This window comes from Chenopodium quinoa, unplaced genomic scaffold (genome assembly GCF_001683475.1).
Source record: "Chenopodium quinoa cultivar QQ74 unplaced genomic scaffold, ASM168347v1, whole genome shotgun sequence".
Lineage (NCBI taxonomy): Eukaryota > Viridiplantae > Streptophyta > Magnoliopsida > Caryophyllales > Amaranthaceae > Chenopodium > Chenopodium quinoa.
The window spans coordinates 4836372-4980550 of NW_018742815.1; the positions used below are offsets into that span (position 1 = coordinate 4836372).

At 34.2% G+C, this 144179-nt stretch overlaps 7 protein-coding genes, 1 long non-coding RNA gene and 1 pseudogene across 10 annotated transcripts in view; 6 read left to right on the forward strand and 3 right to left on the reverse strand.

The window, feature by feature from the left end:
* Window positions 1-3181: 3181 nt before the first annotated feature.
* LOC110725504 lies at window positions 3182-8696 on the reverse strand. The gene is made up of 7 exons (XM_021904971.1): window positions 8646-8696; window positions 7919-8076; window positions 4164-4274; window positions 3953-4073; window positions 3618-3800; window positions 3462-3524; window positions 3182-3367 (listed from the first exon to the last, which is right to left on the reverse strand). Exons 1-7 carry the CDS (start codon window positions 8694-8696, stop codon window positions 3182-3184), a joined length of 873 nt encoding a protein of 290 aa, XP_021760663.1.
* Window positions 8697-21108: 12412 nt separating this feature from the next.
* LOC110725844 (proline-rich extensin-like protein EPR1) lies at window positions 21109-22904 on the forward strand. The gene is made up of 2 exons (XM_021905306.1): window positions 21109-22303; window positions 22579-22904. The coding sequence occupies exon 1, from the start codon at window positions 21162-21164 to the stop codon at window positions 22254-22256; it is 1095 nt and encodes a 364-aa protein (XP_021760998.1). The 5' UTR covers window positions 21109-21161; the 3' UTR covers window positions 22257-22303; window positions 22579-22904.
* A 13134-nt stretch (window positions 22905-36038) lies between these two features.
* Window positions 36039-37263, forward strand: LOC110725505. Its single transcript, XM_021904972.1, has 2 exons — window positions 36039-36561; window positions 36653-37263. Exons 1-2 carry the CDS (start codon window positions 36039-36041, stop codon window positions 37261-37263), a joined length of 1134 nt encoding a protein of 377 aa, XP_021760664.1.
* A 3930-nt stretch (window positions 37264-41193) lies between these two features.
* LOC110725506 (extensin-1-like) lies at window positions 41194-42811 on the forward strand (the record flags this gene model as incomplete). Its single annotated transcript, XM_021904973.1, has 2 exons — window positions 41194-42187; window positions 42510-42811. A coding segment is annotated over one exon (972 nt), but the record flags the coding sequence as incomplete, so codon positions are not given.
* Window positions 42812-49527: 6716 nt separating this feature from the next.
* On the reverse strand, window positions 49528-71637 carry LOC110725845 (serine/threonine-protein kinase STY46-like). Its single transcript, XM_021905307.1, has 17 exons — window positions 70994-71637; window positions 70646-70889; window positions 69396-69510; window positions 68197-68297; window positions 67914-68000; window positions 66446-66518; window positions 64191-64301; window positions 61526-61576; window positions 57792-57931; window positions 57609-57716; window positions 56479-56552; window positions 53077-53252; window positions 51736-51831; window positions 51075-51155; window positions 50931-50981; window positions 49994-50134; window positions 49528-49915 (listed from the first exon to the last, which is right to left on the reverse strand). Exons 2-17 carry the CDS (start codon window positions 70843-70845, stop codon window positions 49874-49876), a joined length of 1647 nt encoding a protein of 548 aa, XP_021760999.1. The 5' UTR covers window positions 70846-70889; window positions 70994-71637; the 3' UTR covers window positions 49528-49873.
* Window positions 71638-79653: 8016 nt separating this feature from the next.
* LOC110725507 lies at window positions 79654-96625 on the forward strand (annotated as a pseudogene).
* LOC110725846 lies at window positions 94531-95617 on the reverse strand. Its single transcript, XR_002512240.1, has 2 exons — window positions 95491-95617; window positions 94531-95002 (listed from the first exon to the last, which is right to left on the reverse strand). It is a non-coding gene; the product is annotated as an uncharacterized LOC110725846 (long non-coding RNA).
* A 34272-nt stretch (window positions 96626-130897) lies between the features above and the next one.
* Window positions 130898-137311, forward strand: LOC110725847 (serine decarboxylase-like). Its single transcript, XM_021905309.1, has 6 exons — window positions 130898-131056; window positions 131196-131581; window positions 134349-134580; window positions 134668-134861; window positions 135322-135458; window positions 136237-137311. Exons 2-6 carry the CDS (start codon window positions 131257-131259, stop codon window positions 136801-136803), a joined length of 1455 nt encoding a protein of 484 aa, XP_021761001.1. The 5' UTR covers window positions 130898-131056; window positions 131196-131256; the 3' UTR covers window positions 136804-137311.
* Window positions 137312-138047: 736 nt separating this feature from the next.
* LOC110725848 (protein ROOT PRIMORDIUM DEFECTIVE 1-like) overlaps window positions 138048-144179 on the forward strand; it is a 9792-nt gene continuing 3660 nt past the window's right edge. For all 3 annotated transcript variants that reach the window (XM_021905310.1, XM_021905311.1, XM_021905312.1), the window contains exon 1: window positions 138048-139841. In XM_021905310.1, coding sequence (XP_021761002.1) covers window positions 138312-139784 — 1473 coding nt within the window. In that variant the 5' untranslated portion in view covers window positions 138048-138311 and the 3' untranslated portion in view covers window positions 139785-139841. The remainder of the gene's footprint in view (window positions 139842-144179) is intronic.

Here is a 144179-nt window from a genome sequence, read left to right on the forward strand (position 1 = left end):
GTTCCAAGTTGTAGGTTGATTTTATTTTACTTTGTTTGACTTTACTTTCGTTGATTGACTTTTCAAGTTGACTTGTTTTGAAAGGTTTTGAAATTAACCTTCCGTTGTGTGTCTTTGATAATTGCCTTAGCCGTTATCACGGTGGCGGTAATGTCTTAGATATTCCTATTTAAAGTTTTATACAAGGCAAAACAGGTATTTCAAAAGAAAGGGATTTCTAGGGTGTTACAATCAATGTCTCAAATATGATCGCGAGGGGAACCAGCTCCAAAAGCAATTATAACACACTCTAACCACCCATATACAACAAAAAGATTCACTAACAACAAAGTAGAAATTAAGAGCATAAAAATCAAACACAAATAAGTTACTAATAATAAAGTAACAACCAAAGAACCATGACATAGAAAGGAGGAAGTAATTGAGATATCATTTAGTCTTTCGATTTACTTAAAAATTTAATTGATTTACTTTTACTTAGTTTCTATCTACATTTGAAATTGATAATATAATAGGATTCATTGGGGCATTTTGTCGAACATTTAGTGTGCATTCGCTTGATTTTGCTTAAATTTTGATTAAATGTAAACACAAATTATTGAATACAAATAACAAAATTTAGAAATTGAATGGAAGTGAATTCGCCAAAATTTCGAGCAAAACTAATCAGAATCGAGCCTTAAATTTCTTTATAAAAAAATTGAGCCTTAAATTGACAAAATAAAAAATCCAAAGAGAAGGAATTTAAAACGTTGAATTGAAATCCTACCGGTATTTGACTGAAAATTTGAGTCACAATTGGGAAACTTGGAAGCTGGATTTGGAGAGAAATTATGTTCTTGAGGAGAGAGAAAGTACTATGAGTTTGTGAGAAGGGATGAACGAGATTATCAATTTCCAACACAACACGCACAACTACATCTTAATCGTTTTCTCAGATCTAACGGTCCATATTAGTTCCTAGTTCCTATTATAGACTAGGTTCTCATTATAACCTGGTCATATATATATATATATATATATATATATATATATATATATATATATATATATATATATATATATATATATATATATATATATATATATATATATATATGGACATGCTATTCTTTTTCTTAAAAAAATCTCGTTAAATTCTATTATTGGAAATTTTCATTTGACTTAGCTTAGGCATTTTGTGTACAAAGACAAGTATTCTTTAACTATCATATATACATCCGATCATAGATCCAATATGTATTACTTTATTTTTTCAATTAAAGAAATTCAAAAGGAGGATTTTCAATGCGAGATTTCAAAACATACCTTTCCGTGGCACCGGTCCTAAGTACTTTATGGTTTGGGTCTTTAGCCGGTATATTAATAGAAATCAATCGTTTTTTTCCAGATGCGTTGACATTCCCCTTTTTTTCATTCTAGTTATTAATACGGAAAGGGTTTAGCGAAGATTCGAGATAGAAGCAACTACCTGTGAATAATCCCTACCCTTTTTTATTTATTCTAAAAAAGAGGGTTAGTTTAGTAAAGAAGAAAAGTGGATTCAACCTTCCAAAAACTTAGGTTCAGGTTAAGTTAAGAGTTTTCTACACGATATTTAAATGAAATACTATGATTAGAGAGATATCCAGTTAGAAACCCTTTTGAATTTGATTACGCAGTAGTTCTTTACTTAACTATTATTACTCTATTGATTTCCACAAAATCTTTCGAATTGCGAATTGTATTTCTAGTTAGCAACTTCTATTTTAGCAACTTTTCTATTTTTCTTGAAGAAGGGAAAAAATGGAAAAGTTGCTTGAATTAAATACCAAAAGGGGGTTCATGGCTAAGGGTAGAGATGTCCGAGTAAAGGTTATTTTGGAATGTACTAGTTGTGTTCGAAAGAGTGTTAATAAGGGATCAAGGGGCGTTTCCAGATATATTACCCAAAAGAATCGCCACAATACGCCTAGTCGGTTGGAATTGCGAAAATTCTGTCCCTATTGTTCCAAACATACAATTCATGGAGAGATAAAGAAATAGATCAAACTGAACGTCTGTTTATTATCCCTTCAAGTAAGGAGACAAAACAATTTTCATTTTTCATTATATAAGAAATATATATATTATTTACTCTTTTTTTTACTAGAAAATATATTTTCATATTCAATATTTCATAATTATTATATATAATATATAAAATAGAAATAAACAAAGAAAATCCTATTTTGGCTGGACCTAAAAAAAAATTCGAATTAAGAAATAGGATTTTTGGTATAAGTAATAAACTAAACAAACTATGGATAAATACTCAACTTCTTCTTTAGTAGGTTAGGTTCATCTACAACATCTGGTGGTGCCCTCGTGGGCACGTTCCTCTCTGGGGCGGTCTGGTCTAATCGAAGTCAACTGACTTACATGGAATACGGGGTGAGTTTTCACCGAGCTGGTCGCTTGTGTCTATAGGCGATCTTTTCTATCCGCTTCTCTACAGGGTCTACTTTCTTCTTTCTTCAGACCGGGCTAAGCCTTTAGGTTCTTTAAGTAGGTTGGGTAGCTTCTGCTATCCTCCTGCCACCTCTTGGCAAAGTAGGCTGATGGGCAAGCTCCCTCCTGTCGCAACGGTGCGGGGCGTCAGAGGTTGTTGCCCCGTGGCAAACTCGAAGGGGCTGAAGTTCGACGCAGAGCTTTTTGGTTGTTAAGTTATAGTAGTACTGAGCAATATCCAACAGCTCCAGTCCTTCTGGTTTGCATTAAAGTTCCTTAAGTAGCCTTCGAGGAATCCATTTTTCTCTCCGTCTGAGCTTTCAAAGATATACCGACCGTCGGTATCTGATGGTCAGATACCGACAGTCGTCTTCTAACATTACCTACTTTTAAGGGTTTTCAATTAAATAATGTCCATTATGTATTAAAAAATATGGCTTATTATCATTAGTGTCTCACATGGTTAAGGAATCTAATATAAACTATATTCATTGATTATCACATTCAAAATATGATATGATTAATACAAATAGAAGATATAAAATTAATAAGATTATCATATTATTAAGATAAAACTGTTCAAAGAAACACTCCATATAGTCATTGAAAAACTCATAATGTAGACAATTTATTTTGTATTCAAAATTCTAACATTATTAAGAGGTCCTAATTTTTTTTTATTATATAAAACATTAAAAGTAGCTGAAAATAATCATCCATTGTTGGTATTGTCTTCCTTTTCAATCTTAACCACGACCTTCTTTTTGTTAGTAGAGCGTTGTGCCGAACTTGTTTCATCGTCAATCCCTACATTTGTAGCATCATCAAGAGGTCTTTTTGTTGGAGTGATAAAGGATACATTAGGATTTTCATTATCACATACAACGGTGGCCAATTCCTACAAAACACAAATAAGGAGTATATATATCAATACATATTAAAAAAAAAAAAAAATTAAAGTATAGAATTGTGGTAGATTTTTAATATATGACCTTATCTTTCACGACCGAAGATTTACTTGATTCATCAATAGACTCAATCTCCACATCCTTTTCCTGAAACATGATAAATTAAATAATAGCTTAAAGCTTTATTAAGGATAAATATTTATTGAATTTAATAACATGAATTATTGAATTATTGATTACCTGCAAACCACCATTGACATCCAAGAATGATTTGATCAATTGTTCATCATCACTTATTCTTAGAACAATATACTTATCCCAACTATGACTAAGATTGTATTTAGAGATATGAAATCGGAACAACAATTTCCTATTGATAAGCATGTCAAGTTCTTCCAGAAATGATGAATCATCTTTGCCATCCTACAAATATATAAAATATATATATTTGTCACAATTATTAAAGAATCAATCGAAGCAAACAATTTAGAATAGTTGATAATTACTATCATTGGTCAAAACTATCATAATGAGTATGTACAAAGTCAACATTATATGTGATTAAAATTATACACCTTTGATAACTTCTCTTTCAAATCCACTGCAGATATTTGCAAAATTTGATAAACTTCCCGATCAAACATAACAAAACTGGCAGTTCCACTATCATCCTCTACTATAATTGTAAGTTTATACCTATAGAAAATGTTATTGGAACATGACATAAGTTGTGTTTTTTTATAATAAATCCTAATAAAAGTTTAATATCAATGTAACACCAATTACCTTGGTGGTGCAGATTTGACGTGTGAGTCACATTTTTTGCACCAGTATTTTCCACCACCTTCATAGTCAACCTTTTTGTTACAATTCTTGCATGAGTTATAATACCACTTGCTATCATATTTGATAGCAATAAATAGTAGCATAAGTCACACAAAAGCATTCCTATGTAAAAAAAATATTTAAAAAACTTAATAATTTATTATAATTAATGTCAATATATTTCCATCAGAAAATTTTGAATTATAAAACTTATATGGTTTACCTCATTAGTCTCATAAATCTCGTCTAGTTGCTTTCGTTCAATCAAATTAAAGAACTCATCTGATATTGGATGTGAATTTTGACTTGACAAGTGACTTATTACATGCGATTGTAAAAAAATTTTCACCTTGAACGCTAAAAAAATATAAAAAATGTATTATTTTTAATTAAATTGGAAAATAATTATAATGTACAATATGATAAACAATATCTAATACCTTCGTTCATTACTAATGGGGTTTTAGTATCGGAAAATTTAGTATCAGAAAATTTTTCTGATACTATGAAAGTCAATAGTATCGGATAATTTTTTTCTGACACTACTTTCTAGTTGTTTACACAAACTAAGTATTAGAATTAAGTATAGCGTCGGAAATTTTTTTATTCGATACAAATGAAATATTAGTATCAGATACATTCCGATATTAATAGTCCTTTTACTATCGAAAATGATGTTGTTACATATAGACATTTTTTGTAACAAATCTTTCCGATACTAAAGCCAATTATTAGCACATATCAGATTTGGCGGTATAACAAAATTTCAGAATTAGCAACTTGGCGGTACATTAAAATTTTAGGGAAGTTAAATATCCCTTTTTTATTCCTCATTATATTTGTTTTTTTAATTAATAATATCGTTCTCTATCCCTCTCATCTCCTCAAGCCTCAAATCTCTCTCCTCTGTTTACTCTCCACTCTTCGCTCTCTCCTCTCAAGCTCTCCTCAAAGATGAAGGCAACCACATTCACAACCACCGCCGCTCACAAATTATATCTCCCCTTTTCTTTTCGTTCTCTCTCTTCTAGCCGCCGTTTACTCTATCAATCATTTTCTAGGGTTTATCGCCATTGTTATACCTTTATATCTCAAATCTAATTAATCACCTTCCTCTGTTAATTCGATCAATCTACCATGTTTACAGCTGTCTTAATGGCGAAGAAATTGTTCCCTGCGAGGGTGATGGTCTCAAACCTCATCAGAGCACTCACTTTCTATAAAAATTATAATCTGGGTAATTTTTTAATTGCGGCTTAGGATTTAATGAATGTTTAACTGTTTTCTAATTTGTCTCTTAATTAATTTGTTGATTTATGTGGGTTTCTTCTGGGTTTTGATATGAACATGTAAATTTTCAAGTTTTATTTTCTGGGGCTAAATTAAATATTCTGTGCAATTGAATCAAGATATTTGTCATATACAATTTTTGATACTTTTTAGCTGATTTTTTCATTTAATTAATGTTGTTCGGTTAATGTTTGGTTTTTCTGTTAATGGATTTATAATTATTTTATATATGCATTCTCTTATCCTTTTGAGGTCTGCTTGCTCTCAAGTCATAGAGATCAGCTAGAAGTGATTGTTTGAATGAGGTTTTGTGTTCACATCTTAGATTATTTGTGGCTTGTATGTGAGAGTATAGAGTTAGTGTTGCTACTATTGCTACTATTGTTAATTTGCTGCTGCCCCGTAGCCCATAGTCCCACAATCATGAACTTGCAGTCGTTTTTAGCTCATAGCCTTATACTTATTTAACTGGTTTGGATATACAATATCGAACTAATTATAAATGAATCAGCTTCTTAGGTCAATTTGGTTTCTTTGCTTCTATTGGATTTATTGATTTTTGCTTGATTGAATTGTTTAGTTGATATCCTTTTGGGATTTGTTAAGTTTTACATCTGCTTTTAGAATTGCTTTCTGATTTTGACCTTTCTTTAAGATGTGTTGTCTGCCCAACTCTTGTTAAATCAGCTAACTCTACCCTCGAGTCCAAAAGCTCAGCATGCTTTCTGATTTTGACCTTTCTTTAAGACTGATCTATATGCTCAAGGGGTTTCTAAATTTATCAGATCAACATACCCCATTTGCCTGTATCATTATTTTTAGCGCTCGGGGGTTTTTTCGGGAGATTCAGAGTACATTTGTTGAGATTTCTAGCATTTGGGGCTAATTTTCGGCTTGCTGGAAGCAAATCCATTAAAAAGTTAAAGCTGCAATTGTTGATGATCATGTATCAAATAGTAACAGAAGAATTTTGATACCACAGACATGATAATTGCATCGGAATATCCGTTACTATTTATCTGATACTATTGATTTTTCCGATACTATAGGCATCCCTTTTTAGTGTCGGATTGGATATCTGATACCAACCTATTAGCCGCGGAGGTACTAGTATCAGTTGAGTGTCGGAAATTATTTCCGATACTAATGACCTTTGGTATCGGAAGACAGCCCTTTAGTATCGCTTAATTTCTGATACTAAAGACCATTTTTCTAGTAGTGGTTTGTAATCTTGCACCTCGGGTATATCCTCATTATTGATGAATAATTTTGTCGCCCATAATGAATTTGATATAGAAACTTCATCTAGAAAAGTTATGATCATGGTAATTTGATTAATACAATTATTAAATTTAGACGAAAAATTACTTATCATAATTTAAATATATAAATATATACTTCCTCCGTTTTTTTATTATTGCACCATAGGGGTTGGGTACAAATATTTTGGTAGTTGAAAAAAGTAAGAGAGAGAAAGGTAAAAATACAAAATTACCCATGTGACATATTAATAAACTAAAAAGTATGTGTGAAAAAACAAGGGTATGTTGGGTATATGTAGTATGAACACAAATAATTTTTTTTCCTAAAGAGGAAATGGTGCAATATTTGTGAAACTTTCTAAAAAGACAAGTGGTGCAATAATAAAAGAACGGAGGAAGTATATATAATAAAATATCACCTCTAAAACTCTTAATCTTAGCAAATTGTAGTACTACAACTATGGGTCCTTGGATGTCATCTTTAGTAGTAGACTCCGAAAGTTGTTCAGCTTATTTTCCATACAATGTACCAGTCAACTTGTTTTTGCTACAAAATACAAGATAATTGTAATTGAAGTTAACACATAAAAAAGAGTATTAATATTTAAAGTTCCATAATACTTTTACCGTTTTTATTTTATTGCACCATTAGGACTTTTACACTATTCACTTAATCTTCTTTGACCATCATTTGTGATTTATACATTAGGAAAAATATAGTCATGTGCGATCTAGTTAGATTCATATCGAACTCTACTTTTCAAATATCAAAATTTTATAATTTTTACAAAACTATAATTGAAGATATTGATAACTAAAGTAATGCATTGGCAAGCGTGAAATCCCTTATGGTGCAATAAAAAAAGAACAGAGGAAGTATAAGTTAGTGCCTTATATGTATAATAACAAAAATCAATAATGTCAAATATATAGGCTAATTCGAATTGATGAATTTCTTACTATAAGTCTTCTAGCTAGCTTAATTGTCAATTTGTTATCTAGGGTATCAGTTTTTGAAATATTAATAAGATCACCCGTGCCGGTAAGCTCTCCAATAACATCTATAATTATTTATAAAACTATTAGTTGATAATTTTATAAAATACGAAATTTATAAAAGATGGTTAATAAATTGATATAATGTATCGTACCTACTAAAATCACCTCATTGACCTATTGTTTAAGGATTTTGTCGAAGGACACAAATCAAATTTGTATTGAGGAAGTTGTGCATCTTCACAATCCCTAACAATAGTCCTATAATAGAAGTTCACTTTATAGGCATGGCTAGTAGCCAAATGTTTCCAGTAATCATTCTGAAGCTAGAGATAATACAGGAAGTGCCTTCTTTCACAAGACCTTCAAATCGTCGAGTGAGTGATTCTTTGATAGTTGCTTGTATTTTAGATCCCTGCGTTTAAACATTATTATATCAAAATCAATTTTGCACTATAATTTATGAGTAAACATATTACAAAAAGTAAACACATCTAAAAGACCAAAACTTTATGAACCTATAATAGTATACCTTCTCATAACCTAAAACTAACTCAAGTGAGTTAATTTTTTTTGGATTGGAATAGTCAGGTTGGTACTATAGCCTCACAATACGAACTTTTGAGTTAAGCACAAATTCAGGTACTCAATTCTTCCTTTTTTCACCGTTTAGGTACTTAATTTTTTTTACTTTGCTTTTGGGTACTGAGTTAAGAATTCCGGCCAAAAAAAATAAATCAGTTAAGAATTCAGTACCTTTGGTTAAAGAATTCAGTACCTTGGTTAAGAGAAAGTGGGCCCCACCCAATTAAAAAAAATTTGTGGGTCACCCTTAATTTTTTTCCCTTTCTTATTCTTTATTACCCCTTTTTGCTTTGCGTCATTGTCGAAGAACACGAGCAAGCTTGGGCTCGATTCTTGGGAAAACGACACCAAAAGCCGCCATTTTTTTAGCTAAGCTTAATTACTCATGGATTATGTTGATATTTTGATATAAATTTTGAATTTTTTGCCCATTTCTTGATGTTATTTGCGACCTATGGTTTTCGATTTTTTGGGTTTTTTTTTTTTTGAACAAATTGATGATGTCGATTTCTTATGTTTTTGTGTTAAATTTGTTGCTTTGTTGTTGGATTAAGCTAGCAGCAGGGGAAAAACCTAGCAGCAGCTTCTGTTTCTGTTATTTATTTATTATTATTTTTTTTTAATTTCTAAAAAATCTGGGAAAACCTTGTTGAAGAATTTGTGCCTAAATAGACATGGTGAATGAACCTGTTTTGATGATATTTGTTGCTGGTGTACTGCTACAGCTTCTGCGTTGCTGTTTTTGGTTTTTTTTTTATTTTATTTTTTATTAAAATTGAATCAGGACAAATCTTTTAGGATGAATTTTGTTAAGAAAACATGGTGTGCTGCAAGTGTTTTGCAGGTGTTTTCATGGCATTTTTTGACCAAGTTCATGCCCCTTTAAATAGAGTAATAACGGCTAATATATGAGTCAAAGTTAAGAATTTTTTTTAAAATTTTAATTTTTTAATTAGGTATGGTTAGTGATGAGTTAGTGGTGAGTTAGTTCACCTGAAAATCACTTTGAGTACCCAAAAGCAAAGCAAAAAAAATTGAGTACCTAAAAGGTGAAAAAAGAAAGAATTGAGTACTTAATTGTACTCTTAACTCCGAACTTTTATTCTCCATGATTCTGTAAGAGGGGTAAGGTCAGATATCATAGTGAACGCCATTAACAATATATTAACCTCGATAATATGACCTTGAAATAAAAATTGTTACGACTTATATGACTAATATTATGACTATTATTTATATAGTTGATAATACAAATAATATTGCACCCGATTTTATTATTTGAATATTTATGATTTGATTTTAATATGTTAACTATATTTTATTTTTGCCGTTATTCGATCCAAATATGTAACCGAACATATTGATAAGTATCAATGTATTTTTATTGTAAATTAGTTATAGTTATTTATGCTTAGTGTATATTTGTCTTCCATTAATTGTAGGAAAATAAGCCTACATTATAGCTTACCATACGTAGCTTACAGTGTATATAATGTATTTGATAGGCTTGTTAATATTTGAGGAATTATCTTCTTTAAGAAATTTGAGGATATTCAAAGTATACTATTCTAATATTATATATAGGAAATTTACTTATGGTAATTTGCATTTGATTATATATATAATAGCCTTAGACATAAGAAATCTTTTATACATAAAATTGGGAAATTTATAAAAAAATCCAATGTATCTTAAAACGTAAGATAATATTCTACAAAATATCTTAGTATACTATTTTATTTCTTTTAATTTGACGAGTACTATCTTACCATAGTCACTTACATGCTAGATGTTATGTATTATTTATTATTATTTTTTTTTTAATTTTTTTTATATATATAGTATGATATTAAAAAATTGATTCCATGAGAATTTTTGTTAATTTATGTATTTATTTAGAATAAGATGTATAGAATTTTTATAAAAGATAGCGAATTATAATGAGACATTTGTCAGTCTCACATTGAGGAGCTTGTCTTTTAGTATAGTATATAGATAGATAGATAGTTTGGCTTGTGAGCTTGTCAATCTTTTGTTAAATATTGAAAGGCATTTAGACTGCAATTGTTAAGTTAGCCATATATATAACTAGATGAAACCCGTGCGATGCACGGTTTGTTAGTATTTTTTTTTTTTAAAAATATTTTTTATATTTATGTGATTAAAATTGTTATTATGTTAGTTTTAAAATATTAGATAAAATTCCTAATATCAAAAGATAATATTTTGTATTTAATTAATTTAAACTTTAAAATCTCATTCGTCAATTTTGCTTACGTGGCATTTGAATTATTTAATTGTAAAAGAAATTAATAATCTCTTTTTTAATTGGCTACCACTTAAATTTATAATCTTACATGGCGCACTAAAAAAATTAAATCTTACGCGGCTCTCTAAAAACTCGGGGAAAAACTCCCCTTTAAATATATATATTAGATGGTTGATTAGCTATTTTTTGGAAAATAATATTGTAGTACGGAGTATTATTTTTTTTTAAAATCTCTAAAATCACGCTAGTGCCATATTAATTGAATAGTTCATAGGCCATTGATTGTGTGTTGATATTTAATTAGTTGAATCCCATTTCTGAAGAAATACTTCAAGACATAAGCTTAATTGACATATATCGTTTCATAACGTAATTTCATATAATGTATATTATCATAACGACCTTCTGATGATAATATACATAATAAAGTCTTCATTCAGATCAATTATTAATAGTTAGATTGAATTTGTATTAATAATGTGATGAAAATTGTTTGAAGATAATAACATAAATATAATCATAAAAGTCCTAAGCATAGCATTCAATATGATTACAAAATTCGTTATAGTCATAAACAAATAAACAATAAATTTGTTTGTTATAGGTAATATCCCTATTGGTGAATACTAAATACCTTATATAAAAACAAGATTTGAATTTTTTTTTTCCGATCAAACAACAGGGTTTTGAATAAAATATTATATTTTACGGTTTTTTCCAAGATTTTCCTCACGAACCCAAATTATCGAAAAAGTGAAAATTTAAGATATTTGAATACATATAATCGTCGATTTCACATCCCATGATTGATAGTGTCCAATCAAATAATATTATTTTAGGATGGACTTTTTGTGAAAAACTACTTTATATCCATAAATTTTTGTGAAAAACTACCTTATAAAAAAATTGTTGTAAGAAACTACCTTATAAAAACTAAATGTTGTAAGTTGCTACCATGTGCTTAATTTAACAATGAAAGAGAAGAGGAATTAGGGGTTATAAGGGGGCTATGGAGATATTGGGTGGAAAAAGGAGAAAAAAATGATTGAAAATGGGTCATTAAACGTCTTTTTTTCAATGCATATAATTCGGCAAAAAGTAGCTTATTACAACATTAATTGTTTTATAAGGTAGTTTCTTACAACATCTATTCTTTAAATGGTAGTTTCTTACAACATTTTTTTAATAAGGTAGTTTTTCACAAAAAATGACTTGTATAAGGTAGTTTTTCACAAAAAGTCCTTTTAGGATTAAGAAACAACCCAGATTCGCACGAACCCCGGCCTGATTTTTAATGACAAAAAAAATCGCAGATGGGAGATCGAGGCAAGTGTTCATTCTCCGTCGATACGTGAGTGAATTTAAAGGACAAAGATCATGAATTGATAGTTAATTTCATCCATGGATGAAGAATGTTGAAGAACAATGAAGAATATTTTTTTGATTTTAAAAATTAATTATAATAATAAATATGAAAATAAAAAATAGATTTTCGATATATCAGATATTGATTATTGGAAAAAAGAAAAAGAATTAAAAATAGAAAAAAAAAATTAAAAAAGTAGTTTGAGCAAGTATTTAAAAAGGGAAAAACCAGACAATCATATTAAGAACAGTGATGGCCTTATTAAGAATGACCATTGTAGAATTTTTATTTGCTATACTTCCTTCGTTCTTTTTTACTTGACCTGCTTTGACTTTTACACTACTCACTACTCCTTCTTTGACCGTCTTTTGTGAATAATATGCAAGGAAAAACATATTCATGTGGAATATTTTTGGATTCGTCTCAATAAGTACTATCATACTATATAACTTTTTATAATTTTTACTTATGGAGAATTAATGATATTGATCGTTAAAGTTTTGTATTGACAAGCGTGATAAAAGAAATAGATCAAGTAAAAAAGAACAGATGAAGTAGCTTTTTGCTGTTTGACAAAATCAATACAACACTAGTTACTACTCCCTCTGTCCCTTTTTGTTTGTTCTCTATTACTCATGAATTTCTCAAATCTCAAACAAAGTGGGCCTATGGTACAAATTAAAGGCGACTGACGGAGTAAAATAGAAGTATTTAAAAAGAACAAGTATACAGATTTTGTGATGTATAGTGGTTAGACATGTCTTTGACTAGCGTTATAGAGCATTATTAAAACTAACATTTAAGGTCAGAATAACTAGTAGTTTAGAAATAGAATCCATATCTAACCCCTACAAAACTAACGTATGTATGGTCCGGTGGTGCGAACCGACAATAGATGCAAGGGCTATGTATCTTGGCAGATGGGGAGACCCATTAACGTAACATAGGTCATGGGCTAAAACATAAACATCATGATATGTTATTAGCTTCTTCGTACTACCTAATGTACTCTCCATTTCTCTTCCAAATTGTCAATACTACCTCCGGTCCAAATTACTCGCAATTTTGGGGTATTATTTGTGAGATATAAAATATTCCAAAGTTGCGAGTAATTTGGACCGGAGGTAGTATAAAAGGAATAAATTGAAAAGTCGAAACTAAAACACCTTCACGTTATACACTTTCCAGGGTTGACAAATAAAAAGAACAATCCATGCACATGCATGGATTAATATGGCTCTTCTTAATTTGATTTGTTGCTTCTACTCAAAAGGCTACAACCACTATTTGTACGTAATATCTATTTTCTTAAATAAAATCATTAAACACCGACATGATAGTTAAACACATATAGAAGATATGGATAAAAATTTGACACAATGAAAGTGCACACCAAACAATCTATATGTTCAACATTTAGGGATCTAGATAGATAGATTAGTGACAAACCGCGGAATATTTAATATGTGCTCATAGTTTTATTATACTCCATATTAATCGATTTTATTGAAGTATATTCGAGTAAATGTTTAACAAATGTTGTTAATGACATTCAAGAATAATTGTAATCCTGAATAAGAAATGTAACCCAAGATTGAAGCTATATATCAAAGATATACCAAGATATGTTAGGAAATTATTTAATGAATACAACTTATAAACGTGCTACTAAAGCTCAGGATGATTAATCTACCACAATCTACTTGTATTGCTACAACTCTAAGGTCTATGGCAAGAAGTAAGATCTTATATACAATGTATAAACAAAAACTGAGGGCAAGGAATTGAACAAAAGAAATCGGATATTTCTTCTAAACGCCTAACATATCCTCTTTCCTAATAGTTTATTTTTGACCCTTTATCAAACAATTGGGTTAAGACGATATAACTATTGAGATATATAAAGAAGCTAAGAGACAACTGATTTTGGTTGTTTATCTAGATCAATCAGTAAATATTTGCATACAAGTGTTTGTAGAACCAAGACTAAATACTCTAGAAAAACTTTCTCTCAGCTTAAAGAAAGCAAGCCAACAGGTTTGTTTTTTGTTTTTTTAATCATACATCACATATGGCACAAAAACCTCTTGTTTATAGTGCATATGTGAAGTATAGCCTTCTATTAACACAAAAAATGCAAGAATATTAAAAAGGTGTGTACCAAGTAGTATTTGGTGTAACTGATAGGAATTTTACCTATTTACCCCAAGGTCATGCTTTGATTCCTACCATCTGCGGTTCTTGGGGGTGGGAAATCCAGTCCTGAAATAATGTGAACAAAACATAGACTATAAGACTAATAGTTGCATTAATATAATAGCTATAATAAATAATAATATGCAAAGTATGTAATTTGAAAATTGCTAATAAAATTATTCTTATATGTACAACACCTTTTATGATCAATTATTATTTCTTTGAAGATGATGAATACAACTTTCTCAATATAGCGTGGAAAAATACTTATGATCTGAATTTTCAATGATTTCTCTAGTTTTCTTCGTGAAGTCTATAAAAACAACTTTTATTATGTCCCATAATTCCACTTTACACTTTTACACTACATACTTGATACTTTTTATGACTTTAACCATTATATTCATACTAATCCTAAATATTGTCATTAGTTTTCAAATTAATTAAAGGTATTTAATTATGAAGTGTCTAGATGAAGGCAACACTTTTATTATGTTAGTAGACCAAGTTAGTAGACCATATCAACCAAAAGATTAAGCTGATGGTTGAGACACATGAATATGTTTTATACTCTATCATATTACAAGTACAAGATTTTACGAGTGTCAAAATTTTTGAAGCTAACAAAGAAAATCATTGAGCAAAGGTACTGTATAGTACGAGACAAATGTAATGAGTTTTGTGACAACTGGAAACTCGAGATATTTTCCTCTTGTTAAATTTTGAGATAAATTTTTTTTATTGATATTTGTTCATTTTTGTTGAGAAACTAATTAATTGTAAAGTATGAAGTATTGAATTGTCAAATTCGGTTAATTAAACGTAATTTTTCTTTACCGTTTGCCTTTTCAATAGCCTGAAGTTTGTATTACTGAACATCTGCATAAAATGATTCGAGATATGAGTAAGATCGTCATAAGATAAATATATGTAATGGAAGATATGTATACTATATACGAGTAGTAACGAATAAAAACCAATTACAAATGCATTATTTTCGTTGTACCTCTCAATAAGGGCATATTAAATATTACGAGGACTCTTGTATCGATTATCATGGATGCTGATGTATACCATAAACTCAAACATTATGATATGTTACAAATGACTTGAGGTCCAATAAGTTTTTAGGCTTTGTGCAATCACGTAAATTGCACTAGGTAATAAAGTCATTCCTATTCCTCTACTCGTACATAAAAATATAAAATTATGAATAATAAAAGCCATTAAAAAGTTAAGGATATAAAGAAGAAGAAAAAATAAACATTGCCATGTTCTCCATCATTTCATTATTTCTTAGCTTTATCATACGTAGAATTATTTTGGGATTTTGTGTTTCAATGGAGGCAGTTAAACGCGTCAAATAAAGTTCAATTATCAATATTATTGTCAATGGTAATTATATAAACAAATAATAAAATTATTGCAAGACGACGATGACGGCAGTAGGTACTTCTGTACTAGGGACTACCTAAAAGAAAAACAAATTAAATATTAATATGAAAAATTGACCCATAACTAATCTAATAGTACTACTATATAAACAAGTACTAAAATTACTATTATTAGATTTTATCCTGCTTAATATCTTCTGAAATTAATTGTAACTTTGTAATCTTCCAATGTTACTAGCAGAATCAGACAAGAAATTCTAAAATCTATCGACATACTCTTTAATTATTGTATTCTTATATAAATGCATTTGACTTTTGTATTATTGATTGAACAATTTTTAGGGGTGTAAATGAGCCGAGTCGAGCCGAGTATTAGCTTGTTAATGTTCAACTTAGGTGAGTTCGAGCACAATCCCGAGCTTTCAAGCGAGCTCAAATTTCTGCTCAAGCTCGGCTAATTTAGTACAATATATGTTCACGAACGGTTCGTGAACAACTCGTTTATTTGACAAGCCTTTCAGGAACGAACTTGATAATAATAATAATCGAGCTTCTCCAATAAAGGAGTTTTGTACTTTTGATATTTGAAAATTTCAAAATTAGCATAATAAATTGAATCTTAATTATAAATTTAAGAATTAAATTAATAATTGTATACAAATTAATATTTATAAACATAAATAAACGAGTAGTTCATGAACATAAATAAACAAATTGTTCATGAACTTATCTTAACGAGCATATCTATGTTCGTGTTCAAGCTCATTTATTAAATGAGCTTCAAAATTAAATTTGTTCAAGCTCGGCTCATTTATTAAATAAACGTACATGAACGAGCTTTAATCAAGCCCGAACACGAGTAGTTTATTGATCGGGTTGGTTCATTTATATCCCCACCAATTTTGATATATAATTTGTTTCACAAATAAATAATACTCCACTTGATTTTGCTTTATTTATTCGCTTATTATCTTTGATTAGTACTCTCTCCGCTCCATTATAATTAATAAGTTTTGAATTTTATTAAAACCTTTAACTATTTTTGTTACTATTATTACTTCGTATTATATGAAGTACATTAAACAATTATGAATATGGTGTTCTTGAATTTATCATAACATAATATTATTTATTGGAATTTCAAGTTTTGATAATTTTACTAATTAACACATAATTAAAGATATTAATGTTCAAAGTTATGATAATAATCTAATTAAGTTTCAATTACGTAGTTCCTTTGTATTATGGAATGAAGAGAGTATTTGATTTACTAATATAATACCAAAAAAAAAGAATTTAATGTAATATTAATCTTGAATAAGTCTATGTGAGGCGGGTGTACGTTAATTTTATTGTAAGACGATTATTTTAATGGTAACTTTAATTATTTTTATGGTAACTTTAACCCCTTAAAAGATAACTTTTAATTTGTCTAAGGTTTGAATATTATTTGATGTTTAATTTCTTATAGATTCATGATTATATAGTATAAAGACTAATATGATTAGTCTAATACGTTATAAGTTTTTTGTAAGATAAAATCTATTATTCGGAAACGGAAAAATTGTAATAAACCACATTTTATAACACTCTTTTGTAAAAAATAAAATTAAAAAGAAAACACCTTATAAAAGTTTTCTTGAAAAGCACACATAAAATCATTTTTTTTTTGCAAGATAACACCATAGGTCAGTTTCAGAGCATTGACCCTGTTTTTCAGCGTTAACCCTCACATGAGGGTCACAAGCTCAACCCCTCCCTCCACAAAACTACCAAAACCATATCATAGCCAACCCCAACCACCGGCACCACCACCTAGCCACCACTAGAACCACCTCTTAGTCGTCAACACCATCACCCATCTCCCTAGCTGCCATCACCGCCCACCCTAATCTCTTTAAACTCGTCTGCAAAAATACTCACCTACCTCCAAAGCCACCCAAATTCATCTGGAAAAGTGTGCCCTCCCTCACAAACCAATAGAGAGGAGAGAGGAGGGTAGGTAGTAGTTCCCCCACCACCACCCCTTTTTCCCAATTAGAAACCCTAGATCTAAGGTAAATAAAAAAAAATCAATGAAATTAACAATTATATAAAGAATCTATTTTATTAACTTTAACAACTTACCTACCTCAAAATTAGATTAATTGAGGTTGTTATTTACATCAATTCGAGATGGAGATTTTCCCTTCAATTAAAAAAACTAAAGGGTTGTTAGGAAGAATAGAGGAGAGAGAAAGTCTAATTGGGGGAAAAGGGTAAAATAAAAAAAAAAAGGATTTTTTTTTCGGTGGGTTTAGACTGATTCGGGTAGGCGGTGATGGCGGCTAGGTTGAGGGTTGTGGTGTCGCAAGTGAGAGGTGTATCTAGTGGCGGCTAGGTGGTGGTGTCGGTGGCTAGGGTTGGTTAGGCTATGGTTTTGGTGGTTTTGAGGAGGGAGGGGTTGAGCACGTGACCCTCACGTGAGGGTCAACGCCAGAAAACAAGGTAAATGTCCTGAAACCGGGTTAAGGTGTTACCAGCACAAAAAAATCTAATTTTAATTTAGGTGTGCTTTTACAAGAAAAAATTTTTAGGTACAAAAAGACTGTTATAAACGATAGTTTCTGACAATTTTTCCTCAGAAAAATATAACTTTTGTAGTACAAAGGGTAACTCTAAATATTTTTAAAATAATTTTAACCTGTCTTACAATAAATTAATGTACAACCGTCTTTTTGGAGGATTTGTATATTCATTTTTATGTGCACTTTCACTATTTTATAAAACGAAGGATATTATATGTAATACATAAAGGGGGTGTTAAATACCGCCATCCAAAATGATCAAAACTACCAACATTTAGTGTGAATTGACAACCATACCCTTAGTAATTCACCACTATCTTCCCTTGACACCACCACCCCTTTAGTTTTTTTTAGTTTTTTTTCAATCTCATATCGCACACGGTAACCGGTTTCGGGCTCCAGTTACCGCGGTTGCCTGAAATAAAAAAAATATATTAAACCACCACATTCTCGCTGGCGAGGGAAGGTGGTGGGTCGTCATAGAGGAGGGTATGGTGGGTAGCCGATCAGGGTGGTAGTGGTCATCGCCGATCAGAAGGGGTTGTGGGTCGCCGAGAGGATAAGGGGTGGTGAAGAAATAAGGGTACGTCCATTCACACCGAATGTTGGCGGTGTCGATCATTTTTGTTGGCGGTATTTAGCAGTTCACTATAATCCATGTTTCTGGTGGGTTTTATTTCCATAATTTCTTATATAATTTGCAAATTCTGATTAAATATTGTACATTAAATATTTTGTAATTCTAGCATTTTTGATATTTATAAAATTAACACTGGGCGGATCACACACTGGTTTCTTGTCAAACCTATCCCTTCGCCATAACATGGTGGTGCCCTAGACGCATCCATCATTTCTTTCACATACGCGTCCTTATTTTAACAATACAAATTTCTAGTCAATACTCCCTCCATCCCTTAATACAATGTCTCTTTTGAGCATTTATTCCTCACATAATAAAGTAAAAGAGGCATTGTATTAAGGGACGAAGGGAATACCTACAAAGTATATCTAATGTACTTCTATAATAAGATAGACAATTGATCATTTTCTGTCGGAACACAAATGTTTCGAATATCACGCAACGCCTTGCTATGAATTACAAAATAATGTTTCTATCCTTTGTCGTACTAATTTGTTCACTTCTTCAGCAGATATGAGATTTTTCTCATGTAAAAACAAGAAGAAGAAAAAATTACAAAGTTCTTAAAAAAATATTCTAACATCTTTTAAGTCTCAAAGAAATGTGAGAGTTTGCTCTGTTCTAGCCAATGTCAATAAAATACAATATTCTTAAAAATGTTCTTACATCCTTTAGCTCACAAAGCAAATGAGGGAGTTAATGTTAAAAATATACAATATTCTTAAAAATATTCGGACATTCTTTTTTGCTCACAAATATTCGGACATTTTTTTTAGCTCACAAATTATTATTATTATTATTATAGAAAAATAACAAAAACCTATAAAGTCAAACGATTTACAAGAAATTGGAGGGGAGCTGAGATACAATCTAGGCCCCCACCCTTCTAGCTATAGCAAACCCGATCCTGCTGAAAATGTGGGCAGCTACACGAGCACCAATATCTTGAGTCTTTGCGAACGCCTGAACCCGTTTCAGCAACGCAACAATATCATTTTCTAATTCTCCTAATGAAGAAAGGGAAAAAGGAAGAAAAGCATAGCCAATAGCCCGGCACGCACCCCATACTTGTCCCACTTTCGCTGAGCCGCAGCCGACACAACACGACCAAATTAAAAACGAAAATGAGTTTTATGTGTAATCAAGAAATAGTAGATGAGTTTTTTCACACAAAAAAAAGAAGTTTTTTTTGACTTTTACCAACAAAAAAATCAACAAATTGTTTTTTACCACAAAAACTCTTAAATCTTTTATTTTATTACCAAAAAAAATTCTAAAAATTGTTTTTACCACCTACCGTTATGAAAATCATTAAATTTAACGGTTTAAAAAAAATTCTTCGATTTTCATGTGTAAAACATGTTATTCCTAGGTTTAGGGGGGCATTTTGGCCCCAAGGATCTAATTTGAGGTCAGAATTGATAAAAAAAAATGATCGAAAATGCCTCATTTTGCATGTTCACGCAAATCAAGTTATTTTTAAACACGCAAAACGAGTCATTTTTTTTATCAATTTTGACCTTAAATTGGACCATTTGGACCAAAATGTCCCTTAAACATATAAAGAACATGTTTTGCGCACGAAAAATCGAAGAATTTTAAAAATTCTGTTAGGTTTTTTACGGCATGTGGTAAAAACAACTTTTTTTTGTTTGGTGGTAAAATAAAACTTTTAAAAGTTTTGGTGGTAAAAAATATTTTTTGGAATTTTTTTTTGGTAAAATCAAAAATTCAAAAAAAAAAAAAAAAAACATTAGATGAGTTTGGTTCATATCAAGTGATTTATAATTATAATTATTACTAATAGTCTTTTTTTTTTCCCGAGTGCAACTGAGATATGGTACGTACAAGGGTTTAATTTATACGATGGGAGAAGGACCCTGACCGTTCCTCAACCCTCAAAGTTTTTCATACCCGGTATTTAAGGGTCAAACACTTTAAGAGTGAAAGGGGGAATAAGGGATCCCCAATCTCAAAATATCTCTGATGGGAATTGAACCCCCAAACTCAAAGTTAGAAAGTACAACTCTTATCACTAATTCCCTAGCCAATCTTAGCTCGGTGATGTGTAGTATTTATATGCGTTCTCATCAATATAACAATATTCACCGACTAATCATTGACTACGTACGTATACCACCGAGTACATGAGTATTTTATTTCGTTAGATACTGTGTTCAAACAACGGTGAGCAAATCCATCTCTTATTCTATTTCCTGATAAAGAGACTATTCTAAAGTAGTTATTATTTTGGTAACTTTTTCATTTTTTTGTTTTCCCCGGTTTACTATAGGTGTTAGGTGGGTCATTATGGTAAAAAAACAAGCTTATATAAAGGGTTGTAATCTAGAGGTAGAAGCATAACAAAAACCCTTTCTCTAATCAATCATAAACATGGGAAAGTTTGGAGGAATGGCTTCAATTGTAGCCAGTCTAGTAGTGTTTGTCTCATTGAGTGTGCCTTCACTAACCACAGCTGATTACACATATTCCTCTCCACCACCACCAGCCTACCATTACTCCTCCCCACCACCTCCTGTCCACCACGAGAAGCCACCCAAAGAGCATTATTCACCTCCACCGACAACACCAACTTACAAGTCACCACCACCTTCCCCGGTTTACAAATCTCCACCACCCCCTGATCATGAGTATCCAACACCATCACCAGTGTACAAGTCTCCACCCGTACACAAGTATCCTCCACCAACTCCTGTTTACAAGTCTCCACCCGTACACAAATATCCACCACCAACTCCTGTTTACAAGTCTCCCCCAGTTCATGAATATCCACCACCCACCCCAGTGTACAAGTCTCCCCCCGTTCACAAGTATCCACCACCCACCCCAGTGTACAAGTCTCCCCCCGTTCACAAGTATCCACCACCTACCCCGGTGTACAAGTCACCACCTGTTCACAAATACCCACCACCCACACCAGTGTACAAGTCTCCACCAGTTCATGAGTATCCACCACCCACCCCAGTTTACAAGTCTCCACCAGTTCACAAATACCCACCACCCACCCCAGTCTACAAGTCTCCACCAGTTCACGAGTACCCACCACCCACCCCAGTTTACAAGTCTCCACCAGTTCACAAATACCCACCACCCACCCCTGTTCACAAGTCTCCACCAGTTCACAAGTACCCACCACCCACCCCTGTTTACAAGTCTCCACCCGTTCATGAATACCCACCTCCAACTCCAACATACAAGTCACCACCAGTTCACAAGTACCCTCCACCCACCCCCGTTTACAAGTCTCCCCCAGTTCATGAATACCCACCACCCACTCCAGTTTACAAATCTCCACCGGTACACAAGTACCCACCTCCTACCCCCGTTTACAAATCTCCACCCGTTCACAAGTCTCCACCATCACCTGCTCATGGGTATCCTTCTCCTACTCCAGTCCACAAATCTCCACCAATGCATCCTACTCCTCCCTATGTCTACACTTCTCCTCCACCCCCATATCACTACTAAAAAACAAAAGCTTCACTTTAATTAGTGACAAATATTATTCTGCCAAGGTTTGTTTCATAAAATTCACTAGTGTTCACATGCATAAGAAATTTAATGTTCCTATGTTACGACGTGAGACAATGACATAAAGTGCACAAGATATCATGCATATTACATAATATAAATGTGGACGTTAAATCATCTTTATTACTATTACTAGGTTGAAATGTTTGTCATTTAACCTTTTCCAATAATTGCCAAAACAAAATATGCAAAAAAAATTTCACTTTGAGCATATTAATAATGAATACGTACTAATTTTTACTGTTTCCAAATTTTACAGGTGAAAAGTTTCTTGACAACCAACAAGAGAAAGTCAAAGTAGAGGACCTATCTTTGTGGAAAGAGCAAGAATTTATAATCCTTGAGATAATATATAAAGCTTGTCGTTTTGCTTAGAGATTTTGGAACCTTTATTTTAAATAAAAGAAATAATATTATTACCAGGAAAAAGTTTGTAAAATTATTTGGATCATGTGCTCTAGTTGTAACTCAATGCTTTGCATGGCATTGGGCATAATTGAGATGGCTTGGATATATAATTTTGTATTTTTATTATCAAGAATAGCATCAATAAAATAAATTACAAAGTTCAATTATAGTACTCAAGTTGATGTTTTATTACAAAGTTATTATGTTTACATAAAGTGTACGTTTTCTTCCTTTTGGTACGTGGTTTCCTAGCTTAGTTTTCTAACAAAGTTTTACCCTTTTTTACAAAGGGGGAAAGAATATCATTGACAAAAAACACTTGCAAAATAATTGTCTCAAAGAAGTACTCTCTTCGTTTCTTAGCTTATTGCTTGTACCATGGTTTTTCATGATCCGCCAAAAACAAGTTTAACAATGAACGTGTTATATATCGAGTAAAAATAAGATTATAAAAAATCGATCAATTTTTTAGATGTACTTCTATATATATGTTATAATGAATCTATCACGACTTCTCGTGACTATAAATTTAAAATTATTTTTCTTATGAATCAATGGATATTCATTATCAAAATTGTTGAAATTTGACTTAAAAAAAGAAAATCGAGCTAACAATAATTAAGGAGAGTAATAATTGTACAAGAACGCAAATATCGGCCTAATTCATCAGTGAGTGCACTTAGCTAGCCAAGTTGCATGCTAATGATCATTAGTCATACAATCTCATCTCTAAAATTGTGTTTTTCTTCATAATTGTCCATTTTCAATTTACCACCGACAACCCAATACCAACCCCAAAATTGGCAATCGATGACAATGTAATTTGTGAAGATAGAAAAGCCAGAGATAACAAATAATGTTACATTCCGTCTCGTGTGTAGCTAGTTGTAAAAAAACAAAGTAACCCCGTATAATACTGATCGGGTGACCTTTATAACATTGACCAAGTAACCCATATAACGCTGATTGAGTAACCCATATAATAGCTGACATTACTGTGTAACCAACCACATATAAGAATTTGTGAAAATGTTATAGTAAATTAACATTATGTTACCATGAGAGTGGACAATTACTTTTCTTACAAATATATTATCATATTCACTTTTACTATCATCACTTATAAACGGACACTTACCAAACAGACCATGACATGATGAATCTTCATTTATATTATTCTTACTTAGGGTTACTCCTATTTTCCTAGAGGTGTTAATTCTTGTGTCTAGATCATGTTAAATTATTGTGTCCATATAAATCAAAATCTAAACATATATATATATATATATATATATATATATATTTACACTCAATGTCTCAATTTTTGAAGTATGACCTTTGAATTAAACTCACACCTTAAACAAATAAGGAAAGAAAAAGGAAAGGAGAAAGGATTAAAATATCTCCTGAATTATCTAATTCCTCAAAATGGAATGAATTGTTCACCAGGGTAACAATTAACTAGGACTCAAAATGAAACCATATTAAAACATTAACTTATACAATTAACCCACTTTCGGAAGAAACCTATTTTTTGGACAATTGTAATGCATGATATAATGAATCCCTTTTATAGTATGGTAAGTTTTTCGTGTATTTGAATTGATGATAATCTAACCTGAGGTACCAACTTTGTTCTTCTGCAGAGTTTTTATTTTGGATGTATGCAGAATGAAGTACATAATATTATGATGAACTTCAGGCTAATTTATTTCGTAGGACCAATCCCACTGTTAGAAATAACTAAGCCAGGTTAGGTAGCCGGTTGTAATATAAATTGTGGTAATGAAAATAAAAATGAAGTTTATGTTAATTTAGTTTGATAACTAAACAGCCTATACTATAACATTAGTATTCTTTCCAGATTTACATACAAACTAGTTTTAGGCCCGGGCGATGCCCCGGTCATTTTTTGTGTATAAAAAATTATAATAAATTAAAGTGAAATCTATTGGTGGTTTTATAATTAAAAAAAAATCATTTTTTAAAATATTATTAAACATCATTAAAATTAATTAGGAAATTAGCAGTAATCTAAACTTTATAATTCATCTTAGTTTGTTTTATTTGTTAAAAGGAATTTTTATCTACCATTAAAAATTTATTCAAGGTAAACACATGTTGCTATGTATTTTTGTGATACATATTTTAAATACATATAACCTATATGAATCATGGATAAGTAAACGAAAGAATGAGATTATATTGAAGTATATATATAAGTTCAATTAAAAATTTAGAATTTATAAACATTAAATTTCTGTGAGGAAACATATATGTTTTAATATAACATGACCCTATATCATTTATCAAGTCATGAGTCATGATGACACGTGGCAAAAATTATGACACGTGGCATGACTACAATTCTTTCCATGACTTTTAATATATATATAGATTCATTTCCGTTTCCATTTCCATTATTTATGATTGATTACCAAACGACGAGCTAGTGATGATTATAACCAATCACTCCGTAAAAAGAAAATGTACATAAAATCATAAATTATACATGGCCTATTTCGAGTCCTGTGGATTAAATACCTCATTGCCTAAGAAAAAGGTGAAAACAAATATGATTTGACATGGATCATAGATGATTAACAATTCAACCAAATGTAATGGGCTAGCTAGACAACTTACTAAGGTAATATGAGGCTATGAGCCTCTTGGAAACTACGGACGATGTGATTTATTGATTGAATATGTTTTTATAATTGCAACACAAAGGTACATTTTCTTTACACTTTATTTAAAGAATTAATTACAAAAATTTACACGTTAATTAAACAATAAAGTATAAATTATACCCTCATTGATAACATTATTTTAATTCATTTATTTATTTATCTTTTCTAATCATTTTTCCACAAAGCATGTATATGTATGTAGATGTGTTAGAATAACTTCAAATTTATAGTGCTATTCAAATTGATAAAATTGTGTTCTAAATTCTAAAACTTAGCTTATTCCAGACCACCCATTTTTTCTATCACTGTTTTAGGGTAATTTTCGACCGAATCCATTTTTTGACACGTGGACTAAAATTATCATAATTGCAAGAAAATAAAGAACAAGAATCATGATTTTTGTGGTTCCCACGTGATTTTAATAAAACTTTACTATAACAAATCAAATCTAAGCTTAATTAAAACTGTGGGGTATACCGACGAACGATTGCGATTATATCCAATAATTTCCTGCATGCATTATTCAAAATCTGCCTAACAATTTAACAAACTTATCAATTTTAATTTGATGTCTGAAATAATGTTCCTGCTTGAAGAAAATCGAGTGTGATTTACCAACTTGATGTTCGTTATTGTCAATCATAACAAAGATTAGATGATGATGATATGGCCATAACCAATAAGTTTTGATTAAGACCGTACATCTAACAACATTATTTTCTCCCGTCAAAAAAAAAAAAAAAAAAAAAAAATATTACTCCCTAATCATTTTCTCCAAACAACACATGAGGGGATTGTTGAAGTAGGCTCTCCAAATAACACACATAAGTGTTCCATACTGAGAAAAGTTAAGATAGTTAAAGACTTTACTCCGTATAAAGATAAGGGGTTAATCCTTTTATTGTCATAGAATTTTGAGATGAAACCTCTTTGGACTTATAAAGTAGGCTCTCTCTCATTAGTGCGGGTACAATCTAGAGTTCTAGACAAGTATTTAACAATATATTAACTTAAATATTTAAGCAATACGCTAATATGATAATTAACAAGTACTTCTTGAATAGTTTTTTGCTCAATTAGTGTATTGCACACATTATTTAGCAGTAAGTCTTTTTTTTTCCCCTTGTTTTTAACGGAACACCAAAATGATAATTGTCATTAAAGATTCAAAGGGTAGAGTGTGATTGCACGAATAGTATAAAAACCTAAATAGCAATATAATACTACCTCCGTTATAGGTTATGTGCAATGATTTGACATAAAGCAGAGAGGGAACATATTTAATCGTTACACATAACCTGTAACGGAGGTAGTATATAGAAATAGTATTCATATTGCAATCAAGCACTTTAGCATATATATTCACACATGATACACCTCACGAAAACTATGTATAATGATAATAAGATTTTTGGTATAATACCCTTTTAGTTCGAATTTTTTGTTTTTTCTATGAAAGTCTCGCTAATAATCGTAATAATACTAGCAATTCATAATGACATACTTCGGTCGAACCAAATTAGATTACACATATCTTTAATTTAATCATATTTATTAATGTAAGAATTCAATCAAATTATCTTTAATTATATTTTTGAAAAACTATTAAAAATTTAATTTTAATTCAGTAAACATTAAAAATAATTGAATCTAATAAGATTCTCATAACTAACCGTGTCAAAAGTCAAAACGTGTTATCTAAACAGATGAATTAACACATAATATGAAATGTGATACATTCATACATATAACCTCTTTTTCTCATTTTGGTGTACTGGAATACCCATGAATTCTCAATTATGTATTTAGTTTCCTTCGTGAAGTCTATAAAACCATCTTTTAGTTAAGGTTCACTTTACAGTACATCTTAGGACTTCATCTAACCATTATTTTCATGTTAATATGAAAGTTTCTCTTTAATTAAAGCTTAATTATTGGAGAAAAAAAAAAATAAAAAAAGTTTCAAGGTATTTACGAAGTATCTAGATGCTTGAGGGCGACTCTAGTTAGACTTTAAAGTATCAAATTCATAAAATTTTCAAGTTAATTATTGATTAGGGGAACTTTAGTGAGACTTTAAAAGTTAGGTTTTTTTTTTTTTTTTTTTTTTTTTTTTTTTTTTTTTTTTTTACAACAAGTATCAAATTCTAGATTATGAGACACTTTACATCTGGAAAACTCAAGAAATGTGACTTATAGATTGTTTCCTTACATGCTATCCATTTCTTGGATTTAAAGTATATATCCTTAATCATGTTTAGGTTTTTAGAGAATTCATACAATTCTCTTAAATCAAATGTTGTAATTTATACTCAAGGAAAATGTCTCTATATATATTCTGGAGTTTGAGGCTTCGTTACTTATATCAAACTAATATTCAATCATTAAAAAAAAAAAAAGGGGGGGGGGGAAATTCTCTTTTGTTAAACTCGAACTTTCTAATTTTCTCAGTGATAAACGTTAAAAAAACTTGTTATCAATGGTAAACCCTAACTATCTTTAATAATTCATTGGTAACATATAATTAAGTGATTCTTAACCATGATAAGCCTTTAAAATAAAATAAAAAAATATGAAATGACTAAAAACCCTCTAATAATAAAATTTAATTAAAAATATATACATGTCACAAAAAAAAAACCAAACTCCTCCTTGACCTCCTAGCCACCAATAGCCCCTCCCCTTGTCGTGTGCCAACCTCCCGTCCGGAAACACCCGGCCGACGACGTAGCTCCCCCCCCCCCCCGCCCCTACCTAAAACCACAAGAAAACCCAAACCTATTTTCTGTGTTCGGTTTTAAAACCTAAACTGGTTTGGGTTTTCATGTGTTTTTGGGTGGGGTTTATGATTTTTGGGTTGGCGAACAGGGGAGGAGGATTGACGGGGAGGATGGCTGGTTTTCAAGGTGGTTTGGAGTGGGGTCGAGGTTAGCGGTGGGGCGGTGAGGGAAATGGTAGGTGTTGGGGAGATCGAGTTGAGGGGAAAGAGAGGAGGTGAAGGCGGGGGTGAATGGGCCTCGCCAGCTGGGCTTCGCCATGGGTGGGAGATTGGCCGCTGGCAGAGGGAGGACCTTCCGGTGGCTAAGTGGGGTTGGGGATACCATTTTGTAACACTCCAATAATTCTCTCTTTAAACCTGTGAGGACCCTGAACAATATTCAAGAGAATTACTGGCGTACTACCGCCACGTGTTCAAACGTTAAGGCTATATCAGAAAATAGCAGCGGAAAAACTAAATCAGTTATAAATAAGTTTCAAAACCAACAACCAAAACCAAATTATATCTTACAACTTGGAATCATTAAGGCCCTTATTTAAAACTCAAACCAATAGAAGTAGTATGAAAGAAAAAATTGAGTTTAAATAACTTTAAAAGTAAATAACAATAAAAATAAGAAAAGCAACCAATTAGTTTATTTTTATAATTATTATTTTAAAATAATTTTTTAAATAATTTAATTTTATAAGGTTAGATTAGTCATTCGTTCCCTAGTTAACTAGGGTTAGCCAAATAATTACATAAAATCATCATTAATGTTACCAATGCAATAGTAAAGCTAATTAAGGTTTACCATTAATAATTAATTTTTAAAACGTTTACCACTCCGAAAATTAAAAAGTTGGAGTTCACCAAAGAGAAATCCCCCCCCCCCCAAAAAAAAAAAAACTGTTAATATAAGATAAATTCAGGATCGGAGAAATAAGTTATGATAAGAGTTATCAAAATTCAATATACAACAAAATAATTTCCACTAACTTTTGTATGTGGTCAGCTAGCACACGAGTAACCCCTTTCCAGGTAACCCTTGATTGACCGAGCAACCTCTGAACAACAGATTAACCCTTAACAAAGTAACCCCGACCATTCTTTCAAAAGAAGAAAAAAAAGCGTATGTTTGTGGAGGCGTATGTATCAAGCATGGTACATAAATTATTAATTAAAAAAAAAGCGTAAAAGAACGTATTATAGAAATATAATGAAATATAGCTATAATGAAAAGAACATACGACTAAAATGTAATAAATATAGTATTATCATGTTCTTCATTAATATTACAGATGTTGTTTAGATATACAAATAGGACATAAAGCTGATTGTTATGTTCATTGCAAAACAGCTATATGTTCTTTAAAAAGGCTGGATGCAATGGCGGATACAAAAAAAAATATTTAGGGGTCAAAATACATTTGATAAATATTAATGTGACAAGCGAATAATTTTAATAGAAAAAAAATCAATTTTATAGTAAGAAAAACTCCGTTAATAGTTATGTGCAACTTTTGCCATTTTTGTCCGCTAAGCATTATGTGTAACAAAAAAACTTCTTTCGTCTTTTAGTAAAAAAAAAAAAAGAAAACTAGTCAAATGCCAATTTTACCCTCATTAAAAAAATTAAAACACAATTTACTAATTATAATCAGATTTAATTAATCACTAATTTCTCACCCAATTTTCACCCCAACCAACCCAATCTAATTCATCAACTCTTCATATTCAACTCAAGAAATCCAAAACCATCTACATTCATCTTCATTCATCTGCATCTTCATCTTCATCTTCCCCCATATTTTCTCTCTCCTCTTTCAATATCATTATCTCTCTTCATCTTTTTTAGATCTTCTTTCTCTCTCTTCAACTTTAAAAATTTTGTAGTGGGTTTCATGGATTTAAGATTTTCTTTCTCTTTCTTCAAATTTCAAGAACTTCAATTCATGATGGGTTTGTGGGATTTTCTCGGTTTTCCGTCGCATCTGGGTTTTGTTTTTGTGGGGGGTGGGTTTTTCTGGGTTTTGATTTTCGTTGGGGTGGGATTTCTGGTTTTTGATTTTTGGGGGGTGGGTTTTTCTGGGTTTTGATTTTCGTAGGGGTGGGATTTTCTGGGTTTTGTCTTCCGTTGGTAGTGGTGGTGGTTTTGTGGGGGTTGGTAGTGGTGGTAATTTCATGAGGGTTGGTAGTGGTGGTGGTTTTGTGGGGTTGGTAGTGGAGTTGGTTTCGCGGGTTGGTGAAGGCGGTGGTGGTCTTGGTGAAGGCGGTGTTGGTGGTGTTAGACTGTTGACTGGTCTTGATGGTGGTAGTGGGTGGTGTTTGATGGTATTGGTGGTGGCAGTGGGTGGTGTTGGCTGGTCTTGGTGGTGGCAGTGGGTGGTGTTGGCTAGTCTTGGTGGTGGCAGTAGGTGGTTGATTAATTATCCAAACATTCTCTCTCCACCTTAATTACATAGCCCTAAAATACATTAATCACCATTATCAAATTTTGCATCGTGAATCGTAAAGTCCCTCAAAGTTGCACAAAACTATTAACGGAGGTAGTATAAAGGATTTGTTTTTCATGCAAGTTGACCCCACTTGCGATAAGGTATATCCGTCACTGGCTGGTGTACCTTGTTTGGTACATACGCCTCCATGAAGAAAATTTCTGTGATCAGCCACACATGAAAGTTTTTGAATAAGTTCAAATACTTGATTAAGTTTTTTTTTTAAAAAGAAATAATACTTTATCAAGATAAAACAAGTCATAATAAGTAAAATAATTTTAGTGATAGAATACATGTTAATTTACCATTTTTTTTAAGGAAAATTACATTCACCATCTATTCAAAATTTCAAATCCCTTTCATTTTGTTGTGCGCGCTTTTATTTCAATAGAAGTATATCTTTAGGATCCAATCATGCATTCATTAATCATTTTGCACTTTATTTTCTTCATCTTATTTACCTTCACGCATGCTTAAAAATTTGAATGATAAAAGATCCTTATTAATAAGTTACTCTTTACTCCGTATTATATTAACTAGAGGAACACCCAATCGATGTTATGCTATCGATTGGGTGTTCCGTAGTTCTCTATCTCGACACCGTGATCTGCTTGTTCGAGGGTTTTTTCAGGGGATATTTTTGGCGATCATGCGGTGTCGTGTGCTGGTATCGTGGGTATTAAGCATAGACATAATGTTGTTCAGGATACCCTAGTTGATGTTTGCTATCGTTCTGGATTTCAGCAAGGAGAGAGGTTGACATTGGGTTGTCTGGAGGGAACGACGAGGGTGTGTAGATTTGACAGGATCTTCTCCTTTGACACATTTAGGGCTATCTGACTTTATTCCTGAGGTGTTGTGGTTGATGCAGCTCATTGGAAGCGGGTTAAGTATGAGGCTCGATGTTAGGCGATTGGATATATGGTTTCATTCCCTTCTCCTTTTCTTCGCTTGGTGAATTAGATAAGGAGGTTGTTGCGTTGTTTAAGCGAGTTCAGAGGTTCTTGACGACGCAAGACATTGGAGCACGTGCTGCAGCTCATATATTTACTAGGGTAGGCTTTGCTATATAGGTAGAGGAGTGGGGGCCCAGATTGTATCTTGCTTTTCCACTAATTTATTGTAGGTTGTATGACTTTTGTTTATGAGATATAATAATAATAATAATAATAATAATAATAATAATAATAATAATAATATCTCAACCATTTACCTCATTCCTAGTATTATTTCTTGTGGAAATTTGTGTTTCAAAGGAGGCAGATAAACGCGTAAATTAAAAGTCCAATGTTCAACAATCAACACTATTGTCAATGGTTAATAAACAAATCAAGTATATATAAAGAAACTGTTGCAAATCCTTGCAATACGACAGTAGTAGGTACTGAACACTGCCTAAAAAAAAATTAAACAATGTTGAAAGTAAAATTGACCCGTAACTAAGCAATTATATTAAATTATTTCATGGCATAAGTTAGAATGTTACTGACTTACTGTATTACTTATTAGATTGTAAATGCTCCAACCAGAAAGTACTACATTTACTATTAATCAAATAATCATACTTTATAATTTCCTTACTAAAAAATTACAATGCAAGCGTCTCTAAATTACAATCACATGCATCAAACAAGATAACAAGATTTTCCAATTTTTAGTATTATATTGATGACATAGTTGTTAAAATTTTGATCCGGATCTTATCATAATTTTACGATTTCACTATAAAAAATATGTCACCAATTTGGATTTTATATGTATGATCTTAATGTGTTTAGAATCTTATGATCGTACTTAATTGCATTAAAGATAGATGGATTTATGATCCATGGTTTAGTAAAAATCATATCAAACATACATTGACAATATATATAAGCTAAAGTTATCAAGTTGATACACCATTCTTTCATAGTTTCTATAGTGAAAAGCTGAAGGTTTAATTTAAAAAGGGCTTGCAGTGCAAGAACTTAGTCCCTCAAAGTATAACTTAAATTGTATATAAAAAGTTAAGGCATACTGATTAATTATTGTTATTTTTTAGTCCATGATTCATCACTGCTCTTAAGTATATATTTTGATATTGTTCACCACTTTTTCTTCTCTTGAACTCTTTTATTTACCATACCATAAAAATATGACAAAGTAACGAGAAAATACAAGTTAATCTGCCAGATAAACGAATTTTTGTTAATCTGATGACATTTTTGTAAATATATTGAAAAAGCAAGGTCATTTATTCAGTACTTTTGGTGAGATGTCCAATTACTGTTTGTTTTTTGCTTTTACTGTTTGATAAGGAAATTACACATGTACCCCTCAACAAGTTTACTTTTTTAGTCAAGTGTATGTGATATTGGTTTGCCATTAATTTTAAAAAAATGTAGCAAATTACAATGTAAAATATATGACAACATGACAACATATATGACAACATGACCGAATTATACATATATGACATTTTTTATTGAAATTAACAAACATATTTTAATATTTTTTAACAAACAAACATTTTATTTTTTAATTCATGTTAATTTTGTAAAATATATACAAGTAACATTTTATGAATAATCACGTTATTTTCATAACAATACAATGTTAGTTTTAATTCATCAGTTTATTGTTTTCAAGCATATTCATTTTAATTTCAAAACTATGACCAACAAGGTTATTTTTAATATCCCTAAAAAAAAAGGTTTTTTTTAATAAAAAACATTGTGATATTTATTATTCTAGAATCGAGTAGTAGTACTACTAGTATATATGGGAAGAGTGATCTGATCCCTTATGCACTAATGCACCAAATAAGTTTCAAAATTATAGAATATATGTATATAGTTCGTTAATTAAATTAAATATCAGTGTATTTTCATACAAAATTACAAAATATTATTATTATGTCTTTCCCAAAATATTGCTAAGAAATACTCAATTCCATATATACCGTCTCTTTTTATTTAATTCCGAGATTACCATCCACGTCACCGATTTAAGCGAGTTTTTTATTTTTTCGGTTTTTACAGAAAACCGCTACTTCAAGTAGCGGTGTACAAAGATTAACCGCTACTTGAAGGAGCGGTATACAAAGATAAACCGCTACTTCAAGTAGCGGTTTTTTTAGGTATCAAAATTATACGTACAAAAAGAGTGTTCATATGAAGTATATTTCTTCTCTCTCATGTTTTACTTCAATAAAATATCTCGACTGCTATTCGTCGCTCCCATTTTACCGGGTAACGCTCCCATTTTGACTTGAATGGACAACTATGCCCTTTATGCAATTTGTGTTATAAAAGGAACCTTGTTCCCCATTTGGACACAATTCATGATACGGTCCCCTCACATTACGACCTTGCTATCCCGAGCCTCCCAAAATCGGTCCCCACGACCTTAAAACCAAATCGGTCCCCACGACCCCTAATTTTTTAAAAAATAAATAAATAATTAATCGTAAAATTTTTCGACGGGTCTTGGGTCATGGACGGCGAGTGGAACATTCGTACGCCGGAGAATGCGTCAGAACATTCTGTAAGTTTTCTGTTTTTTTTTTATTTTCTGCAAATAGGACATCCGCCTGAAATTTCCGGATGTACCATGGAACATCCGGAAATTTCAAGCGGAAGTAGGGATCCGCCTGAAAAATCCGGATTTTCCATGGTAGATCTGGAAATTTAAGGCAGATCTACCTAGGGATTCCCGGATATTTTAGGCGGATGTCCCTGTTTATTTATTTTTTTTAAAAAAAATGTTAAGTACGTTTATTTTTTTTTTTAATGTTAATTAAGTTTGTTTTTTTTTTGTTTTTTTTTCGTGGTCTTGTGATTATTGTTGTGATTTAGTATTTGATAATTAATGTAATTTTTTTGTATTAATATGATTATTTTTTGTAACATTATTATTATTTTTTATATTATTATTATTATTTTTTATATTATTATTATTATTATTATTATTATTATTATTATTATTATTATTATTATTATTATTATTATTATTATTATCGTAGTTGTTGTTGTTGTTGATATTGGTGATGGTGGGCCGTATCGATATTTGCGATGTGATCGGTCACGAAGGAGCAAGCCGAGAGATTTGGAGAACGCGATACGGAAGGACACCAAAACCAAAGCTAATGGTTGTCCATTCTACATCAAGATATATTATGAAGTCAGCACCGACAGTTGGAAGATCATATCATTGCGAAAAATGATCATACCGGGACACATAACCACCCAATGATTGTGTACCAAGAGGGTCACCGTAAAGTGAGCGGATTGAGTCGTGGTGAAAAACAGGTTGTGCGGGACATGAAAAAGTCCAAGGTTGCTCCCCGTAACATCATGTCCACTATTGTCGAGCAATTTCCTGATGATCATCCAAACATCCGACACATTTACAATTGCTGAAATGACTTCAGGATGGAGATGTCCGAAGGAAGAGGAGTTGTTCAGCAATTTCTTCATCTGGCGAGAGAGAGTAAATACATTTACTGGATCACGAACGATGATCACAACGTTTTGCAACATGCATTTATGGTGCACCTGGTCATGGTCAACATACTCCGCACATACTCACATGTCATAGGTATGGATTCTACTTACAAGACCAATCGATATAACATGCCTTTCTTTGAGATAGTAGGTGTGACACCGACAAACCAGAATTTTCTAGTTGGATATATTTTCATGCGCGACGAGTGCACGACTAGCTATCGGTGGGTGTTGCAGAGATTAAGGGAGTTGATTGGGTTTGATAAAGAGCCATCTGTATTTATTTCAGACCGTGATCTTGGGCTATGTGCGGCTTTGAGAGAAGTCTTTCCAGGGACGTCACATTTACTCTGTCTATGGCACATCAACGGAGATGTGGAGGCTAAGGTGACGAAGATGTTCGGGAACAAGAAGGTTGGTGTCAGTTTTAGAGCTGGCAAATGGTTCAAAATCGTGAATGCAACAGCACAGGCGGAGTATGATCATGCTCTAGCTGCCATGCAAGTGAGGTGGGGAAAATATCTGGCAGTGATTCAGTATGTTCAGAGAACATGGCTTTGTCATAAGGAGAAATTTGTGAAATTTTGGACGAACCAGGTTCAATTCTTCACTTTGGTAACACCACCAACTGCAGAGTTGAGAGCCAACATTCAGCAGTGAAAACTTGGTTAGAATCATCCACAGGTTAGTTGTATTATTTTATTAGTTGTTCTCGTTGTTACGTAATTGTAATTATAATTAAAAAATTAAAATGTATTTACTAATTAGAATCATTGGCAGGTTCTTTGGATACCGTATGGGCCCGAGTCCATTGTCATATCGGTAATCGCATCATACAAATTCGTAATGACTTGGAGGCATCAAGGTCTAAAATTGGTCAGATGTACAGACAGTTGCCACTGTCACGTATAAATGGCAAAGTGTCTCAACATTGCTTTAAAGTACTAGATAACGAGACGAAAAGGATGCGGGATTTGAGTTACCAGGTCCATGAACGGTGTGGATGTGCTATGCGTGTGACCCATGGTCTTCCATGTGCTTGCCAGATACATGATTCGATAGTTGCACAGACAGGATTGTATAGCAGCCAAATTCATTCTTTCTGGAAGACAATGGTTATTGGTGATGGTGTTAACATTCCTAAAGTGGTTAATGATTTGACCGAGGAGGCTGCACATTTTCGGTCCCTAATTGATGAAGTCATGGAAAGTGACCCGGCCGTACGTCGAAATGTAACGCGAATCATTGAAGAGGAGCTACATTTGGATCATACAAACCTTGAAGAACCACATGTCAACCTCAACACTCGTGGTCGACCGAGGAAAAATGACACCAGGCGTGATCGTAGTTATTTCGAGCATGTGAACCGTCAACACACTCAACGTGGTGGTGACCCAGAACCAGGTAATATTAAAATTCTATATGTAATATTAAAATATGTAAACTTAATACTTGTAGCTTTACTAATAATTTATCTTTTAATTTTGTGTTTTAGATCCGAGTGACATTAGTCAATGCAGGTATTTGAACTTGCTTCCAGGCCCAATGCTTCCGTACATTTCGTCTTGGAAGGATGTCATTGGTGATGGGAACTGTGGCTTTCGTTGTGTCGCCGACTTCTTCTTTGGCGATCAAAATCTGTGGTTTGACGCTCGGGAAACAATAGCGAACGAGATCGCTGGTCATCCTGATTTGTACGAACGGATTTACGGGCTTGGGCGACTTTGGATGAACGTAGAGCGTATTCGATGGGATGGTGGGGCTGTCGGGGAGCGGCATTGGATGGTTACAATTCAAGATTTATTTCCTATTGCTACGTGGTTCAACGCAAGGGTGATTTGTCTTGGGGTAGGCCTAGTACCAACTTGCTACTACCCATGCATCACAGTCTTACCGCTTAGGGCACGCAACAGGGTTCGGTCACCGACTCAAGAGTTTGTGATTGCTACAGTTGGTGGATCACATTTCATCCGTCTTGACCTTGTACCTGATTCACCTCTCCCGCCGATCGCCGGTTGGTGGACTGAACACCACGAGGATAGTGTTAATGGATGGGATCAACAATATCAATTGAGAAGGGACATGTGGGATGCATTAGTTAGGTAGTTTGTAATGTACATTCACTAACTTTGAACATTTATAAGAAAATTAGAATTATGAAATTAATTTTAAATGTATTTGCTTTTAATCTAACATGATATGCAACAAAACATAAAATATAAAAATAAATAAGTGTCTAGTTTATACATTACATTTAAAAAAAAATAAGTTCATAACATAATTAAAACCACTAACACAACTTCTAATCAAAATAATCTAATGTCCCATTTTTTACTTCCAATCAAATACAAGCTGCTCAGTCATTGTTCGAGTCACACTCGACATTTCAGGATACTCAGCCAGTGCTCTTTGGTGAATCTCCATGGACCGACCCATCCACTGCAAATCAAACAATAACATATTATAAACACAAAAATTCATAGAAGTCATTGTTAATATTATAATAAGCATAAATACTTACATAATCAGTGTTAGTCCGCTCAGGTAGGTTGCTTGTAACTCCTGCAACTGGAAATACCCGCGGGTGAGAAAACCTGTACAGCCACTGCATGTAACCAGGCGCAACCGAAGGAGCTGCAACACTAAGCCTGGTGAGGGAACCTAAAACTACACTCTGAGATACCCCAGGGACAAACCTCTTCCACATCACATCTGTCATCTCGGTCGGGAAGTCTACCCGATACATCTTCAAGTTAGTCGGCCTCTTGGCCTTCTCTGGCCTGATGATCTCGCGGGGAATGCCTTGCACGAAACCAAGCTGGCGCACCACTCTATCATGCATGTACGGCTCAATGATGTTACGGTACTGGATGCAGCCAATGAATAAAGTGGGGGGCACTCGTAATGCAGGATCAGCTCCGTACGGTAGCCAGTTCACCTCACGGTCAATAAGCGTATCAATTCTAGTACGAAAAGATAACAGGCGCTCCAGGTTCTTGCTAGGACATCCCGCTCTAACATCCCAAGCAGACGCACGAGGCATTTGAAGGTCCCGGGTCAAGGTACCCTGCTGTGGCCGAAAGCACGGAAAGTACTCGTAAATCCACGCTTGCAGAAGCGTGAGACAAGCAGCAATCGAATCCCCTTTCCGTGATGCCGTGCCCAGTTGCTGATACAAGTAGGCCAGTGCAGCTGTTCCCCAAGCATACTCGTTAATAGGGACATCCATGTAGCATAGCTCGTGGAGGAAGGAAGGATGCGTACGGTTACCACTCTTGTCTACAAACAGTGTACCTCCAAGCACTAACCACAAGTATCCATTAAGCTGATCACTAAACTCCCGGTCAATCGCCAATGTCGACTCAAAAATCTTATCAGTCAACACCCCACTACCCTGCCAAATGGTCTTTGTGCCGCAAATCTCAGACAGATCATCTAGAGTCATATCCATGGTGATCGAGCACGCGTCCCGTAACACGTCCGTGCTAGGAGTAGTGGTGACCATATTGCCTGCGACACGTAACCCAAGTATGTTGTACACGTCGTGCAACAAGATCGTAACTCCCCAAATAGCATGTGAAAGGTGTTCGTATCTGGCTGCTGCCACCTCTCAACAAAAGCATAAATCAACGGCCAATCAAGTCTTTTAAACATCAGGCCGGGCAAGTGAGACAACCAACTAGCATCAATCGCCGCGAGGTCCTCCACAGATTGACGACCTCGCCAAGTGAACAAGTCAGAACATAACTTTGTCCTACTCAAACAGCGTAAAACACTACGCTCCTGCTCGATTTAGATATACCGTGCCACGTGACAGCCAAAACTAGGGATAACAGACCCATCCTCAGGCCCACCCGACATCGGTTCCTGCACTAACCATGCCTCTACAGAGTTGGTAGTAGGCTGACTCGATCCACTACCAACAAATCTCCCAAACTGACCCCTATATACCATATGGTAATCCTGAGGGTCCTGTTCTTCATCCCGGTCACCAGCATGACTAGCCGAACATTCGTCTTCCTCGTCAGATATGGGTGCTTCACTTGCAGAGTACAAGGGCCGACTACTACCAGACTGTTGGTCTCCCGACCAACCACTAGTAGACCCGTATTGCTGCTGCTCGGGCTGAAGCGGTGTTGAATGAGATGTCTGTCTCCTAACAGACGCATTCAGACGTCGTGATATTGCATGTCGAGCACCAGAACCCTCGATCTACATAAAATAAGTACAAAATCCGATTTTAGTAATAATAATAATAATAATAATAATAATAATAATAAACAAAAATAATCAAAACAACAACACCAACAATCATAATCGTAATAACAACAACAAAAAAATTAAAATTAACAACAACAACAACAACAATAACCATAGAAAGCCAAGAATAATAATAACAACAACAACAACAACAACAAATAATAATAATACTAATCATATTTTTAAAAATAATAACACTACAAAATATGCTAACCATAATAATAACAATAATAATAATATCAACAATAATAATAACAACAATAATAATAATAATACTAACCATAACACTTCAAAATAACAACAAAAATAACAAAATCCAAAAAAAAAAAAAAAAAATAACAACAACAATAACCATAATAACAATAATAATAAAAATCATAATATCAACAAAATAATAATACTAATCATATTTTTAAAAATAATAACACTACAAAATATACTAACCATAGTAATAACAACAATAATAATAATATCAACAATAATAATAACAATAATAATAATACTAACCATAACACTTCAAAATAACAACAAAAATAACAAAATCCAAAAAAAAAAAATTAAATTAACAATAAAAAATTACAAAACCATATTATTAACGGGAAAAAAATATAAAAAAAAATTGGAACTTCCGCCCAAAAAATCCAGAAGTTCCAAGGAGGATCCGCCTGGAATTTTCGGATCCTCCTTGGAACTTCCGGATTTTTTGGGCGGAAGTTCCACGTTCCGTAATTAAAAAAAAAATTCACCTGCTCGCCTCCGTCACTGCCGCCTCCGCCGCTGCCTCCACCGCCGCCAAAACTCCTCCCTCCGAACATCAGCCTTATGCGCCTCGAATCACCCATCTTTTTTGTGTTTTTGATGATTGTTGTTTTTTAAAATGAACAAAAAAATTTGGAAGAATTTTTTTTTTTTTTTTTTCAGATTTAGAGTGTTTTAGAGAGTTATTGAGTAAGAGAGTTAGAGAGAGAAGTAAGAAAGTGAGAAATGTTGGTCGGGAAGTGGAAAAAAACCGTATTTAAATGTTAGGGGTAAAATTGGAATTTCAAGTCAAAAAGGGAGCGTTACCCGGTAAAATGGGAGTGACGAATAACAACACCCTAAAATATTCATCTCCCACAATCGTTCTACTTCTTGAAAGAACCACATTTGATTTTGCCACCATTAGGAGCGGCGCTTATGCCGGAGAACTGATGTTGCCGCCACCGTCACCGTCAATAACTCACTGCTGTTGTAATATAGGGATGTAGGAGTGGTAATTTTTTCAATTCAATTGTTAACTTATATGATTCATCAAATTATACAAGAAAATATATTAATATATCTTCCATACTTATATGATTCATCAAATTATGGTAGATGGATCTATTTCCAAATTAATAATGTTAGTACATATATGCCATCTATCAAGCTCACTAATTCACCGACTAATAATTTGACCACTATTATTATTTCTTCCTTTTTCTTTCTTTATTAGAATTATGTTCACACAGCGGTGAGCAAATCTATTCCATTTGAATACACTGATAAAGAGATGTAATGTTAGTCAAAAGTGATTTTTTTTTTCCTAATCCCGTTAAATATATTACTACATTAGGTATGGTCAAATGGTAGAAAATAAGCTTATATAAAGGGGTTGAGATGTATAGCTAAAATATCATAAGATAAAGAAACATCTCTCTAATTAAACAATAACATGGGAAAGATGGCTTCTCTTGTAGTCACTCTATTAGTGGCATTTGTCTCATTGAGTGTGCCTTCACTAACCAATGCTGATTACACTTATGCTTCTCCCCCCCACCACCAGCCTACCATTACACCTCCCCACCACCTCCGGTCCACCATGAGAAGCCACCCAAGGAGCGTTATTCACCTCCACCGACCACACCTTACAAGTCACCATCACCTTCCCCGGTTTACAAATCCCCCCCTCCTCCTGTTCATGAGTATCCAACACCATCACCAGTGTACAAGTCTCCACCTGTAGACAAGTATCCACCACCAACTCCCGTTCACAAGTCTCCCCCAGTTCATGAATATCCACCACCCACCCCTGTTTATAAGTCTCCACCAGTCTCACCACCTACCCCGGTGTACAAGTCTCCACCAGTTCACAAGTATCCACCACCCACCCCTGTGTACAAGTCTCCACCAGTTCACAAGTATCCACCACCTACCCCTGTGTACAAGTCTCCACCTGTTCATGAATATCCACCACCTACCCCAGCTTACAAGTCTCCACCAGTCTCACCACCCACCCCAGTGTACAAGTCACCACCAGTGCACAAATACCCACCACCCACCCCAGTTTACAAGTCTCCACCACTCTCACCACCCACCCCAGTGTACAAGTCACCACCGGTCTCACCACCCACCCCAGTGTACAAGTCACCACCGGTGCACAAGTACCCTCCACCTACTCCGGTTTACAAGTCTCCACCAGTTCACAAGTACCCACCTCCCACCCCTGTTTACAAGTCTCCACCTGTTCATGAATACCCACCTCCCACTCCAGTTTACAAGTCTCCACCTGTTCACGAGTACCCACCACCCACACCATTTTACAAGTTCCCACCAGTTCACAAGTCCCCACCTCCCACCCCCGTTTATAAGTCTCCACCAGTTCACAAGTCCCCACCATCACCTAGTTCAGTCCACAAATCTCCACCAATCCATCATGATCATCCTAAACCTGTCTCCCATCCCACTCCTTCCCCTTATATATACGCTTCTCCTCCACCCCCTTACTAAAAGGTTCAATTTGATTAATGAGGTCAGTATCATATAATTCATATTTTTTTACTAGCTTTCTACATGCATAAAATATTTAATTTTCCGACATTACAACTTGGGATAAAGACTGAAACTTTGACATTCAAGTATCTTTGAAACAATTATATCTCTACTTTCCTTAACAAGCGTTTATAATTAATTAGTACGTACTATTATTATATCAAAATAAATGTTATTCAACTTCCCTACTACATAATTAAGAAACAAAATATAAGAAAAATATGCAAATTAAAGCTCAATTCTTTTGAGCATTTAATCGGAATAATATTAACCCTTATTTATTTTTATCTTTTTATTTACAGGAAGTGAAACAAATTGGAGGACATATCTATCTTAGCTTTGTCGATGGAGCTAGAAGCCTAGAATATGAGATTCTTGAGATGATATATAAAGTTTGTTGTTTTGCTTTGAGATTTAAATTTTTATATGAATTAATAAATTAGTACAAGAAAAATTAAAGTTGTATAATTATATCATGTGATCTAGTTGTAATCCAGTGCTTTGCATGATCTGCATGGCTTGGATACAATTTTGTAATATTATTTTGTAAGTTCATGTTGACATAATAAATTGTTACTGGCCTTTTGGTACGTAAGATTCTTAACTTTTTGACAATGTTTTGTATCCCTTTAACAAAGTTGGAGAATATCATTGACTTACTCGTTATATATAAAATATTTAATCAATCAATAATTCTCTCTCTCTCTCTCTATCTCTGATCTAACTTTGAATTTTAATGGCTATTGAGCTTTATTATACATGGAAACTAACAAAAATAAAAAGATTACCCCCAATGCAAAAATGCAGAAGCTCTATTGTTTGGACTTAAAAACTCATATTATTCGACACAAGTATATGTTCAAGTGTCTGATCTAACTGCTATTTTATAAATAAAAAATAAAAAAAGAAAATAATAATAATAATAATAATTAGGTCCAAAATGAAGAATTAATATGTCGCACCCATATATATGTAGTGCAAGTAACGGTTTGTGTAGAAGTACATCATCTTTTACATTAAACTTACAAGTAATTTAATACGGGGATTAAGGATCAAAGGGAATTCATTAAAAAAAATTATTAGTACATTAATGGATCTCATTATCCAATTTTAGTAGAAAATGAACCTAATTAGACAATCAATTATATAATTCATATTAGCCTATTAAAGGTTTCTCTATACCTAATTTGATGTCGTGCAATTTAACCAGAAATGCCAACTTTGGCAAATCATAAACTAGATGTGAATGCTTACCCAATATGTGATTTAAATTTCAAAAAATATACAAGTACTATACACAACAATCAATTTAAAAGAATATATAGTAAGTAAGCAAGTTGTTTAGGTATTTTACGTGAACATCAAGCTCTTTAACAATTGTCGTGTACTCGTATTATAGAGATGTAGGATGAATATCATAATTAAGATGGCTGTTTTAGAACTATATATATCCGATGACAATCACAATAATTTCCTTTTTAGAGAAAGCTCAATTTGCTGTTGTTAAATTGACATGAGAAATAGAAAATGCAAGCTGCAACTTCCTTAGAAATTTAAAATTCCCACATAACATATTTAACCTAATCATTACTTATCTCTTTATTTACAAATTTTCAACTTCTATGAAATGCAAAATTCCATGTGAAAATTTTGCATTATCAAACAAGTTAACCAATTTCCTAGGAAATACACGAGGTAAGTTTTAGGTAGATTCCACCAATATAAATTTCCACGAAAATTGTCTTCTCATTGCAACCAAACAAACATTATTACTCCGTAGCCAAAATCAAACGAAAATATACATCTACGCATAAATTTACGTGTCCAAGCTACGTCCAGTGGACTAAATACGTTAACTTACTGTTATCTCATACAAAATTGTGACAACCAACCTAACTATGTTTACTTCCTATGTTTACTTGCCATATTCCATTTTATGCACTTTTTGATATAAGAACATGAGACAGTATTAATTTTTATTGTCAGAATAAATGGTACATTCCCACCAAATTGGAGGACATATTGAGATCATATCTAAGAGGTTGTAAAATGCTCTAAATGGATTATAAGAAATCTATAAACTTTTTTTCTTTTTTTTGACAGGAAAGAAATCGATAAACCTAGAGTATGGAAGTAATGGAATTTAATCATTTTGTTTTGATTGATCACCTCCCAAACAATTTTGCTGATGGAATAAGTGAAAAACATTAGTGAGAGTCCTGAGAGATATTAAGCTTTTGCTATGCTCAAACTCATTTTGACTTATTACATAAATAGTTTGTCTTGTGTGTGACTGGCCACACCGTGTAACTACTTATAAAATAACAAAGTAACCCATATAATATTAACCAAATAACCCCTGTAACACCGACCGAGTAATCCCTATAACATTGATCGAATAACCCTATAACAGTGGCGAAGTAACCCTTTAACACTGACCAACTAACCTCGATTACAGTGCACCCGGGTGCACCATGTACATGGTGCACCCGGAAAGAACATTAGACATATTTTAAAGAACATGGGCAAAAAAAAGAACATGCTAGTGTTAGAAAAAGAACATACCTATGTTTGACAAAAGAACATGTTTGTGTTTGACAAGAACATGACATTACAAGAACATAAAGTCTTTACAAAAAGAACATGGTATTTTTCATGGTTATTTAGGTGTTGAACGTGTTTGAAAAAGAACATTATATTTGACAAAAAAGAACATGTTCGTGTTTGACAAATATGTAGGTGATCATTGGGTGGGCCGGGCCAAGATTAAAAAATCAGCTCACTTCTCGGGTCGGGCCAAATTTTGGGCCGAAGTTTTTGTGCCCAAAATTGTCCGGCCATGCTGTAACACCCCCGATTTACTAGCTAATAATAAATAAGAAATAAAGGAAAAATAGACAACCTTTAAATAAAATTGCGGATGCATACACTTAAATCGGGGGTATTACCGCCACACTCAACAACCTGTCGAGTGTTAAGGCTTACAAAATCCCAATAATTACAACCCAATAAACTAGGTGAGCTATTTATACAACTTTATAAACTCATGACATCACACTAATCGAAACACTTGAGCTCCTTTAGCTACGACCACTTGATCAACCTGCTTAGAAAATCTTGACTGCTCACCATTAAGGACAAATTCCAAAATAGATAGTCGCAGGGCCACCATAAGAAAAAGACATGGCCACAAATACAAATAGCACAATAAAACAACACACACGTCAGTAAAAAGCTGAGTAATCACCACATATCAGAATATAGAGTATAATATAATAATTAACATTATTAGATTAATTAAACAATGTAGTTCGAAACTACATTACACATTGTACTCTGAAAATAACCTTTGTCAAACTCAACCTCGAATAATAGTACGAACCTTTACTCAACTCATAACCAATAAGTGTTCCATGCTCGTTGTTCTATACCTAGCCTTGGACATGGGTAATTCGAATAAAACCAACAAGTATAAAAACTTGAATACTCTCAATAACCAAAAAAAAAACCTTAACCAGACCACATACGGGTCAATTCCCACTATAGGGAACCATATAAAAAAAATAATAAAGATTGTACCTCATTCTTAACTCATGATTATCATCCGCTTACCAACATGCCAAGGACTAAGGTATACAACGTTGAGCCTCAGACCAAAAACAAAATAATAATTCCTCAACCTTTTGATCTCATACATTGATCAAATAATAATTCACATGATAATAAATAGTATCTCAATATTGGCACATGTTCCCAAATAACATAACAAGATCAACTCAATTCAATTCAAAAACATCTCAACTCTTAGGGAAATAAAACTAGTTCCCAAAAATAATCAAATCTTAACCAAAAATAATACTCTGCATTAGTAACCCTAAACCTCGAAAAACAATACTCCCTATAGCAACAACATAAAACCCTAGTAATAATCAATTATAACCAATAAAAGTAATACGATACTCAAATCCAGTCAAATCATATAATACAAATAATCAATCATATAAATATACAAACTTGATCACACGAACTATATATAATTATAAAATTTACACATAAAAATAATATATCACACATAACAATACGAAATATAATACTTGCGGAACATCTCCAAAGTTTCGTGTGATGATTACCTTTAACTACGGCAAGAAATAGCGCTGGGCAACACTGAAGTTCGTAAGCTTTGATTATACGAAGAAAAATAAATTTTTGAGGCTTCTTTATCGATCACAAAGTGATGTAATCATCATATGAAACATTAGATATGATGATGGAGATTGGTTAATGAAAAACAAATTAAAGAGAACAAAAGTTAGTTTTGGTATAAGAGTAAAACGCATAAAAAAAACGGCCAACTACTTTTTTTTTTTAATCAATATTTTTTTTAAGGGTTAACAATAGTTATAGGGTTTAAAATAGCTTATATACGTTTTGAATTGTACAATGCTATTTAAACAAGATAGGATTTTAAAACTTTACGAACTCTAAATAAAATTATTAGATTAGAAAAGTTATATAATAAATAAAAATAATTTTTTTTATAAAATATATTATATAAAATCATAAAATATTCGGGTATTACAATCGGGCTTTTCGGGTCGAGTAAAAAAATCAACTAAAACACATTCCCAAACCCGCCCAATAAATTAAATTTAAGGGCCGAGTCCGACCCGATTTTGGGGGCGAAAAAATTCTGCCCAAAACCCGTCCAAAATCGGGTCGGGCCGTTCTAACTTTGATCACCTCTAGCCAAAGAACATAAAGTCTTTACAAAAAGAACATGATAATACATTAAAGAACATGTTCTTTTTTCTGGTTACTCGAGTGATTGATTTTTTTTTTTTTAATGTACATACATTAAAGAATATATTGTATAATATAAAGAACATATTGTATAATATAAAGAACATATAGTTCAAACTCAAAGAACATAATCATCAAACTTAAAGAACATATTATGCTCATGTTCTTTATAACTATATATAATGTTCTTTTTTTGCCCATGTTCTTTTAGATATACCTTATGTTCTTTTCGGGTGCACCATGCGCATGGTGCATCCGGGTGCACCAACCATACATTATCTATAGTGGCACATATAAGAATTTTTGTTACACCAATAACGCAAAATAAGTTTTGACAAAATAATGGTGTAAAACAATTTTACACACAAATAAGATTAGCTCAAATAAGATAAGTAGAGACAAAATAACTCGTGTTTAACATAGCACGCCTATGCACAATCATTTAATTTAACAAAAGTCTTTGTTTAGGGGAACATAAGTTTATGGCCTAGCCAACTCCCCAGCATAAAATATTGGGTCAAGCAGCAAGTTTACGAGTTACTCGCATTATTATATTCAAAATTTCTTGCAAAAATTCAAAATCTGCCTAACATTTTAACAAAATTTGGAGTATATAAATATAATCAATTTTGGTGTCTGAAAATAATGTTTCTGCGCGAAGAAAATCAAGTGTGATTCACCAACTTGATGTTTATTATTGTCTGCCATCAAAACCATTAATATGATTAGATTTGATGACTATATAGCCAAAATTCGTTAATTTGATTATTATTAGCACAAGACAGAAAATTAGGACTCCTCGATTCTCTTTAGGTGTTGCACAATCATCAACCTCAAGTTTTCCTCTTTTGTTAATTCGTTCAAATAATGAAGGGGATCTCCTATGGATCGTGTTAAGTTAGCTAATATAGATGGCAATAGAAGGGTGATAAAGAGGTGATTTTCGAAACCCTTTACCATTAGTCCGTACAATTAAAGGTATGATTTACCGACATCATACATGCTCATAAGGTACAAGTACATGAATAAAGTAATAGCTTTATTTTTATTATACGCAAAGTACTACCGATTAGATATAAAAAAATTTCCTTCAAAAAAAAAACAGATTAGATATAGAAAATTAAGTGATTTTCCTCCAAAATAAGAATGAACCTCACCACAATCGTGTAAGCATTTCTTCAATGCATGGCAAGAACAAACAAGAATAATTTTGTGCCATAATATGGCATTGCCGACAACCCTCGGACTTTGTGTAACAGCCTCTTTGTCAATAAAATCAGTACGGACTACGGAGTAACAATTTTGACTGGACTCCTGCCTCTTGACTTGAATTTGGATTAACTTCGTGGATAGATTCGTTTTGAATTTTCAATCAGAGTTCTTTATTCATGAATTTATTTATACTAGTATTTCTTCTTACTATACGAGTACTCCCTCCGTTTTTAATACTTGCTCCATTTCTATTTTTTGCACTATTTATTTGTACTACTTTGACTAATGTTTGTGATTTATACATAAGAAAAAATATAGCCTTGTGGGTACTTGTTGAAATCATCTCAATGAATAAATTATTAATTTTCAATTGTTAGAATTTATACTTATTGGTAATTAAAGATACAAGTGATCAAAGATTAGCACCAACATGCGTGTCCAAGAAAAATGGAGCAAGTATTTAAAAACGGAGGGAGTATTAGTTATACTGTTTCAAAGTCGACAAAATATTGCTCAAATTTGACATCACTAGTGTATGTTGGGAACTTCAAACACGACAGCATTTCATCTCTACACTGAACCAAAATTCAAACACTTCATTTGGACCATTTCAAATGAAATACTAGAAGTCAAACAAACCATAGGTCAATTTCAAAAAATTCACTTTACACAAACTTTTAAATAAAACGGATGTTCAGTAAATTACTGAACATCCGTTATAAAGTGACAGTAAAATGTGCAAAAGTTACACTAAAACGCACAAAAGTTACCGTGACATATACAAGAGTTATTTATGCTTTATTGATAAATTTGACAAAAGTGTACCCGATTTACGGTAAATTACTGAAAACCGGGTGTATACAAAAGTTTTCCTTCAATTTAAACCAAAAACTCATCCCTAAACGTTTGTCCCATATATATACTTCGTATAAAATAATCGTCCCTATAAGATTACTCTCATGCAATTACTGATCATGAGACCACACATTTACTCTTACAATCGCACATAAAATACTTTTGATCCCACCACTTTTGCCTCTTATCAACTCTACCCGTCCTAAAGTTAACAAAGTAAAAAAAGATTAAGGGACAATCTTTTGGGACACAGGAAGTGGGAGTTTGGGAGAGAAGTGCATTTTCTGCCATCTAAGAAAATAAATAAATAAATTATATTCCATTAAAAAAAGAAAGAAAGAAAACTTCGATTATCATATAACAGCAGTTCATTGCAATTAAAGAAAGTCGCTCTCAATTCAGATTCAGCAAACTGCAGTAGTGATGCATCATGCAACAGTAACAAAAAGGCCATAAAGAATGCTATCGTTCGCAAATCTGATTCAGCCACAGGCTTGCTGAAATGCTGAGATAAGTAGAATACATAGTTTTCAACAAGACACGTAGAATACGTATTCTTTGAGAAGATTTGTATTACAATCGTGGGACTACTCTAGTTTTTACAATGAAACTCGTAAAGTATTATCTACTATCACTATCACTCTTTGTGATTGTACATTAAGTATATGTTTCTAGCATAGTCAATATGTTGTTTCTCAATCCCCAAACCATCCCAAAAACCAACACAAAAGTAATAAAAGAAAAAAAATTCTCTTGTGTTGTTTACCAATTCAGCCATCTCTATAATTCACAATATATTTCACGAAGTAGAGTTACCAGCTACTGTTGTTGCAGCAGTTTCCTGCAAACAATATAAATTTAAAACCAAATTGGTGAACATAGAAGTACCTAATGCAAAGATATTGCTTAAATGTTTTACCTGAACATTCTTTAAGATATCTTCAAGCTCTGCTCTTATAATGGAAAAGGGTGGCCGTTTAAGAGGAGCCTCATCCCAACATCTCTGCATTAAATCGCCAAGTCTAGGGTGTATGTCCTTTGGAATCTCTGGACGAAGTCCCTGAAATTCGGGGAGGGGAATCAAACAAAGAAAATATAAATCCATATTCTTTAAAAATCAAAAGTAATAAGCTACAAATAAAGATCATGGAAAGTTGAAAAGGTTAATGTTGATAGTGCACTTCTCTACTAGACTAACAAGGAATGCTGTCGTGGACGGAAAATTAGATATACTCCTGAATTAGAGAACTACTGACGTGTACTGGTGATGGTGATTAGACGCAACCACACTGCCATTAACACCATTAACACTTGAAATTGGAGGTCATTATTTCCCTTATTCTATTCATAGAATTTATCTTAAACCCTCATTAATCGGAAAACAACATTAATGGCTTATTATTCATTGAATTAAACAGGCGCATCTCTACACAACACAACTTAGTGAGTTAGATAAAATCCGATCAAATAATGTTTTCTTAGGTGATTCCGTGACAGAATTACATAAATTCATTTCAGGGTGGCACATGTATGGAACATCAAGCTACCAAAACACAAGTTTAATCAAACCCGCATTTCAATTTACACAGTTGTCCAGAACAAACTACAAAGGCAAATCCATGAAAAAATTTCACTCATTTCAGTGTGACAGATGACGGAATAAGAAGCTAAGCAACCACAGGCTTAATCAGGTACGGATTTAATTGTCAGTTGTTCATATTATAGCTTCATTCACCTTTAGACACTAAGCAGAACAAAAATTTCAAGTACATTACACACTAGTTCATAGATAAACGAAGTACATAAACAGAATGCCACGGTCAAATATTATTATATTGAACTATCATGGAACATACCTTTCTAACACCTAATGCAGCTTGCAGTGGAGTCATATTCTCATATGGAATCTGCAGACCACAAAAACCCCTCAACACAACTAGATTTTCACACCGTGAAAGTTTTCACAGAAACTCAAAAACAAGAGACACATTAGAAAATACCTTGGCTGTCAAAAGCTCCCATAGTACAATAGCAAAACTAAATATATCAGCATTCTGGTCATAGGGCTGATGGTTTATCACCTTGACAAAAGGGTGGAAAAAAAACGCAGAAGAAAAGAGGTTATCAGTCCACAATCTATTTGCCATGATAACAGAATTTCATATGCAGTAAGCACGCACCAAACAAAAAACTACCATGTCAGGCAATGTTGCAAAAGCAGGTAAATATTTAGCATTTCAGCAATGTCAAAAGAACAGCTTAAAATTCAGTTTTCATAAGTAACAAAAGCTACCCTCAAAATATGTCACTAAAGATGGCTCTCCGGGCATCTCCCATTTTGTGTTGCACACAGAGGCAACTCATATAAACATATAATACTACCTCCGTTTCTTTTTAGTTGACACGTATTCCTTTTTAGGAAGTTTTTTTTTAGTTGACACGTTTCCTTTTGGGGTAACTTTTTTACCTTGCATTTACAAGCTACGCCACTTGCTTTTTCATTCGCACTCTCTCTCCTCTCCTTAATATATGTGTCTAAATCAAACGCGTCAACTAATTAGAAACGGAGGAAGTAGGAAATAACGACACATAAAATTCTTCAGTGTAAATAGAAAGAAAATTGAGCTATAATAAAACTAGGAGAAATCAGCTTTCACCAACCTCAGGTGCCATCCATCTGTATGTTCCTGTTTCTGCTGTCATAACACCTTCCTGATGCAGAAAGCGAGCAACACCAAAGTCTGCCACTTTGACGACCTTGAGAAACCAAGTCATTCAAATTTTAAAAACTAGTCCGTGAAGACAGCAGAAACTCATAAATTAGGACACAACAAATTAGACAACTTTAGGCAAATTTTAAAAGAGGAACTTAGCCTTCCTATACTTTGAAAGACGCAGGTTCTGAACAAAAGTGCCGGACAACTTTTGGAAATTTTCAAAAGGATCTAACCCATCCTTGTTTCTATGCTTTATGTTCAGTTTTTTTATTTATTTTTTTTCTTGCTAAATATTTCTTGCTTAGAGAGCATTTTCTCAGAAAAAGAAAGCTTGGATCTACCTCCAATTAGAGACTTAAAGAAAGCCATAACTATCCAATTTTCAAACAATGAGTAACAAACAAAAAAGAGGTTGGAAAATTTAATTGTACTAGGTTAGGATTAGTGTTAGAACAGAAACTGAACCAAATCCTTGTGCTAAAGAATCAAACATCAAGGAACCAAACTTAGAAGGGGAATGAGTGAGGAAAATAAGATTTCTGATATTTGGGCACCTGGAACGGAGCTGAGGAAGCTGTATGTTTATATGAACTACATATGTATACACATAAACTTCATCAAAAAAATATTTTGGATTACCAAAGAAAATAAAAGCCTCATAGCAAACAAGATGCACTATATTTGTCAAAATTAAGCCAGATTTCAGCCTAAGGCACAAGTTTAAAGGGGTCCAAGTTAATACATTATTACCTTTATAGCCTTATCCTGGATTCTAGGAAGCCGCATCTAGAGCTTGGATGAGAAAGACGAAAGGAGCAAGGCACATACACACTATAGGATATATGGATTCAACTCCCAAATTATGTAATGAGACTGTGAAACTGGAGTAAACTATAGGATATATGGTTCGTCTCCCAATTTTTAAAAGGTACAAATAGGATCTAATCTAATCCAGAGGTGAAATTTCAAAGGTGCAAATCACACAAGAGTATAAGAGGATTCAATAAGGCATTAATCAGGTGCATTAATTATAATATGGCAACTGATATTGGAGGCTTCCATTAAAGAAAAACTAACGTTGGTTTGAACTTACAATAAATAAATAATAAACAAGCCCAAAACCAAAATGCTCAGATTTGTTTTTTTTTTTTTATATGGACTTCTAAACTTCTTCCATATCAAACCAAAAATTCAGTGAGAAACCAACTATGAAATTACAGTATGGCACTGATTGCAAAAGTAAAGACTAGTGACAGCAGCAGCAAGAAAAGGTTGTAATACATACTTGAAAAGTATCCATAAGCAAATTTGCTGATTTCAGATCTCTATGAATTATATCATTGTGATGCAAGTATTCCATCCCTTTGGAGACATCAATCGCAAATTTTAACAGCTCGGAAAGCTTCAAAGCTCTTCTATTTTTGTGCAGGTAGTTATACAGACTTCCACCAGGCATGTACTCTGCAAAAATTATCAAAGGCAACCAGCAAGATCATCAGATGGATACAAAGTAGAAGCAACATCAGCAGATTTGTCTAACCAGTCAAAGAAGGTAACAAAATAAAAAGATGCCAAGAATTGCTTGTTGGCTAGAACTTTGGAAGGTAATGGTAAAGCTTGAAATATATGCACCACAGGTAATGCTACCAACCATTAAAAAAATAATAAAAAAAGCAGGCATGCAATTCTATAATGAGAACTCAAACATGATCCATATGAAAAAAGGATTGGAAATGAACAACAATGCCACACTAACACAACATTGACTTATATATTCTTCTCATTCTAATTACTATAGAAAACAGTAAACAAAACAAGTCATCAAAATGGGGAACCAATATATTTCTTGATTGTTTTCCCACGTACCACACCATCCTATAATTTTCAAATGAAATTCATCACAATTGTAGAAAGCAAAAGCCAAATGGCAGAATAAAAAGAGTAATTTTCCAAATTCATGATCAACAAAAGTAGCAAGTTCTAATCCATGATTAAGTATATTAGTTCCATGTTCTAGCAATGTCATATATCATGCTACAAATAGATAATTACTGTTGTCCCTGAGAATGCCAATGACAACAGCCAACTAGTTTTCAACATAAGGAACAGTATATAATCACTGTTACCATGTCTAAAGTAATCTCAAATTTCTGAAAAGTGCATCTAGATTACCACTTAAACGAGTAAAAAAATAAATAAATAAATAAATCATTCCCCTAGTAACTCATCATTTTTCAACCGAATTTGGTCAAAATCAGGACAGAGAGCTCAAAACCTCAGAAGGGCAAGTATACTGAATGTGACGAATTCAATGACTTGCCTTTGCATTTATCACTTTCGCGTATCATTCATACACCCTAACTGGATTCAGCCCATTTCATCATTTCATTCATATAGCTTAGGATTCAGCCCACAAATCCTAAATGGATGGATAATATGCATACCATTCTAACTAGATCTAACCTTTGAGTAAGACATGATATAATCCCAAAACAATTCAAGACAAAAATGAGACAATTGTTTACTATAATTATTCAAATACTGACAAAATTGCATACCCTTCCAAGTAGCTCTCACCAACACATGATATAATCCCAAACCAATTTAAAGACAAAATGATACAATCTTTACTAAAATCCTTCAAACACTGACATCTTAGTATTCTTTGGCACATAAACCCTTTTACAAACATCCAAATGATGTGAAGCCACTTTTAATAAGAAAAGTCAATGTAGACACAAAGAGATCTAGATCAAAATCATGTGCTTTCAACATTGACACCCTCAAACTAATGTGCATTGTTGCTTGACAGTTTTAGGGACCCATACGACTTTGGTAAGTGACCTGGTTGAAAACCAATTTGAATATTTCACTCACTCATAGATAAATCTTTCATTTTAGCCATCTGAGGAACACATTTAACTTAAAACCCTAATTTTTCTTCTTTTTCACTCTCCTCTACTTCCTAAAAAAACCCTACACAGATCCAACACATGATCTACAAATCTAGTCATAAGACTTATACATGGGATCTACCAGACCAATAGATGTAGACCAGATCTAAAAGACATTCCCAACTGATCTTCCATAGCACATAATTTTATCATATGTACCAGATACATTAGTTCTAAAGCCACATGTAAGGCAGCAAAGGTAAGAACTAAAATCAACCAGTATGCTCCCTCTTCCAACAAGGGGAAAAAATCTCCTCTCCTCCCCCGTCACAAGTCTCACTACCACCATAACCACCACCCCATCATAATCAACTTGCCATAACCATCATCCCGTCACAACCACCCCAACACTTCCACCAACTCGCCACCCCCACGACATCCTAATCCACTGCCACCACATCACCCCAGCACCCAAACCAGAAAACCCTCCCACCCACTCGAAAAACCCCCACCACTCCATCACACCCACCAGCTAGCCACCCCCAGTTCCCCATGGGCCACGATATCCTAACCCACCAACTTGCCGCTGCCCCACATCACCCTAGCACCCAACCAGATAACCCTCTCACACACTCAGAAAACCCCCACAAGGAAAATCACTCACACAAAAAAAACCACCACCCCAAAAAATTGATTGTAAAATGGCAAAACTTCCATAACATCCTTGTAATACAAACACAGATGGCGGCTTCATTACATTTTCATGACATCAAGGCGGCTGTGACTTCCAAATTCATCCCTTCTAAACCTTCTTTACGGAACTTGGGTTTCAATTGTTGTCCCCGACAAAATCAATTCAAGGTATGTAAATCAATGGCGATTGAACAACACAGAGAATTCTTTCAGTCTGAAGGTAGAGGAAGAGAAACATACTCAACCAACTATGGGAATAATTTAAAGACTAAAAGACTTTCACAGTGGTTCAGAAGTTTAGTAATGGATTGGGGCGATGTTGAAGGAGGTGAAGCTGATTTCAATGGAGCTGAAGATGGTGGTGGTTACGGTGAGGAGGAAGGCGAGGATGAGGGGAAAGAAAATGAATTTACCCTGCAAAGCAAGTTGTAAGTAAACAAACTCATTTAAGAAGGAAGAAATGTAGAATTATTTACATGATGGTGGGATTGTGTTAAGCGGACCAGTTAAAGATGGGATTATTGATTTCAATTATCCAAAAAAAAAAACTTCTACTATAGAAGTCAGAATGGTCAACTTTCTTTTTAGAAAGAATATGATCTTATGTTTACCATTATATCTTTCACTCATACCAGATGAGTGATCCAATCAATTTTTTGATTGAAGCTTTTATTTTGCAACTAAGCACTACGTCTGCCGCTAATAAACTAAAACAAGTACTCATGTAGTGTAGTAAAAAGGTGTAACAATAATAACAAGATCGCCAATATATGAAGTCACTTCAAATCTTCAATGAAAACCAGTAACTAAATCAATCATAGTCCTTTAAAGCCTTGCAGACTTCAAACAGACAAAAAAAAAATCAGAAGTTTTCAGGATGTAAGATATTAGTAGAGCATAAAATAATGCATTAAAATTATTACTTCTGACAAGCACATAAAATTCAATAATCGTGATAGTATTCTATATGATTGGCATTATTGAACCAACCATAACCCAGCAGAAACTCTTTAAAATGTAGATATACTCATAAACTAACATCCTTTGAGCTATTGAACTATTGAACAATTGAACAATTGAACAAACAGATATGATGATACCTGTTACAATGCATAAATCAGGAGACTTTGTACACGCACCAATAAACCGAACAACATTATCATGTTGCACCTCCCTGCATAGAAAACCAACTAACATTAGTACACAGTAAAGGGGGAGGGTAGGAGAGAGAGGCAGGAAGAGGAGGGATACTCCACACAATTATATTAAAATTCTTGTCCTTAAGGGGTTGTGTGCATTTAAAGGTCTTTTTAATATGATGCATATTACTTATAGTGAATCATCATGAATATGCTGCTATAACTATTTCTATATTAGTGTTCTATGAATTTGTACTCGGCACACAATTGACAAATGAAATTAAAGACACTGTTCGGAAATTTAGCATTGAGACCAATAAAGCCTGAACAAGCAAATTGAATGGAGAAGAATAATCCGTGTTCATCATTACTGCATCAGCTCTTCTAATTCAAAGCACCTATACTAGCTCTGAAACACCAACAATCCAGCATTTCTCTCTTTCCCTCTTTTATCTCAGATCCATACATAAAAGAATGCCTTATAAACTCAACTCCCCAGGTAGCAAAAAACCCAATAGCAATATAAAATGTCCACCCAGTAATGCTGAATTAGCTGGTTAAACAGACATAATAACTACTATTGACTGTCTGGCAACTTTCAGTTCCTTGTTATCTCATCAAAATCAAGAGTCAGTCTCCCCACACTCTTGAGACACTAAAAAGGCCATTTTGGAGCTCTTATTACCTGAAGTAAATCACATTAATGTGTTTCATATGGGCAACACTTTGTTTACTTGTCCCAAAGCATTCAAAATCAATGATATTGATAGCTGCCATTAAATTAAATTACCAGTTGGACCTCAAATTCAAACAAAATGGCCTCTACAAGAAAATCCAATTCTTCCTCAGCTCCATATTAATTGCACTTGTACAATTTTACGCTTCCCAATGTACAGCATCATCAATGCTTATAGAAAGATTAAAAGTATGGCACACAGACCACAATAAATTCATTAGCAACCTCTTGACCAAAACATATCCTTTTGCAATCCTTACTTCCCCCTTAGATTGCAACAACCCAGTAAGATCAGTGTTCAAAACAGACACCAGAAAGGGGGAAAAGATAGCAGTGGTAACACATCAATGCTCACCTTAAAATTGCAACTTCTTGAGCAAACTCTTCCTCTGATGCTTCAGTTAGATGCTCAGATCTGAGAATCTTGACAGCCACATCCTGACCAAGGTACACACCTCGATACCTTGGAAAAAGAGCAAAACAAAGATAAGCAACAGAAGGGAAATTTGACATTGGTATAAGAAGCGGTTCCACTTACAGATCCCCGCACGATCCAGATGCAACTTTGTCCCCAATCTTCAACAACCTTCTATCTATTTCCCAATTTCCAGGTTCTCCATGTGCAGCTAGTGCTTTCTTCACCGAAAATTTTGAATGCGATGAGCCAGACCACGAACCCTATAATTTATAGAACTTCATTGAACTGTATTCCCTTACAGAGTATAACAAAGAAATAGGGTCTTGAAAACAAAATCCCTGACTGCGTACAAATAATATATACATACATGCACGTAAATGATGACAAAGATAAGACAATAAGATTTCTCCAACACCTAACATTTGCAAATTAACCCAACCCAACCCCTTCGAATTATTTCAGGTATCTCATCAGAGCCCCAGCTTCATTAGCTAAGAATGTCAAAGTACTTTACCCCAACAGCCCAACAAGCAGCTTGATAAGGACATAAGGTAGATCCTAAAAGAAACCCGCATTATATTCAAACATAATTGCCATAGAACATTGTGCATCTGCATGGCCACAAGTTTTTCTCTTTGAACCCTCCAATCCCCACAAAGCTTAATTGTAAGTTTGTAACAATCCAAGATAGTCGAATAGCCAACTCAAAACTTCCCAGGGATAAAAGATAAGCATCCTAAATGATAATGCACCACCTATCAATGTACAAAAAAGCAAGGACCTGCAATCAACAACTCCACAAAGCATCCAGCCAATTAAAAAATATAATTATTCTGTTGTGCCAAAAGAGAGTCATTGATGTCTTCAATCCTACTATCACAAGCTGTTGAAGCCTCCATCACCAAGCTCACCTTTCACATTAACATCTACGAATCGCTGCGATAGAAAATCTATTACTGCCTCACTTAGCGTAGAGAACGGATCTGAGTAAAGTTCCAAGCAATCTTCAGGTTGACCTTCTAAGTTCTAACACTTCTCTATTAAAGCCTATTATAGCAGTATGGCAGTATCTTACCAACACTAACAAGAGTAACAACCACATATAAGCTCTCTCCCTAAAAGGTACTTAGCCTTCTGAATGAAAAGATCCCTGAAGATTCCTGACTATCGAAGTTATCTCCCTCACCCCCTTTAATGTAAATGAAGAACCAAGCACTGTTACTAGAAAATGGCCATAGAAGCATAATGTAGCATCGATACAATTAATAAACATGGGAAACATACACTGCAAGAGAAATCTACACTTAAAACATCCTCATGAAGTCTAATGTGTAGCCTATCCAATCTTATGCCTAACCAACAGGTATACTATAGACAAGCATGTCTAACAATGTCAACTCACTAGCTCAGTGGATAATAAGCATCTCAACCATATTTAGCACAATCAATATTCGCAGTTGATAACATGATGTCACAGTCACAATTTATATTCACTGTTGATAACACAATGTCATACTAACTCAAGTCCAAAAGAAAAACACCACAACAGATTCCCTGCTGGAGGAAAACTTATAGACACTGACTTCATACACCCCAAGCCTCCTTCCACTTCTAACCTAATCAAGATAGTCCCTTTTCTCCTCAACAGCCTAAAAAACCCTAAATATTTTCTTGAGCTAAAAAAAGCCTATAACAAAATATTCTACCACTCAAGGAAGCAAAAACATTCCACTGATTTCCTCAAAAGTCTTATAATCTACAGCTGTCAAAGAGTCTCCAGGTGCATATTACCTCCAATATAACAGACCAAGATAAACAAAGAGAACATTCTGGTTTCACATCCAACCAGAGCAGCAGACTCCAAAAGGCATCATGGTCAGCACTAATCCTAGTAAGTTACATTTTAATTAGGTTAATCATCACTCCTGCATCAATTCAACATCTCAATAATATAAAAACATTGAGCACCTTCAAATAATCAAGGTCAGCACCCAAAGAGTAAGCATTGTCATCCACATACTACAAATAGAGCACCTATGCCTCTTTTCTCCCACCTCAAACCGCTAAATCATGCCTTAGCATACCTTCTCTAGTGTCCTTAACGATGAATACCTTCAAGCCAAAAGATTGGCCAAGCATGGAAAACAGCACCGTACTGTTGCTTCGTGCTGCTATGTCAAATTCAAGGGTTGGTCTAGATTATGACCCATGGCCCCATATACCTGTCACAGAGTCATGCCATGCCCTAATGGCTAAGCTTAATTTTCCTGCTATTGTTGTGCTTTGTCATGCCAAAGTTAATGCCTTGTACCAAAGTGTGTTTTCCAGACAAAAACAGTGACTTTGCAAACACAGAGTCATCATGGAACATACCTCAGGCCTTCGCTGTGCCTTTGATGTGCCGTGATTTATGTGCCAGTTTGTGAATTGCTTCACCAGGCCCAGCTAGAGCCATCTGTAAGCATCTAGCAAGCACATCAATCACGGCAGTAAAAAGGGAAAGGTGGGGGAAAAAAAACCTGTCATATTCCCCCACATGGAGATAATCTCTGAAAGCACCAATTACCATCACATTAAAACAAACATGATAGTACAATACCAACACCCACCAAAACCCTTCCACCACCAAGGTTTCTTAAAACTCGGAAATCATCTGGACATAACCCTTCCAAAAATCTAACTCGCACATAGTAATCTTACTAGCTTAATCCTTTCCAACAACTTCATCCATGGTCAAGCAGCATGAGCCACCTCCACGAACTTTCTTACCTCCACAAAACTGCACAATTAGGAAGCACAATGCTAACCACATCTCTATGACAATCCTACAAGTACAATAATCTTGAACAGCCTTGATGGATCAACCTTCTTTGGATGAGAATAGTTATGCTCTACACAGTATCACCAATTTATGGAAACTCCCCAAAAAGTGTTACAAGGTCTTCCTTGAAGCACATCCAACAATCTTCAGAAAGCACCATTGTAACCACATCTAACCAGGTGCCTTCACCTGATTCAACAGATTTGTCCCATCTCACCTCCACATTGAATTTTCTAACCAACCACATGATTAGCCATGAAACATTTCCAAAAGTATATCGATCTATGCACAGAACTAGCATTTCCATCATGATTCATGACTAGACCTGGTTATTGGACAGGTCTAGTAGCAACCGGTGCAAGTCGATATCAAGTTGGGTAAAAAATGGGTCACTTTTTATTGGGTCAAAGAGGGTCGGGCCAATGCAGATTGCAAATCAATTGCAAGTCGATAATGGGTGAGCCAATAAACAAGCAAAGAAAGAGTAGAGGAGAGACAAATTAAGGACATATAAATACAGAACTATACATATAATTTTTTTTATATTTTCTATTTCTATTAATTTGGGCTAGCATTTTGGCCTTGTATTAACCATTTCCATCAAAAAGCCATATCCAATAAAAAAAACCCTTTAGCCTTAGTCCAAACCCTAAACCCTACAACCATGTCCAATAACTAGGTCTAATCATGACACACAACAAAAATTCAAAATAGGACGAAAATTTTCTGCATACGCTGCTGCTTGAATTTTCCAAAAGCTAAACTACTACTTTTTGCCAGCCATTCATCAAGCCCAAGGAAATAAAAGCAAAGAGACTTATAAAAATAAATTTACAGGGACTAACAGAACTCTTAAAAGAAGAAAGGATGGAATTGCAAGGAGGAAATATTACCTACGTACCAACGCACCAGTTTAAAATAAACAGCATCCATGCCAAAATAAACACAAACATATTGCATGAACCACATAGTCACTTCCATATCACAAAAAAACATGATAAAGAACAAAATATCATAAAAGTAGGATCTCTACCTCACTCTTATCTATTGCTTCTTCCATAGCTTTGCGCAAGCTATCAGCATCCTGATCATAACATCGCAAAGTCAGCAACAATTTGACTCAGCACAGATACCTGCTTCATAAAAGTATAATTGCAATGTCCTATTAAAGGCAAGCTCACAAAGCATAAATACTGTTTCCCCTATCGACAAGAAACTGGTTCTCAATTTTCCTATAAAGCTTAGACCTGATCTAGATGACATATATTTTGACATTCTACAACAAATTCACAATCCTAACAAAAAAAACAGTCTGCAAAATAACATGTCTGCTTGCGGTACTGACGGGGTAATGATTTCCATTTTATAAAAGGGCAGTAGAATCTAGCCAGGGAAGATACTCCGGTTGCGATTAGCAGAAATGTAACAATACAAGCCCCAAAAGCAGAAACTTTGACAGACATCTGAAAACAAGCAATACAAGGGAGAACATCTTGACAAACAATTAGTGTAGCAAGTGGTAGAGAGGCTAAGGCTTCTTTTGTATTAGTTACATTGTAATCTGCGAATTGCTTATCAGCTGAATGTGTATACTAAGGCTTTTGTTCTACTATTCTGTACAAAATGCTACTCTGGCTCCATATTGTATCTTGAGGTAATATAAAGTTTGTAGCAAGTATGGTGGTTGGCTAAAATTTATCTCAATGTAGAGAAGTGATAAGTGCAGATGGAGCAATCCACAATTAGTTCATCAAATAAAGATGGTCATTGGAATATTCTGGCCCAATGAACCCAACTCGGCCCTGCTATACAGAGATTTAAACCAAACTACCTCACAAGCGGGACGGTCCCAGGTTTAATTTTGTAAGAATTAAAGTTGCACAGCTTGCCTAGACCAGCCACGGGCCCAGGAGGATAGAGCAATGTGTAACTACCACGATAAGGTAAAACAAACAAACAAACAAAAAAGGGAAGAAAATAACTCTTATTACCTTCTCCCCTTCCAGCTGCCATCTCTTTCCACCAATGCTATTCCCTACTCCCACTGGCCCAAAAAATGGTAATAAATAAATATATACAAAGTATATTTTTCTGTTCATTGACCTACCTTGTCCATCCCTCCCCAACTCCCCACCACCCCCCCCCTCCCCGCCCCCCCAAAATATATATATATATATATATATATATATATATATATATATATATATATATATATATCACTCCAAATATGTCACGTACTCACTTCCAACTTAAGCAAATCAACAAGTCATCACCAAGATAAACCCCCACTTTCCACCCCCAAAGTTACATGTAAATATATATCTACAACTTAACCACAATCTAATTTTTTTTTTAAGAAAATATCCTTCCATTGCTTAGTTTCTAAGCTTTAACAATTCTATAGATTACTGAATCTATACAGCTATGCCTACCAACATTAAATAAATACATGATTTTAGATCTGGTTATGACTAAAAGCAGTGGTTGGTCGTGGAAGGGGAGGGGGGAGTGGAAGATGATAAGACTACTGATGATATTAAGGGTTTAGGATAACTTTACTTCTATAACCCCATCATATTTTAAACTTTCAGCATAACAGATCAATGTCTGGCTCTAAATTATCACAACAATAGATCAAAGGAGACGCATACAAAAATATGAACACAAACAATAATGAACGGACTAATGATGAAAAAGTGCATCTGGAAAAACAAACTAGAGATCAATAAGCATCAAACAAATAAAGAAAACATAATCATACCAATTAGAACTCAGGAAAGTACGTATAGGAAATTAGGAATACTTTAGAAATAAAAGTGTATGATGACATGGTGACTGATTAGCCAAAAACAAGAAAAAATGAATAAAGCAAGCAACCATGCAATTATAAGGACTAAAAAAGAATCCATTATAATTTCCAACCAACAGCATGTTATATAAAAAATTTTGTGGAAAAGATAACATATTACAAAGTTCTAAATTCACAAAGGGTTCATAGGATGTTCCAAAGAGACAAATTTTATATCCGTCTCAAAAAGTATCCATTATTTAGAAAGATATATGTGTAGAGAGTGTCATTTGTTGCAATGTAAACTAATTTATTTCCAATTGCTTTAGTAACCCAATGAATATTGGAGTTGACCATTTGTTTTTTTTAAGATAAAAGGAATGACTGACTAACCAACATTCCAGAATCCTGGTAATAACAAAAATTTGCAACAACTATATCTTAATTTCTCTTCCGCATTCAATACAAATAATGAACTATGGAGAGATTGAGCTTTGAGGACTGGTATCCCTAAGAGTATAAATTTTAAAGAAGAACATAGATTGCATTTCATAAATGTATGCAAACGTATATGTACAAACAAGCAAAAACAAAATCCTAGCCACCCACGGACATGCACAAACACGAACATATACAGAACAGGTCTAAAGAATATGAAGACAATCAGACAGAAATGTCAGAAATTTTCGAGGCAAGTATTGGAAAAAAAAAATTAAAAAAAAATATTGAAGCAAAAAAATATTAAGTCTCAGCATAAGCTTGAAATTCCAGAGGCAAGTGCTCATCTTACTTGTAAGACACACATGACACATCATCCCATATAATTGGAAATATATTGCATTTATTTAACAAATGAGATTTATTTAAAGTAAAGATCTGTTCATAACAGTAGCTAATGAACAGAGAATACCTCCAAAGGCCATCCATCCACTACAAATACATCCAAGGAGTAGCCATCAGTGGTTGAGAATACATGTGCTTCGCGAATGTTAAGCCCTATGTCAGAAAGCAATGCAGATAGCTGCAAAGAGATCACACAATATTGGCAGTTAAAATAGACTCTACGAACTGTCAAACAATCAAACTAAAAAATATATATGAATATTTCAAATAACAGGAAGGATCATATAGAGCACAATGATGGATGATAATGAATCATTGCCAGCTAACTTCTTAAATCTTACACTTAGCATGAATATAAATATAAATACAAAAATTCTAATTCATTTAACTAACCCACCCCCAAGGGGGTTATTTTAAAGAAGCAAGCCTCTTAATAACTACTACAAGTCTACAAGTCAAATTAATAAAATGACAAAGGTTCGAGATTAATAACCACTTGTATATCCTAAGCAATCTCCCTTTGCAGGAAAAACTAGTCAATCAGTTTTTCTTTTTGTTTAACTAAGAATACAAATCATAAAATGAAATCCACAAGAAACTAGCATTAGAGATATCACAGCCTCGGGAGCAAAAGAGAGAAACAGAATAATACAATTGCTTCTATTGGTTGCTCTCTCAGAAAAAGGCCTCTAATCGGCACACTTCACAATCATATCTGCATAATAATCCTTGACTGGTACTCTCTCCATTCTTGAATGATTGACACACTTCCCATTTAAATCCGTTCCGAAATAATTGATACATTACTAAAAAGGCAAGGACCGACAAATATTTAATTGTTTTTCTATCTTGCACAATGGCCCACCACTTTTGGGGTTAATGTTTAAAATATCCCCCATCCCCTTACATTGTACAATGGCCTACCACTTGCACTATTTTAATCAATTAATAAATTTCCACTAACTTCACTTTAAAATAAACAATTCAATAAACTACTCCATTGGAAAAAAAAAAATTACAAAATATTAAGAGGAGAGGAGGGGAGGGGAGGGGGGGGGGCTTACATTACCGTCTCCGTGAACATAAAATTTATCTTTCCCAAATCTGAACCACCATCAGCTTCACCATCCCTATGGATTGACCCACCGTAACCACCCCCATTTAGCAAACCCGCTGTTACTGATGAAAGGTTAAAACCTACCCTTGGGCTTTCTTCGAAATTAGCCAAATCTAACTCTTTAAATGTCGAAATGGGCTGGTAGTTCCAAAATTCAAGCAACCACTGCCATATTCAATCACTGTAGAGTTGACTTCTGCCAAATTTCCCAATGGATCATTTGTAATTTCCAGGCTGGTGGAGTTGGAGTTCTGACGGTAGTTGATCTTGGCTCAGTAGTTATGATGCTTGGGTATTTCCTCTCATTGGTGGAGCATACAGAGAAATTTTCAAATATATATAATGTTGACTTGCGTAAGGGGTCTTCTGCAGGTTGAGGGAGGTTGGGCTTGTCAGAATTTCAGTAGTAGGGTTTGTTGTGTAGGCAGTGGTGGTAGGGGGGTTCATAGGTTTGTTAGGGATTAAACTGAGGGTGTGCGTGAGGAGAAATCAGGTAGTGGTTTGTGTTACTGGTGGAGATTGGGTCATGTCTCCAAGATTTTTTTTTTTTTCTGTGGTTTGTGGGGGAGAGGTGGGGGTAACCAACCATAGATATGCAAAAGGTGATATAGTCTATTGCTAGCATGTACGGCAGACAAAACTTAAATTTAGCTAATGCTGATGCAATAACTGACAGCTATTATACTACAGACATGCAGTCACAGGTCAGAGGTGACAAGCAATAACATTATGATTATGGTTCAGAAATCAGAATCACAAACAAAACGATGTAGAGCACTCTGTAGCATGCAAACAGAAATTTGAAACCTAAACTCTTATTCAAAAAGAATCAAATTATTACTGTGCCAAAGACATCTGCATGTTTTAGCATAACCTTTTGTTACTCTAGATGAATTGTAAAGTCCCACTCTCGGCACAGTAGGGGGAATGTTAGACATCATATGCAGCCACCTTAGATAACAGTGACGGATGCTTCTAGTTGACCTTAATCAAATTGCAACTTTGTTGGGGTGGTTGCAAGTTATTTTAATAGAACACGGCCAAGGACAAACTAAGTGATGAATTTTTTGCAGTATATTACTTCAAATGATATCAAGGACCGGAATTGCTATCATAAAATACTACGGTACTATCCTACTCCGGAAACAAAAAGAAACAGATAACTAAGGAATGAAACAGCTGAACGAAGACTCTTATTTGTTTACCTGACTAAGAAGCTTGGGTTTATCTGGTGTTGAGCATATTACTTCATGAACTGGAGCATGAGAAATCTCCGGCCTGCAACATTAATTCTAGCATTACCTCCTCGATGAAAGATATACCACAAAGAACAGTGTACAGTACTCCAAATACACACTGTGGGTTACCAGCTAGAGTAGATAAAATAAATGACAAAATTTTAGCTGTTACTTGAAGTGAGGTTTCATATCAAGCCATCAAGGATCTTTTTTTTGGAGATCAGCTATTAGCTGATGGCATAGCTGTTTCCTAATTGGTTTGATTGACTAGCTGTCTAGCTTTACCAGTTGATTAGCTGTTTGTATTGGCTGTTTCATCAGCTAGTAGTATTGTAACAAAACCAACAAATTTTGGGCAAAACAAAGCCAATGAGAAAAAGCCATTCCAGATTTTCACCCCATTGAAAAATCATTAACCATAATCTAATACTAATTAATCAAATTAGTATGATAATTGCCAAAACCAATCAAGAACCTAAAGCCATGTCAGAGTAAAACAAAAAAGTACCTAAAGCCATATAAGCCAAATTGAACGTCAAAATAATTAGTCAGAATCTTCTAGGACATTCAATTGATACGCAAGAATCTAGGGGAGCTATGGTATTGATTTTAAGTTTCATTGAGCAGCAAGTAGCACCCCTTAAAACGCAATAATTCTGAAGGAGGGCAAGAAATCCAACTCACTCCTATCCAGGAAAAAAAAAATCTGAACACTAAATTATAAAATTGAGAAGCAAAAGAGAATACAACTTGTCCCAAATGTTGCTACTTTCACTACATATATATAAGTACCACATAAAGTAACACTGCAGGGTCCATATGCCTCTGCTTTAATGTTGACCTAAGCCCTGCTTTTCAGCATGCTGAAACTTGCAAAAGCTTGAAAACTTACAATCAAATTCCAAAATCTCAAAAAGCCTTTCAAATAAGATAATATAGATGGTAAATTGTCTGTGCATGACATTAGTAACTCCTTGAACTCTCATGCTATTAATGACTCTAGGTCATCCAGGATAATTCCCAATTGACCTGTGTTCAAGCAGTTGACATAATCATCAATTATCACTATATATTTATGTGCTCCTTCCATCCTACCAAGGCATGCATTATAAATTTTAGTTGTGCCTGAAAAAATAAATAACACCCAAACTGCCTCATATATCAAATCTAACCATTGGTTAATACATAAGCGCAACAAATGGTACAAAGTTCTTAACTGCTTGACTGAATTAGAATAACCAAGCACAAGAATCTTTTTTAACCAAGGAGATACTATAAAAACTAAAATCCGGCAGTGGGACATACAACTATAAGCTGCTGACGGCAGGCATACAGTTAATAAGTAATAGACTCAAGCTTTCACTGAATTACAAAATTCCCTTAGTCCAACACACCAAACTTCTAAGGTCTAAATTAGTAGGAAAGGAGTAGATACCTCTTTTCCATCAATCTAGAGTTCTGTCTAACCTCCAAATTAAGATCTTCCAGCTTGGAACAAGGTTCAAAAGCCTTTCCTTCTTCCCTGAAACAAAAGAGATCAGAATCACACTGAAAAAATGGAAAACTGTAAAAATAAATGTTGTAAATTGTGAGGATTAACAACAAATGAGTTAATAAAAAAAAAATCATGGAATACAGTTTTTTTAGGCAAGTAAGCACTTCTCATTGACCAAAAAGAGATAAGGAATACAATTGAAACTTTGAAAGAGCCAGATTACTTGTTCTGCAAAGGTTCTCCATGATTGGCATCGGAAGGCAGCATTGAAACAGATAAACAGCCCTCAGCCTGATGCTCTTCACCACCCTCTGGTTTAAAGTTCTGCCAAAAAAAGAAATTAGCACTTGTTGAATGGACAAAATATTACAAAACAACAGGAAAATTACCACAATACATCCCCCCAATAAGGCCTCCCCCCTTCCTTGTGTTGCAATATTTATAGAATGAAGGAAGTATATGACAACCATAAGACTGACAACCCTTTGCGACGTATGACTACTCATTTAAGTAAAAGCCTACATCTCAATCCAAATCAATTCTACTACCATAATATCCAAATGCATCAATGATGTTCCATTACCCAATTCTAGTGAAAGATAGCCCCAATATTTAGAGGTTATAAAGCAGAAGCCTCATGTTTGTTTTTTTTTCCCCGTGTAGGATTGGTTCTTTATATCTTGACACAAATGATTAAATTTGATCAGAAAGCTATACTTTGGATCTTGGTGACAGGCAACTAGATAGTCTAGATCTAGAAAACAACTCCTAGTTTGTGTTAATTATTCTCTCATTGCTAATTTCCCCATTGCTTGACCTTCATCAGACAGGGAACAAGACTGTGCTCCCAAAACTCATTGTTAAGAAAAATTGGCATAGGAAATCATTATTTACAACTACAAAAAAACAAAGCTTTATTCCCAAAGGAACAGGGTTTCGCACCTAAAAATGATGGTTAAGAAATTTGTGTAGGAAATCATCATTTACAACAAGAAAAACAAAAACAAAGCCTTTTTTTCCTGAATGAATGTTATAAATCTATTTTACAACTGTTATTAATGCCTCACAACAACTCAGGTTAAAAATTAACAAACAAATAACAAATCCGATGAGGCAATGACCAGATATTATTCAACACATGAGAAGTAAATAATTTCCAGCCATCCAGAACACGAAAAATGGAAAAATTGCAGCCATAAAGGAGCTTGTCACTATGATCAATACACATATCATACCTTTCGCACAACATTCCTATATGCTGAATCATTTCTTATGTATAACTTAAAATACATACCGGTCTATAAGAAATAGAACAAGGTCTACAGACAATATTAAAAGTTTCAGACTAAAGCTATTTGATTTTAACTTTTTCTAATTTACATGAATTGAAGATTATTTCAGCATCGGCCAAAAATTTAGTACCTCCAAAGCACGAACATGGAATACAGGTCTCTTTTCAGGGTCCTTGGCCAATGCAAGAAGCTTTCGATGTAACAATACGTCTTCTGCTCTATCTATATTTATATCCAAACCATAACTGCGGCAATATGAAATTTCAACAAAAATTAGCTAAACTATCAACATGAGATCCTAGCATCTGCAGTTTCTACACTCTTATGATGTATATAGAGAGTCAAAGAAAGAAAAACACAGCAAGATCAGCAATCCATTTATTTGTTCATTGAAACACAGCATCTCCAATATTGCACTAATCAATCTATCAAGTCAAATTAGATGTGCTACAACTGTAAAAAAATAAAAATAAAATAATAATAATAAATAAATAAAATAAAATAATAAAGTTACAAAAGGAGTAAACAATGACAAAACAGAAAATAACACAGCATTACTTTCTACATATCTACAGTTAAAGGACATTCACAGATCTAAATGTAAAAGACGTTTTTTGCATTGGATTATAGCTCAATATGAGCAACACAAAATAATTACTCTATCTCTCTGTCCGGATTTCAATGTCATACTACTTTGTTCAACTTACACACAAATTCCAAACTGAGAAGTATATACATAGACAACGTCCAATTAAATCTCAGTATCTCACCACATAAATTTGCAAAAACATTAGTCAAACATAAATTTGCTCAAATTTCTCCACATACACCAAACAACTACACACTCATTAAGTCTTGTCACATAGCAAGGTCAAAACTCAGATTACACTTTCAATGTAACTATGAATTCCAGACCAAAAAACATCATGACACTAACAACATAGCATCTGCAATTTCTGCACTAATTTAATGTATCAAGTCAAATTTAATGTATCAACAAAAAAGGAGCTAACTGTAAAGATTTTTTTCACTTATATTAGCTTCATTCATACCAGGAACTACACACACTCTCCCGTCCAAATATCATTCACATTACACAACGGATGATGTCAAATTCAAAGATAATGTCGCATTCAACCTCAAATGATAAAGAAAAATTCATCAAACAGAAAATTCGCTCGAATTTTTCCACATAAACAAAAACAACTACACTCACATTACTACTTCAATTAACTTCAAATTATACTATCAATGTAACTATTAACTTCAAATTATACTATCAATGTAACTATTACATCAAATTCAACCACAAATCATCAAGAAACACTGTAACACAGAAATTCATAAATTATTTTCTAAAATGAGAGAGGAAATTCATACCTAGGAGGCAATTGATTGAAATGAGCATCCAAGATCTCACGAAAATCAGGATTAGAAACAGCTTCATCATTTCCATTTTCAATCAACCGATTATACACATCGTTTCGAATATCAAACAATACACCTCCGATTATTCCACCACCACCGCCGAAACTCCGAGGAGGTGACGAACTCTCTCCGACTCCTTCAATCAACTCCATTATTCACCAATTTCACACAGAAGCAATTACTTCCAAGAATCAAACTACAAAACAATAAAAAAAATTCAAAAAAAAAACTAAGTTATAATCAGTAAAACATACAAGTAATAACACGAAAAATGAAGAGAGAAAGAGAGAGAAAACTGACGAATTATGAAGTCCGCCATTAATGAAGAATCGGAGAAACTTGGAGGAAATGATCAATTTTCAGAGGAGAGAGAAAGTGGAAGAGTGAGAAAGTTCTGGAGTTAAGACAAAAAGTATAATCTGCAGAAATTTTTGGAGAAGAAGGAAGAGAGAGAGAATTTGGTAGGAGAGAGAAAGGGCATTGAAGAATGAAGAAGACTTGAAGACTCTGGTTTTTATTTGGTTTATTTGAATAGAAAAAGAATAGAATACGGCCCGGGCTCATTGGAGTGGATAAGGAGGAAATTTGGCAGGTCTATTTTTATTTTCAATTGCCTATTTTAGTCCATTTGCCATTATTAGTATATTAGTATTTCTCTATTTTTGTTTTTTTTTTTTTTTTGGATTTTCACTAATATACGAGTTCTAAAGCCTATGTGTTGATAGGACTTTGGGTTGCTCTCGAGTTGCTTTGTTTAGCCTTGACAAAAAGTATACTAATGTGATTGAAAATCTTGGTAATTGTGATTTTATAAGCTTGGTAATGATTTCTACCTTTTGATGTGTCTACCTAACTGAGTTTAAGTTGGACTCTACTAAGGGTTAATAAAAAAATTAAAAAGGCTTGCTAAAAAACAAATTAGCTAGAAAAGTAGGGTGAAAACAAAAGTGTTGGATAAGATAATGGGACCCCTTTGTACCATGAGTTTTCATTTCCAAAATTTTCACAGAATCATGGCGGGTGATTTTTTTTCCCGGAGAAAATGGAGTGAGTCTTCACATTGCCGAGAACATCAACATCACATGTGACTGGGTGAACTTCTCCCGCGAGAATTTGAGATACGAGTTTCAAGACGACGAAGAAAACTTCCTCACGTTCAAAAACATGATGATGATGATGGAGGCGAACGAGTTAGATGTTATGGAAAACAATTAACCAATACTAACTAAACCCAGAAAGGTGTTTATTATAATTAATACCATTGAACAACATGATGGTATTCTAAGCAATCAAATAGATACCATCAAAACAATAGATGGTATTACAATGGTACCAATATTTATCTAATTTTTTTTAACACAACATAAAATTACTCCAAATTAACGGAAATAACATGTTTATAATCAATACCATTGAACATCGGGATGGTATTCTAAACAATTAGGAAGATACCATCAAAACAGTAGATGGTATTACAATTATACCAATATCTGTCTACAATTTTTTAACACATAACATAAAATTACTCCAATGGTACCAATACTAACTAAGCGCTAGTTCAGAACCACGACAACTTCACCGACCCAGAAATTTTGAACTCAAAGGCTACGTCTCCTTGAATTCTTGGTCTTGCGTCTCTTCGCCCCTTGAATTTCTCTCTGTTCAATTTCTCACTCTACTCAGTAAAGTACTCAAATTGCTTACTCTCTCCTCTAAAAGTGCACCTCTTTACAATTAACACCAACTTCTTTTTACACTTTAAAATTCAAAATTTGTACTGAACACGAAGGGCGGCCTACACCTATATAATAGGACAGCTTTTACATAACATTACCTTTTAACCCTTGGTAGAGTCCAACTTGGACTCAAGTAGGTAGAGACCAAGAAATTATGTGATGTGTCGGGTCTAAGTATAAGTTAGCTTATTATCTCCTTCCTTTGAAGTTGTCCACGACATCCATCTATTTGGGGCTTACTATTATACAAAGTATTAATTAAAAAAAATAATGGTCTTTTCAATGTTCTTTCTACGTTTCGATAAAATGCTTACATTTGCCTTTTCACAACCTGTAAAGCCAACATTTGATTAATATTTTCAATAATTAATTATGTACACTACTTTGTACTATACTCATTAAATGCATATTCCTTATTAACTCACTAGTCAAAAGTCGGCAAAAGAAGAATGAGATCACTAATTATTAGTTCCTTACTAAATGACCAAGGGCTACTACAACATGGTCGACAAGATATACAAGCATCATTGTTCAATCTCTCAATAAAAACCTAAAAAATTGTGTGATTCAATCTCACCTTATGACACAACAATTGATACAATGATTAGAAAATTACATCTTCCTTAGGTAATTTCTCTCAACTTAATATTATGGAGCTTTGTTTTCTACTTCTGAAACATAATGTTATGTTTGACTTAGGGAATTATAAAGATATGGTCCATATCGGTTTACAAATGGAATTATGTAAAATTCACACGGACATTGTTAGGAATTATGTTATTTCGGGTATTTAAAGTGTTTTTCAAACAGGTTGTTTTTTGAAAGAATGAAACAATCTTTACTGGTAATGATTCCGAAGATTGCTACTCCAACTGAGGTGGGACATCTTTGTCCTATTAGCCTTTGTAATATGCCTTACAAATGTGCTTCTAAATGCTTGTTGTCCAAACTCTGTCAATACCTTTCTTTTCTTATCTAAGACTCACAACATGGTTTTGTGCAAGGAATTGAAGAGTTATAGCTAACAACATATTATTAAGCCATTAATTGATGGAGATAATAAACTCATAAAAACACAGAAAATAAAGCTTATGATAGGATCCACTACTAGAGTTTCTTACTAAGGTCTAAAAGCTTACTGCTATCCAAATCAATGTTTACAAATGATTCAATAATGTTTCTTTACAAAACAATCACCAATGACACTACTTCAGATTCCTTTAAACCACACACTCTATGGTTTTGCGACAAGGCGATCCGCTTTCTTTATACCCTTTTCCTTTTCCCGTGAATATTTTCTCCCACGTGCTACATTTGGGTCAAGATGTACATATGTTTCTAGGAATCAAACTTTTGAGACAAGTCCAACTATTGCACAACTTTTCTTTGTGGCATGGATGATGTTTTAATTTTATCAAGGGAAAAATCAACTTTGTGTACCAATATTGTTCATATCATTCATTATTTTATTAATACTTCTTGAGGAAAGCTTAACATGTCCAAAACTTTAATTAAACTTAGCTCAAATACAAGTACACGCTCTCAAGAAGAATTCAAATCCATCTTTCGAATGGAGCTAGTAAAGGTGTTTGACCACCATCTTGGTACTCCAATTGACTTCTTAGGGAAAAAGATGGATTACTTAAAGTTTATCAGTGACTAAACTATTAAAAGAATTAATTGTCTTAATTCTATCAAACTTTCAAAATGTGAAAAGGTTAATTTTTATTAGGTATAATGCTCTATACTTGTAGCCTTAGCTTCTAAGGTTCTTTCGTGTTTTGAGCTACCACTTTCAATAACAGGGAAAATTGACTCCTTGCGCTTCTTCTTGGCATATTCCAATTGCAAAGGAATGCGTTGGGTTGATGGACTATGCTTCTTCCTCAAGGAATGGGCGGTTTGGGGATTAGTTGTCTCTCTGAAGTAGGTTTGGAGATTCGTCACATACCCATAACTACTTGTTTAAAAAATTTATTGTGCTTGCATGACCTTCCTCTCTAACTCTCAAAACAATACACCTAGATTCACGGGTTGTAATTCTTTTGTGTAATACTATGAATTTTTGAGTTTTATCATATGGAAATTTTGACTTTTGCTACCTCTAAAACACATGCATTTCACTTTGCTACCTAGGAAAAATTTTATTTTATTTTACTACCATACAAATGACACTTTGTTAAAAATTTCTACCACTTAACGGAATCCGTCAGGGTTCCGTTAAGTTTATTTTTTAAGAAAATAATAATAATTAAATTTAAAATTTTAAAAAAAAAAACCAGTCCCTCCCGTTAACCACCCTCCCCTTGCCGGCGGCCGGCGACCCCATCCCTCTCCTTTTCCTCTTCGTTCTTGCTGTGCCGACCCCTTTTCCCCTTCGTTCTTACTGCCCGACCCCAAGCCGTATATTAATTGGCTAGTGGCTATGTAGACACCCATTTGTGTCTCCCCTAAACCAAACCCATTGATGAATACCTTTCACGTCGAATCATAATCGAATGAAGTGAAAGTGTGGAAAGTCTAGTGTTGCGGTTAGTTTTTAATTCTTTTCTTTCTCTCTGTTTTTGAAAACCTATTTTATGAAAATAGTCAATCTAGTTTAGTTTGGTCCATAGCAAGGGCCCAATAATAGTGTAGTTGGATTGGATTCGAAAAGAGCTTTCCAACGATATATTAAGCCCAATTCCGATGAATAATGAAAAAGTTATGTGAAATTTTTACCTACAACCCCCTTTAACCAATGCTGCCTACTCCCCCCATTATACTACATAGTTTTACTCAGTTTTTTTTTTGGTTTCCTTTTTCTTATTATTTTCTTTTCTTTTCTCTCATGTCATTTATATATATGATTCAAAATCTATTTTTCTGTTTTTCGTTCTTTTTTTTTTTTGCATTTTCTCTCTCTTCTTCAACATTATTTCTCTTTCAATCACGTTTTTTTTCCTCTTATTCATGATGAGTCATTGATTGGAGCTGTTGATTGTGATAATGAAGTGTTGCATTCTTCGATTGCCAAATTTGATCGTTATTGTGAAGTTATTTTTTGTAATGAAGTGCTGCATTCCTCAATTGCCGAATTTATTTGATTTTTCAAGTTTTATTAAATCAATTTAGCCCCTATTTTAGTTCAATTTGGTTTACTGTTATAATTCAAGTGAATTGAAGTTTTATTTTAATTAATTTTGTGATTGATTATATTTTTTATATACGTTTTTGTATTTTTTAGTAGTTTTATAGTTTTGATCAATTTCATAATTCTAAATGATCATTATGATTCAAACTAATGTTCTGTTATAGTTGGTTAAATTATATTTTAAATACTTAGTACTTTGTTTTATTTTATTATTTTGATCAAATTGATATTGCTAAATGATCATTTATATATAAATTGTTTTGTATTTGTATATATCTGTTATTGATTATGTTCTTTTGTAAAAACTTATGTACTGGGTGCTAGTGATGAAATTCTATATGGAGAAGCAACTAAATCAGAGTTACTTTTTAAAGATTTTAATTCCGAACAAGAAGCTTATGAAAGGTAAAATGAATATGCTTTTAAGAAAGAGTTTAGTATTGTCCAAGTGCGTGCTCCAAGAAAAGGTCAAGTTCCTTCAAGTACTCCAAGTAATGTCCAAGTTTCTTTAAGTGTGCAAGAAAGGTTCAATTTCGTCCAAGTGTTCCAAGAAATTTTCAAGTTCTTCCAAGTGTTCCAAGAGATGTTTAAAGTGTTTAACGTGGTAGCTAGTCAACATATATCTTCTAAGTATAATAGGTTGTTAGCTTTTTTTGGCACTAATGTAGCGAATAGGTTGGCAAATAATAATAAGTAAGAATTTGGATTGAAACAATATATATTTGTTCAAGCTTAATTTTTTTCCTGATAAGTGATATGTAACTGAACATATTTTGTTTTGACACTGAACATTTTCCTTTTTGGTTATGAACATTTTATTGTATTTCGTTATAACTGTTACGTAATTGAACATATGACTTTTTAATAATGAACATTTCCATTCTAATATATGTATATAACAAGCACTAATGAATTAAAAACAATATGAATATTAATGTACTTGATCATTTAAAAATCCATAAATGATCAAATATCCAAAAGAATAATATTTTTATTAATCTAAGCTTCCATAAATCTTCTTGCTCCTTTTCTATATTGCCTCTAGCTTCTGTTTAATCCAAATAGCATCAATTGAGCAATAACTATATTCTCAGCAATATATTGATATTACAAATTTAATGAATGTTCAATTGGCAAAACAAATATGTACATTTTGTTTTATATAAATGAACAAATTATCACAAATAACATTAACATATATATTCTAACTAAAATTCAAAAATACATGTTCAAGAAGATATATATATAAATGAACATTATCTTTCAATTATGTTACATGAACCTAAAGAATCTATATCAAAGTGTTAGTAAAATGAATATTTTAAATTGAACAATCATAAACATATATATATGTATGAAAAGATTTTTTTAAAAAAATCAAGCCAAAATGAACATATAATCTATCATAAATGATTATTATACCTTGCAATTGTAGACATGTCTTTTTCAACAAGGACACTTGTTATTATAGCTTTTAAGAGTTGAGGATCAATTGAATTTATTCACTCTTGATTGAATAGGAATATCATCGTCATCACTGTTTATACATTTTTTAAAAAAAAATTAAAATTGATTAAGAATTATACAACTCCATAATGTAAGTGACAAAATGTGATTTATTTTTGAACATTTTTTAAAATAGAATCGTCAAAGGTTTATGATGAATGAAAAATATGTATTTTATTTTTGAACACTTTTTGACATGTGAATGAACATACATTAATATATGTGTGAATATACACACCCAAATGAACATCTATGTATTAAATTCGAATAAGCATCTATCAATATTAGCGCTAAAATGTATGTAATATAATATTCAAATGACGCTCATGAACATATAATTTAATATGAAGTTAAACATGTATTATTATAGCATATGTGGATATTTTCAATATGAGAATGAACATGTACGTATTTACATTCAAATAAACATATGTTAAAATACCAGTAAACATTCATTAATATGTAAAGATCATAAACAAAATTAGGGTAATCTTCTCTTAAGAATGAACCCTAGTAGATGTAAGGTAAGAATGTAAATGATCATATACTAATATCATAATGAACATCTATCAAAATAAAAATAGACATTTATCGAAAATGAACATTTGTTCAGCAACCGTCTTCTCCGACGGAACCTTCGAAGTGTTCTTCTCTGTTTCGTTTCTACAAAAATACCACCAAATATAGTAGATTTTAGTCTATTTTGCACAAAAATAAGTGAAATTATAGTAGATTTTGTTTTAGAATATCAAAACACAAATTAAAATATAAAATCTAGGGTTTACACTCAAAAGTCTACTAAAATGACAAATTCTTACTCTTCTTTTTCGGAATCTAGTTGCGATTGAAAAACTTCATCTCGAATGTCAGACATTTTTTGAAGTTTTGATGCAATTTTCAGTAATTTTGAAGCAATTTGTAGTGGTTTCTTGCGAGTTTTTGGTTTTGATGAGAGAGAATTTATCGAAATGGTTTTGAAATGATTTTTTGGATTTTTTTTTCAATTACAGTGGTTAGTGGGGGGTAATTGCAGGTAATTGTATGGTTAGTAGGGTGTGGTTAGTGGGGGTAAGGGTTTTACGATAATTTCAGGGGGGAGTAGGTATAAATGGCTAAAGGGGGTGTAGTGAATAGGAATTAGAAGTTATGGTCAAATTACTAAACTGGGTCCGGTTTGATCTTTATATGCGGCCCAATGATTTAGAGGAGGGCCTATTATGATTTATCATTCCTAATGTAATTAGGATTGATTATAGTCTTCTAGAATCTTCTAGAAGGTTATTTTGAATCCTAATGTGATTAGCATTGATAATTGAGTTTTAAGAGTTTTATTTGGAATAAAAGAAGTGTTTTAAAGGAAATTACAATTTTACCCCTCGTACGCTTAAATTTTATCAAATAATGAAAACGCGTGAAAAACTGACTACAACGCCGCACTACAGGCTATCGCCTGACGACAGACTGTCGCGCGGCGACAGAGGCGTGTGTGGCGACAGCGTCATGTTTTATTCTTTTCGAAACTCTGATTTTTTTTATCATAATCTGGCTGATTTTCGTTATAAATAGCCTCCTAAAACCTCCGTTTTTAATCACCAACTCTCATCAAGAAATTCTTGATACTCTTTCTCTCTCTCTTTCTAAACTAGCCTTTTACACACAAAATCCCGCATTCACAAGATCTAGACACACCTAGCCAAGTTCGAAGTTGCCTTCGCCCTAGACGTGAAATGTTTGATTTCTGAGGGTTTGGTCCCAAATCTAGTCTAAACTTTCTTAAATCTCTTTTTCTATTATTTAATTTAATTCTTTTATATTTTCCTTGAAGTTATTAACGTGTGTATTTTGTTATTAGAAAGAGATACGAGGCATCCAAGTAAGTGCTTTAATTGCTTTATTGATATTATGATATAGAAATCATGCTTAGGTTTTTATTCCTAGTATCATGTTAGGATGTTTTATTGCTTCCTAGTATCGTATTTAGGTGTAGGGAATATTACAAGCATTATCCCAAACTTGAACCCTACTGTGATCATACACTAAAGTATGGTGGCGTCCAAAGGGAAGGAAGCTAGAGCAAAATAGTCGCCAACAAGTTTTAAGATCGTCAACTCCAATAGGTCTGGAACCATGACTGGAAGTTCGGGGATGAAGGTACAAATCCAATCTAAAAGAGATTGAACCTGCCCTAATAATAGGCCTCTACTTTATTCTTCTCGTATTCATGTGCGCTTTCTGATTAACATGCAATCAATAGGTTTACCCTAAACCTGTTTATCTATGTTGGTTGAATATTAATGCACAAATAAATCTATTATTGGCGATCACTTGAATTATTATCAAATTAACCCTAAACAAGATTATTAATTATCTTATTAAGCGTGATTACAAGTACAAATTCCCTTTAAACATGCATAAAAGGCGGGATCAAGCAATAACATTAATAAGCATCAAGCAACATAATAATAATCATGATAACAATAATTATAATAATTATAATCATAAAACTAATCATGTTAATAATAAAGCATAATAATAATAGCAAGATCCTAGGCATGATACTAACAATATTAATAACAAACCCTAGCATGTACTGTCCTCCCCCTCCTAGGAAGACTCCAGTACCTTTGCTTGAGTACAAGTCTAACAGTTTTGACGTGAATGCTCCTCGGACACTTGTACTAGCACAACAACATAAAGGATCACCTATGAGGGTGATTAAACTAGAAGGATTTAAACTGGAGTATACAAAGGAGACACTTGTATCTGGTTAACATTCACGAAATATAGTTGATGCAGGACTGTTTATGGGTCGATCATTTTGTGTTGGATGGGGACCTAATGGTCTCCTTATTCATAGTGGTGTGCCTGTCAGCAGTAATGACGACCAAGGAGTATTATCTTCTGTAATTACTCTTGAAAAGGTTACAATAGACAGGGTCACTAGAGATGAAACTAATGAAGTGAAAAAGGATGTTGTTGATTCACTTTTTAAATCTCCATTGGATCTACACAGGTCTTTGGATCATAAAATACTTGAAGTTGAAGTTGGATCTTTCAAATTAAGCCTCCAAAAGGTTGTATGTGATCGTCTAGCTCTTTCATACATATTTCGGCGCTACATAGAACTAGTTGAGAAGCAACTCAAGGTTCCTGGCATGTTGCCATCTGTTCGTATGTCAATGATGCACCAAGTGATTGTATGGGAGCTAATTAAGGTCCTTTTTTCTTAAAAGGAGACCAGTGGGAAGATTTTGTTTGGAGTAGATGACCCTAAGGAAGATATGATGCTGGATGGAAAATCCAGTCGCTCAGATATTGATCCTGAAGCACTCCCTTTGATGCGAAGGGAAGAGTTTAGTTATTGGTTGTAAGAGAGTGTGTACCACCGGGTGTAAGAAGACTTGGGCTGCTTGAGTGAGTCTGATGATTTGGAATAGATATTTCTTTTCCTGACTGGGTGACAGTTGGATGCAGCTGTTGAATTGGCTCCTTGTAAGGGGGATGTGAGGCTAGCCTGTTGCAGGGAATATTTGAAGCATTATCCCTAGCTTGAACCCCACTGTGATCATACACTTAAGCATGGTGGAGTCCAAAGGGAAAGAAGATAGAGCAAAAGAGTCGCCAACAAGTTTTAGGAACTTGTAAACCGTTCACGAGGTGAAGGTTACACCCCTTAACGATCCAGGAGATCGTTAACTCCAATAGGTCTGGAACCAAGACTGGTAGTTCGGGGATGAAGGTACAAACCCAACCTAAAAGAGATTGAACCTGCCCTAATAATAGGCCTCTACTTTATTCTGATCGTATTCATGTGCGCTTTCTGACTAACATGCAATCAATAGGTTTACCCTAAACCTGTTTATCTATGTTGGTTGAATATTAATGCACAAATAAATCTATTATTGGCGATCACTTGAATTATAATCAAATTAACCCTAACAAGATTATTAATTATCTTATTAAGCGTGATTACAAGTACAAATTCCCTTTAAACATGCATAAAAGGTGTGATCAAGCAATAACAATAATAAGCATCAAGCAACATAATAATAATCACGATAACAATAATTATAACAATTATAATCATAAAAATAATCATGTTAATAATAAAGCATAATAATAATAGCAAGATCCTAGGCATGATACTAACAAGATTAATAACAAACCCTAGCATGTCACTAAACATCAAAGCTTTAGCCCTAACATGATACTAACATGATATTAAGAAAGAAAATAGGAAGCATCGCAGGAATCACAATTGTCATATTTGATATTACAAATTATAGTTATTACCCTAAACATGATACTAGGAAGATCAAAACATCCTAACATGATACTAGCAATCATAATAATAACCTAGACATGATTTCTATACATAATATCAATTAAAATCAAATAAAGCACTTACTTGAATGCCTCGTACCTCTTTCTAATAACAAAATACACACGTTAGTAACTTCAAGGAAAGTAATAATCAAACAATTAAATCAAATAATTGAAAGAGAGAATCTAAAGAAAGTTTAGACTAGATTTAGGACCAAACCCTCAGAAATCAAACCATTCACGTCTAGGGCGAAGGCAACTTCGAACTTGGCTAGGTGCTTCTAGGTCTTGTGAATGCGGAATTTTGTATGAAAAAAGGCTAGTTTAGAAAAGAGAGAAAGAGAGAGTAATCAAGAGATTCTTGATGAGAGTTGGTGATGGGAATTGGTGATTGAAAACGGAGGTTTTAGGAGGCTATTTATAAAGAAAATCAGCCGCATATGATAAAAAAATGAATCAGAGTTTCGAAAAGAATAAAACAAGACCGCAGCGCCAAATACGCGTGTGGCGCCAAACGCTGGACTCTAGCGTCAGACGCTGGAAATAAAATTTCTACGCGTTTTCTTAATTTGATAAAATTTAGCCGTACGAGAGGGCAAAATCGTATTTTCCTTAAAAACACTTCTTTTATTCTAATTAAAACTCTTAAAAGTCAACTAAAGTCAATTTATCAATGCTAATTAAATTAGGAATGAAAAGAACCTTCTAGAAGAATCTAGAAGACTATAATTAATTCCAATCACATTAGGAACGATAAATCAATATTAGGCCCTCCTCTAGATCATTGGGCCGCATATAAATATCAAACCAGGCCCAGTTTAGTAATTTGGCCATAACTTCCTCATATTCATCGGAATTGGGCTTATAATATATCGTTCGAAAACTCTTTTTGAACCCGACCCAACTACACTATTATTGGACCCTTGCCATGGACCAAACTAAACTGGATTGGTTGTTTTCTTAAAATAGGTTTCAAAAATAGAGAGAAAAAAAGAATTAAAAGCTATCCGCAACACTAGACTTTCCACACTTTCACTTCATTCGATTATGATTTGACGGGAAAGGTACTCATAAATGGGTTTGGTTTTGGGGAGACACAAATGGGTGTCTACACCTGTTTACTTGGAGAGGCTGGTGGATCAATGGTGAATCGTTCTGATATAGCTCAACAGTTGGAGGTGTGGAGAATTAATGGTATGGACTTTAATTTTATTGAGAAGGATAGGATACAACTTTTTGAATTGCTTTCGGGTAATATTCACAATGCTTTGGTTGGAAAAAGCATTGACTGGAAAAGGTTCTTGGGTTTGTTGATGTAGTATGAATTACCACAAGGCACTGCCTTACCTGCTGTTTTTCACACTTATCAACATCTTCTTACTAAAGGAAAGACTCTATATCCTATTCTAATTAATATTGATGAGGGACCAGTTGAGGAGACTGTTAACATTGCCCCAGAAGGACGGTACGACCTTGCTTATTATCTGATGCTGCTTCATGCTTGTGAAGATGGTAAATTCGATGGCCTAAAATCTATGTTCAATGCTTTTGCATCAACCAATGATCCACTTGACTACCATATGATCTGGCATCAGCGTGGAATTCTTGAAGAAATTGGTGCCTTTAGTTATAGTGATCTCCATATTCTTGATATGGCATATGTTTCCCAACTTCTTTGTCTAGGGAAATGCCGTTGGGCCATCCATGTTGTCCTCCACATGCCTTATTGTGAAGATTTTCCCTATCTCCACTCTACAGTTATTCGGGAAATCTTGTTCCAATATTGTGATACCTGGAGTTCGCAAGAAGAGCAGCGCCAATTTATTGAGGAGTTGGGTATTCCATCGCAGTGGTTGCACGAGGCTATGGTACATTTTTTATTTCTCTACTCCACATTTTATGTCCATTTAACTGATTGTTGTTATTCCATATCATGTGTAATGTTAATGTACTATACAATACTAGTATTTTTCAGTTTAAATTACTAATGCCTATATTATATGCCACTTTTTAACACCATTTTTATTACTAATAACTAGGGGTGTTCAAAAAAACCCGATCCGGTTGTCCCGTCCCGAATACCCGATGACCCGCAAAAAACCCGACGGGAAATTATCTATTTTTTTCAGTTTTTTTCGGGTCGGGTACCCGTCTCGCTAAATTAGCAATTTCGCGGGTCGGGACATGGGTCAGTTTTGCTAATTCGCGGGTACCCAAATACCCGTTAAAAATTAAGGGAAAAAAAAGTCTCAAAATCCTCATCAGCCCACTAGCTTAGATCAGCCCACTTAGCCTAGGCCCTAGGGTTCATTTTCTCACAACTCAAAACTCACACACTTACCTCACAATGTCCAAAAAAAACCCTAACACTCAAATTCTCTGACTTCTCTCTACTTCTCAAGCGCCTCCATCTCTGAAAATATCAATCAACTCAATTCCTCAAGCATAATTCGATTCATCCTCTGTTCCTCACACTTCAGTACATCACTCAATCTCAGGTATGTTTTATTTGTAGAATTTTAGTGGTATTTTTGTATTATTTTTCGTGGTTTTTACCTTAGTAATTTGAATCTAATTATTTTCTTTATCATCAATTGGTAGATCTAATTTCATCCGTTCTCTCAATTTTCTCACCAACTCAGGTTAGTTTGTTGTAATTTTTGTTGTTATAGATCTAAATCAATTTGTTTTTATTTAATTTTTTTTTAAACTTCCTGTTTTCATTTAATCATATTTATTAATGTGTTTGTTTGGTATATTTTTATATTCCTGTATTTTACCACTTTGCTATATATAATATATGTGATGTTATTATTTTATTGCATTATTTGTGTTTTGTAGGAATGAAAGATTTGGTTTTGGATCAACTAGCAATTGTTATTGATGAGACACTTGAAATATCGAATCTCACAAGTCACAAGTGAATGAATTGATTTCCTCTCATTTCGTTTGTTGTGTGGCTTTGTACCATTATTTGTACTTTGTATATTTTGAAGTTATGTAACTAAAGACTCAAAAACTTTGTAAATTTTTTATATCAAATACTGCAGTTTTTGTTTTTGTGAAAATGCAGCAGAGTTTCTAAAAATAAAATACTGCAGGTGTAGACACCCATTTGTGTCTCCCCAAAACCAAACCCGGTGATGAGTACCTTTCACGTCGAATCATAATCGAATGAAACGAAAGTGTGGAAAGGTCTGGTGTTGCGGAAAGTTTTAATTCTTTTCTCTTCTCTTTGTTTTTGAAAACTTTATTTTAAGAAAACAGCCAATCTAGTTTGGTTGGTCCATGATATGGGTCCGATAGTGGTGTAGATGGATGGGGTTTGCAAAGACCTTTCCAACGATATATTATAAGCCCAATTCCGATTAATATTGAGGAAGTTATGACCAATTTACTAAACTGGGTCCGGTTTGAGCTTTAAGTACGGCCCAATGATCTAGGGGAGGGCCTAATATGATTTATCATTCCTAATGTAATTAGGAATGGTTTTGGTCTTCTAGAACATTCTAGAAGGTTTTATCATTCTTAATTCAAATAGGACTCTTCAGGGTTTTAATTAGATCAAATATCATTTTCGACTGAAATTATATTATTTTATCTTCCAGTACGGGAAATTTATCAGATTTTCGAAAACGCGTTGAAATCCAATTTGGCGTCCAACCCCAGGCCTTGGCGTCTGGAACCAGGATTGGCGCCAGACGCCAGCCATTGGCGCCTGGCGCTAGCCACTGGTCCTGGCGCCAATGAGCCAGGGCTGGCGCCAAGGTTGTTTTGTGGTCTTCAGACTCTGTTTTGATAAATTATCTTTTTTGGATGTTTTTCTCTATAAATGTCGTATCAAAAACTCCGTTTTCATCATCAATTACCAATAATCAACTCTCTCCATTCATCATCTACATCATTCATTCATCAATTTTCAATAACATTAATCCTTTAGTATTATTTTCTAAACCTTGCTTTTTCATACAAAATTCCGTATTCACAAGATCTAGAAACATCTAGCCATATTCGAAGTTGCCTTCGCCCTAGACGTGAAAGGTTTTAATTTCTGAGGGTTTGGTCTCAAATCTCTCTTTCAATTATTTAATTTAATTGTTTTGATTATTATTTTTCCTTGAAGTTACTAACGTGTGTATTTTGTTATTAGAAAGAGGTACGAGGCATCCAAGTAAGTACTTTAATGGTTTAATTGATATTATGATGTAGATATCATGCTTAGATTGTTATTTTGATTCCTAGTATCATGTCTAGGGTAAATTTAATATCAAGTATGATTAAAAGTACGATGCTTCCTATGTTCTTCCTAATATTTATGATTGTTAGTATCATGTTAGGGTTAAAGATTTGATTTTTATTGCTTAGTGACATGCTAGGGTTTGTTATTAATCTTGTTAGTATCATGCCTAGGATCTTGCTATGCTTTAACATGATTATTGATTATGATTATTATTATTATTAATGATGTTGATTATTTATTATGTTGCTTGATTTTTTATTCTTTATTGCTTGATCACACCTTTTATTGCATGTTAAAGGGAATTGGTATTTGCAATCGCGCTTAATAAGATAATTAATAATCTTGTTAGGTTAATTGTGATTATGAATTCAAGTGATCGCCAATAATAGTTTATTTGTTCATTAATATTCAACCAACATAGATTAAACAGGTTTAGGGTTAATCTATTGATTGTATGTTAGTCAGAAAGCGCACATGAATACGAGCAGAATAAAGTAGAGGCTTATTATTAGGGCAGGTTCAATCTCTTTTAGGTTGGATTTGTACCATCATCCCCGAACCCTTATTTGGTTCATGACCTTATGGAGTTGACGATCTCTTGGATCGTTAAGGGGTGTAACCTTCATCCTATGAACGGTTTACAAGTTCCTTAAAAACTTGTTGGCGACTCTTTTGCTCTATCTTCTTCCCTTTTGGACGCCACCGTACTTTAGTGTATGATCACAGTGGGGTTCAAGCTAGTGGGATTTTTAAAGGCTTGAAATTATTCCCTACAGCAGGTTTATTGAAATGTAAACAACCACCAATACCATATTTTAGGTACAAATTCATAAATAAAAAAAGGGTACCCGTGTCCCGTCCCGAACAATCCGGGTACCCGTTTGCGGGTACCCGGATTGTTCGGGACGGGACACGGGCCGACTAATCAACTACCCGAAGATCCGGGTACCCGAATCCGGGTACCCGGATTTGAACACCCCTACTAATAACTTCTAATTATAGAGAACTAGTGAGTGACCCCGGGCGTTGCCCCGGACTGCTATTATTGTAGATGTACAATAGGTAATTTTTTTTAAAGGCTTTTTAAACCTGCAATTGTCACTGTCAAACCAAAATTGAGTTATTCTTTCAATGTAGTTTTTTTTTTTTTTAATTTTTTAATTAAACCTTGTGGTTTGTAGTTATATGAATTATTTTCAATACAAACAACATAGTTGATATTGGCTTAGATGGTGAACCTCCTTATCCTTATGTTTTTATATGGACTAATGTTAGTTGCTTGAGTGATGTGGGATTATTTGAGTGATGATGTGGCATGAGGAAATGGTGGGAAGATGACATGGCACGACAAAATAGAAATTACGTGGCACATCGACGTTTTTAGGAACGCCTTTTAATATATTAGTATAGATTATCTTGATGCTCATATTTTGGAACTGAGGGGGTTTTGTTTAAATTTTCTTATTGGAAGCCTTCTTTTTCTCTCCTCTATAATATTTTCATTAGGATAGTATCTATGAATGGAAGATATTTATGATTTGATACTCCAAAATTTTGTATGACTCGTCCTTGTTGAGTACCAACAATTTTGAAAAATTGTGCCATTCTTATAATAGGCTATTTGATTCAAGAATGGGAAAAGGCAAGAAGTTCAAAGAGGGAGGAGAGGAAATGAATGATAACCTTTCAATTACCCATTTTGTTTGGTTGGGCAAAGGGTTCTGATTCCTAAACAAATATTTGGTGAACATTCCCTAGGAAATGTTGTTATTATTATTATTATTATTATTACTTTATTATTATTATTATTATTATTATTATTATTATTATTATATTATTAATTTTTTTTTTATTTTATTTATATGTAATATGCATGGAATGCTCCAAAATGAGGAATAACCAGTTTCTTTTATTTTCAGTTATTAATTCCATGATTCTTGAGATCCTATTCTAAACTTTCACACACTGCCTTGATCTCCCAAGATAATATGGAAAAAATGAGAGAAACTCATGGAAACATGTGCATAAAGAACCATACTTTCACTAATTTTCATTTCATACACACATGTATGGGTTGCATTCAGGCTGACATTAACAAAATCATAAGCACACTTTCACTTCATATTATACAAGCACTGTTATATTCCCTCATACTGAGACAAGTACAAAAGATACCGTCTTCACTTGCTAAAGCAGTGATTTGATTAGATGTATTCTTGTACCTTACATTTTAGCTTTATGTTATGGATGGTTTGAGGTTTGACTAATATTACTATCCTCTTATTCTAAAATAAGCATATGTTATTTTTAACCTTATATTCCTTCAATCATTGTTTTAAAAGCAACTCCTTTCTATTTTGCTCTACTTTTTCTCCTCTGAGTGTTTATATTTTGTATTCATTATAGGCTGTGTATTTTCAATACTACGGTGATATGTCAAATGCTCTAGAACACTACATTCAAAGTGCAAAGTGGCAGAAAGCTCATTCAGTTTTCATAACATCAGTTGTCTATGCTTTATTTTTGTCAGGTAATATATTTATTCCTCAATCATATGTATGCTTGGTATAGTTATGCATGTGTTCTTGCTGAATTAGTCGTTAGGATTCACTAATGATGTTAGAATTGTTGTTATCTGACACATTTTTTCTCTCTATAAGTATTTACTAAATTACTAATAGTTACATCAAATCTTCCAAATCATTCCTTGACTAATCCTATGCTGCTTCAGTTACTTTGTTAATAGATCTTTGCTGAGTTTGCTCTCTGCTTTTAAATATGAAGTATATTTGCAATCCCTGAGTAATCTCTTGCTCCTTAATTCCTATATGACGAACTTTATAAAATTTTTACACATTCTATCTATCTTCCATCTTGTCCTCCTCTCTCTTTCAGATATTTCGTTTAAAGATTTTATACGGTGTCTCATCTGTATCAACAAGTCAGTGCTGAACAGTCTCTTAGTATCTAAACTTTATATAACCTGATTTATACTAGTTCCCTACATGTGTTATCAAATTCCAAATCCTTCATGCACTGTCTTGCAACGGACTAGCTGGATACGAATAAGAAAAAAAATAGTCGGAAGGTTGTTTGATTGATAAAGCTTAAAGCTTGCGTAAAACGTCAATCGCTTTAGGCCATTACTCTCCATGTTCTTAATACAAATTTCTAAATATCTCTCCCCTAAAGGGCTTATAATATTTATACTACTACTACAGCTAAGTGACTTGGCCTAATGCCTTAATTGCTCCATATAATCTTCTTGTCTTCTTCCGAATTACCCCAGTAATAGGCTAATAAGCCAAGAAAGCCTCTACAGCTTTTAAGGAGTCGTTGCTTGGCCATGATGGGAAAGTGTTGTTGTTACCCTGCTTGCTCTGCTACCTTGGTCTCCGGCTGTAGGTTATGGTGATTGGTGGTTGATGCGTTACATGTCTCCAAGATTGGGAGTCAGATGTTTGACTGTAAATCTGATACATTTTATAGCCTTTCAAGGCCTCACTGCCATCGCCTCCTTGTAATATGTCTGGAGCAAATCTAAACTGATATCTTTACTTGGGCCCTCTCTTCCAAAAGACTGGTAAATTGAAACAACATTTTAAAATACGACCTTGTGGATCTCTATTGTCCTTTCCCCTTAAGACTAGGCTTTGAACAGATTCTGTACTGGCTATATTCAAGATTCTGTACATGGTGTAATTCTTTATGAACAGAGGAAATAGCAGAAAGCATAATGAGTCCAAAGCTAATGCGACCATGACAACTTTGCTTTTCAGGTTTCAGCAGCACGTAACTGCGAGTGTGCCACCTTATATTTCCGGAAATTTTGTCAACAACTACCAATTATAGCCTCTGTTTTGAAAACAACTACCTTTTAATTTTTTTTTTAAAACAACTACCACAAAAATTTTAAAAGTTAGAGTAGTACTACCACATTAGTATTTCCGGCTAGAATCTCCGGTGATAGGGGCCCACTTTTCACCTATATAAACAGTTATATAGAGAGGAGAGAGAAACTCATATTGGAGGGAAAGGTGAAAAGTGGGCCCCTATCACCGGAGATTCTAGCCGGAAATACTAATGTGGTAGTGCTACTCTAACTTTTAAAATTTTTGTGGTAGTTGTTTTAAAAAAAAAATTTAAAAGGTAGTTGTTTTCAAAACAGAGGCTATAATTGGTTGTTGTTGACAAAATTTCCTGTATTTCCACTTTAACTTTTGATTCTTATCACTTTGTTGCATGATTATAATGTTGATGATATCACATTGCGTCTCTTACTATAAATATTTGAATTAGCATAACTTTACGGACTTCTTGGAAGCCTTTCCTACGTATTGCGTCACTTTTGCTAGTTGTTCCAAAACTGAACTTGTGGACTGATTCACAACTTGGTATAGTTGTCTTGGCAAATGTTAGAGCTAATGATGATTATAGTGGATTTTCTTAAATGCAGCAAAAAACTCTAAAATATGGAGATTGGCAACTTCAATGCAGGATCACAAGTCAGAGATTGAAGACTGGGACTTGGGAGCTGGAATTTATATCTCATACATTTTATCTATTAAGAAGCTCTCTTCAGGGTGCTGATGATGATATAAACAAATTGGTAAGTATATTCTCCTACATTATGATCTCCGTGGAAACTTGCATCGTATTTAGCTAGGGCTGCAATAGATCAGATACGAGTCGGATTATGCTCCATCCGCATCCATCCGCCTATGCCCATCCGTCACCCAATCCATCTGTCACCCGATCCAAACCCCATCCATATCCGATCCATCATCATCCACAAATGAATCGGGTGACAAAAGGATGAAATTCAAGTTCAATTCGCATTCTAATTTAAAAAAAAAAAATCAGATTTGGAAAAGTAGTCCACTAATATCAACACCCATGAATATAATTAAACAGTAGACATCAATACTTCAATAGTCTAATATACCATCAGTGAAAGAAAATGATAGTAATACCACATAATACAATTTAATAAGTCTCGCACAAATTACAACATTTGTCTAAAGTCTCATAAAAAAAAAAAAAAAAAAAAAAGACAGTACATAACATTTGCTCCAAATAAATATCTTTCTTTTCAACTCTTCAAGCCTTCACAAATTATTGATCTTCATATCAAAAGTCTTTCCTCTCCATCCTACATACCATAATTAATAATACCAAGTATTTATAAATAAGATATAATCAAAAGAAATTGGGGTTAAAGAAATAGAGAAGTTTGATCAAATTACCGAGTTAATATCAATGACTTCACTTGATGTACTTCTTTCGGCTCCCACATCAACATCATCCAAGATAGTAGCACATGCATGTGCATTGTCAAAAGAAGAATCTAAATTGATATAAACAAAATTATCAATTTTAATATCAAACATTTTAAAATAAATAAATTATTTTAAGTGGATGTAGTATGTAAAAGAGTAAGAATTACCAGAGTACTCATTAAGAATCCAATTTTGTAAACACATAAGTGCCTCCACGGTTGTAGCATGAAGACACAAACGATGAGGACTCACGACCCTACCCCCCCCATGCTAAAAGCACTCCCCGAAGCCACAGTTGATGCTGGAATAGCTAGTATGTCCTTGGCAATTTTTCTTAATTTAAGGTTGGATACTTCAAATCAATTCTCCAATAATGAAGGACATCAAAATCATTACTCTCCCGCAATGCATCATCCTCAAGATAATGATCAAGCTCACACCTCACATTAGCCTTTCTTTTCTTATACCTCTTAATCCTACTCCATTCATCAACTTCATCACCATTATTACTCAAAGGATCACCAACATGTCGTTTCACTAAAACGCACATGTAAAAATTTACCGTCTAATAAAAGATTGTCAACATCAAATTTCTCATGCAAGATATCAACCATGACATCATTTGTTGTGCAATTATCAAGAACCACAGATGAAATTTTTTCAGCTATGTTATACATATTCAGAGTATCCACCAAAACCTGAGCAAGCATATTTGCAGTATGTGGGCAAGGAACATAAACAAACCCAGGCATAAAAATAATTACGCACAATCAATTTATTATGAAACAAAATACATCAATACACAAACATAAACAACCAAACAACTATTATGAAAAACTGCAATAGTTTATATATTAAAGAGTGTAATATTATGGATACTTTAAGGTTCTGTTTCGCAAATTCCATTGGTCATCTATGAAGTGTGATGTAACAGCCATATATCCTTGTCTTTGGTTTGATGCAGTCCACATATCAGTCGTAATTGCAAATTTTCCCACATGATCATCAAATAATTTTTTCAGGTTTGCTTTCTCACTTGTGAACATCTTCAAAATATCACTTTTGAGAGTATGACGACTGATTATCTTGAATGTTGGATTTCAGGTTTGCTTTCTCACTTTTGAACATCTTCAAAATAATTTTTTCAGGTTTGCTTTCTCTGGCCCCTGACGCTACTTCCCACATGCCTCAGCAGCTTTCTGTTCTCGATAAAATATTCCAGTTTCGCTCGGTGTTATTTCGGTCCTAATTGTGAAAGATATTTCTCAAATTTCCTACGTGTAAAATCCTATGTTTTTAACTCATTACGGATGGTCTTTCCAATGAGATCTTTTTTATGCATATGACAATAATGTTAATCAAAATTACGCACATGAAATACTTAGAATTTTTCGAGTCTCATCCACTCATTCTAAATCATTGCCGAAACAAATTCAGGAATTAAAATAGAAATCCTCCCCAGCGGAGTCGCCAAAAACTGTAGGGAATAGATTCAAGCGTTAACCCCTTGCTTGAACCCCACTGTGATCATACACTAAAGTACGGTGGCGTCCAAAAGGGAAGAAAATAGAGCAAAAGAGTCGCCAACAAGTTTTAAGAACTTGTAAACCGTTCATAGGGTGAAGGTTACACCCCTTAACGATCCAAGAGACCGTCAACTCCATAAGGTCTAGAACCAAATAAGGGTTCGGGGATGAAGGTACAAATCCAACCTAAAAGAGATTGAACCTGCCCTAATAATAGGCCTCTACTTTATTCCGATCGTATTCATGTGCGCTTTCGGACTAACATACAATCAATAGGATTAACCCTAAACCTATTTATCTATGTTGGTTGAATATTAATGCACAAATAAACTATTATTATTGGCGATCACTTGAAATTATAATCATATTAACCCTAAACAAGATTATTAATTATCTTATTAAGCGTGATTACAAGTACCAATTCCCTTTAAACATGCAATAAAAGGCGTGATCAAGCAATAAATATAAATATCAAGCAACATAATAAATAATATCATGAATAATAATTATAATAATCAAAATAATAATTATAATCATAGTAATAATCATAATAAAATAATCATCATCGTAATAATAATAATAATATTCATAATTATCATAAATTATAACAATTATAACCATAGTCATGTTCATGTTAATATTAAAGCATAATAATAATAGCAAGATCCTAGGCATGATACTAACAAGATTAATAACAAACCCTAGCATGTCACTAAGCAATAAAAATCAAATCTTTAGCCCTAACATGATACTAACAATCATAAATATTAGGAAGGAAATAAGAAGCATCTCAACAATCATATTAAATATTAAAATTACCCTAGACATGATACTAGGAATATCATAATAACAATATAAACATGATTTCTACATCATAATATTAATAAATCAATTAAAGCACTTACTTTGATGCCTCGTACCTCTTTCTAATAACAAAATACACACGTTAGTAACTTCAAGGAAAATAATAAACAAAACAATTAAATTAAATAATTGAAATAGAGATTTGGGACCAAACCCTCAGAAATTAAACCTTTCACGTCTAGGGCGAAGGTAATTTCGAATATGGCTAGGTGTTTCTAGATCTTGGGAATGCGGAATTTTGTATATGAAAAGCAAAGTTTAGAAAAAGAGAAAGATGAAGAGATAAATGAATTAAGAGATAATTAGAGAATTAATGATTGCGAATGAAAATCGATTGTAAGTGAATATTCGTGTGAATTGGTGAATGATGAGAATTGGTGTAAATTCGTGAATGAAAACGGAGTTTTTAATACGTTATTTATAGAGAAATCAGCCAAAAAGATAACATAGCAAAACAGAGCACTTGGCGCACGCAAAACGAGATTGGCGCACGGAAAACAGAGCTGGCGCCAGCACCAACTAATTGGCGCCAGGCGCCAATGGCTAGCACTAGGCCAATGGCTAGCGCCAGGCCTGGTTCCAGGCGCCAATGCCTGGAGTCAGGCGCCAGGCCTGTTTTTGACGCGTTTTCGAAAATCAGATAAGTTTGCCGTACTGGAGGATAAAATCGTATTTTTTCCTCGAAAATGCTTTTTGATTTTAATTAAAACTCTGAAAAGTCAACAAAAGTCAATTTATCAATGCTAATTGAATTAGGAATGAAAAGAACCTTGTAGAAGAATGTAGAAGACTAAAACCAATCCTAATTGCATTAGGAATGATAAATCATATTAGGCCCTCCCCTAGATCATTGGGCCGCATATAAAGTTCAAACCGGGCCCAGTTTAGTAAATTGGTCATAACTTCCTCAATATTCATCGGAATTGCGCTTATAATATATCGTTGGAAAGCTCTTGTCAAGCCCCATCCAACTACACTACTATTGGACCCATATCATGGACCAACCAAACTGGATTGACTGTTTTCTTAAAATAAGTTTTCAAAAACAGAGAGAAGAGAAAAGAATTAAAACCATCCACAACACTAAACTTTCCACACTTTCACTTCATTCGATTATAATTCGACGTGAAAGGTATTCATCACTGGGTTTGGTTTTGGGGTGACACAAATGGGTGTCTACAACTATGAACAAATTTTCTAAAGCCAATATGCTCCACAATAGACAAGGGATACTCATGGAGAATAACCATGTTAGCTAACTCTTTCCTTGATACTTCTTGACTAAATACATGGTTTTCTATTCTTGTTGAATCATATCTACGATTAATAGACAATGTTGTTGGCGCACATCGATCTTCACTACATGCATTTTAACACACCTATTCTCAATATGGTCTTTTAAATGGGAGGTCCCATTTTTACTATTTCGTGAGAAGAGGTTTTTACAATGTAGACATCTTGCTTTTGCTACACCATTGATTGTCAACTTCTCAAAATGATTCCAGACTTCTGATTTAAGCCTTTTAGGTTGACGTGGAGGTAAATCCATGGAATTATGTTGTGAATCAAAATCTTGTTGTGTGGACTGATCATTAATAGGCATAGTCGCTTGTTTAGTAGAGGCTAATGGCGGTGGAATCTGCATCTCGGAGCTGATGGCTTTGACGCATCACTACTTTCTTCCATGTCCATGAATCTGTTGCTGTATAAGAGAAAGATCAGTATTAATTAACAAAATAAACCTCTCAGGGCTTCCACAACCATAAATTATTTAAGTATACATGCAACTATAACAAAATCTAACTACAAGAGTATGAAATTGGCAAATTACCCACACGCAAATGTCCAAATTATTCTTAAAAACCTAACTTATATACATTACAATCCCAAATTATAATTATAAAGTCAAAACTCAAAAGCTAGATATTTTCTTATCTAATTTCCAATTTTTTCGTACAAGTATACTACCTAAACCACTTGCAAAACATGAAATTAATTAGTATGACTTTATCCTCTTTGATCTGCAAGTTTTTCTTGATTTAATTTCTTGTTTATAAATTACATAATGTTTGTTCCTTCTAATTTAACTAAGAAACTAAAATTAATTTACTGAAAAATCATGAGAATTATTTAACTAATGAACAAAAATAATGAAAAATAAAGAGAAGAGTAATAATGAAGTGTTCTAACCAGTTTGCCGATGAAATTAGAGCGGTTGACGACAGCGAAACTCGTCAAAATGGTGGTTCTGTAGTCTGAAGGTGCGGCTAGTGAAGTTAGATCTAGGGTTTGAAGCTCTTAACTAGATGAGAGAGAAACAAAGTATTTGATTTTCTATCCTATATGATGTAGTAAATAATATATATTTATATAATTTTTTTTTAAAAATAATACTATATATATATATATTTTTAATATATATATTAATATAAATGTGGATGGATGGGTGGATCGGGTGACGGATCGGGTGATGGGTTGGATGAAGGTCCACCCGAATCCGACCCGATCCACCCGTCATCCATTTATAATCAGCCTTTAATCGGGTTTTATCCATATTTTTGGGTCGGGTGGATCGGTTATCCACGGGTTCGGGTGAAATTGCCAGCTCTATGTACAGCTCAACTTGTTATGGCAATTTTGTATCTTGAACTTGTAAAAGTTCATTTTTATAAATAGTCTTGGGAAGGGAGAAGCATGTTATATTATGGCTTAATTGTATTGTCTCAGCAGCTTTCCCATAACTATTTCTGTTATTTATCAGCAACAAAATCATAAAGACTGCTGTGCTTAAATGTGTACTGTATTTTTTAGGATTCTCTTGAGAGTAAGGAAGCAGCTTGTAGGGAGTTCTTTGATTGCATGAACAAGTCTCTAGAAGTACTGGAAAGCAAACTACCTACATATGCAAGGTATGTATATTTTTGTGTTAGCCGATTTATTTGTTATTCTCTGAATCTTTTAATGTTCTGTTGTAGTAATTGTTTGTCTTATTTTGTTAGTTAATGTTACATGCATTGTATGGCTGCAAGGGAAATAAATGATACTCCATATTTTATTTTTGTTAGTGTCCTTTAATGCTAGTACACAAATTTAATGTTAAATGATGATTATTTATTTATTTATTTTTAGGGTGGCCTATTCAAAGATGACAGAGGAGATATGCAGTTTACTAGTGTCTGATAGTGGAGAAGATTCAACACGTGAGACTCAATTAAGCTGCTTTGACACCATAGTTGTTGCCTCAATCCCTGAAGATCTCCGTTCTTGTCATATGCAGGAAGTAGTGTCCCTTTTCACCACTTTTCTTTCAGAAACAACCACCTAACTCTTTCCAGGCTCAAAAATTACTCATTGATACACAAAATGCACACTCCACCTACAAAGAAGCAATATGTAGAATTGCTGGGGAAGATAAAGGGTTATGTGTTGAACAAACATTGGAAGTGTTGATGAAATTTGGGGTTCAATTGAGATGCATTACAAGTCTTAAAAGCCTTGGTTGAAGCGCTTTCCTGAAGTTTAGTTGGTTTGGTCTTTCTCCTTTAATTTAATTATGGTTAGGTTTTTTTAACAATGGTTTAGTAGATTGATGTGTAAAATGGACTAAATTGCCAATTTTGATAATTTAATTTGTACATAATGTATTTATATGGTTGAGGCCATGTTTAAATCTGATATGTTGAAATAATTACAGTTTTTTTTTAACGGGGCTAATTACATATTTACATACTCTTACAATGTCACATACAGTTTTAATTACACCCTTTTATATTACAATGCTTCATATATGATCACGTGGAGAGAAACGCACGGGAAGAATATTAAAGATGTAGATGAGGATGTAAAATTATACTTACGCGGATGTAGGATGGATTTCAAAAGGAAGGATGTTTATAGCTATTCTATGATGAGAGATGATAACATTGCCCCCTCCCCACGCCCCACGGCCACATATTGTTGCCTTCCTTTATCAGGATGAGGTGCTTCCACATTCTATCTCCTTTTAGTTTGATAGTGGTATGACATTTGATTGTCAAGTTGTTAATGTTTTTACCCCATTTATTCTCTACATAACAACTATCACTACCCTAGATAACCACACCACGTACACATCGCCCTCGTTCTTAGGGTGGCCGTTTATGGTTCATTCTCGCCAATAATGGACTTTTGCTAGTTCTCCTTGGGCAATCTTAACTCCTGTCATGTAACTTCTCTCATATCATGATATGTGCGTTATAAAGATCAATCTACCTGCACGAGGATGGTTAGGCTATTAGTATATGAGGATGGTTACATAAACTATTGTCATATATACGAGACTTACAACTTTACATCTTGCCTCTTCGTCTTTTCTTATCAATCTACTTCTCTAATAAGCTAGACAAGTCACAAAAACATATTTGAGTTTCATTTTATTGTCTTGGACTTATTAATGATCATTGGTTTTGGATATTCTATTTGGTTTTGAAGGGCTTATAATGGTTCCAACTTTCCACTTAACCAACCGAAAGGTTGGCTAGCCCCACCCGTATTTGCCAACGCACTGTTGATGCAGATGTTGCCCTTGCGAACTTATGGCCTAGCAGATGTTGCCCTTGCGAACTTATGGCCCTTGCAGATGTTGCCCTTGCGAACTTATGGCCTAGCAGCGAGACTCGGCCTTAGCTCCCCTAACATAGGCATGGCCTTATGGATACACCTTAAGGCACTAGGTCTTTGTCGTCGTCACTTGGTTTGATTTATCTTTTACGACCCATTTGATCCAATTGACAATATATGCTTGCACTTGGTATGTCTAAGCCCAACATCCGTCTCATGGTTTGATTTCGACCATTTCGTGCTTAAATAAGGGTGTACCTGATATGTCCATTTTATATAGTGTTTTATCCCCGTCCCTTGGTCGTTATTAGTAGTATTTTTGGCTCTTTCGGGCCACTTTTATTACTAATTTGTGTGTTCTAGTGTTTTCGTAGTCTTAGTTGTATTTTACAGGAAATCACACTCTTGGAGCATTTTCCCGGGTTTTATTGGATCGACTACGGAAGCTAGAAGGACACGACCACTTTTGGAGCCCAAGACCGGTGAGAGCCGGTGATTAAGGGCTCAGTAATCGGGATACCGAGGTATATGGACCGAGTGATCAAGACCCTAAGTGGATATCCGGATTGGGCCGAAGAAATAAGCCCAATCGAAGCTCCGAGCCTCAAGGTGAAGCAAGGGCCTGATCGGGCAGCTTAGCTCGATCGGGCAAGGCGCGCAAGAGTGTGCTGGTGCGTGGCCAAAGGCGCGCCCGATTGGGTGAGCTGCTTAACTCTTTTGTTGAGCAATTAGTTTCTAATTAGGAAGTTGTTTTAGTTTTGTTTAAGTACGGTTTTAGGGGGATTAATTTTAGGGACCTTCTTTCTTAGACTTTCTCTCTCTACTTAGTATTCTCTCTCTCTTAAACTCTCTCTAAACCTTTGTTCTGAATTCTTTCATTAATTCCAGATTTATTTTGGTAACGATTTCTCTTCCCTTAATCTTAGTTGTTTATTTTATTCCTTTCATCATGATTTATTTTATTGCTTTTGATTTGTTTAGTTTCTATTATGTGTGAGTAGTTTAATTTCTAGGGTTTATGGGGATCTAATAAATAATATGAAGGGGTAATTTATTGTTGTTAATTATCAATGCTAGATTAATTTCCTATTGATTGATTTAATGCGTTGTGACTAGATTAGGCCTATCTTTTATGCATGAGTTTGACAATATTGATTCAAGAGTCGAGAGATGAGAATTAATGTTTAGGTCTAATTTCAATAGGCAAGTTAATTTATAAATGGTTAAGTCAAGATTCGAGAGATGAGATTTAATACCGGTAAATTAATTGTGTGATTGTAATACGTAGCGAGAACCCTTTACAATCTGGTTAATTGATGCATTGATGATTGACTATTATTGATTATTGGTATTGCATGATAATTTCTTATTGAATTGTTTTAACGTTTTACAATTGCGGCTTGTAAAAGTATAGCAATATTAAATTGATGAATCGAGCAGATGTTAATTTGATATTAAAGGCTATTTTCAATAAGAACTTAGATCTAGTAAATTGCGAGAGCCTATTAGATCTATGTTGATTAATAAATTGCGAGAGCCTGTTAATCATGTTATTTATGCAATGTCAATGATTGATTACTATGTTTTACCCTGGAGTATTATTTATTGGTGAACCTATGCCCTAGATCCTTTTATATATTGTTTTCTCCTTATTCCTATTCTTTGTAGTTTAGTTTCATACTCAAATATAAATATTGGTTACTTAGATAATTTAGATGATAATAATTAATTAGGAGTAAAAAGACTTGTTTCCCTATGGAGATCGACCCTACTTCCCTATCTATTTTAGTTAGTGGTTTTAGGAATTACTTTTGATTTGGGGATACGACTTTACCCTGTCAAAATTTGGCGCCGTTGCCGGGGAAACGGTTTTATTTTTATTTCTGATTGTTTTTGTAGTCTAAATTATTTCTCTTTTGTCTCAGAGAGTGTCAGTTCTCTGAGAAAGATCTCATATTTGCTTCTAGTTTTTGTTTATGCCAGGTGTTCCAGATCAGGTTACATCCCATTCGATCCTGAGATCGTACGTTCCTTCCATAGACAGAAAAAATTCTACAAGCAAATCCTGGCGGATTCTGGTGATAATAACAATAATCACCGCGATCCTCCAACTGATTCCAGCGATTTAGAGGCATCATCAGACGCAGAATCAGAGATGACGGCTCCAAAGAAGCTTAGTGATTATTCACAACCAAAGCTTACGGATTTTCCACATCTCACCCCTAATCCGGCTCTTGATGGGGTTCAATTTGAAATTAAACCTCAATTTATAACGATGATAGAGAGGAAGCAATTCAGTGGAGCAAAGTGTGAAGACCCGAATCTTCACATTGCCGACTATTGTCAATATTGCAACACCATCAGACAAGCCGGGGTCACTCAAGACCAAATCAGGGAGATTCTCTTTCCTTTCTCTTTAACTGGAAAAGCTAAATTGTGGTTTAATGGCTTAAATAGAACTACACTTGGTATAACTGACTGGGAAACTCTTGTTTTGAATTTCTATAACAAGTATTATCCTGCAGAGAGAACAGCAGTACTACGGAGTGCGATTCAGAACTTTGCCCAAGAAGCCGATGAGTCTTTATATGAGGCTTGGGAGAGGTTCAAGGACCTAAAAAGAGAATGCCCTCACCATAATTTAGCACAATGGCAGTTAATCCAAGCCTTTTATAACGGCATTGGGAATTCCTCTAGAATAATTTTAGACTCTGCAGCTAGTGGGAGATTTATGAATCTTAATGTTGATGATGCAGGTCAGGTTATTGAAGATATGGCGATACACAATTCCCAATATGGGAATCCCAGAGGATTTGCTAACAAGGGGAAGCATAGTGTCGACTCTGTATCCTTTTTGCAAGCTCAACTAACCTCTATTTGCCAAAAATTAGATAATCTGAGCACTGCTAATGCAGCTAATGTTTCTGCAATTAATAATAATTCTAATGAGGCTTTCTGTGAAAATTGTGGTATTGTAGGTCATTGGGAGCAGGATTGCAGGAGTTCCGTGGAGCAAGTTAATGCCTTCCAAGCTTATAGGCAGAATAACCCATACTCCAACACTTACAATCCTGGGTATCGGAATCATCCATACCTTTCCTACCGGAGCACTAATGTTCAAAATCCACCACTACAAGAACCACAGGCGCCACAGCAACAGCAGCAGAAATATTGTCATCCCAATGCTAGCCAGAAGAATCAACCACAACAACCCCCCTCATCTTCCGACCCTTCTCTGGCGGAAATTAGAGCAATGTTGGTCAATATGCAAAAGCACATGGAGAGCAGAGATGCGACAATTGATCAAATTCTAGCGCATAATAAAATTGTAGATAATCAAATTGCGCAACTCTCCACTACTCTACAAGCACGCCAACAAGGAGCCTTGCCGGCACAGCCGACTAGGCCTACGGATCAAGCATTTGCAATTACTCTAAGGAGTGGTTCAAACTATGAAGGGCCCTCTATGCCCAGAGTTGATGAACCTGTTTTATCAAATAATGCTAATCTTGATTCCATTAAACCAAACAATGTAGTTGATAGCCCTGCAGGGCTAAAAGATAATACTAACATATCTAATTCTACATTGCAGGGTACAACTCCAGAGAAGGTGGCTACTCCAGACAAGAATAAGAATGCTCCAAAGACAATCATCAAACTTCCTTTCCCCAATCGTCAATTGAAGACAAACTTGGATAAGCAGTTTGGTAAGTTCCTGGAGGTGGTTAAAGATTTGAAGGTAACAGTTCCCTTTACTGAATTGATCACACAAATCCCCTCATATGCAAAATTTATGAAAGAAATTTTGACGAGAAAAAGGTCTATTAGTGAGGTAGAGACAGTAGCTTTCACTGCAGAGTGTAGTGCCGTGCTTCAAAATAAGTCTCCACCTAAATTAAAAGATCCGGGTAGTTTTTCTATCCCTCCAATGAACAAGAGTTCTCCACCTTACTATATTTAGAATAGTGGTCGATCTTTCGGGATTCACTTAGGAAGATCGGGATCTTTACAAAATTCGAAAGCGTTCTTCTTTTACGATATTCCAAATTACATTCATAGGAGAATCAAGCGACAGCGATGACGGGGCTGCTAGCAGGTCAAGAATCTCCTTCATGCCTGCTGTCGAACTGTTAGCGAAGCAAGGCATTCCAGCTAAAAGCAGCAGCAACTAGAGCATCCTGTCTGAAGGCCGAGGACAAGAAAGCAAGTCTGCTAGTCTAAAAGGGCTAGCTAAGACAGGGCAGCTAGGCGGAAGGCAAGGAAGGCTAGTCCGGCAACTGCTGGCTGTCAACGAAGAAAAGTCAACTAGCAATGCCAGCTTCTAAAAGATTATGATTTGAACTTGTCATATTGGCAATCTCTTGATTGATAATGCATTATGTGATTTGGGTGCTAGTGTTAGCGTCATGCCATTATCTGTATGTTCCAAGTTGAATATGGGTAAGTTAAAAGCTACCAATATAACTCTACAAATGGCCGACCGTTCTTTCAAATACCCCTTAGGTGTTTTAGAGGATGTCCCCGTTAGAGTAGGTAAATTTTATATACCTGTGGATTTTGTTGTTCTTGATATGGCTGAGGATATGCAAACCCCAATTATTTTGGGTAGACCATTCCTTAACACTACAGGAGCAGTCATAGATGTAAGAAGTGGTAAGTTAACACTATCAGTAGGGGACGATAAAGTGGTTTTTAATCTGAATAATGCCCCTAAATGCTCCATGACTAAGGAGAAATGTTTCAGTGTTAATGTGGTTGTAAATTATTCTAACAAGCCCCAAGCTCTTGAAAAAGATCCCTTGGAGGCGGTATCTTGTGTTGCATCCTTTTCAGGTGAGATAGACAAATGGCAGAAGGAAGTCGATGCAATAGAAAGAGCACTCTACAATGTTGATCTTGGTTTCGAGGATGAACAAGTGGAACCGATCGAGCAAGTTGTGCGAATCGAGCCTACGGTAAGTGTTCCGCCAGATCGAGTTGCAAGTGTTGAACGCAATGACAATTTGAAGCAACATTCGATCAAAGAAGGGTTTTTAGTGCGTAGCATTGAAGATCCCCCAGTCCAAGTCAAGGAGGATCCACCATATAAGGCGACTTGGCGTCCCACAGGTTATGTCAGGAAGCCGCATCGCAGCCTAAACATCGCTAGACCGGGTGAGAAACCACCCGATCAAGCGTTAGGCCAAGGGTCCTAGAAATTGTACTTGGTAAGAAGGTCGTGCGGGACCTAGATAAACCAGCGCTTTGCGGGAGGCAACCCGTATTTCATGCTTTCTAAGCTAGTTTTTCCCTTTTATTTATTTTCTTTTTTGAGAGGCGAGGAGAGTGTAATTTTACCGTTTATAAGTGTTTTTATACAGGTATAGGTTAAAGAGATCGAAAGATTTAGAAAAAATTTGAAGACGAAGAAGAGCTAAGAAAACGACTGGGCACGAACCCGATCGGGCGAGGCATGCCCGATCGGGCGCGCAAGAGAAAGTTGTATCCAGCCTTTAATTCGCCCGATCGGGCGCGAGAGGAGAGCTGGAAACGAGCTTTTTTTCGCCCGATCGGGCAATCGGGCAAAGCTGCCCGATCGGGCGCGCAAGTTCAGTCACGAACTCGAGCAAATTTCGCCCGATCGGGCAAGGTCGCCCGATCGGGCGCAAATCGAGTGAGGGAAAAGATATGTCGGGCGAAGCTCGCCCGATCGGGCGAACCATAGGGCGAATTTTTCGTTCATGTTCGCGCCCGATCGGGCGGATCTCGCCCGATCAGGCGCGCAACTGAGATTCCAGAATAACAATTATCCGCCCGATCGGGCGAGGTTTGCCTGATCGGGCGCGCCTAATTTTGTCCGTCCCTTATATTTTTCTTCTCCTTTCTTTCCTCATTTCCTCCTTACTTCATCTTCTTCTACTTTACTTTTTCTCTCTAAAACCTCCATTTTATACCTTCAAACCACTTATTCTTCAAGATCCTCTTCAATTCTTCCATCAAAACTCAAATTTTTTTACATATTTCTAATCCTTTCACCTTTCTCTGCAATCTAAACCCAATTTCTACCATTCTCTCTCAACTTTTTCTAAAACCTAAGAGAGAGAAACCACTCAATTCTTATTCTTTACACCATCAATGGCTTTCAAGAGATCAAGAACGGTGAGGGGCGAAGGCTCAAGGAACCAAGAGGCGAGAATTGACCCGGACTTGCAAATTCCGGGATGGGAGAGGGTGGTCATCACCACCCAAGAGCAAAAACAGAGGATGCTTAACCTCATCACGAGGCAGGTAATTCCCACTCGTTTCATTCATCACCCTACTCTTATTAGACTAGGTATTGATAAGCATGTAGAAAAATTATTTAAAGGAGTTGGCATGAGCGGTTTCTTTGACATGCATTATGATACTTATGATTATTTAACCTTAGAATTCGTTTCTAGTTTTAATGTCATAAAATCAAATGCCTTAATTTCTCATGTTCAATTTCGATTATTCAATAATGATATTAGATTGACTTTGAAAGAGTTTGGTAAAATTTTTGAGCTAAAATCGGATAGGCCTCTTGAACCACCCCAAGACAACATTGTCGTTGTCTATCAATCCCTTACGGGGGATCCTAACTTGAACCTCCAACATGCTAAAGGTACTTGGATACAACATCCGTGCCAAAGATTTGGCAACGGTTTGTTGGCCTTACCATTTTTGGTAGGCATGAACCCGCCAATGTTAGGCGGGATGAGCTTGAATTACTAGGGTCATACATGATCCCTAGGAGTGAAAAGCTCAATATAGTCCACAAAATGGCCAACCACTTCCAACGGGTGGCCAATACGGCCGAGGCGGGTAGGTCTAGGGTGCCCATTTACTTTGGTGGCCTAGTTACACTTATAGCGGTCAAACACCTTAGCTTTGTCCCTAACGATGATGGTAAGGTAGCCGGCCTAACTCTTATGGACCTACCCTATCCAGGTAGCCTTAATTGGGTTAATGTCATAGGAGGGGATACTTGGTGGGTGATTCAACGGGAATCGGGTAGGAGGGATAATGCTTTCACTTTACCCCACCCCACCTTGACCAAATTTGAGAAGGGGAAGCCTTCTTACACTTTTGCGCTTGACGGTCAAGGTGAGGTGCAACCGCCTCACCCTTCACCCCAACCCCATCACTCACCAATTGACCACTCACCTCCTCACCATTCACCACACTATCCACCACCTCAACCCTTTACATACGATATCCCCGCCTCCTTTACCAACTACAACATAGACCCTAACGCTCCTTATGACTTCTCGGCTTTTAGGATCCAATTGGATAGGATTGAGACGGGGCAAGGGAGAGTTGAGGGTTTGGTTAGGGATTTGGATGCTAGAGTAGGGTCTCTAGATAGAAGGGTAGGTCATGTGGAGAGGAACCTAGGGAGGGGTTTGTACCCCATGTATGATGACTACGCCCGTCGGGGGGCTATTCCCCCCGATTCACTTGTCCCTGATTGGTTCCAATATCCGCAGGGTGGATATACGAACCCAAGTGCCTTTGGTACCTACGTCGACTACTCATCGGTCCATGGTTATGGGATCGATGTACCTTTTGGTGGGCTTGGGGGGAATACGGACCCTAACTACTTTGTAGGTGGTTCGGGGTATGGAGGTGGTGGCTCTAGCCATGGAGGTGGTGGTTCTAGCCACGGCGGAGGCTATTTGAGGATGGATGAGGATGAGGAGTAGGCTACTCTCCCAACTCAATGAGGGCATTGCTTGATTTGGCTTGGGGGGTGTTCTTTCACTTGGTAATTCTCTTCCTTTTCTCTCTTTATTTGCTTTCTAGTATAGTTTTTATTTTCTTTCCTAGTGTAGTTTTTATTGCTTTCTTATATATGAAAAATACAAAAAAATTAAAAAAATAAAAAATTCAAAAATACGTTCCAATGAATTATGAATCATACTTCCCTGTGCCCCATACTTGAGAAAAATTTGTTATGGTTCTTGGTATTTGATGATGAAAATTGTGGATTTGTTGGTCATGATTTGAAGTTTGATTGCTTGGATTCCTAAACATGAGTCAATTTTGTCCAACTATTTGTGAATATAGTGCTTGACTAGTTGATTTGGTTAGGAAATGTGTGATAGTTCCATAATTCTTGGTATGTCAATGAATTTGAGTATTGATTTGCAACTATGAGTAGTGTTTCATGACTTATTATTATGCACATGAGAAGGACGAAGGCGTTCATTCTTTTAGGTAGCCTTCAGAGTATTAGATACATTTGTTCCCTTCTTGTTACCCGTGTTGTTGCTTGTGCCCTTTTATTGTTTATTTAGCCACATTACAAGCCTATATGAGCCCCATTGGTTACTAGTCCCAAGCTTGGCTTGGGGGAACTATTAGTTGGTGAGGTGAGGGAGTTGTGGTGTGCATATTACTTGCACAATGTGGGAATAAAAGAAGAGTTATTGTTCTTTGATTTTTGATTGGAAAATATTGATATTTTGTTTCAAAGTTGAATTGTCCAATATGAGTTAAAAAGAAAAAAAAAGAGCAAAAGAAAAAAATTTATTAATGCTCAAATGTTCTATTTGAAGGTTGTTCAAGGAAAAAGAATGAGTTCAAAGTTTGTTTTTCACTCAAAGTTCTACATTATCATATTTTTACGAGTGATTATTGTAAGTGTTGGGATTGTTTATATTGTTTGGAGTATATTTGGTGGATTGTTGTTGGAGTTGGTTATGTTGGAGATGTGAATGATCATCATTATTTTGATCATGGGTTTTATTAGGATATGGCTCCTTTAAGCATAGCTTTTCTCTCACTTAATCCCAAATTTATCCTACCTTTACCCTAGCCTTACATTACAAGCTTAACAGACCTTCCGACCTTGTGCATAGAAGTTATGTAAATGTGAAAGTGTTGTTTATCAATGCAAGTTATGACTTGGCATATTTCGAGTCGACTAGTAGGATGAGCGTTCAATGTTTTTATACACACGAGAGTGTGAGTTGGGAGGACATTGTTCACATTAAAGGGGTTGGTTGGAGAGCGATCGAGTACATTATTTACTCGCCACATAATTGAGAGTTGAGTGTGTGAGCACTAGTCTTGAATTCTATATGCTCTTGTGGTTTGCTCTATTTGACAATTGTTAAGGAGGAAGGGTGATTAGATGAATAAGATTGATTGATGTTGAAGCATGTTCATTAGATTTGCCTTGAATTGTTGGTTTTTGATTTGATTATTGGGGTGAAGTATGATTTATATGTTCATTGATGAGCTCTTTGCTTAGGGACAAGCAAAGGTTTGGCTTGGGGGAGTTTGATATGTCCATTTTATATAGTGTTTTATCCCCGTCCCTTGGTCGTTATTAGTAGTGTTTTTGGCTCTTTCGGGCCACTTTTATTACTAATTTGTGTGTTCTAGTGTTTTCGTAGTCTTAGTTGTATTTTACAGGAAATTGCACTCTTGGAGCATTTTCCCGGGTTTTATTGGATCGACTACGGAAGCTAGAAGGACACGACCACTTTAGGAGCCCAAGATCGGTGAGAGCCGGTGATTAAGGGCTCGGTAATCGGGATACCGAGGTACATGGACCGAGTGATCAAGACCCTAAGTGGATATCCGGATTGGGCCGAAGAAATAAGCCCAATCGAAGCTCCGAGCCTCGAGGGGAAGCAAGGGCCCGATCGGGTAGCTTAGCTCGATCGGGCAAGGCGCGCAAGAGTGTGCTGGTGCGTGGCCAAAGGCGCGCCCGATCGGGTGAGCTGCTAGCTCGATCGGGCGCGGTTGTGAGAAGAGCAGTGCGAGAAAAAGGCGCGCCCGATCGGGTGAATTGCTAGCTCGATCGGGCGCGATTGTGAGAAGAGCAGTGCGAGTAAAAGGCGCGCCCGATCGGGCGGCCTCTAGCCCTATCGGGCGCGTGTTTCTGGAAGAACTCTTTTGTTGAGCAATTAGTTTCTAATTAAGAAGTTGTTTTAGTTTTGTTTAAGTACGGTTTTAGGGGGATTAATTTTAGGGACCTTCTTTCTTAGACTTTCTCTCTCTACTTAGTATTCTCTCTCTCTTAAACTCTCTCTAAACCTTTGTTCTGAATTCTTTCATTAATTCCAAATTTATTTTGGTAACAATTTCTCTTCCCTTAATCTTAGTTGTTTATTTTATTCCTTTCATCATGATTTATTTTATTGCTTTTGATTTGTTTAGTTTCTATTATGTGTGAGTAGTTTAATTTCTAGGGTTTATGGGGATCTAATAAATAATATGAAGGGGTAATTTATTGTTGTTAATTATCAATGCTAGATTAATTTTCTATTGATTGATTTAATGCTCTGTGACTAGATTAGGCCTATCTTTTATGCATGAGTTTGACAATATTGATTCAAGAGTCGAGATATGAGAATTAATGTTTAGGTCTAATTTCAATAGGCAAGTTAATTTATAAATGGTTAAGTCAAGATTCGAGAGAAGAGATTTAATACCGGTAAATTAATTGTGTGATTGTAATACGTAGCGAGAGCCCTTTACAATCTGGTTAATTGATGCATTGATGATTGACTATTATTGATTATTGGTATTGCATGATAATTTCTTATTGAATTATTTTAATGTTTTACTATTGTGGCTTGTAAAAGTATAGCAATATTAAATTGATGAATCGAGCAGATGTTAATTTGATATTAAAGGCTATTTTCAATAAGAACTTAGATCTAGTAAATTGCGAGAGCCTGTTAGATTTATGTTGATTAATAAATTGCGAGAGCCTGTTAATCATGTTATTTATGCAATGTCAATGATTGATTACTATGTTTTACCCTGGAGTATTATTTATTGGTGAACCTATGCCCTAGATCCTTTTATATATTGTTTTCTCCTTATTCCTATTCTTTGTAGTTTAGTTTCATACTCAAATATAAATATTGGTTACTTAGATAATTTAGATTATAATAATTAATTAGGAGTAAAAAGACTTGTTTCCCTGTGGAGATCGACCCTACTTCCCTATCTATTTTAGTTAGTGGTTTTAGGAATTACTTTTGATTTGGGGATACGACTTTACCCTGTCAGTACCCTAATAGGTTCATCCAAGAATAAGCTGTGAGATAAATTATATTATTCACATTGATTGGAGGTGGCCTCCAACTTGGCATTCCGATTACTTGACTACATTGAATAATTAACTCTGCAATTAACTGAACCATCTAATTGAATAATACACTTGGCTGAAGGACACTACTCCTTCAACGTTTTTATTATCTGGATTAGAAATGTGTAAACAATATGATTAGAGGATCTTCCTTCATTTATATCAAGTTAACAATACATGTGGTCTTAGTGTTATAGAAGATATGAGTAAGATTCTACTTCTCAAAGTTGGGATCCATGAACCTATCCCAAGTTTCTCTAAGAGATTCCCCTAGTTCTTGAGCAAAAGTTGATATTTTGTGACAAATCGTTTTAGTGTTTTTGGGAGGAAAGTACTCTTTAAGGAATGTTTGAGAAATCTTACTTCACTCTGTCTCCTCGACGATATTCAACCACTTTCGAGCATTATCACAAAGTGAAAATTTGAACAACATTACTTTCAACTGATCTTGATTAACCCCTTGGTGATGAACAATGGAGCATAATTGTTGAAATTGTAGGAAGTGATTGATTAACTTGTCATTAGGATGGCCGTTAAATTGATTTTGTTGAGCCATACAGAGTATTTGGATTTGATCTTAAAGTTCTCTGCAAGGATTTCTAGCATTTTGAGCCCTATTGGAATACCATATTGGGACAGTAGTCGGAGTACCCTAAAAGAATTAAGAGACCTATTATTAGTCATCTCTTGTTGTATGTAGAATGTGTTGTAGGACTCTTCTTGGAACCTTGATGTGGATTCTACGACTAAGGCTTTTTCAATTTTATTTCCCTTGTTGTCTGAGTTGCCTAAGGGTCTTGTTCAAGTTGGGATCCGTAATGGGACCAAATTACTTTTTTGTTTTAGCTTGGGCATAAACAAGAAGAAGATCGAGGAAGCAATGAGAATGTCTTAATTTGAACTAAAAGTTCCAATGAGACGATGGAAACATTTTAAACAATCAAACTATAACTAATGGAATCTAGCCGTCTCCTCAGCAACGGCGCCAAGCTAAGATAATTTAATTGTTTTTATTTGGTGGCGGATTAACTTAGTTCTTTTTTTTTTCCTTATCTTATCATATGTGTCTCTAGTTAGGGGCGGAACCAGGATTTTTTTATTAGCGCCAAACATAATATATGGAGTATGTCCTTGTATCTTGTACACAAATATAATGTTGAAATGTAAAAATATAATGAGACCAAGTATTGTTAAAAATATAATAAAAATCTTTTAAAAAAAATGAAAATGTAAGGAACAAGCTTTGAAATTGAGACCTCCAATATGAATCTTATACTCTAATACCAACTTAGTCATTATACATCTAACATAAATCATTACAATATTTAATATATAACCAAAACCAAGGGGGAGGTCATGTCGCCATGGCCCACGCTAGCCTCCCCTTGGTTCCACCACTGTATCTAGCTCAACCAATGCCTAATCCAAACCTTACCAACTAATTCTGAATCTTTAATTTGATGTTAGATGTCTCGGTTACAAAATAGAGACTATGAATATACTAACTATGACATCCAAAAAAAAATGTTCAGTTTGCAAACTAATAATGCTGAAATGCTCATAGTGATGGCACTTTATAGTAGTCTTATGTCATTGAAAGTGTGGATCCAACATCCTTTATATGTCCAGTTGTAGACACCTCCATCCAACCATTTGGCAGATTGTGGAAAAGGCCTCCGATAATCAACATCAATTGTGAAAAGTTAAAATGTGTCAACCTATGGGAATGCTTGTAAAATTGAGCACCACCTAGAGCCCCTGTTGTGGCATTTAGTACTTGTATGATGTGGTATCAACTAAGGATAACTAGAGTCCAATGTTGAAAAAGTTTGTGTATTATTTGATAAAAATTAAACTAAAAACCCCTCCATGCCTATCACATTTTCTAGATTAAAATTGAGTGCTTGACATTATGCAAATTTAGAATATTTTACAAATTAAAGTACACGTAATTATAAGTACGTGTATATGTGCAATATATACTTAATATATTTTATCATATTACAGTACACATAAAATAACAGTGCAACCACATTTTTTTATAAAAATAATCATTATTTATTAATATGAGTAGCCTCAATTATTAACGTGGGTAACCTTAAGAGATAATATTTATTGATATGATCTCCTTATTTAAAAAAAAGGCTAGCTTCATCACTATCTATCTTAACTTTCTCCAGTTTGATATATATGAATGATATGGATTATCAAATATATATATATATGAAGGTTATAAGCTATAGAATAGATCCAGGAGGGAAATATACAACATGTCATTTCTATTGCAGCATTGAGAGCTTATTGCAAAGAGGACTAATAATTGCCAAGCAAATTGACGTGTCTTAAGACCTTTAAACCGACCTATATATCATAATACATAGCATTTATAACAGAAAAATAATTTCATTATTGTTAATTGTCAAATCTACAATATATATATATATATATATATATTATCTTTACCTTCTTTGTGTACTTGTTTGCTGTGGAACTTCCTACATTAGTAACACTTTTAGTTATTGATGGAAAAGGATCACTTGTCATGTGTTTACACAGGAACGCAAATTATGTGAATTTTTGGGATAAAGTTATGGCTTAATCATTTGTAGGGATGTTATATCAGCATTATTTGCTTTTAAAAAAAATAATATGGAAAGTGTTTGGGGGTGTTCGTCTTATTTATTTCGTGATAAAAAATAACTATGAATAAATACTCGCTTGTCTTTAAGATAAATGCGATTAATGCAGAGTTCTTGCATTGTTTTGTTTGAAGAGACATTGTTTTATACATGTGTAAATTGTATAATATACATGCAACATTGTTTGGCATTAAAATAAGTTTGATTGATTTAAAACCACTTGTAAAAATGCTTGTTTTGTCAGTGTTCATGTGCCTAGTTATTATTTAAAAGAACTTAAGTACAAATAAATTGAATAAATAGTTGAAAAATAATGATAAAAAATGTGAATATTAAGTTTATAAGCAACATATCGTTGTTATATAAGTTTATATGTGATTTTCCAATGATTATCATATTACTAACAATTTGCTGTAGGGAAAAGGAAAGGAGGTAGTCACCTCCTCTTCGTCAGAGGCTTGGATTCCTCCCCCTCCTAGCTATAAGAGAATTAGTATTGATGGTTCGTGGAGAAACGTTAATGTAGTTGTAGGTTGAGGTGTCATTCGCAATGAGGATGACTCCTGGTTTATTAGCTTTTCAAGCAAATATAATGTTGATTTCGCTCTTGCTGCTGAACCTTATGTTGTTAGCGATGCTCTTGTACTGTCATGGCTGATTCTTTTGAGATTAAAAAAATTTGAGCTCCATACTGATGCTCACTCGATCAAAGTCATGTTCGACACCATGGGATAAAATATTCATCACAAGTTGGCTGCGGTTATTAATGATGTTGATGTTGGCATTAGAAAGCTTGATGAAGTGGATATGAAGCACATTAGAAGGGATTTATATGGTATTGCTCATGAGCTTACGAAGGATGGGCGGAAAAAACATATAGGTGATCAATGGGCGGCCGGGCCAAGGTAAAAAATGCCCATTTATCTGGTCGGGTCGGGCCAAGCTTCGGGTTGGAAAACGTGTGCCCAAACCTGCCCAAACTAGACGGGCTTTTTGAGCCAGGCAAAAAAAAAAACAACTAATATGCATAAAATTGATTTCCCAAGCCTGCGAAACTTCGATTGGTGGAAACCAGTCCATGAAGATTTTGCATTTCAAGTTCGTTATCCTAACCGTCTTCTCTGCTTCACCGGGAGGGCACCCGCGGCCATTCCCTGCCCTAAAATTTTTTTAAAAAATCAGGTGGGGCCGGAAAAAAATTTCAAAAGCCCGCCCAAAATAGGGTCGGGTTGGGCCATGCCAATGGGCCGGGCTCAACATGATCTCATCTAGAAAAACATGGAAATTGGGCATATGAATCACTTCAAGCCTCCTGATTATGTCAAATTGATGTATGAGAAGGAGATGGGATCTAAAGGTAGGCCATCTTCTCCCTGTTTGGATGTCGGATAGTCTTTTGCTTCCTCTGTAGGTGGATTGTTATGTATAATTATCTTTTGCTTCTTAGTTCTTAGCAATGATTGCTATAATGGGTTGATCCAACTCAGGGAAAAAACTCATTACAGGGAAGCAAAGAATTGAATTAACCATATTATTGCTACAACTAAAATTAATTTTTTGCAAAATAGATACATTAATTAGGAGGTCACTAATGCACATATTTGTATGCTTGAGATTGAAAATTCAAAAATTAAAGATTAATTGGAGACCAGAATGACCTAATATTTAAAATGAAGTAGAGAAAGGAAAATTTCTCATAGTACCCTTAAAGTTTGGCAAAATATATAGTCTTGTGGTCTTGAAATGTTCATGGTACCGTTGTGGTTTAGTAAATAACAAAATATGCTCATCTTGTGGCAAGATGGGTCAAAGAAGTCACATGATATATGTATATTTGTAGGGAAAATTTCATAGGTAATTATTTGATGCAAAGTAATTTATAAAATTGCATGAAACATGGGGGTGTGAGTGCTAGAGGGTGGAAGTGTCCCTCGGACCCTCACAACTAAGCTAGCTATTTTGTTAGATTTAAGGGCTTTAAAAAAAATGTTCCATGGGAGAGAACTTGATGTTGTTCAAAACTTATTAAAAGTTTGTTTGAAATGTCTACTTATTATTATAAAAAGAGACGACTCTGTAGTTATGTCACAAACCATTATGAAATCAAATAATTTATGTTGTTTCTCGTGAATGATAGTACTTGTAGCTTATTTTGATGATAAGTATAAGAGTTCGGGAATTTAGTCAAATTACATGATTCAAGAGCCAAAACATCAAACTTCGATAGAGATAATACTTGGGGCTTGTTTGGTTGCCTTTAGTTTCCATGGGCACTCAAAATTCCCATGAATTTCCTTTTGGATATATTGTTTGGTTGATATTAAAAAGCAAAAATGGGGGAAGTCACAATTCATAGGAATTTTCACTTCCCACAAAACATGGGAAGTTACTTACCCACCCCTCCCTTGGTCATTCACAATTCCCATGATTTATAAATTCCCACATGACAATCAAACATATTTATGTAATTCCTAGGAATTTTAATAAAGGAAGTAATTTTCCATGAATTAGAATTTCCCATGGGAATTTACTTCCTACACCAACCAAACAAGCCCTTATATTAGGTGTATATGTTAAGTTAATACATGCCAAATGTAACTCACCCAAATATGAAATTGCAAATATGAATCAAGCTTGGCAACTAAGCCACTCCATGATAATTATAACATGTTAAAGAGTATTAAGTTTAGAAGTTTAGGATGGGAGTGGAGAGGGCTGCTTAATTCCTCAATGTGATATTTTTACAAAAGCAATCAAGCTAAGGGGCATGATTGTAATTTCTCGCTTAGTTATTAGATTGTTTTTGCAGTTACTATCTTTAAGCCTATTTAAATAAAAGAATAAAGATCAAGCTAAAATTGTTATCACAAATTATTACCCAAAATATAATTGTTTAGGGATTAAATCTAATCTAATATATTATATAAATAAAGTAGGCATTTTTCGGGAGCATTTGGCGAGCCACATAAGAAAATGTATTATTTTGTCCAATGAAAAATTAGATTAATAATTTATTTTAGAATTAAAAAATTTACTCGCCACCTAAGAAAAAGTGAAGAATAATATTTAAGAATTTTGACACATATGTAAAAACAACGAATAGAGAATAATTAAAATTTAAATTATTTTAAAAAACCAATAATTATCTTCACTTAAAAATAAAAAATAAAAAACAAAAAAAAAACTAAGTAATAATTATCTATATGGATGCAGTTTTTTTATCGCAAATATTTTTAATATTTCCCTAGCAAATATATATTATATAAATAAAGTAGGCATTTTTCGGGAGCATTTGGCGAGCCACATAAGAAAATGTATTATTTTGTCCAATGAAAAATTAGATTAATAATTTATTTTAGAATTAAAAAATTTACTCGCCACCTAAGAAAAAGTGAAGAATAATATTTAAGAATTTTGACACATATGTTAAAACAACGAATAGAGAATAATTAAAATTTAAATTATTTTAAAAAACCAATAATTATCTTCTCTTAACAATAAAAAATAAAATAAAAAAAAATAAAAAAAAAACTAAGTAATAATTATCTATATGGATGCAGTTTTTTTATCGCAAATATTATAAAAGTTTGATTTCAATAATGTACTCATCGAGACGAATAAAACTAAATCTCATATGACTAATTTCCCATAATTTTTAATAGTTAAACGATTATAAATGAGACTAACATTTTAAACAGAACGAGTATATTAAATAAACGCATAGGCAAAAGACTAAGACGAATAAAACTAAATCTCATATGATTAATTTCCCATAATTCTTAATAGTTAAACGATTATAAATGAGACTACCATTTTAAACAGAACGAGTATATTAAATAAACACATAGACAAAAAGACTTATTTTGATCAATAAAAAAACTAGATAAGCAAAATTAGTGAATAAGGTTTGAGATTTTAAATTCAAGCGTCACATAAAATTAATAAAACAACAAAAGATAACTTTAGCGTTAAAATTAAAAAAATTATCTTATGATATTAGAAATTTTATCCATATATTTAGTGAATGATCTTCATAAATATACAAAATTTTAAATTAATAAAATAATTTATTAGAACCGTGCATCGCACGGACTTATATCTAGTATATATAAATAAAGTAGGCATTTTTCGGGAGCATTTGACGCGCCACATAAGAAAATGTATTATTTTGTCCAATGAAAAATTAGATTAATAATTTATTTTAGAATTAAAAAATTTACTCGCCACCTAAGCAAAAGTGACGAATAAAATTTAAGAATTTTGACATATAGGTAAAAACAACGAATAGTGAATAATTAAAATTTAAATTACTTTTAAAAACCAATAGTTATCTTTTCTAAAAAATACAATAAAAAAAACTAAGTAATAATTATCTTTTTTACATATATGGATGCAAATTTTTAATCTCAAATATCTTTACTCTCCCTAGAATATGTTGTAAAAGTCTGATTTTAATAATGTACTCATCGAGATGAATAAAACTAAATCTCATATGACTAATTTCCCATAATATTTTATAGTTAAACGATTGTAAATGAGACTAACATTTTAAACAGAACGAGTATATTAAATAAACGCATAGGCAAAAGACTTATTTTGATCAATTAAAAAACGAGATTTGTCATTTCTTTTTTGAATTAAAATTTTAAATTGTCACATAAGCAAAATTAGTGAATAAGGTTTGGGATTTTAAATTCAAGCATCAGTGCGTCACATAAAATAAATAAAACAACAAAAGATAACTTTAGTGTTAAAATTAAAAAAGTATCTTATGATATTAGGAATTTTATCCATATAACTAATGAATGATCTTCATAAATATACACAATTTTAAATTAAATAAAATAATTACTAGAACCGTGCATCGCACGGGCTTACATCTAGTTATAACTAACGTCGTTGTCACTTTCAAAATTAAGCAGCTCATGTACTTCAAACTTTCTCTCTTCTGCTACTATTTCTTACTCTTGTATTGCCCCAATTTGCATCCCTCACTATTTATGATTATTAGGTCTCCTCTATTCAATTTTCAAATATTTGTTTTTAAAAGTGAAGTTTTGCAATTTCTAGAAGATTCAGTCGTCGTTTGGCCAAAATCAGTGAGTTAGATTTTATTGTCTTGGATTTTACCTCTTCACATAATAATAAATTTTATGTAAACAATCAATCCTCTTAATACAAATTGTTAACTTGTACTCTTAACTTGTACTTTCTCTGTTTCACAAAAATCACAAATTCTTGAATTGTAATGATATGACTTATAATTAATCCATTTGACTAAACCAGTCCTCTTAATCCAAATTATTAACTTATACTATGACTTACACTTTATTCTTTTCACTAAAAGTTGCAATCTTAGTGAAATGGATGAAATATGTTCTACGACATGGGAAGGTTTGGCGGGAATAATTGACATTTTCACCATTGACCATATTCCTGATTTCTCTAAAAGGTTTGAATGTTCAAACTTAATAGATAAAACCATTCTTCAATGATCTCAATCCATCACTTGCTAGCCATGAATACAATGCTTGTAGTGCAGAATAGTGTTTGGAAATTGGAAGAATAGTGCTTTATAAAAGAGACTAGAAGGAAATGTAATGGTGGGGTGGGGTGGGGTGGGATGACGAAGTTACTATGGTCCATTTTTCTAAAATTGGACATAACCAATTTTTATGACTAGGCCCATCCGCCCATTAATATTAGGCAAGGTCCAGTGCCCATGATGTTAAGGGGCTTTTTATCAATTTTACCACTATTTGTCATATCTCTACAAAATCATTCATGCATAGATTATATTGCATTCGTCATATTGAAGATGTCGTATGACTTTTAATTAATGGAATATTTTTGCTATTTAAAAAATTACAGTATTTTTTTGGTAAAAAATAGTTACCCATGTATCTCAAAATAATTGACACATTCAAAATAGACAACTTTCCAATACACTAAATTGACCTTGAATTTATAACTAAATTTAAATCCGTACAATGCAGTTTTTTGTATAATAAACTAGTGAGTAGCTTCGGGCGTTGTCCCGGGTTGCTACTGTTGTAGACGTGCAATCAATAATTTTTTTTTAAAGGCTATTCAAAAGTGCAATTTTCATTATCTAACCAAAATTAAGTTATTCTTTGAATATATTTTTTTTAATTTTTTAATTGAACCTTGTGGTTTGCACTAATATGAATTTTTTTTTTCTTATAAATAACATAGTTGATATTAACTTAGATGGTTAAATAGTCATACGTGTTGTAAGAGGTTGAGGGTACCAACCTCCTTATCATAAAGTTTATCATGAAGTATGTTCCTAGATAGGTAATTAGTATAATGTTTCATAATATCAATTTTTTAAAATTTTTTTAGTAATTATCTGATCTAATATATAAAAGAGTCATTTTTCAAGAGCATTTAATGCGACACATAAACAACATTATTATTTCGACCAATGAAAAAAGAGATTTACAATTTAATTTACGGTTAAAAATATACAATCACCTCATAAGCAAAATCCGTTAATGAGATTTGAGAATTACATTCAAGTGCCTAAAAACGATGAATAATAATTAAAGATTTAACTTATTTAAAAAACAAAAATTTATCTTATGATATTAGATATTTTATCAAAACATTATTCGATGAATGTGAAAGGAATTCGAAATTTTATAGAATTTGTTATATACATCCGGATGAGAAATATAATTTGAGAATTACATTCATTTAATTAACAAATGAGCAAATGATATTTTTACTCATAAGTTGATTGAATGAGCAAATGACCCCGATGTATATACATAACAAGCTTAAACAATTTTTTATGGTCAGTATAAATTTGTCATGTTGTAATACTCACCTCAACTTTTCCCAAAATAGGAACAAAGGAGGCATTACTTTATCAAACCTTTTTTTTAAAAAGTCTTTTCCTGATTATTGACAAGTTAACGTATTTGTTTGTGGATAAGAAGACTTGCCAAAACTTTATTTACAAGGCATTTGCTAATTTTACTACTAATGTTGGCTTATGAAAAAGAAAGGGAGAAACGAGAATGCTACCACGTTATGTGTCTTTGTTCTACTTTATATCTTTGATTTCTAGCTACTCACTCTCAATAATCAAATACGTACGAGACAAGAAAAAAATAAAAGAAAAAGAAGAAACAATAAAGGACAAGTATCATCTATTTATGTGTCTCAATCTGCATTAATAAATAAATTAACTTAGCGCTAATGAATTCAATTGAGCAAAAATAAGTTTAGTTCAATAAAAATAAGTTGTAATCAATAAAAATTAAAAACATAAAGAACAAATATAATAATAAATCGATATAATAATTTTTTCTAGTAAAATTAAATTTATAAACATAAATTAATTTCAGTAAAAATAATTTCAATTTAACAAAAAATAATTTAACTTCAGTGAAGTAAACAATATAGTGGAAGGTAATAAATTTTATATTGTATTCAATTCAATCTTATATTATTTCATCTAGTATTACTCACTTATCACTAAACTAGTTAGTGACCTATGATCCGGGCGATGTCCCGGATTTGTTTTTCCTCCTTTTCTCTCTCTCTCTCTTTTTGGTCATTTTATATAGATTTATGTTGGTATAATATTTTTTAACATCTTAAAAAAATTCAACATTGACAGGACAACGTTCTATAAATAAATCACATTAAGAATCCTATGAAGATTTTTATTTTTTCTTGTAATGATGCTTCCTTATTAGCGTCAAATTATTGGTCTTGTAATAAAACATTGATAATCTTACTTTAATTGGTGAAAACATACCAATCACGACATTCTTCATAGTTAATTACATTAAAACTAATTAGCATACATTATATCCTTTTTTCAAAAAATACACGTATGTAATATCCATTCTAAGTTATTGGACGCATAAAATACCGAGATCAACTATAATTATATTGTAAGATATTTTTGTAATGAAGAACGTTTCTATAGAGCACAAAGGACCAACTCAATCAAAAGGTTAAGCTGATGGTTGAGGCCCAAGAATATGTTTTATACTCTATCACAATGTATGGCAGTTAAATATGTTAGATTCAAAATAAAGTTTATCACCAAAAAATTTATTATTGTAGTGAACAATTTTAAGATCATAATTAATTTTTCTCTATACAGCTATACCTGAAATTTTGATTATAAGCCAAAAATTACATTGTAAAATAATCTTTGTTATCATTTTAATTTCTTGTTCTACTAATAATATAATTCGTAAATCTCTATTACTATTTATGAAATTAAAATTCTAACAAAGAGACATTTACATAATACATACAATTATTGATTTGTTCATGATCATAATAGTTTAATTTACTAAATACGAGTATAATAATTTTTTTTTTTTGGCATATAGTAGTCAAATATGAGAAGATTGTATATGATGAGCATTATTATTGTACGATATAACAAATGAGGTTCATATCCCGTATAATTATCACAGATATTCATTCATGCATGCAAATTCAAGCATTAGTTGACAAATTCAAAAATAACTCATAAAAATGACTAACTTATCCGAAGAGAAAATTAAATAACCTCCAGTATGCAATTTGGCCTTCAACAAATCCAAATAGCATATAAGGGTCTGTTCTCATTGACTGAACTGAACTGAACTGAATTGAGCTGAACTGAACTGAACTGAGCTGAGCTGAACTGAACTGAACTGAACTGAACTGAATTGAACTGAACTGAATTGAAATGAATATTTTATAAGAGAAGGAAATTAGGAGCTGAGCTGGACTGAACTGAACTTAACTTAACTTAACTGAACTGAACTGAACTAAATTTAAATTAATTTCAACGTAAGAGAACATGCCCTAAGTAGGCAAAAAGTAATTAGCACCAATCAAAAAAATACTCAGCACATCAAAATAAATGAAACTTTAAGCTACACACTTAAAAAAAAATACCTCCAAGGGTTTCGATTATGGATTTAATACAATAGTCTAGTAATATATAGCAAATGGCCAAATTTATTTCAGTATAACAGGAACAAATAATGATTTTAATTTATTTTTGAGAAAAAAATTAAAGACCCGGTACAAAAGTTACAAAAATGAACACAAATGAGCATTAAGTTCAATTTCAATTCAATCCATAAAATTAGCTAGAAGTTAATGATCAAAAGTCATTAAAGAAAATGACGTGAACAATGGTTTCCATTTAATTTATTTTTGACCAAAAATACAAAAACTAAACTTAAATGAGCATCGACATTTAGTTTAATCATTCAATAAACCATTCTTTCAAAAAAAAAAATCATTCAATAAACCATCAAAGAAAATTGGATTAAACCCATCGCTTACCAAATTAATTAGGCACTACTTTTTGCTCCAATTGAAGAATGAAAATAATTACGAAGAGCAAATCACGCATAACAATTAAATGAAAACTAGTTATTGACCCGGGCGATGCCCCGGATCATTATAAATCCATAGATTTGATCAAATTTATTTAGAAGAGTTAATAATGAACAATATTACAATAATTAAATGAATATATAATAAGAGATTATATATGAAGAGTTTTCAATAAAATTAAACACTATTGTTATGTTAGGCCAAGGAAAAGTTTTTGTAAAAAAGATTAAACATCAATACAATTCTATATGGTGAGAGAAGAGAGGTGACACATAGGGTGACATGGAGGCATGTAGTGCACATGTGGCATATGAATGACACATGTCATTAGCACGTTGTCCCCATGAGTTTTAATAATATTATAGATAGGAAAATTTGCCAATTACTACCACAAGTTAATTAATACTACTTTGTAAATTACTATCGCAAATTAAAAAAGTTGTGAATTACTACCGCAAAAAATTTTAAGATGTTGCGATTACTACCAAACCCCCATTAAACCCAACTATAATGTCATTATATCACATTAACCATGGTTAAAGCCCTTAACCACGACGTCATTATATCCCAAAACCATTTTTTTTGGGGGGTGGTTAAAGCCCTTAACCATGGTCAAACACGGGTTAAAGGGATATAATGATGTCATAGTTGGGTTTAATGGGGGTTTGGTAGTAATCGCAACATCTTAAAAAAATTTGCGGTAGTAATTCACAACTTTTTAAATTTGCGGTAGTAATTTACAAAGTGGTATTAACTTGCGGTAGTAATTGGCAAATTATCCTTTATAGATATTAGAGTGAAAATGTTTAAGTATGCCTTAATTAGCAATATCTTATATGTAGAGACATTGATATTTTAATTGAGTGAATTGGTTTGATTACATGGCAATTGGATGATGTGGATAAATAAGAGAAAGACATTGACACGTGGCAGAAAGAAAGTTCCTTGCCTTTAGATTTTAATACAGTAATAATAAGAATATTGATGATTTGGGAATTAATGACCAAATATAGTTAAAATTAAATCCATAATGCAAGCAAAGTTGCAGTTATTATTTTTAATTATTGTACTTGTATTATATAGGGTAACAATGTCTCTAAACGAATTATATGAAGACACGAAGTGATATTTTAAGGAAAATCCATCACACAATTATTATTGATTTTTGTTGGCATACAAATCTATCACACTAGTGCTTGTTGTCTAGTCTAATTCATTGATAGATGATTTTAACATTTCTTTTACTTACGTGCTCCACACCTCTCATTAGCGTTTTCGGGTTTTTTTTTTTGTATTATTAAATTCTAGATGTTTCGTTATGTGACATTGTGTTTTATTTAAATTTCACTTTTTTTTTTCTTTGAGGAAATTAAAATTTTACTACTTCTGTTTTATATTGGTAAATTATTTTGACATACTACCTCTGATTTTTTTTTTTTTTTTTTTTTTTTAGTTTTAACTTTGAAATATTTTATATATCTCAAATAATAGCCTAAAGTTGCAACTAAAAAAAAATCGGAGGTAGTATTACTTTTAAACTTACCACACCAACTTTAGCATGTATACAAATTACAAACTAAATTATGCAAAATAGCACTATTTGGAGATGAAGAAAATACCTATCACAACAATAAAAGATATAAAAAATATTAATTTCATAAAACAGTAAGATGTGTTAAAAATTAACCCTGACCAAATTGAATATGAAAACGACCCAATTATGGATTTATGGACACTCTCTCTGTCCCATTATATAGTTCTTGTTTGTGTTTTTTCGCGGTATTTAAGGAATAGGGTGAGAAAGTGGATATAGTACATTAATAAAAGTGAAAAGTACAATTAGCAAATTTGGCTTGGCATTGAACACGTCGTCCATCCACTTCTTCTTAACTGCTTGGTCTGTAATAGGTATAGACAAAAATTAGAGAGAGAACGTAGAAAAAAGTACAAGTCATGTGCAAAATTCAAGGATAAATTAGAAAGTACAATGAATCTCTACCTTATAAAAAGTACTCCCTCCGTCCCTTGATACAATGCTTCTTTTGAACATTTATTGCTCACATAATAAAGAGAAAGAGGCATTGTATTAAGGGACGGAGGGAATACTACGTATAACATTACTCTTATGAATAGTGTGATGCCAAATTTATCCTTCAAAAAGTGTATTTACATATATATACCCTCCTTAATATGCATAAGTTTTTATTAATAAAAAGTGTTTGGACAATTATACTCTCAGAATTATTTATTCACCTATTTGTTATCATAAATGTTAGTAGCCTTGGTGTCTTTAAAAGAACTAGTTATCTTAGACAAATATAATCGTAAACATAGTTATTACATATCAATAACTAAATTTATGATTTAAAGTCAAATCGAAAGAACTTTCGAATATGGCTAGTATGGTGCGTGCAACGCGCGTGTTAGCTACCCTAGTTAAGTTAAAAAGTGGGGGTATACTAAATCTGGGCACGGGCCGGGTTGGCCCGCGTGCCGCCCGGCACGGCCCACCGTTCGGCGCAGCCCGGCACGGCCCGAATTCAAGCACGGCACGACACGAAGTTCAACTCCCGTGCCACGGACAGGGTTGAGAATTCCCAGGCACGGCCCGGCACGAGCACGGGCATGGCCCGCCGTGCTGGCCCGTCAGGCACGGCCCGCGGGCCAACGGTAATGTTACCGTTTATTCTAGCTCCTTAATAAGCCAAAAAAACGGCTAAAAAACGGCTAGTTTTTTGCCAATTTGCTCCCCAAAAATTCTATAAATACTCACCTCCATTTCATTCCCAAATCACAAAATCACAATCTCTTCTTCTTATCTCTTATATTCTCTAAATCTCTAATAATCCTTATTTTCTTAAATTCTCTAATTATTCTCTTAAATTCTCTAATTATTTTCCTAATATCGGAAAAAATTAAAAAGTTCGTAATCTTAATTAGTGGAGCGTTGAAGCACGGTTGTAAGATCTAAACTAATCTTAAATTTATTATTGTTTTATTGTTATTATTAGAATAATCTTGTTTAATTATTATTGTTGTTAATTGTTATTGTTGTTGTTATAATTGTTGTTATTAATTATTATTATTGTTACAATTGTTGTTATTATTTATTTTTGTTGTTATTGTTATTGTTATAGTTGTTGTTATTAATTAATATTATTGATATTTTTATTGTTAAAATTGTTGTTATTAATTATTATTATTATAGTTAACCACTTTTTATTAAAAAATTAATTGTTAATTATGACATCGAACAACCCATCATCTAGGTCTAGGGGGAAAGACCGACTTATCCGTAGTAGTAGTTCTAGGGAACCACCAAATACAACGAGCCCCCAAATTACGAGTCAAACCAATGACCCCATTTACTTCCCCCCGGGCTATGAGCCATATAATACGTCGGGATTTCCAGCACCACCACTAAACCAATTTCCACTACCACCATACCAATTTCCACCTAATTATATCGGTGATCAACAAAACTATTGTTCTAGCCAAGGTAGCCAAGAAAGTACCCGAATTTCCTCCGGTTCTACCCCTTCTACTGCCACTCCCAGTAGTCCCACTACTAACCATCACACACATCATGAATGGTTAACCGAAACTGAGATGCTACTTTTGAAAAACCGAAGGAGTGAGGTATGGCGTTATTTTGTCCTAAGTAAAGATGGTGAACAATGGGCAAAATGTAAAACATGTAATAGTGTATTCACGGCAGTTACCAAAAACGGGACGGGACACTTATCTAGACACATGAAAGCTTGTGCAAAACCAGCTAGTGATCCAACGCAGCCCAAAATTTCCCAATTCCATCCATACGGCTTTACATACAACTATGAGAGGGATAGAGATGAACTAGGAAAAATGATAGTACACGCCGAACAACCTTTTCTTTTCTCGGAAAGTGACGCATTCAACACCTACATTAACAAAGCACTACAACCCCAACATAAAAGAATCTCTAGGAAAACCGTTCGTTCCGCCGCAATGAAAAATTTCCTAGAGTACAAAGTCCGGTTACAAGCCGAATTGAGTAACCTTAACTGTAGAGTATCTTTAACAGCCGATTCTTGGGATAGTGGTTATAAATATCACTATTTATGTGTGACTTGCCATTGGGTAGATGATCAATGGATGTTACAAAAAAGAATAATACATTTCAAAATGTTGGAATACCCACACACCGGCATTAACATTGCTCACCATTTAATGCAAGCAATAGACGAATACAACCTTCGAGATAAAATGATGTCTATGACTTTTGATAATGCAACCTCTATGACATACACAGCTAATCTTATCAAACAAAACTTAACCGATGTACTATTAGACGGTGAAGCTCTTCATACTAGATGTGTTTGCCATGTACTTAACTTATGTGTACAGGATGGAGTTCGGGCAATTGGCCCATACTACAGCAAAATCAGAGATGCTATTATGTCTATTAATAGCTCTAACATGAGATACCAAGAATGGAAGAGTTTTCTAAAACAACAAAAGATAAGGGTAATAAAAATTAGAACCGATTGCCCAACTAGGTGGAATTCCACCTATGACATGTTAACAAAGGCAATTGAGTACAAGGGCCCGTGAACATTATTTTACAACCAAAAATTTCCACAAAATACTTTGTATGATGATGATTGGAATAACTGTGAAAGATATATGCAATTTTTACAGTTATTATATAACATGACGTATTGTTTTTCTACTGTTTACAATCCTTGTGCTCAAAACTTTCTTTCTAATGCATGCTTACTCGCCCAACTTTTAGCTGATCATCGCCATCAAAGTGATTATGATCAGTATCTTCCAACAATGGAAAAAAAGTGGCGTAAATATTATAGTGAGATTCCTTTGATTTATATTTTTGCTTCCATATTAGATCCTAGGCAAAAGTATGAAAACACATTTATGTTAGTTGACATTTACTTTCAATGCATGTTTCTTGACGATGATGTAGAAAACTATAAGACTAATGTGAAGGATCAGTTTTTTGCTTTATATAGAGTCTATGAAGCCAAATATGGCACCGTTCCTCGCTCAGGGCCTTCCCAACCATCCAAAAACGTAAGTAAGAAGGCCAAACATTTATTTTCACAAGCTACTAACTTGATTTCAAGGTTTTCAGGTGATTCATCAATCAGGAGAACGCAAAGCGACGTCTCGGAGTTGCAGATGTACCTGAGTTACGACTTCACCAAAGGCATGGACGACGATGAGATAAACAGCCTCGACCTCCTTGCATGGTGGAAACAACAAAGCTCGAAGCATCCAACTTTGGTGGCAATGGCACGAGACATTCTTGCTATCCAAGTTTCCTCCGTCGCCTCCGAACGAGCTTTCAGCGCATCCGGAAGGGTTTTAGACGATAGAAGAACAAGTCTAAAACCCGAAACACTAGAAATGTGCGTGTTGGATGCGGAAAATCGCTCACAAGACCGTTCTTACGACCACAGCGACAACGAAGAAGGAACCTCCGCTTCCGTTTCGGGTTCGGCTAGTTCCCAATCTATGCAACTAGCCGATGACCTTGAAGGCGAAGGCGAAGACGAAGACGAAGACGAGCAAGAAGAAGAATAGACAATTATTGTATATTGTACGATTTTAAAAATATCAATTTTATCATTTTCCAATTTTTGTTTAATACCATCATTGTATGATTTTTATCATTGTTATCATTGTACAATTTTCTCAACTCAAGTAATAATAATATAAAGTACGCATTATTCACATCCAAAGTCCAATTTGCCTTTTTTCCCCGTTTTGTTACAATTTGTAAATTCATATTAAAAAAAAATAAAATTATACCAATTACTAATAAATCATAAACATTAAATTTTAAAGTAATAGTATAAAGTAAATATATAAATATAAATATTGAATATACAAATTATAAAACATAAATATTCAACTTATAATTATAAAATTCATAACTTAATAACTTATAACTTATAAGTTATAAACTTATAAGTTATAACCTTATAAAACTTATAATTATAATTTTATAACTTATATACATTATAAACTTATTAATTTATAATGTTGTCATATAAAAAAAAAATAAAAAATAAAACAAAAATAAAACAAAAAAAAAAAAATTATTTGAAAACTGCACCAGCCCGCAGGCCGGCACGGCACGAGCCCGCCAGGCACGAGGGTCGTGCCGTGGGCTGGCCTGTGAAAATGGCCGGCACGGCACGACACGAAATCCTGGGCCCGCCGGCACGACGGGCACGGCACGAACCAGCCTGTGGCCCGCCAGGCACGGCCCGCGGCGGCCCGGCCCGACACGGTGCCCAGGTTTAGGGTATACTGTATTTACATGCTCCCAAAGATAGAAATAGAAACAACATTTTAATTCTCTAAAATAGGAAAACAAAAACTATATTAGGACGGAGAGAGTACAATGTAATGATTTAGCATGATTTAAACCTAAATTATACTTGGACCGACTAGACCTGGCCTATCCGATCCATTACAAACCTCTACAGTGATGGATTGATTTGTCAGACATATGAAATGTGTCAAGCCATCACAATCAGAAAATGTGCAACCATACACGTGCAAAGACGTTAAGAGTCATAAGACGTTATACAATTATACAAACCAATATCTTCACCAACAAACATGTAAAAAAGAATCAAATGGTCCTCATTCAATTCAATTGAATATTCATTATGTGTCTTTTTGTTGGACCCTTTTTCAATCTACACCGTTAATTAATTTGTAAAATATCTAAATCAATGGCTAATATTCTCGTTAAGTAGATTCTATAATTATGGCAGAGAATGAATTAATAATTACTTGTATAGTTGTATGTATTACTTTTATCTTCCATAATCGTTCATCCTATAGCTCAAAAAACCTTCTTAAGGTAATCCTAACTTCATATGAATAATGAATGTTTCGGTTGAAAACAATGGGACCTTGCCGAAGGTCCACTAAAATGGAGAAGACTGGATTCGATCCAAGCTGTGTTGGGCCGAAGGTTTCCTGCACAGTGAACACACGTAAACTAGCCTCGGGGGTGTTTCCGAGGAAGGCCCCTCCGATGCTAAAGTCAGTACAATGTGTAAAAAGGAAGACACTATGCAAGAGAGTTTGTAGCTTGAGGCTTTTGTGGAGTATTTCTCAATGCAAGAATGAGCATATGAGTTGGAATAATCCGTGTATGAGATAATGCATGTGATGTTGTGTCTGTTGTTGTGTCTGATCTCGTTGATCTCGTATGTGATGTTATGAGATGTCCTCTTGAATGTGTTAATATGAGGGCTTTTATACCTCATCATATTTGGAGAGGTTGGGCTTTAGCCCAATTGGCTTACTTTGTGGGCTGACTTTTGACTTTTGAGCAATTGGAGAGTTGAACCTTGACCTTGGGCTTTTAATTGGATCATTTAGTGCTCAGGCCCAATTTTGACTAAATTGGACCCAAACAATGAATTTTCCATGTTTGCAGAAAGCTAGCTAGACACTCAATTATATTACTTCAAAATGCAATTGATCCTTCATTAGTTTCATAGGTAGTTATAACTTTTTTTTTTTTATTAATATATTATTACATATGAAGTATTTTGAGAAGCAAAGAGTTAGTTATGAGATACTTTCTGTGAATCTTTCCCTTGAAAAAATACACATAAGATGATTTATGAAATGTTATAGAATGGACCATACCGATGAGAAGCTTTAGGATAAAACTATAATTAACTGATGTGCGACATAGTTAAGTTGCACATAAACGTAGTATTTGAAAACACATTTTAATTTATTAGTATAGATTTCACATGTTGTGATTAAAACCCTCGTAACAAGAGTTTTGTTGGTGTACGTACTTGTCTAGGGAAGACAGAAGCAAATATCTACCATATAAAGGCTCTACTAGCTATTTCCTCAAAAAAAAAAAAAAAAAAAGGCTCTACTATAAATTTAAAATAGAATAGAGTATCATAGATTACTACAATGTAAGTTGTGTATTAAGGGGCCGTTTGGTTGGGAGCCGGGTATTCATCAAACGGAATGGGAATCAACTACCTTAATTCCCTTTATTGTTGTTTGTTAGGCTTTTTTTTTCCTTCTTCATTCCCCAAAATCCTTCTAAGTTGATTGGCCACCCCCTAGGTATTTTCATTCCCATTCCCCAGCCACCACTACACCGACATACCACCACCCCTCGTACCTACCCAAATCACCGGAAACCCGCACCACGGCCAGCCACGTCACCACTTGTCTCCTTTCCCCCTTCCCCTCGTCGGCCATCCGCAGTCTCGAAACCCTAACCCCATCCTCGTAAAAACTAAAAAAAACCTTCTCCTTCACTGTAAAATTAAACAGCCGACCGACCCTCCCCCACCCTCGAATCCCTGACGCCTAGGGTTTCGAGGGTGGGGGAGGGTCGGACAACGGATTTTACGGGGAGTGAGGGATGTTCTTCGGGGGAGGGATGCTTCTAGGATTTTGTTCCTAATTTTCTTCTCTCATAAACAATTTATTTCAGCTTTATTCAGTTCAGTTCAATTCAACTCCAATCAATTCAGTACAGTTGTTTTCAGGAATCGGAATAGGCCCTTAAAATGCTAGTTCATTAAATTGCTCCTTTAATTTGTTTAATTTAAGCACGTTGGACACATGACACATATGCACTGTATCAGAAGTTTTTGTAGTGAATTACCCCCAAAATATTTTTATTTCATATTCATTACCTTATCATGATTTATGTTAGAGTAACTCGGATTAGTTAGTTCACCTCTTATTTCAAACCAGCTTACATCAAAGTCAAAAAATAAGTTCATACGTAGTACTAGTATTTAATTAAAAAAAAAAAATCCATATTAGATTTTTTTAACTTATTATTGTTGCTTTAAATTCAATTTTCCAAAGTCGCATGGCTTAAAATAAAATATTTTTCATAACTTAGGTTAAGAAAAATAGGCTATAAGTAGGCTTTCTAAACAATTTCCATTTTACTTTGCATATTGTATAACTAAGGATTAGTTTTGCTCAATTGAAAGAGCTATATAAAGACACTAATAAGGAAATAATTAATTTTTTTCGATAAGGAAAACGCCCCAATATAACGCAAGTTAGACTCTTGAGGACTAGGACTTGGGTTGGGTTGGGTTGGGGTGGGGTGGGGTGGATAAGAGAATCTACACCCCCAAAAACAATTAAGAATCAAATTCATGACATAGGTGAAACTCCTACTAGCTACACCCAACACTATATGATAATAAGGAAATACTATCTCTGCTAATTATTGTTTGTAATTTTGAAATATTTTATGTCTCACAAACAATACCCCAAAATTGTAAAAAAAATAATAAATGGAGGTAGTATAAGTGATTGTAGTAACATTACCTTGATTAGAATTCCATCCATAGCTTTATAGCTTGTTAGAATGATCTAAAATTTGAATGATACAAAATCAGAGTGACTCGAACAGATCCATATTGACCCAAATTAATAAAACAACCCGACATTATCCAATTATGATGCAACCCAAGCTGATCATAACCGATCCAAAACCCACACTACATATCCAATTTCAAAACTCTACATACATCGGGTATATAACAATTTCACTGTTAAAGGTGTCAATTTGGATGATTGAGTTATTCAGACGGGTCTAACTATATCCAAAATCATACTAAATCATTGTACCCACACAAATCAACATCAAAATCAGATCACTTTTAAATAGGTCAAATCGAGTCAGTTTATAACTCCTCAACTCAATGCATACCCTTTTTAGTGACCTATCGACGTACCCAGTAGTAACTTATGCAGCAAATTGCAAGTGATAAATGCAACAAGGACAAGTAACATACGCAACTCGGCCAACTCCTATAAGACAGTGGAATACCAGTAATACTCGGATACTCGTCCTCGCACACTATATATATACAACTCCAAGCTAACCTTCACCTTCACCTCGTTCTTTAGATCCAAACATTTCCAGAAATCTCTCTCTTCTTTCTCTCTCTCCTGCCATTTCGGATCAACTTTTCCCCAATTTTCGCAGGTCATTATTTACTCTCACAATCTTAATCAATCAATTAATAATTAAAAAAAAATTACTGTATCAATTTGTTAATTTTAAATTAATTATCGTTATTGAGTTTCATGATCTTAATCTGACTTCAATTTGTTGAAACTTTCAGACCTAATTTCAGGTTGAATCGACAAATTAGGGTTTTGAAAATCCCAATTTTTGACTCAAAAATGGCGGGACTAGCAACATTACCCCAAGAATTGAACCATGATGTTGTTGATCTGTTGAACCGAAAGGATTTGGATCCGATGGCGGTGGTTTTAGAGCCGATTCCGCCGGTTGTTTGTAATGGCGAAAATGGGGCAGTGAAGAAGATGAAGACTGGTGAAAATGGTGAGAGAGAGATTGTTTTGGGTCGGAATATTCACTCGTCTTGCTTTGATGTTACCGAACCAGAGGATAATGACGGGGTTACCGGCGATAAGGAGGCGTATATGGCTGGAGTTTTGGCTAGATACAGGCAGAGTTTGCTTGAGAGGACTAAACATCATTTGGGTAATGATCATGATCATTTCCTTTGTTTTCTTGTTTTATTTGATTTTTTCAAGTTTTTTTTTGAGTTCTTGATCTTTTGATTAATTTGTTATTATTGTATATTTATTTATATGTAACTTACATTTTGTTTTCTTGTTTAATTTGAATTTTTCAAGCTTTTGGGAGTTTCATTCAGTTTTTTTTTTTATTAATTTGTTGCTATAGTATACTTGTATTTAATGACGATGACTGTTTATTTACATGTAACTTAGATTTTTTTTTTGTTTTCTTGTTTAATTTGATTTTTACAAGCTTTTGGGAGCTCCATTCAGTTAATTTTCTTGATTAACAAGTTACTAATGTATATTTAATAATGATGACTGTTTATTATAAAGGTAGATTGCATATTTAATTATCTCAATAAATAGTGATTTCGGTTTGATTATGAATTTGCTTTTGATTGTTGATAACTTGATATACCCCTCAAGCTTTGAAGCTTTTGGTAGGCATTTTAATGTGAGATAATGGGATTAGACGATTAGTGTCAATTTAGTTTATTTTTAAAAGAGTATGAAGTTAATCTGATTCAGGGGAAATTTGGGATTTTTTGGCATCAGATAATCTTTGTTACTGGTATATAGTATGGACTATGGAGTACTTTGTAGCGAAAAACAAAGCTTTGTGATGATTATTTGGACAGATAGGTGATTTTGTTGTTCAAGTAATTATACTGCTGTTAATGCTCTTTGTGACTGCCATCACAGTCCTGGTGAGTTTAGAAAGAAAATTGTTTTTCCTTATTTTATTTTGTGAAATTTCAGCTGAAAGTTCTATTTGCAATATGAAAAGCTAATAACACTTTTGGACTTGATACTAGAAAGTCTAAAATTAAGTCTTGCCACACTTGAAAAGGCTGGTTATATGGTAAAATATGGTGATATTTGCTCTTTACTGGTTTCTTTTTCTTTCTTTCTTTCTTTTTTTTTTTTTTTTTTTTTTTTTTTTTTATATATATATATATATTTAATAATATTTAATATTTTTGTTTTCTTTCTTTTTTGTTCTTTAATTGGGGAAGAGGGGAGGGGAGGGGGTTATTGCAGTCTTTGCCGCTTAATGGGGCGTCTTTGTCCTCTTTGATTAAAAGATATTGATTAATTTATAATGAGATAATAGGAAGAAATAACTTTTGTAGAGATCCTTTGGTGGAGAGATTTACAATTTGTGACCTGGGAAAGGTCAAGGGGATCAATACCAGAGGGTGCCAAGCTGCCAACTAAAAGATCATATGATATCAGTTCTGGTGTCACGCTTCTAAGTTGTTCAGCATGTTGATGTAGTTCTGCAAAATAGGGCTCTTTTTCATATTAAAAATCATCGAAATCATGGGGAATTGTTGCACTTTTCTCTTTTTTAGTCATTTACTGCAAAAGTATGGTCCATTAGTGGTAGTCATTTTCCTACTTAAAAAAAAAAAAAAAATAGTTTGTAATTTTATAGGGACCACCACTTCATCATTGAACATTTGGAGAAATAGTAACTAGTGAGCTGTCCAAATTGTATGGTTCCTGTAAGTTATGAAGCATGATCCACAACTCCATGGTTGTTTTGTGCTAGATTTCTCAATCACGATGGAGATAGTTGTGTCCTCTAAATATTCTACATCGTTTACCTGTTGAACCTTGGACAATAAATGCCATTAGTATTACTACGTATTTGAGATCACATAAATGGAGTATACGTATTTTGTGGATGTCTTTTTTTCTTAACTTTTGGGTAGCCTGAAATCAGGGTCTACCTACCATATTAATTGATCAATCTAATGGAGGGCTATTGCATGTCATCTTAACTTTTAAGAGTGGCAGAAATTGTGTTTGTTTGTAATCTTCTTTTCTAGAAAGAAATGTTTTTCTGAAGATGGAAACGCTGACATGTTTAAAGTATTAGAAAGCTGAGATTTTAAGTGGATCTTTGTTCCTCTTACGGTTTTACCTTTGTATATCAGGCCTTAATGCACAGCGACTGAGGTTGTACTTGTTCTATATGCTGCAATGTTCTACGCTCCTTATTGAAGGCTGAATTTAGCTTGCATTTGTTGCACAGTACTTATTATTATTAATTTTTTTTTTTTCTAACCAAGAGTGGGAAACTGTTGGTATTACGATTAGAAGGTAAAGATAAATGACCAACACGAGTCTTCGAGTTGATGCAAATACTTTTAATACAATTAAAACTTTTGTTACAATCACAATATAAATGCTAACCGCAAAAGAAAGTTGAAAATGAGAACAAAAGTTAAACAGAATACTGACTGAAGTATGAACAAACTATAATCAAAGAAAAGCTGTATACTTCACAAGTTCATATGAAACAGAAGATAATTGTAATCGTTAACTGCAAAAGAATAAAACATTTCCTAACAGTCTATCCTTTCTTATGCACTTTTTTCTTCTGAGTTTTCTTCTTAGCATATTCTATGCCAGATGATTATGTTTTTGATATCCTTACCATTATTCATCTATCAAGGAGAAGGCATGATTGTGCCTGAAGAATTTATGGTCTGAGATATATGAAACCGAGAATTCTGGTTATGGCTCGACAACAAAGTCTTAAGGCTTTTCTTTAATATGTGTTGGGCTGCATTTACTGATTACATACTTTATAGTACAAAAAATTATATGGAGGTGGATAGTATGTGTCCTTGCCCCCCAGCCTTGATTTATGTTGTTGGGCTTCTTTTAATTGTATGCATGCACTGTTGTGATGTGGCTGCTTCACCTTGTTGCAGGATATCCTTACAACTTGGACTTTGACTATGGCGCTTTGAGTCAATTGCAACATTTTTCAATAAACAACCTCGGTGATCCATTCATCGAGAGCAACTATGGTGTGCATTCCAGGCAATTTGAAGTGGGTGTGTTAGATTGGTTTGCACGTCTTTGGGAGATTGAGAAGGACCAGTACTGGGGATATATTACAAACTGTGGGACAGAAGGAAACCTTCATGGCATCCTTGTGGGGTAAGTATACTTAACATCCATTAATCTATTATGGAACATCAGGGTGGACATGGTCTTCTAATTCTCTGCTGGTTTATGGATTTTCAGGAGAGAAGTGTTTCCTGATGGCATTTTATATGCCTCAAAAGAGTCACACTACTCAATCTTCAAAGCTGCACGCATGTATAGGATGGATTGTGTTAAGATTGAGACGTTATCATCTGGAGAAGTTGATTGTGATGATTTCAGAGCCAAGCTTCTCCAGAACAAGGATAAACCCGCCATCATCAATGTCAACATAGGTAGATCCTTTTACTTTCCTTCTTAAAGTTTGAACATGTTAGTTTTGTAGGATTATTATTATTTTTTTTATATAAATTTTTATGGGGCCAAATATATATTAAAGAGAGGTTTGATTATATCAAATCTTTAATAGGAGAGTTTGGTTGAGAGAAAATTAGGAGAGAGGTTTGAGCCCAAAAGGATAAGTTTGAAAGAGATGTTTGTAGGAGTTTTTTGTAAATGTTTAACAAGATTTCTAGATAATTTTCCTAGGAATAATTTTTTCCAATGTCCTTATTAGCCATTTTAATACATAACGTAGCCATCAAATATTTATCAAACACTTTTTACACACACCCACCCACCAACCCAAAAGGAAAAAAAAACTTCGATATCTTTTGTGAGTAAATTTTTTTCCTTAAATTACAAAATTAACATGTTTGACACCTTTCTGTGTCTAATCTAATGCTTTTATTGCAGGAACTACTGTAAAAGGAGCTGTTGATGATCTTGATCTAGTGATACAGACTCTTGAAGAATGTGGCTTCCCCCACAATCGGTTCTATATCCACTGTGATGGAGCCTTGTTTGGTCTTATGTTACCATTTGTTACTCGAGTAAGTAGTTATCATTATTTTTACCATTTGCTAAAGAAAAAAATGTAGCTATGTTAAAGACGTTTTTCCACCTCACAAAAGTGGTGACATATGAACATTTAGTTTTTAGACACTTGGTACATGGTACTGTCAACCATGTATTGTCGTGGTTTGTTTTTTCTTTTTACTGTTCACAAAGTGTTGGTGAAACTACTGGTTGCATTAGTAAATATGGGAGTGTTCTCTTCAGCTTACTTTGACATATCTAAACGTAGGATGTGTTCTATTCACCCTTTACTTATCTAAACTTATATTGTCTATTCTTGTTTTATTTGAACATGTTTCCTTACACTTGATCCGTACTTGTGAACTTGTCTAAACTTAGAAGCTATTTTGTTTGAATTTTTTATAACTTGTTTTGTCTGAAACAAGCTAAAATCAGTTGAGCAAACATAACACCTGAAGTCATGGGTCTTGGTTCTCATAATGATATGACTGGCTGCTTGGTAAAGATGTCCGTACCAGGGTGTTGCATTGTTGATCTTTGCGGTCCTTGGGATTGTTCATTTTCCATCACACTTTGTCCAAAAATTGGAAAAAAATTTGCTTGTTCAAGGAGTTGTAGCCCAAGTTTTATTCCTCTCAAAACACCTACATTAATACAAAGTATTTTGGAGAACTGTCCAATTGTCTTGCATGCTAGATGCTAGGTTGTGTCAAGCTATTGTGCACGCTGTTGATTTTAAGTTATTAGTTTTTCACATTTTGTGCTACTGCTCATGAGCATTACACTATGCAGGCACCTCAAGTTACATTCAAGAAGCCGATTGGTAGTGTCAGTGTATCTGGCCACAAATTTGTGGGGTGCCCAATGCCCTGTGGTGTTCAGATAACAAGGATGGAGCACATCAACACTCTGTCTAGTAATGTGGAGTATCTCGCTTCAAGGGATGCTACAATCATGGGGAGCAGGAATGGCCATGCTCCTCTATTTCTATGGTGTACCTTGAACAGAAAAGGATATCGTGGTTTCCAGAAAGAGGTTCAAAAGTGCCTCCGCAATGCCCACTACCTTAAAGACCGGCTTAGAGACGCTGGAATTAGTGTCATGCTCAATGAGCTAAGCAGCACAGTGGTGTTTGAGCGTCCTCGCGATGAGGAGTTTATCCGACGTTGGCAGCTAGCTTGCCAAGGAAGCATAGCTCATGTGGTTGTGATGCCTAGTGTTACAATAGAGAAGCTCAATACTTTCCTTGACGAGCTAGTTGAGAAACGTTCAACTTGGTACAAAGATGGTGGCAACCAACCTCCATGTCTTGCATCCGAGTTAGGCAAGGAGAACTGCGCTTGCCCTATGCATGAGTGAGAATTTTCTTGCTTAACTAGTTTTCTACTGGACCGAAGTATTTCATTCAGATTTGCTTACAGCAGTGTATCATTGTTGTTGCCATTAATGGTGTTTGTATTTCTTTTCATGCTCGGGGCCTTCTATTTCAAGGTTGAAGAGAAGTAATCTACATAGTGATAGATAGCATTTCATGTGGCATAAATAAGAAGTGAGATGTTTGTTAAAGATGGGGTTTGAGCAATCCCACCCATCTACGTAATACTATATTGTATGCTTGTTTCGTGTACTTAAATTACACACCGCGTAAATGTAGCAGTGATGTAATGGACAATCCAATGTGATATCTATCAGTGTATTCTAGAGTTTGTGAGCTATCTTGAAGCTAGAAGTTTAAATGATATATATATGTAGATCTCTTTTGATCAAACCACTAACAGTGGCTATGTATTCAACATTCAGTGGTTCAATTGTGCCTCTCTTATGATGGCCGTCTGTGAAAGTTGGCAATCACTACAATTTTTTTTTTTATTCCAACAGTTTTCTATTATGCTTGTCAATGTATAGTTTCAATCACTAATATTTTTAGTTACCAATATGTAAAATTCAAGTTTGCAAGTGAAAAAAAGCAACAAAAATGCTTCAGTTTACATGCTAGAGAGTATGAAACAAAAACCGGAAGTATAAATTTTTCTTTGTAAAGGTGGTTGAATATTAAAAAAAATAAAAATAAAAAGGCTTAATTTTTTGAAAAAGTGATTTTTGTTTTTCAATTTTTCCTTTAATAAATTTTTGTAAAAATATAGTGTTCTTTGGATGAAACTTATCTAAGCTATTTTTTTTACCTTAATTTTGGTTAATTTAAATTATTTTTTTACCTGAATTTATTTATGCTGAACTTTACTTATTTTTAAATTAAACAATTGTACTGATCTTATTCAATAAGGCCATAAGGGTGGATTGGTGGAGTGAATAAGGTCTTAGCATAATTTGATGTAAACCATAATAAATAAAAATAAATAAATAAATAAAAACATTGTTCTATAGTTCAATTAAAAATTCAATACAGAATAAGAAACTTCAAATTGAAGAATGATTTTTTTTTAATTATTTATAATTAAATGTAAAAAACCTTTGACAATTACTGTATTTTAATTTTATATAATTAAATAAAAAAATAAATTTTTGACAATTACTATATTTTATTACTACCTCTGTTTTATATTTTTTTTATATTTTTTGCAACTTTGAGTAGTATTGTGAGGTATAAATAGTCCAAAGTTCAAACGGAAGTAGTAAATAAATTGAAGAAAAATTCAAATTTATTAAGTTGATTTACAAATTTTGTTAATCACCCCCCAATTATTTAATTTTTTTTATAAAAAATTAGATGAAATGACAAAATTTCCATTTGTAATATGAAATTGCAAAATTATCCCTCTTTTATTGGCTAAAAATGACAAACTACTCTCTTTATTGGCTAAAATGACAAAATTACCCCTAATTTACAATTTAGGCTTATACACTGGATGCTCCTCCCAGTTCTTCTCAACATCTTCATCCTCCTCCAGACTCTAAAACCCTGCACCCTTAAACCCTCTCAAAGAGTCAAAGAGAGAAAAAAAAGAGAAATTTTTGCATACTTTCATTCAAAGATGTCAATGAAATTAATCCAAAAAATCAAACCAACCAAAAAATTTCATGAAATTTCTTACAATATCCTCAATTCATCAAATACCCACCAAAATCGTCAAATGACAACAAGCAAAAGAGTACAAGACAGGAGCAAGAAGAAGCGAGTTCACGACCTTGAAATTGTCACAGAAAGATGGAAAATTTTCTCCAAAATCCACCATTTAATGGAGGTAATCAAATCTGAACCTGAGCATGTAATTTCAATTCGATATCTTGAACAAGAACGTCGTCAAATTAACCTCCCTAAACCTCATAAATTATCTGATTTTCTTCGAAAATCGCCGAAATTGTTTGATTTGTATAAGGATAGAAAAGGGACTTTGTGGGTTGGAATGACCCCAGAAGCTGAGGATTTGCTTGAGGAAGAGGAGAGAGAAATTGAAGCACATAGTGATAAATTAGCTGAGTATGTTACTAGGATTTTGATGATGTCGATTGATAAGCGAATTCGGGTTGATAAGATTGCTCATTTTAGGAGGGATTTTGGGTTGCCATTTGATTTTAGGAACAATTGGGTGCATAAGTATCCTGATCTTTTTAGGTTAGTTAAGGTTGAGGCAAATGATGGGGGTGTTGATCATGAGTTTTTGGAATTGGTAAATTGGAAAAATGAGTGGGCAATTACTGAATTGGAGAAAAGAGGGAAAAATTTTAGTGGGGATGAGTTGAATTTGCATTCTCCAGGGAAGCTTTCATTGGCATTTCCAATGAAGTTTCCGCCGAATTTTAAGAAGTTGTTTAGGTTTGGTGGAACATTAGAGCATTTTCAGAAGAGGGAATATTTATCCCCTTATGCTGATGCTCGAGGGCTAGCAGCCGGATCACAAGAATTTGATAAACGAGCAGTTGCGGTTATGCATGAATTGCTTAGTTTTACACTTGAGAAGAGGCTGGTTACTGACCATTTAACTCATTTTCGACGTGAGCTTGTGATACCACAGAAGTTGATGAGGTTGTTGTTGAAGCATTTTGGTATATTTTATGTTTCAGAGAGAGGGAAGCGGTTTCATGTGTTTTTGAATGAGGCATATAATGGGCCGGAGTTGATTGAGAAATGCCCCTTGGTTCTTTGGAAGGAAAAGGTTATGAATCTGATTGGTTATAGAGGGAAGAAGAAGAAGGCTGCCTCTTTCGACGAATTTTCTGATATTGAGGATGAAAACTTGTTCAAGAGTGATTCTGATGATGAGAGACTCCAAGTGAACTTAGAGCAAGAGAGTACATTGGATGGTTTAGATGATGATGTGCTTGCAAATGATGCTGAGATGGATATTGAGGAAGTTTCTAGTGCTTATAAGGATGCTTAACCATAATCCTGTCATTATTTACAATGGATGCTTCTCGGCTGCATGCCTAACATTACTGTAAGACTTTTTGAAGTTTGAACTATAGCAATTTTTTACATCAAATTTTATTATTTTAGCCGTGTTGCATTATCTGTATGGCCTGTAAGTCTGTAACAGTGTTCGAGTGCTATAATTGGCTTTAGAGTTTAATTAGGTGGCTCATTGGAGATATATATGTATATGTATATGTATATTGCTGTGACGGTATGTAGTCTATGTACCATATAATTTTTGAGGGAAGTCTGATGATATGTTGTTGATAAGTATATTAGGTGACTCGTACTTCGTAGCTTTGTCCGCCCGATCGGGCGGACATTGCCCGGTCTGACCGGGCGGAAGAAGAAGAGGTGCCTGGCAAATTCGTTGAAGAAGCTGCTCTCGCGCCCGACCGGGCGAGCCTTCGCCCGACCGGGCGAGCCTTCGCCCGATCGGGCAGACCTTGCCCGGTCTGACCGGGCGGTGGGGGTTGGATACGTTGAAGCATTCGTATGGAGTTTTCTTCTCGCGCCCGATCGGGCAGACCTTGCCCGGTCTGACCGGGCGGAGAAGGAAAAATACGGAACGCGGATTTTGCGGTTTTAGGTTATCTTATTTTATTATCTTTTTGCCCAAGTATCTTTTAATTAGGGATTAATATAAAACCTCCCTAATATCAGTATTAGGGTTAAGAGAGACAGAGTGAGAGCCGTTCTTGAGAAATACAAGAATCATCTTTGTAATCTTTGCAGTTTATAGTGAAATCATTCGATCTCGGTGCCCGTGGACGTAGCTATCACATCGATAGTGAACCACGTAAATTCTTGGTGTTGTTCTTATTGTTTGCATTGAATTTCTTTATTGTTTTCTTGTTTGTTTACGACCTTTGCTTCCGCTGTCGCACAACAATTGGTATCAAGAGCTCAGGTTCAATCCTTGGAGAGTTTCTTGAAGATAACAATGGCAGGAGATTCAACAATAAGAATTGAGAAGTTTACCGGGAAAAATAGTTTCGGGCTATGGCAAATTAAGATGAAGGCTCTGTTAAAACAACAGCAGATATGGCGTCCGTTGGCTCCAAAGAGTACTACTTCGGAGTCAGGAGACGGACCGACTGACTCGCAGTTAGAAGTTATGGAAGAGAAGGCACACTCTACCATATTACTTAGTCTTGATGATCAAATCATCACGGAGGTTGCTGATCAGGAAACGGCGGCTGGATTGTGGCTGAAGCTGGAGTCATTGTATATGACTAAGTCGTTGACCAACAAATTATTACTGAAACAGCGGTTGTTTAGCCTCCGGATGCAGTCAGGTACTTCCTTACGGGAACATCTAGAAAAACTTAACTCTATTTTGCTTGATTTACGTAATTTAGATGTTAAAATTGATGATGAGGATGCTGCGTTGATTTTACTTGTATCTCTACCGTCTAGCTTTGAGAATTTTGTAGAGTCTTTTGTTGTTGGTAAGGATTCTATAACCTTAGAAGAAGTGAAGGCAGCACTTCATACTAGGGAACTCAGAATGAAAGCTACGAGTGATAATGGGGATAATGGTAGTGGGTTATTTGTTAAGTCCGGAAAGTCTAAAAAGAATAAGGGGTTTAACAAGGGGAACAATGCTGGGTCGGGTGCTGGAAACGGCAAGGATGGATCTAGTAAAACTACTACTAAAACATGTTATTACTGTAAAGAACCGGGTCACTTTAGGAACAATTGTCCGGTGAGGAAAAACAAGTCCCAGGCTGCTGTAGTTGAAGAGAAACCGAATGAGAGCTATAATTCAGAGGAAGATTTAGCATTAGTCAGTTCTGCTAGGTCTGATGATTTATCTGATAACTGGGTTCTAGATTCGGGGTGTTCGTTCCATATGTGTCCACGTCGAGATTGGTTTGATACATATGAACCTCGCAATGGGGGTATGGTTATAGTCGGTAACAATGCTCCATGTAAGGTCACAGGTATTGGTTCCATGAGGTTGAGGACTGTTGATGGGCGGAGGTTAACTTTGACTAATGTACGGCATGTTCCTGCTTTAGGAAAGAATCTGATTTCATTGGGTACCCTGGATGAATTGGGGTACAATGGTGTGTTTTCAGATGGGGAGTTGTGTATTTTCAGAGGTTCTGAGTTGGTACTTAAGGGTATCAAAAGGAACACCCTCTATGTTTTTGAGGGTGTTACACTGCCTAGTTCTGCGGTTTGCGCATCTGTATCTCACCAGGAGATGACTAAGATTTGGCACATGAGGCTTGGTCATATGGGGGAGAAGGGGATGCAGCTATTGTCCAAGAGGGGTCTTCTATCCGGGGTCAAGGTTGCCAACCTTGAATTTTGTGAGCATTGTGTGTTTGGTAAGAAACACAGGTCAAAGTTCAGCAAGGGTGCTCACATTACTGATGCAGTGCTCGATTACATCCATTCAGATTGCTGGGGTCCATCTAGAGTTGAAGGTATGGGAGGTTACCACTATTTTGTGTCATTTGTTGATGACAAGTCCCGATACACATGGCTTAGGTTGCTTAAGTCAAAGGATGAGGCCTTCAAAGTTTTCAAGCAATGGAAAGCTTTGGTGGAAAATCGACAAGGAAGGAAGATCAAGAAGCTACGAACGGACAATGGGCTAGAGTTTTGCAAAGACGAGTTTAATCAGTTCTGTGCAGATGAGGGTATAGGTCAGCATCATACTGTCAGGAAGACACCACAGCAGAACGGTGTAGCAGAACGGGTTAATCAGACACTGCTAGAGAGAGTTCGATGCATGCTCTCTAATGCAGGGCTTGGGAGGAGGTACTGGAGTGAAGCTGTGTTAACAGCTTGTTATGTCATTAATAGGGGTCCTCATTCTGGAATTGATTCCAAAATTCCGTTTGAGATCTGGAGTGGTAAGTTGCCTAATTTTTCGAATTTGAAGATTTTTGGTTGTGTTGCTTATTATCATGTTATTGAGGGTAAGCTGGATCCACGAGCCAAGAAGGGGTGTTTTGTTGGGTACGGGGATGGTGTGAAGGGGTTTAGAATTTTTTCACCTTCGGAGGGTCGGGTCATTCTTAGTAGGGATGTTACTTTCGATGAAAACACCATGTATTCAATTAAAAATGCAGAGATTTCAGATTTGAGAAGGGAAGGAGACAATTTATTACAGACAGATGGGGTACTTGAGGTACATCAGTCTACCATTGCTGATTTACCTCGGGTACAATATATTGATGATGATGCTGATGTTCCAGTGCCGGGTACTCCTGAACCTGAGATTACTCCTACTCATTCTAACTCTGGGGATGAGGTGGAGCAATCTAATCAGGGGTCATCTAGTCAACCTGACACCATTCTTGAGATGCCTAAACGAGTTATCAAGAAGCCTGTTAGATTGATTGAAGAGATGGAGGGAAGAAATTGCTGTGTTGATGCGATGACAGGTTATGCATTGAGTGTAGCTGATGATGTAGAGTCATTTGAACCTGCCACATATAAACAAGCAATTAGTTGTAGTGAGTCTGCGCAATGGCTTGCCGCAATGGGTGAAGAGATGCAGTCCCTTTACAAGAACAGAGTGTGGGAACTGGTAAAGGTACCGGAAGGGAGGAAGCTTGTGGGTTGTAAATGGATTTACAAGAAGAAAGAAGGGTTGTCGGAAACTGAGCAAATACGTTTTAAGGCTAGGCTAGTTGCTAAGGGGTTCAGTCAGGTAGAAGGGGTTGACTTTGTTGAGATATTCTCACCTGTGGTTCGACATACTTCTATCCGTGTGTTATTGTCAATTGTAGCACATTTTGATCTTGAGCTGGAGCAGTTGGATGTTAAAACGGCCTTCCTTCATGGCGATTTGGAGGAGGAGATTCTGATGAAGCAGCCCGAAGGATTCGAAGTTCCTGGAAAGGAACACTATGCCTGCAGATTGCTAAAGTCATTGTATGGACTTAAGCAATCCCCCCGACAGTGGTACAAAAGGTTTGATTCTTTTATGGTTTCACAAGGTTTTGACAGGAATTCATATGATTGCTGTGTGTATCATAGTAAGCTGGATAATGGTTCCGTGATTTATCTTTTGTTATATGTTGATGACATGTTGGTTGCCACAAAGAATAAATCTGATATTGCTAGATTAAAGGAGATGCTTAACTCGGAGTTTGACATGAAAGACTTGGGTGCAGCTAGGAAGATTTTGGGTATGGAGATCTACAGGGATCGGGCTAGAGGTAAGCTTTTCTTGACTCAGAAAAGCTACATTGAAAAGATTTTGTCTCGTTTTGGGATGGAAAAATCGAAGCCTATAAGTACGCCAACTACTGTTAGTTGTAAGTTGTCTTTGTCTATGTCACCTCAATCAGAGGAGGAGTTGTCTTATATGTCTAGAGTTCCATATGCAAATGCGGTT

Bases quoted from the DNA above. Each gene is read 5' to 3' on its own strand.
- LOC110725504 (XM_021904971.1), bottom strand. From the start codon at position 8,696: ATGGCGGCTTTTGGTGTCGTTTTCCCAAGAATCGAGCCCAAGCTTGCT. The intron at 4,275-7,918 runs GTGATTTTAGTA...CAAATATGATAG, and splicing joins TTAAACAATAGGTCAATGAG to CAAGTGGTATTATAACTCAT. The intron at 3,525-3,617 runs GTAATCAATAAT...ATCATGTTTCAG, and splicing joins ATGTCAATGGTGGTTTGCAG to GAAAAGGATGTGGAGATTGA.
- LOC110725844 (XM_021905306.1), top strand. From the start codon at position 21,162: ATGGGAAAGTTTGGAGGAATGGCTTCAATTGTAGCCAGTCTAGTAGTG.
- LOC110725505 (XM_021904972.1), top strand. From the start codon at position 36,039: ATGTACAGACAGTTGCCACTGTCACGTATAAATGGCAAAGTGTCTCAA. The intron at 36,562-36,652 runs GTAATATTAAAA...TTTGTGTTTTAG, and splicing joins TGGTGGTGACCCAGAACCAG to ATCCGAGTGACATTAGTCAA.
- LOC110725845 (XM_021905307.1), bottom strand. From the start codon at position 70,845: ATGGAGTTGATTGAAGGAGTCGGAGAGAGTTCGTCACCTCCTCGGAGT. The intron at 68,298-69,395 runs GTACTAAATTTT...TTTTTTTGGCAG, and splicing joins TCCATGTTCGTGCTTTGGAG to AACTTTAAACCAGAGGGTGG. The intron at 68,001-68,196 runs GTAATCTGGCTC...CTTTTGTTTCAG, and splicing joins GGAGAACCTTTGCAGAACAA to GGAAGAAGGAAAGGCTTTTG.
- LOC110725847 (XM_021905309.1), top strand. From the start codon at position 131,257: ATGGCGGGACTAGCAACATTACCCCAAGAATTGAACCATGATGTTGTT. The intron at 134,581-134,667 runs GTAAGTATACTT...ATGGATTTTCAG, and splicing joins CTTCATGGCATCCTTGTGGG to GAGAGAAGTGTTTCCTGATG. The intron at 135,459-136,236 runs GTAAGTAGTTAT...TACACTATGCAG, and splicing joins TGTTACCATTTGTTACTCGA to GCACCTCAAGTTACATTCAA.